Source organism: Stenella coeruleoalba, assembly GCF_951394435.1.
Source record: "Stenella coeruleoalba genome assembly, chromosome: 18".
NCBI classification, from domain to species: Eukaryota; Metazoa; Chordata; class Mammalia; order Artiodactyla; family Delphinidae; genus Stenella; species Stenella coeruleoalba.
The window spans coordinates 21,481,610-21,625,788 of record NC_137164.1 but is presented as its reverse complement, the minus strand read 5'-3'; the positions used below and the strand labels follow the sequence as shown (position 1 = coordinate 21,625,788).

Sequence of the window (144,179 nt, the reverse complement as noted above, 5' to 3'; positions counted from 1 at the left end):
CTGACCAACTGTCTTGCTGTTCGAATGGCTATCCACGCTCCAGCCGAAACCCCCAAACCCACTACTTCATTGGGTGCCACGCCCCCGGGGTAACCAGATTTACAGGCTATGGAAGCAACAGCTGAAACTATTGCTAAAGAGTACTCCGATTTTCCTCATATAGAAATACGTGTGAACCGAGGAGGTAGGAAAAGGAGGATTAAGCTAGAGCCCTGTCTGAAAAGTGGTTAAAGCAGTTTCTAGCAAAGTCCTGAATTGAAAAGAGAAACTTTTCTATGAGTGGTCCATCATGTGGCTCTCACAATAGGCCACAGACGTGGGGCCGGTGAAGCACGGGGCGCTTTTAGTTACAGCTGTGAGAACAGTTCCCGAGAGAGGGTTGGAAACTATTAGGCCTCTTGCTGACGCTTAGAAATTGTCTAAAACCCGCCCAACACAACCCATTGCCAAATCATTAAGTTTGTGAAATCCTTTGGCTGAATGTACTATGTACTTGAATTTAAAAGCAAGAGAGCTTTCCTTTGAGACATTGTGAGGTAACACGGTTTCGTCTATTATTAAAAATCCATTCAAAGTCCCATCATTCAGTGGGCCAAGTGATCTTCTTATGTAAAAGGGCTTTCAACAATGTGGTGCGTGTTTTAATTATGGGAGATCTGGGATGGAGCTTGGGCCTACGGTCTCTACTGAAAAGACACAATAAAGGAGGAGTCTTGAAGTTGCACACGGAAGGGAAAGAATGTAAGGTTTCCTTTGGAGGACCCATGCGTGGTGGGTCGCACACCCCAAGCCATTGAGTGTGGGAGAACTTGGGAACCCTCAGTTCAATTTTATTTTTAAGGAAGAAAAGAAAGGAGATTTCTAAGCCTTAACAGCTTTGTGGAGTCAGCTTCTTCAGGCTGGGTTGCTAAGATGTGACTTGTGTCTTGCCAAGGGGAGGTCCCCGGAGGATACTCATGATTTATCCCCTCACTATTTTGGTTCATCTGGTGTCTTTCTAGTACAATGTGGAATCTGTCACACAGGATTGTTTAAAAGTTCACTGAGCTTAATGCTGCGGGGATAAGCCCATGACATACTGATAAGTGAAAAACAACAGCTTATAATACAGTCTATCCTATACCATTCTAATCTTGTGACATGCCTGTCTGTAGATAGACTTTATATTTGTGAGTATGATGTTAGGAGGATATATACAAAAATCTCAGTGTGCTAGGCTCATGAGTCATCTTTTGTTTTCATCTACTTTTTTATATTTTCCAATTTTTCTACAATCAACATATATTGCCTTTATTATCCTAAAAATTAATTAAAACAGGGACTTCCCTGGTGGCGCAGTGGATAAGGCTCTGCGCTCCCAATGCAGGGGGCCCGGGTTTGATCCCTGGTCAGGGAACTAGATCCGACATGCATGCCGCAACTAAGAGTTCGCATATCACAACCAAGGAGCCCTGGAGCCGCAACTAAGGAGCCAGTGAGCCGCAACTATGACCTGGCACAACCAAATTAATTAATTTTCAAAAATTAATTAAAACAAAATGTCAGGACTTCCCTGGTGGTCCAGTGGGACCAGTGCCGGGGGCCCAGGTTTGATCCCTGGTCAGGGAACTAGATCCCGCATGCACGCCGCAACTAAGAGTTCACATGCCGCAACTAAGGGAAGTCCGCATGCTGCGACGAGGATCCCGCGTGATGCAACTAAGACCCGGTGCAGTCAAAATAAATAAATAAATATATCTTTTTTAATGTCATATAAGCCTCCTAGAGAGAACCGTCGAAATTCCCCCTATCACCCATTCCTTTGGCACATGATCCTATCATCTAGTGCAGGGGTTCCCCAACCCCAGGGCCGCCGACCGTACCGGGCCGCACAGCAGGAGGTGAGTGGCGGTCAGGCAAGCGAAGTTGCATCGGCCGCTCCGCATGGCTCCCCATCGCTCACATTATCACCTGAACCATCCTGTCCTCTCCCACCCCCGTCCGTGGAAAAATTGTCTTCCACGATACCAGTCCCTGCTGCCATAAAGGTTGGGGACCGCTGGTCCAATGAATTAAAACAAAACTGTGCAGAAGAGATGAAAGGGGATGATCATTCTTGGGTGAACTTCCAGGGACACTGGTAGCCAAAGGGTTAGCACAGCTGCTGTTGCTGGGGGACCCGGAGGGTCTCAGAGTGGGTCACCAGTTTGCTGAGAACCTGCTCTTCTCTCTTTGGAAGATAGAGGGCGCTCATCCAGGACCCTTTGGCGGATGAAGAGGTTCTTAACCAGGGTCTGGGTGACCCAGGAGATTTGACCACAGGGTGGAGAGGCCGAGAGCCTGGCCAGGACTAGCTGGATCTTTCAGGTGTCAAGTGTGAAGCAGGGAGAGAGAAGTCATAGCCCGTGTTTGCCCAAGTCGGCCAGCTCTGTTTGGCAGGTGGGTGTGGAGGACAGAATGTCCACTGCAGCTGTGAGCACAGCCAGCCAGGCAGGGCACAGGTGGCTACCTGTCCAGCAGCCACTTTCAGAACGATGCCCTTTCCCTCCACCCCTTCGCTGACTCCAGGTGTTGTGGTGTAATGAAAAAAGCACAACAGAAGGCCAATCACTAAGCTTGAATCTGTTAACCTCCTAGTGTGTGACCCTGGGCGCTCAGCTTCCTGCACGTGTGTCCTATCTGTGAAAATGGAAAGACTATACGAGGATCTCACTGAGTTGTTGTGAGTTTTAAAAGAAAAGACGCATATTAAGGACGCTTTGTATTTGTATAGCAGTAAACACAGGTTTGTTATTCTCAGAAGGAGATGGGGGCCTCGCCTTCTGCACCCTTTTTCCTGCACCCAACGCAGGACCTGAGCAGACGGGAGTCACAGTCATAAGCCATCCAGACAAAGCAGCCCCTGCCCACCTTTGCCGTCTCATCTCCATCCTTCCCAACACGTGCCACCATCCGGCAGACTGCCCACTCCTAACCCCCCACCCCCGTGACCATCATGGTCACCAACCGCTGCGGAGCCCCAGCTGAAATACGGAGAGAACAGATAAACACACCAAACTGAGCTGTGAGGCGAATCGTTCTGGAGCCCTTGGCAAGGGTGAGTGGCAGAGAACCGCCAGGAGACCCAGACTGCTCACCACACACACACACACAAAGGAGGGCAGGAGAGCGCTGTGGGAAGAGAGGGCTTGTGAAAAGGGCACGGAAGAATCCGCTTGTTGGCGAGTCCCACCCTGCCTGGAGGATGAATGGAGGTCGGGTCCACCTTTGCCTCGGTTCAAGAGGGCAGGAGCCCACTCGGAGAAGGATGAGAACCCCTTACAGTCTGAGGCCAGGAGTGGAGTAGGCTGACTCCCCATGAGCGGGCGTCAAGTGGCCACACACCATCTCTCCAGGGTGCAGGAAGCTGGGGAGGGGCCGACAGCCGGGCCGAGGCGCCCACATTGGGAAAGGCCTGCCCTCCCAGACTTCGCTGCAGCAAAGGCGCCTGAAAGCTTCCCAGGGACCGGCTCTGGGTTGGGCAAGAAGCAGCTGTGGGCGGGTTGGAGCTGCCAGAGGTGAACCGCTGGAATCCCAGGGCCCGGGAAGAACAGACTAGAGCTGCTTCTGCCCCAGTCGAGGCCACTGCAGGCAAAAGTCCCTCGTGATGAGTGGATGTGGGGAGGGGGCACCGGGGGAGAACAAGTCAGCTCTAGGCTGCTGCCAGCCCAGAGCCAGTTCCCGGCACTGAGTGCCAGACACGTCGGCGCTGTCCCCCTCCCCACGTCCTGCACCCCAGTCCCAGCAAGGTCAGGAACAACCTGGTGTGTATGGAAGGAGGTGAGCTAGAAAGAGAGAGAAAGCTGACCTCAGCCCTGCCCCGCCCGCCCCTCTGCACAGAGATGGAGGGTTAACTGTTAGCCGGTATCTGAGCGCGCGCGTTCTGCTGTCTGAGTGAAATGACTACAGCTTGCACTGCCTCAGAGGGACCAGAAGAGTCTTGAGACTTTTCATCCAGATGCCCCGGGCAGTGGGAGAGAAAACAAAGCTGCTTTGTGATGACACCCCAGGAATGTGCTTATCCAACATATCGGTGTACTAATTAGATGTTTATCGGGCACTGCTGCACGCCGCAGCGAGCCCTAGCCAAGGCTTCACTTCACGCAAGCCTTACAGCAGCCGTCTCACGTGTGATCCCCAGGTTGCCGAGGAGGAAACTGAGGCATAGAGAAATTAAGCAACTTGCCCCACATTCGCAGAGGTTCCTCCTTTAAGCCTTAGCTAGCGGCTCTCCTCCCTCGGCCATCTTCCGTCTCTCCAGGATCCCAAAGCAACTCACTTCTCGAACGGAATTTCTTGTTTTGGTGCTCATGTCCCCAGTTACAGTGATCTTTAAGACAAGAGCTAGGTGGCTTTCATTTTTGTGGGGCAGGACCAAAACTCAGAACATCCTGTTTCAGCTCAAGCCTGTCCCATCTCCGCTAAAGAGAGCTCTGGGTTCTCATGCTCAAGCTTTGCCTCTGCTCAGCTGGCCCTTTGGGGTTTTGTGACAAAGAGCTGAGAGCAGGAACAGGGTTGAGCGGAGCAGCCTGAAGGCTGGTCAGGGGAAGCTGGGGAGTTTGGGAGAGGCATGGGACACCTGTGGGGTATGAAGAACGTGGAGAAGAGAACACAGGTGTTTTAAGATAAGGGCCAGAATCCCACTTAGGGATGTCATGAGTCACATACACATATTTGCTTGAAATTACATTTTTGTTGGCTGGACTGTGGCTTTTGTTGCTGTGGTTTGTTTTGTTTTGTTTGTTTCCAACACCGCTCTGAGGCTCCGCAGTCTACAGGGTATCTATATTTTTAGACTCTAGTCTCTGACACGTAATAGGTGTTTGACAAACGATTGTTGCATTGAATTCAAAGTAATTTGCAAAGCACCTTGTAACTCATAGCCGGATGCCTGCTTCTGAAGTTGACTGGGTGCTGGAGGAGGGCTGGCAAAACAGCCTCAGGAATAAGTGTTGAAGGGCAGTCTATGGGCAACTTGACTTCAGCGAAAATCCCCAAAACCGATGGTGTGTGGTTCATGGTTCGGGGGGAACAGCTGACAAGAGCCTGGGCTGGTGCTCAAAATGTCAGAGCTTGAGCAGAGTGGGTGAGCGTAAGGTACCCCCAACCCCCAGATTCAGGATTCAGATGAACAGCTGCCTCTCAGGGTGGGGTGAGTCAGAGGTGTAGGCGGGACATTTCACCTCCCACAATCCTGGCCTTGTCTATCACCCGGAGTTGGCTAGAGGATGTCGTTTCAGCCCTTTTTGATTAACTTCTATTTACCTTTTTCTATTTTTAAATGACCTTTGACAAGACCCACTCTTTGAAATAGTCTGGCCAAAGGATTCCAAGAGGTCAACATCTTGCATTGGGTATTTTATAAAAGCACCCTTCTTTTCTACATGTGGAGCCCAGCTGGGTGGATGTACGTTGCTAGAGAAGCCAGCCTTGAAATATCCGTATAACACATAATCAAGTTAAGACTGACCCTGGCTTTTCTCCCACTTCCTTAGGGGGATTTCTTGGACACAGAGGAGCAGAGGGGGCTTTGAGAAGGGTCAACGCCCTTTCTACTGGGGGCTCAGTACAAAGTCTCATTCCATCCAGCCTTGACAATAAGACAAGAGAGATTCTCTCCAGTTCCAGCTGGATAGTTGTGGCCTCAAGAATAAATATGTGCTAGCCAGGATCTCTAGACTCTCTAATGAAGACCAGAACTGGCGTCCTCAGATATCTTCAGTTTCGTTGGTCTTGAGCACAGTCTTGAAAATAACTGCTAAAAAGCCTCAGTCCACAAGAATGTTGCCAACGAAAACTAAACTCACCCTGTCACACTGCTAGTGCTGAGGAAAAAAGGGTTTCAAGGTAGAAAAGCTCAGTAAGATAAACTGGAGAAGAAGAAACGAGACCTGAGACTTTCCCTGCCGCATGGAAAGAGCAGTTTCTTCTCCTCTGCACGTTTTCAAGAATCCCAGGACAGTGACCTTGCTCCTTATAAGTAGGCTAGCAAAGGGCTCTTTGCAAACACAAACACCAGAGAAATGTTGTGAACAGACACTTCAATGACCTTTGTCACAATGGTTTTAAATGTTTGATACAAGTGATAAGAAACAGGGACTTTGTTTTCCAACTTAAGTCATTTCTGTAGAAGTGTTCTGTCTACTTTTCTGCTGAATATGGTTCTTTTTAAGGCAACATGGTACTTTTTGAGGCAGAGGTTACATAGGTACCTGCTGAGAGGGATATTTATAAATTATAGCAGCCATCTCATCCCTGGGGAGAGCTCTGAGTCACCTTAAGGGGAATCATCATTCCCCCCCGAGAATCATATCTGGGGTGTCTTCTTAGTTAAGCGATGAGCAACTGTGGGAGTGGTCTGATCAGGCTTGCTTCCTGCTCGCTCAGCCTGCAGAAGCAGGACTGGATCCCTCTGGCCTTTTTTAATAAGGACCTGGGAAGTCCTGGCCAGAGCAACGAGGCAAGAAAAATAAATAAGGCACCAAATTGGAAAGGAAGAAGTCAAACTGTCACTATTTGCTGATGACATGATTTTATATGTAGAAAACCCTAAAGACTTCACCAAAACAACTATTAGAAATAGTAAACAAATATAGTAGGTTGCAGGGTACAAAATCAATATACAAAAGTCTGTTGCACTTCTGTATACTAACAATGAACTAGCAGAGAAAGAAATTAAGAAAATAATCCCATTTGCAAATGCAACACAAAGAATAAAATACCTAGGAATAAATTTAACCAAGGAGGTGAAAGAGCTGTACACTGAAAACTATAAAACATTGCTGAAATAAACTGAAGACACAAAGAAATGAAAAGATATTCTCTGCTCATGTATTGGAAGAATTAACATAGTTAAAATGTCCGTATTACCTAAAGCTATCTACAGATTTAATACAATCCCTATCAAAGTACCAATGACATTTTTCACAGAAATAGAACAACAACAACAACAACAAAATCCTAAAATATATATGGAACCACCAAAGACCCCAAATAGCAAAAACAACCCTGAGGAAAAAGAACAAAGCTGGAGGTATCACATTCCCCGATCCAAATTATGTTACAAAGCTATAGTAATCAAAACAGCATGGCATTGTCAGAAAAACAGACATACAATCAATGTAACAGAATTGAGAGCCCAGAAATAAACCCATACATACATGGACAACTGATTTATGACAAAGGAGCAAAGGAAATATAATGGAGAAAGGATAGTCTCTTCAATAAATGGTGTTGAGAAAACTGTACAGCCACATGCAAAAGAATGAAACTAGACCACTATCTCACACCAGACACAAAAATAAACTACCTCAAACTGGTATACTACTCAGCCCTAAAAAAAATTAAATCTTGCCATTTGCAACAACATGATGGACCTTGAGAATATTACGCTGAGTGAAATAAGTCAGACAGAGAAAGACAAATACTGTATGACTTCACTCATATGTGGAATTGAAAACAAAACAAAACAAACAAACAAGCAAAAAAACAAAATAAATGTCCAAATTATACCAAACAAAAACAAACACATAGAGGAAGGGGAGTGGGGGGGGGAATTGGTAAAGGGGGTCAATTGTATGATGACAGATGGAAACTAAACTTTTGATGATGAGCACGCTCTAATGTATGCAGAAGTTGAAATATAACATTGTACACATAAAACATGTTATAAACCATTAAAAACAAACAAATAAATAAGGCCCTGGGGTCTTGGATCCTGTGCCCCAGGCTTGTGCAGCAGCTCACACCAGTTACATTCACTTCCATGTCTTTCGCAATTGCTATGTGTGTAAGCACGTGAATGGCTTTTAGCTGTACTGATTTAGGTGTTGCTGGTACTGAGTTTCTCGCCTCTCCATAAGAATCAGGGTTACCCTCAAACGGCCCCATTTTTAGAGAGGGTCTCCCAGCAGTCTCTCTGGGGCAGCCAGCAGCAAAAGGACACACACTGCTGGAAAAGTACCATTCCTCCCCTGGCTGGATGGCCAAGGACCCAGTGTCCCCGGAACCCACTGGCTGCTAGAATAATATCAGATCCCTTCTCTGCAGCCCGATGACCACCTGCTTGGCCTTGGGTGGTAGGAAACTGTGACCCTAAATCTGCTCTTTGGCTGGAAGTTCTCATCTTTCTTTCCACTGGGTCTCAGGAGGACTGCAGACACCACTGCAGCTTTCTCATGTCTCACTTGTATGTCGTGTGTCTGTGCTCCCCGTGCAGAGGGAAGCCACTCCTGGTTCACCCGGGGACCAGGAGTCAGGTTTCAATCAGATAGGCATGAAGACAAATGGTACATACCTTTCTTCCCTAAAGCGGCACAAAGCTCCCTAAGAAGAGGCCAAGTGGGCGGGGCTAAACTTTGGTACTCCTATACTTCTTAGTCATGTGGGGAGGCCACTTACAGGTGAGTTTGTTGTGGGGAAGAGGAAATGGAAAGCTATTTGAAGTAAGATGTAGGTAACGCTCTACAACTTACCTCCCAGCCTCAGGTCACAGACCCACAGCTTTCCACTCCATCTCTGTGTGTCTTGTCCTTAACTCAAAACCACAAAGCACATGTGCACACCAGGTGTGCTGGTTGTCCCCAAAGACTCTGAATGAATATGAGATTATTCAGACCTCGCCACCTGTCTCAGCTAGGATTCCCCAGAAAGTAGATTCTGAGGCAGAGGGTTCAGATGCTTCAAAACTTTGTTAGGGAGTATAATCTTCTAAGGATTATAGGAAGTAAGATCGAGGGAGAAGAGGGGAGGGTCAATTTAAGGACACCAGTCACTGAGTTGCCTACCAGTCACTAAGTGCAAGATGGCTATATATGTGGCATTCATTCAAATATATTTCTTTAATACTCATTAGACCCCAGGTATTATGCAAAAAGCTATAGAGTTTGTCCCTGTCCTCAAAGAGAAATCATGCAAACAGCATCTAAAGTCCGCGCATGTTAGTGTGGGGAGGGGGGAGAGTTTATTTATCAGCTCTTGCCTCCCACTGGTCGAAGGTGAGCCGCAAAGGGCACTGACTCCCCCACGCTTCCAGCTTGCCCTTGTGTGTGGGCACCAGGCAGGTCTCATGGAAGCATCAGCAGGGATGCCCTGCGTGGGGACGTGAGAGGTGACTGGTGTGCATATAGGCGAAGCACTGCTGGACCCACCCGAAGTCCACTGGAGCCCATGTGCCATGGCACTGGGACAAGAGACAGGAAAGGCCAAAAGGATCTGAAACTCCAGCCACGGGAAGAGTTAGAAGGACGGGATTGTAGCAACTGTCTGCAACTCCACATTGGGATCTCTAGAGCTCTGTGTCTCAGTGGCAGCCAACGCAACGTCAAAGGGCCGGACTGTCCTAAAGACATGGAAGTGACGGCAAGCACATAGCAAGTCAGGGAAGTGAATGGGATTTCACAGGCCACCAGGATCTTCTAAAAACATTCTATGCTCTGATTCAGAATCCACATCCTCCCCCCTTTGGGAACTCAGCCAAATCACAGCCCCCTCTCTTCCCGGGGAGGCAATCAACGAGGAAGCCTTACAAGTTTGCAGTCTATGTTCAAGTCCCAGGTCTGCCACCTACTGGCTTTAGGACCTTCTGCAAGATTCCTAAACTCCCCCAGCCTCAGTTTCTCCACCTGTCAAAGGGGAAATTGAGATATCAAATGAGAGGCTTTCAATGTCACATTTAGCTGGCTCCTGGCACACAATAAATTCTGCATAAATAGAAGCTACTGTGGTTACAAGGCCACCAAACTCTGCGTGCCTCCAGGAATATCCTGTTTCTCTGGGGGAAATTAGGATGGTATGACACTCTGAAAGGGTCCTAAAGCCTTAAATATATCAACAACTGTTGCTATTTTAACACCCCTGGGAGCAAAGAGAAAAATTGGCAACAGCAAAATGGCCTAAAAGAGAAATAAAATCAAGTAGTAAAATTAGCATCCCATTCCATCTTCACTCCAGGGCCCAAGTTCTCCCCAGCCCCCCAAGAGTGAGACAGTTCTGGCAGAAGAGAAATGAATTCATCCTAAAAGAATTTGTTATTCTTTCCCCACTAATCCTTCTCTTTCAGACTCAGTGTTTCAGCCTTGAGGTAGGTGCTTGTGAATGACTACTTAGGCTTATGAAAAAGGTCCTGTGTGCTTAAGTTTCCATAAGCAGATGTACTCTACACGAAATGCTCCCACTTCACTTTGCTTGAGGCTCTTCTTACAGCTTTCTTCTTGCAGGTCTATCGCTGATCAGACTTTAGCACTTTATTAGTCCCCCAAATGTCTATGGAGCCCCAAATTTGTGCCAGGCCCTGCACTGGCCTTGGGGATAAAAAGTGAGTCTCTAGGGGAAAACTGCTTAGACGGGGAAACACATCACAGGACAGGTGAGCACAGAGGTTCAAGCATTTGTTCATCAGATACAACTGAGTACTTATCAAGCCCAAGTGATGTGCTAAAAGCTATAGACTTGATGCCTGACCTCCGGAAGCTTGCCATCTGGGAAAGGAGACTGACAAAAAGCGGATGGTTACCATACAAGGAGACTGACAGTGTGAATGGGAGAACACACCAGCGTGCCCTTTCTAGATTACTCCAGGGGTCTGCACCAAGCTGCACTGCAATTGAAGCCACCCTATGCTCAACTACGAGACACACCTCAATCTTCCTGTCTCTGGGTATCCTTCAAACCACTCCTCTCACTTCAATGACATTTTTATGTTTATCAGATAGGGCATAAGTTTTTTAAGGGTTGAAAAGCATTCCTCTACAAGATTCTTTCCTGTCTAGCTAAAAGCCACCAACCTGGATTACCAAAATGTCTCAGCGCCCAGTACCATAAGGTCTAGAAAAACGGGTGAGTTTCTTCCACCTCACAGAAGGCCTGCCTAGTAAATTTCCTATTTCTGGGCCCAAAACTACCTCTTCCCTGGTGATGACAGTGGGAAAGCCCACTCCCTTCAGTGGACACCTCCACTCCACGCTAAGGCTATATCAGTCTAAGTAATACTCATGTAGTGGTTGAAATGAAGGGTGTGTCTCTATCTCCCTAAATTAGCAAAAAATTACCAAAGGAATGGACAGCTCTTTTCCTAATTTTATAAACTTTTTGTTGATATACAATATACCTAGAGAAAATTGCACAAATCATAAGGCATATCTGGATGAATTATCTCAAAGGAATACCCCCCCTCCCATGACAACTACATATGTCAACAGCTGTGTTTTCCATTTTAATATGTTTTAAAGTCTAGATTATTCTAGATTCGGAGGACCAGTGCATGTTTGCCAAACCCAGTCCAACTCTTTGTTATGGCCCCTGCTCCGGCATAAGGCCAAGGTGATGTCAGCATGCCCTTCCTGTGGTCTTGGGGTCTCAGCTCCTTGTGTCCTGCAGGCAACTGAGCCAGACCTAACACACACAGCACCCTGTGCATGCACAGCACAGGGTGGGTCCACAGGTGGAAAGGAAGCCCTGTCCCAAAGGAAACATGGGCTGCAGAGATACACCTCTGCCCACCACAAAGACAGCCTTTATATATCGTTATACAGAGCAGCAACTAACCGACTGCTCTGGCTTCTCAACTTAACAGCCCAGTCAGGTGGATCTCCCTAAAAAAGCAATGGTTTCCATCAAAGGCACAGTCAAGACCCTACCTCGTGCACGAATAAAAACAGCTCAGAGCACTGAAATGCTCTTTTCCCCATCTCAAACGTTTCGAAGACCTGCCATTAAATTCCACTTTCCCCCGGAGAGCTCTGAAAGAAGGATGCTTCTGTCCAGCATGTGGCCAAGGACGGGGAGCTTCACCAGGAGATGGGGGCAGCAGAAAAGCCATTTCACTGGGACACTGGGACAAGCTGCTATCTCCACAAACAAGCTCTTCCCTTCAAAATCAGCTCACACTCCATCTCTGCTCCACCTTTGTGCCCACTCCAAGGGCCGCATCTGGGATCTGTCATCTACTTTCTCACGTGCCATATCATCACACTTGCCCTGGCACCTGATGGCCATCTAGGGCTCAGATAAAATAATTCACACCGAAGACCTCTTAAACATCAACTGGTGTCGGACACTGGGTCAGGAGCTAGGAATACAAAGAAAAATATGCCTAGGACAGCTAACTGACCAGATCAAGGGGAAATATCATTAACAAATGCAAAAAACAAAGAAACAAAAAAAACTTTAAAATGGTCACTTGCTCCCATTTACATCTCACCTGAAATCCTAGTCTTCTGTTTGCAACATTATAATTCTCTCCAGTGGTGACTAATTGTGGCGTCACAAAGGATTCTAACTCTAGTTGAGGAATAAGCAGTAGAAGGAGAGGAAAGATTCTGTTTCCGTGTCAGTGTTTCTGGCAAATTTGTTTTCAAAGGCGCAAAATAGACCGTTCACTTTTGTGGTACACGGGCCTCCCACTACTGTGGCCTCTCCCGTTGCGGAGCACAGGCTCCGGATGCGCAGGCTCAGCGGCCATGGCTCACGGACCCAGCCGCTCCGCGGCATGTGGGACCTTCCCGGATCGGGGCACGAACCCGTGTCCCCTGCATCGGCAGGTGGACTCTCAACCACTGCGCCACCAGGGAAGCCCTAGACTGTCCACTTTATTCTCACATTTGATGATAACAAGAATGTCTCACATCTCTTGAGTTTCTTGGTGAGTACTTCACTGAATACTTCTTCTCATATGTGATCCTGGTAGAAAGATGCCTTTTTACATCTTGAGGCTTGTATCCTCTGCTCTCAGGGCACCCAGAAAAAAAAGTCTCTTTCCCCAAAGTTCCCAGAAGTTCTGGAATGTTGTCTCCCCTGCCTCTAACTGGTCTGTGTCCATTGCTGAACCAACCACGGAGGACAGTACAGCAGTCACATTCCCTGTCAGCTCCACCCAAACCACAAAGACAGTGAGTGCAGGATAGTGAATTTCTCAAGGAAAATCAGGATGCTACTTGCTACCAGAGGGAGGTGGAAAGGAAACAAGAGATGTCTATTGAAGGGTGAAATCCGCAGCCTAGCCTAGGCCCCCATCAGTGGCAACAGAGGTTAAAAATAAGTCATCATATGATACAGACTAAGTAAAGAAGCCCCCAGACTCAGAGCCCTGTCTCCCATCTTCTTTTTTTTTTTAAGATTTTTTTTGATGTGGACGATTTTGTAAAGTCTTTATTGCATTTTTTACAATGTTGCTTCTGGTTTATGTTTTGGTTTTTTGGCTGTGAGGCATGTGGGATCTTAGCTCCCCGACCAGGGATCGAACCCACACCCCCTGCACTAGAAGGCGAAGTCAACCACTGGACCGCCAGGGAAGTCCCCCCCTTTTTCTTTTTTAAAGATTTTTTTGATGTGGGCCATTTTTTAAAGTCTTTATTGAATTTGTTACAATATTGTTTGTCTCCCATCTTCTGTGAAGCTTGGCATTTCATCCACAATACAGACCTGAACATTCATCTGAAAAAATTAAGACACAGTTTGATGTAGTAGAACAGGGTTTCTCAACTTCCTCACTATTGACCTGGGACTGGATAATTCTTTTCTGTGAGAGGTCTGTTATGGGCATTGTAGGATGTTTAGTAACATCCCTGGTCTCTACGCACTAGATCCTATCCCCAACCCACCCACAGCTGTGAGATTAAAAATGTCTCCAGACATTGCCAAATGTTTCCTGAGAGGCAAAATCGGCTCCCAGTTAAAAACCACCATGTTAGAAGGCATGAGGACAGAAAAGAAGGGTTTTCAACACTCACCAGGAAAGACAAAGCCAAGTCACCTGGTCCAGCTGGGTCCCTCTGCAGCCCTGGGGCCTGCCCGGTTGGAATTCTGGGCAGGAGAATTGGGTTACTGGACACTAGGTGCCAGAGACAGAGATTTTCCAGTCCTCTTTCAAAACCTTGCTCAGAGCTGGCCTCAGAGGGGCCAGGGTCTCCCCTCTAATTCAAGTTTCATGTAGTCATAAATCTTACCCCTTACTGAGCACCTACTGCATACAAGGCACCACTGGGTACTTATGTGTATACATTTTCTCACTTTATCACCACATCAACATTCCAATACAGATGTCAGCTTCACATCACAGAGGAGGAAAGTGAAGCTCTGAGAAATTAGTTGCCCCCAAATCACACTCAGTGAACGCTAAAGCTGGGATGCAAAACTGCCTGGCAGAGTCCAGAGTCCCCACCTTTTCTAATACGCTTTGCGGCCTCCCTGCATGTCCACTTGTTACCGAAAGTGGGGTCTGGTTGCTCTCCACTCAAAAGCCAATAAAGAGGCAAGGTTGCTATAAAGGAAAGTTTGCTTTATTTCGGATGCTGACAAACGGGGGGATGGGGGGCGGAGCAGATGCCTGTCCAAAGGCCGACTCCCCCCAGCTGACAATCAGGGGGCAAGAGCTTTCGTAGACAGAGCGAGGGGGCTCCATGCAGAAACAGCACAGTCAGCTCTGACAATCACCTTGATGTTGGTCATGCGGTGGTCTGACCAGCATCATCTTGATTGTTTTAAATACAGTTAGTCCTCACTTCCAGGGTTGGTTTGTTCCCATTTCTCTGAGGCCAGTTCTCAGAATCATGGCAGCTTATGTCATGGCTACAGTCTGGCCATCATGTAGTTAACTTCTTCCACCTGGGCTTTCAGTATCTACAACAGCTCACAGGATAGGGCTCAGAATATTATCTACAGCCCTTGAGGAGGAACTAAAGGTCCTTGACTTTGCTTCGCGACTAAACTAGTATTATTTGGTCTCGTTTGACTGTTTTCCTTTGTTTCTGCACTTCCTCACTTGTCTGATTAAACTTATTCTTTGGCTAAACTTTTTCTCAGACAAAAGGCAGGCTGAGGACATGGGGGGCAAGGACCACAGGGTCCTGCTCTGTTTCACACTCCTGATGGCTTTCTGCAGCCAAGTTCCCGTGACTTACCATTTCTATTCCAGTTTCTCTTTTCTTTGAGACATTATTTTATATTTTGTCTCATTCTTCTTCCTGCGCTCTGGGTTTCCACTTTGAGAGTGTAATCGCTTCATCTCTACAGGTCTAACGGAACAAAGGAACTGAATAACAGTAACTATTTCTCACCCTTAGGTGAATGACTGTACTTAACTATTCTCTTGAATATTTGGTCATTTTAGAGATTGGTTTCATGACTTAATTCTGTCTGAATTTAAGTTTATCATTTTAAAGACCTCATAGTATGATGAAGGGGCCTATGTTTGAGACTCAGAAGACCTGGGTTTTCCTTTTGACCCTGCTACAAACTTGCTGTGTGACCTTGGGAAACTGATTCAGTGTTTCTGAATCTCAAATTGGGTGCCTAGATTTATTCATCTACAAGGACTCTTCTAGCAATTTGATAAAGGCACTAAATCTAAAATTAATTCCACGGCCATTTAAAAAGTCTGAAATATTTAGAATAGGTTTCAAATAGGTAGCAAGTACTGTTTCTCCGGGAGGTGGCCGGAGAGAGTCCCACCGTGCGGAATAAGAGCTCGCAGCTGACTTCAGCTGTGTTCCGTGAGGACAGAGAAGGCAGCAGGCCTGTGTCACCTGAGTCTCGAGAGAAAAGGTCATTAAAAATGCATGCCCAGGCTGCAGGAGGACACCTAGTGAATTAGTGATGGCCCTCAGATGTCTGCGTTGCATGGTGATGGTGAGACAGGAGGCGGGGCCCTGAGTGAGGCCCAGCGGAGGATGGGTGTAAACAGAGCGCCCAGCTCAGAAGCCCTCCAGCCTGGTTCTGGGTGTAGCCACGGCACAGAAGGCGCCACCTCCGAGTTTTAGGTGAACATGATTCATTTGGCAGGAGAAGCAAGGCAAGCACGGTGCCTCTCACACCACCAGAGCGTGCACTGGCCAAGCATCCAGGCTTCCGCCTCCCAGGCTGCTGGCTGCCCAGAAAACAGTGGCACTGTGGTCAAAAAAGAGAGTCCCAGAGCAGGAAAGGGGACCCTGCAGAGATGACAGAGTGGCCTGAACCCCTGCCAGGAGCCAGAGACCTTTCAGGCCAGGAGGGAGTTTGTACAGTGGATGCCCCCTTCCTCCCTTCCCCCTGCTCTCCCATCCTGAACTCAGCTGCTGAGCTCAGCTGCCGGCAAACTATTTTCTGTTGAGTCCTCAGAGGGAGTCGCCAATGGATCCCCACAGCTGAAGAATTAGAAACCCTCTGAGCTGGGGGAACCCACCCGAGCTTCGTAGTAAAGGTGGTCTGAGAGCTTGAGAAGAAAACCTCCAGGGAGTGGCCAGGGAAAGGAGCCCCTTTCTCTCTCTGCCCACGCCAGGTGCCATGTGCCAGGTACCAGGTGTACTACTGTTGGGGGGACGACCCAGAGGATGCTGGGGAAACACCCAGGGGCCTCCCCTGGCCCCTCAAGTCCTGGGCAGATACAGAGGCCAAATAGGTAAGGACAGGCTTCTGCCCTGGTCCTGTGGACAGCAGTGGAGACGAGGACACAGCTCAGAGAAGGATTTAGCATAAGGGGAGGGAGAAGTTTGTCCTTGGGCTCCAGGCTGGGCAAGGTGTCTGGGAGACCCCGGTCACCGAGGTTGGGAAGTGGACACATCCAGCCAGAGGTAGACACAAGACTTAGAGCTCAGGGCTCATGCATTTGGGGTCATCAGAGAGCAGGAAGGAACCGACACTTGGAGGGTGGATGAGTACGCAGAGCAGAAATGCATAGACTGAGCAGAAAACACCATTTTAAAATGTCCTTTGTTGAGAGGCTGGGTTTCCTGGGCCAGGTCACTTTTGAGTTATTAGAAAGTGCAGTGGTGGGCTTCCCTGGTGGCGCAGTGGTTGAGAATCCACCTGCTAATGCAGGGCACACAGGTTCGAGCCCTGGTCTGGGAGAATCCCACATGCCGCGCAGCAACTGGGCCCGTGAGCCACAACTACTGAGCCTGCGCGTCCGGAGCCTGTGCTCTGCAACAAGAGAGGCCGCCATAGTGAGAGGCCCGCGCACCGCGATGAAGAGTGGCCCCCGCTCGCCGCAACTAGAGAAAGCCCTCGCACAGAAACGAAGACCCAACACAGCAAAAATAAATTAATTAATTAATAGAAAGTGCACTGGTGATGATCACCACACATAAACTTCACATAACTTTAAAGCCACAATTAAAAGAACAGTCACAGGACTTCTCAGTGGGGAAGACGCCAAGCTCCCAACACGGGGGACCTGGGTTCGATCCCTGTTTAGAGAACTAGATCCCATGTGCATGCCGCAACTAAGAGTCTGCATGCCACAACTAAAGATCCCTCATGCCACAACTAAAGATCCCTCATGCCACAACTAAGACCCGGTGCAGCCAAAATAAATAAAATTTAAAAAAATAAGAAAGGAACAGTCAGCCGTCCTCCTCGGCGCCATCCAAGCTTTTACAGATAGTTGTGCTGAGAAAGCTTCCTCGGCAACTCCAGGCTGAATGCATGCCTCCTCCATCCACTGGAAACGTGCCTCAGCGATCTCACCCAGAGAAGGCAGGACCTTCATCGGCTCGGTCTACCCTTGTACCCTAAGTGCTAGAACAGTCTCTAGCACATGGATGACACTCAGTAACTGTTTGATGAATGAATGAATGAATGAATGAATGATTTACTCAGCAGTCTTTCTAGTAAAGAGTAGACTCCCTTTAAAAAAATCATTTATATATCCAAAGCCCCTATACCAGTGCTTGACACACAGTAGGTGCTAAATAAATGTTTTTGAATAAAGTGTAAGTTTCCAGTGCCAACAGCAGGCAGTGTTTGCTCCCTGGCTGCCCTGGGAATCATTCACACAACACCTCCACACCACCACCCCCATCCCTCACCTAAAATTTAGATGAATTTCTGAGTTGTTCTCTAGACAAGCAATACAGTCACTTCTTCTCTAAAAATGTGTGTGCAAACCTTTTTTCTTTTTCTTTGTTGTTGTTGTTGTTGTTTTGTTTTGTTTTGGCTAAAAACAAGCCCAGCAAATGTCTAGCCTCCTCTAACAGCAGAAAAATAAACACAGGACATAGTAAGGACATGGCTTAGAGGAAGAGAAAATGGCTACCTGTTTTAGTTAATTTGAGGAGATGATTTTATAAGAAACTTTGTGTATTTGTCAGATTACAAATGAGAGCTTCCAGACCTCATGGTCTCTCTTTGATGATGCTGAACCTCCCGCATTAATCCCCTCAGGAGTAGGCTGGCAGGACAGCGCCTTAACCACCAAATCTGCATAATAGACGTAATTACTACCATCATAGTGAGTGACAGAAACGCTGTCATTAACGATGTTGTGTAAGCTTCCTTTTTTGTTTTGGCCTATGGTAAATTAAGATCATTTCCCTGTCCTCTGAAAGGATTCAGCTGTCCTGCTTCTCTTTCTCTCCCCTCCCCCTGCTGCTCCCCTCATCCCTCACTCTTTTGTCCTCCCTCCTATTCCCACACCCATTATCCATTGACTCACCTCCCCCTGTTTTCCTCTGGGATCTGACCAGAAGCCTCCCCCTTTCCCTTTTAATTTAGGTTGTGACATCTCTGGTGAAGTCGCTAACCTTTATTTAGGAGACTGGGAGCCATTACCCACCGCTGCAGAGCACCGCCCAGCCCTCTAGTCTTGGAATTTGGTCCAAAGGAAGCATTGCTTCCACGTGTGGGCTTCCAGTAGGAAAACTGTTTGGTGCACAGAATTCTTGGCGGTGTTTTTTGGATGCAGTGGGAACTAAAGTTTAAGTGGTCATGTTTGAAGCCACTCTGGTGATGGCAAAGCACGGTGCAGAGACCAACTTTTTGCTGCAGATTGATGCCAGTTCTGAAGAACAAGGAGTTCCAGGCAGGAGCTAGCAAGCTCCAGTGTTACTAAAAAACTAAAAGCAATAATAAAATTACCATTTGAATTAGTTTCCTAGGGCTGCGATGACTACAAATTGCCACAAACTGGATAATTTAAAACAATAGAAATTTATTTTCTCACAGTTCTGGAGGCTAGAAGTCCAAAATCAACGTACTCTCTTCCAAAGCTTTTGGGGAGGATACTTCCCTGCCTCCGCATAGCTTCTGGACCAGCCATCCTTCGTGTTGTCTTGTAGATGCATCACTCCAATCTCTGCCTCCATCTCCACGTGGCCTTCTTCTCAGTGTGTCTCTGTGTTCTCGCCTCTCCTTTAAGGACACAGTTCAGGTTCTTCCCTTGTGGCGCAGTGGTTAAGAATCTGCCTGCCAATGCAGATGACACGGATTCGAGCCCTGGTCCGGGAAGATCCCACATGCCGCGGAGCAACTAAGCCCATGCACCACAACTACTGAGCCTGCGCTCTGGAGCCCACGAGACACAACTACTGAGTCCATGCACCACAACTACTGAAGCCCACGCACCTAGAGCCCGTGCTCCGCAACAAGAGGAGCCGCCGCAATGAGAAACCCGCGCACCGCAACGAAGAGCAGCCCTCGCTCACTGCGACTAAAAGAAAGCCCGCGTGCAGCAACGAGGACCCAACACAGACAAAAATAAACTAATTAATTTTTTTTAAAAAGGACACCGTTCACTGGGGTTAGGATCCACTTTAATCCAGTATGCTCTCATCTGAACTAATCGCACCTGCGAAGACTATTTCCAAATCTGAGATTCCAAGTGGACATGAATCTGGGGAGGACACTATTCAACCCAGTACATGATTTTAAAGACATAGGAAGATATATTTTTAAAACATTTCTGGATTTCTTCATATTCTCTTGCATATCTTTCAAATATCATCTAGGGGAGAAGGGAAGCAATGAAAGAATATAGTGTTTTAATTCGGGGTGTTTTTTAATCCCAAAGAGTTCTCACAAAGCTAATTTAAACTTAGGGGCCTGAAGAAAAGCAAATTTCACAACAATCCTCCTTAATGTTTATTTTTCAGATGAATATACACATCTCCTCTTTGGAAAAGGGCCTTTTCCTCTCTCGCGTCCCAAATTCAGGGGCTGCTTTAGGGTGCCGCCTTATCAGGAAAGAGAGGTACCTGTTGTAAGAACAGCAAAAATATCAACGTGAGGTGTGGAAGACACACCCCTTAGGACTTTCAAAGCCTCGTTTTAGAATTAAAACTTATTTGTATAAACATCGTGTGAACTTTTCTTAAATTTTCAAATAGAATTCAGGAACTAGAACTAAGGTGGTCTTCCTACTACTTAAATTTCCAGTTCCTATGTCCACACAATTACAGTGAAAGAAACAAAGTCAATAACCAAGATACTTCAAGACCAAAAAATCTGATTTAAAAACAAATATAAAAATAACCTAAACCAATTTTGTTAAAGCATTGGTTCTCAACCAGGAGCAATTTTGCCCCCCAGGGGACATTCGGTAATATCTGGAGACGTTTTTTGGTTGTCGTGCCTGGAGGGGGGTTCGACTGGTCTCTAGAGACCAGGGACGCCGCTACACATCCTACAATGCCCAGGAAGGCCCTTCACCACAAAGCACAGTCCAGCCCCAAACGTCAACAGTACCAAGATCGAGAAGCCTTGGTGTAGCCCCAAGAAAATCTTTCCGAAACCTTATTTGATCATGTTTTGTTCCTGCTCAAATGGCTGAACATTATCTTTGAGAATTCAACCTCCTTGACCTTTAAGACCTTCTGGAACTTACCCCAGCTTCCCTTTCCAGCCTTCCCTCACTACTCCCAATAGGAACCCTTCTTTCCTACTACCTTGAGCCTGCACTTACACTGCTCAAGCCCTTCATAGCTCATCCTATTTTGAAAATGTTTCCCCCTCGCTCAGACTCAAACCTCATCTGTCATTCAAGGACCAGCTCATGACCCCCGCTTTCCAGAAACTCTCTGGGACCAGCCCTCTCCTCTCCGTCTCATCTTTCGTCCCTCTGCCCTCACTCAGTACACTCCAGCCACACTGGTCTCCTTGCTGGTCCACTCAAACCCCAAGCTCTTTTTCCCCCTCTCTTCACCTGGCTGGTTGTACGACTGGCTTCTTATTCTTTAGGTTTTAGCTTAAATGTCGTCACCTCAGAATGGCCCTCGCTGAGCTTCCTATTCACTGCCCAATTTCTCTGTCATCACTCTGTTTGGTTCCTTCATGATATTTATCACTACGTAGTATCCTGCCTATTCACAGCCTTGCTTACTTCTTTCCTGTCTTTTTTTTTTTCACACTAGGATGTGCACTTTGAGGGCAGGGACCTGGACTAGCTTCTCAGCAATATGTCCCAGCCCTTTCACAATGAGTCTGACTCATGCTACGTGTTCAGTAAATATTTGTTGACTTAATGGATGAACTCAGGGGCCGGTGTTTTGTTATTGAACTCTTGAGAATCTCTCTCATTCTCAAGAGCAGAGTTGCCCCACCCCCATAGTACAGCATGACGCTTTGGGGAAGCTTCTAGTAATTGTGCACTGGATGAATAAGTGCCTGCCACAAATTTATTACCTATAGAGCTTACATCCCAGTAGTTCTAGATGTAGCCTCCACAATGCACCTGCTTTATGGTTAATTCTAAGTGGCTGCTGGAGGATGCAGGAAGCAGTATTCTGACTGCTTAGGCAAATTACGGGATAGCCAGTACGTTCTCATGAACATTTCAAAATTGCTCCAGTTCTGTTCTAAGCACTAACACGCCTTGCTTATTATCACTGGGCTTCATACTCTTTCTAGGAATAAATTTCCATTGATTTGTTTATCAAAATCCAAGCGGTTCCTTGCTCTGCAAAGACCTGGCAGAGAACCTCTCAATCCCCATTTGATTCTCCTCCCCTGGGGCAGTTGCAAAGGAGAACGAACATTGCACTTACAAGGCGTTTTGCCACATTTCCTCCAGTCACCTATGGCAGAGATGCTAACTATCTCCTGATACTGCTTTTCCTCATGTTTGTAGAATGTTAGTTGGGATGTTGCCACCCTGGTTAAAGCCCACATGTCCCAGACTCCTTTGCACTGAGGTTTAGCCATGAGACAAAGCCCTGGCCAACGGGATGTGAATGGAAGGTATGTGTTAGCTTGGAAGGTGAGTGCCTTCCCCTTCTCTCTCTTTTCTTGCTTAAATATGGATTAGGTAGTGTCCACCATGCAGATGAGGGCGGTATTCCAAAGATGGCAGAACAAGAAAATGGAAGGCAATTGGGTCAATGACTCCACCACTGCCACGCCGGCCATTCATGCTTAGGCTCAGAAGTTTCCATGAGAGAGAACACTTTCTATCTTGTTTAATTGACTGTCATTTGGGGCCTTGCTCCAAAAGATGACCTGATAGCCTCAACCTTTCCTACCTTCCCCACTAAGAAAGTCAGCAATACCATCCCCATTTTGCCAAACCGAGGTAAAGAGGCGGTGCGCCCACGCCATTCAATAAAATCGGCAGAAATGCTAGATTTGAGCCGGTACCTCCTGGGACATGTTTTTCTCTGCCACTCAAGCTCCTCACTGCTGCCTATCCCTGGCCTTGTCTTAACTCGTTCCAACCTTGATGTCGTCCGTGGGCACCAATCAGGTGGTGCCACACAATCTAAATAAAGGATATTTTGAGAGACCCTGAGCAGGCTTATCTCCAGTCAGCAGTGCTTTTTACATTCCCAGAGGGAACTCACCCCATTCCTTTTTCTCAGCTTTCCCGGAGGTTTCATTTACTGCACAAAGACAGAGCACAGTTCCTTCGACTTAAGGATGCCTCCAGAACTTGTGATCTAAGCCTGCCACTGTGGATTGTTTTCAGGTTATCAGAGAGCCCTGAAACATGAATACTCTTTGCCAATATCAAAGTGCTTTCCAATGGTCTCCACTGACCTTCCCCCTTTCACCATTTGTTGAAAATAGATGATCCTAGTGTCCTAAAGTGTTCTCAACGGAAGTAGCCAAGAAAGAAGGTAAGTGAATCAATTTGTTCACGCAACATATGTGTATAGAGCACCTGCTCAGCTGCCATCCTAGACACTGAGGATCCATCAGAGAGCTCCCATTTTAGTAGATGAGGAAGGAAAACAGGAGGAACCGAGAAGGAGAGAGAGGAAAAGGGGAGCTAGGACAAGGAGAAGGAAAAGTAGGTTCATATTGTGATGAAAGTGCTATTAAGAAAATACAATGGGGGGGGGCTTCCCTGGTGGCGCAGTGGTTGAGAGTCCGCCTGCCAGTGCAAGGGACACGGGTTCGTGCCCCGGTCCGGGAAGATCCCACATACTGCGGAGCGGCTGGGTCCGTGAGCCATGGCCGCTGAGCCTGTGCGTCTGGAGCCTGTGCTCTGCAACGGGAGAGGCCACAACAGTGAGAAGCCCGCGTACCGCAAAAAAAAAAAAAAAAAATGAAAAAAAAGAAAATACAATGGGGAGTGGGTCAGGCAGGCCTCTCCCAGAGGAGACTGATTGAGCTGAGGCTTGAATGACACCAAGCCAGTCGTGGGGATAATGATGTGGGGAGGAATTCTGGAAGAGGGAAGAGCAGATGCCAATGCCTGGGGGTGGGAACATGCCAAGTTTGTTGAGGGGCAGACAGAAGACCTTTCTTGACTACAGTGACATGAGTGAGGAGGAGAACATGACGTGGGTTTAGCTCAGGGTCCTTCCAGCTCTCAAAGTCCACACGTGGAGTGGGAAAGTGGGCCTGGAGGTCAGGAAAGGAGGAAATGGGAGGCCCACCCTTAATCAATGTCCTTCCCGTGGAGAGAGGAGCTGAAGAAATCTCTGAACGTCTATTTCAATTGTACCCAGTCCCTCACTATCTCAACGTCCTTTAGAGAAGACTCTGCCTGTGTTTACACTTGGACGTGTGGTAACTACGCTGATGATGAAGGGATTGACAATTGAAAGCTTTGCTAAAGCTTGGTGTTAAATGTATCTGCTTCCAACTTCTCCAAAATATGTACCTTCCAGCACAAGCAGAAAGTAAAACTTCCTCTTCTAAGACTAAATACTTAATGGAAAAACCCACCATGAAAGTAAGATCTAAAGCCTAAAAGAAGAAGATTCTTGCCTTGAAATTCTGTTTCTCTGCATTTATGACACACTGTGGACCGGATAGCCACACCTCAGCCTTGAGGGACCCAAAACAAAGGTTCTGATCAGGTCTCTGGGATGAATGAGATGGGTTCACGTGACTTGCTTTATGCCTTTGGGCCTCAGTTTTATCTTTGAAATGAATATAAATACCTCGAGACTAATGTCAGCTAATTGGTAAGTAGACTCTAGAATCTACCTTTCTCATTTTTATAAACCATGATGACTTCTGCCTCCCTCTGTAGCATACCTCCCATAATTTCCCAGAAATGACTGCTCACAGGGCTATGGTCACTCCCTCATTGTCTGGGCAGTCAATGGCCATACCATGATAGACAAGATGACCATGGTCCCTGCCTTCAAGAACTTAAGTCTAGTGGGGAACACAGATACTGAGCAAGTAATTTCTGGAGTAAGGGCCATGCAGGGGAAATTCAGGTCCCTTTGGAAACAGCCACCTACAATGATTAGGCCTAAGGCTTGGACAACTCAAATCTCCTTGAGGGTCTCATCCATCTTGAGAAATTTTTTCTAGCCTTTGAAGACTGTTTTGCTTTGTGATGCACTGAAGAAAATATAGGACCAGCTGGTTTTGCTTTCTATCACCTGCCTGAGGTACACCACCCCATCTTCCTCTATATACACTTTTGAACAGGGTAACAGAGAGTGATGTGGGGTAGTGGAAAGACGCAGCATCTGGCCTCAAATGATCTGGGCGCAAATCCCAGCTTCGCCTCCGAGACGTCCCCACACACTCTGAGGATAATGACTCCTACCCACCCCGCCCCCCAAGGATTATTCCGTGTGACCATTTACATGAAAATGCTTTGCACACTATGCAGCACTATTCCCAGGTCAGCTGCTGCTTCACAAGTCTTAGCATATTCTGGACTTCGGCTTTCCTGACACTAATATACAGATTCCTGCTATTCTTTTGTGACACCCTTCATTACATGCCCCTCCTTCCATCTTTTGTTTGTGTTCATTTCAAATTAAAGCCCTAACAGCCTTCCCTCACCACCACGTTGGTTCTTTTAGCTGCCTCTTCCTTTTTTTCCTCGTGATATTTTGGAACTGGTGTCATTTAAAGCTTCATAACCTCCCTGGGTCCTTTCAGAGTCACCCTCAAATCCAAATCTCGGACATCACTCTATTTCGCTTACCAACTTGGAAAATCAGAAACCTTTTAGTCCAGATCAAAATGATCGTTCTCAGCCTGATACCAAGTGTAGCCTCAGGTTTTCCATGAAATCTCTCCCATTTGGTGGTGGCCCTGGAGGAACTGTATGGAAGCATAGGGGTCAAAATTCTCTTGAGGGGGTTTCCCTGGTGGCACAGTGGTTGAGAGTCTGACTGCCGATGCAGGGGACACGGGTTCGTGCCCCGGTCCGGGAAGATCCCACATGCCGCAGAGCGGCTGGGCCCGTGAGCCATGGCCGCTGAGCCTGCTTGTCCGGAGCCTGTGCTCCGTGATGGGAGAGGCCACAACAGTGAGAGGCCCGCATACCGCAAAAAAAAAAAAAAAAAATCCCTTGAGGGTCTAATATGGTGGTTCAGAGAACTTAGCAGCTGTTTATCTAGGGACTCCTCCTCATACCCCAGAGTTTTCTTAGGGCTCCCAGACTCACCCCACAACTGGCCTCATCAAACCGAAGAGCTGGGTCTCTGTTCGCTGGTCACCACCACAGCCTCCCAGGCGGTTCTTGGCAGGATGGGGGCAAGCTGGCCTGGGAGCATGTCGTTCCTCCCAGGACCCGCCAGAGGCAGCTCAGGCACGAGCTTCCCTTCCTCGTCCAGACAAGCCAGCACTGACCCTGGTGGCAACCCACCAGCAGCGTCACTGTCCTCTCTGTTCCTAACCATCACCAAGGACTATGCATTCAGTCACTTGGAGTCAGAACAAGAGGGTCCTAATCTTCCACTCAGGAAGTTCCAGCGGTTGCCAGGTGACATCACAGACAAGGATTGGGGAGAACTCCTGAGGCAGGCAAACAAGGAGACTGTGGATTAATCCAGTGTCTAAGTACAAACACGTGAAAACTCAAGCACACAGAAAGGAAATTAACATCACTTTTTGCCCCACTTCAGTGGAAAAGGAAGCTGGGTAATTGCAGTTCAGATGCAGCTTCTTTATTGCAAGTGTCTTGCTGCCAATGACAATAAACAGGGAAGCAGGTAGGAGGGATGACAAGCCCCTGGGCTGTTGCCATGAGGGGAGGAGCCACCGGTGGTGGCAGCAAGGACGCTGCTACGGCAGCAGCCCTTTCCCAGCTGTGGGCACCTTGGCCGGGGTCCTCAGCCCAAAGTCCACAGCTTGCTTCCCTGACTGAGGCCGTGTGGTTTCTGGAAACACAAAGAAACACACACAAAGGGCAGCCCATTAAAAAGGATGAGGCTCTTGGAGCAAAGAAGCAAAGCATGACGGGGCTGTGGCTACTCCCCAGCTCCCGGACCTCTGCTTTACCAGGTGACAGTAGCTTTCTTTCGAGTGACTTATGAGGAATCCCGGGAGTGTGCATGTGTTTTCAAACAAAGACGCCAGAGCTCTTTGGATACTGTGCAGGACTCAGTCTTTCTTCTTTCTTTTTTTTTTTTTTAAAGCCTGCTTAATTCAATCTACCCATCTTCCATAGTCATCACCAAATGTCACCGAATCTCTCGTGTCAGATGGAAATAACTACTGTTTGCTTTAAACACAGGTTCGTTTATATGCTGGAATATGACACATCTTAGAAACGGCAAATCAAGAGGCATTCTGAAAAATAAGCACTAGCCGAAAAAAAAAAAAGTAACTTTATATTGTTCAAAACACTCAACTGGGAAATACCATCATTTTCACATGCTGCAATCAGAGCCATGAAGTGAACTTCATCTTTGTAATTCTGAATACTTTTTAAAAAAATGTGTGCCCCCATGGGTTCTGGCAAGCCTGAGGGTATTATTGTTGCTTTGGTGATGATTTCAGAACTGTTTAAGGGTATCTTAGAGTCTTTTAAGAAAGTTTTCCTTTTTTCTTCCCCCTCCCGCCTTTTTTCTTTTCTTTTTTTTGGTTTTATGGAAATATTGACCCATGAGGATTTACTTAAATCCTCCTTGGTTATAGGCCTCCAAAGACAAAGCCATATCCATGGCAACCACAGGCCGCCCAGCAGAAGAGAGAACACATCAGACCCAGAGCATAATAGCTCTGTTTACTGATGACTAAGATCTTGAAAGCACTACTGTACATTCCGACTCCCAGCTCAGGGCAGGACTCCAGGCTGTCCTCACCCTTCAGACTCAGCAATCTATAATCAGAGCCACAGAAAGGGAGAGAAGCCCTTTTCGCAGCCCTTGGGTGTTCCTCCTCCCTAGAAGGGAGGAATGTGCCACTTCTCTCAAGGCCCGGAATGTTCCTGTAGGAAAGGAAATCGCGAGCCAACAGGAGAAGGAGGCGGGGCCAGGGCCAGTCACGTGGGGTGGGGTGCAGATGCACCCGCTGGAACTTCATGGCCCTTGCGGGGTAGGGGACCTGCCTAGCTGCAGGCCCTCTAAGGCCAGCCTCATGCCGAGGCCACCTCACCTCCGGAGGCAGAGGCACAAGCAGCAGTAGCAGGCCCTACTGGGGCCCGGATTCCCAGGTCACAGCCAAGTGTTCTGTGATTTACCCTTTAACCCCGCTTCTTGCACCAGCAGGGCTAATTCCATCAGTCTTTTCCAGGCGCCAACACACATCTGGTAAACACACAGAGCCAAGTAAAGGATCGTGCACACCAAGCACCTCCCCTGCTTTCTGACACACGGACACCAAACAGGAGCTCACACAGCTCCCATCCCGCGGCTGAATCAGTCAAGTCTCTGGCTTGCTAAGAACCCTCCGGCAGCTAGCCATGCCTTCCTTCCAGAAAATGAGTTCATCAGAGAAACCGCCAAAGGGAAAAGAACTCCAGCCCCGAATGCATTAATTTCAACCCCAGTCACACCGGAGCCCTCCCTGGGAAGATTTCAGGTGCCCGGACCTGGGAGGGGGAGGGGCAGTGGAAGGGGAGAAGCGTCGCAGGGCCCAGCGATCCAATCCTCTTCCTGTGCTCCCCCCTGCAGGGTCTCCCAGTAAAGGAGACAGGCCATCCATCCCCACGCACTTAAATTGCAGAAAACTTCTTCCGAGGAGAGAAAGACAGGAGGAACCTGGCGCTTCCTTCGTAGCAGCCTGGGGGTTTTATCTGTTTTCTATGCCTGACTTCTACATACATGTTTATTTGAATGTTTTAAAAGTTCCAGATGTTAAAACAATTTGAAAGTCACAGCTCTAGAGACAAGAAAAGGGGATGGAGAGCAGTAGGATGAGAGAGGGTAGGGGAAGGGTTTTGTAGTGCTTATTGAACACCTTTATGTTAGTTTCTTTGGTCATTCTTTCATTGACCTTATCACATAGGCATTGCATTTGCTATTGGTTTTTAGATGAAGAACTGGGATTTGAAGAAAATACAGAATTCCCCCCCCCCCCCCGCCCCACGTCACACGTTGGCAGTAAAATCGATTCCAAGTCTATGTCAAGTTGAAGCTTTGCCCCAGGGCTGTTTGATTCACCCCCAGCTTTATTCCTCTATAAAACTAGTAGCTGTTTACATATGATTACAGATAACAAAATAAAGAAAGCTTACGCTGTCAGCCAAGTTTTGACAAGAAATTCGAAATATTTGTGTCCTCGCAGGCCCCAAACTGAAGCAATCACTGTGACCAAACCTTCGGTGCCAGATTTATTCTAAAAGCTTCTGCTGAAAAGGGGGACTCTGTTTCTTGTCACCAGTGCCCCTGGTGCTTTTTGTTTTAGATCCCAGTACTTTGGAGATGTTCAGACTGCTCCATTTTTACCATCAAAGAAGAGAGAACCTCATAGAATTGCTAGGAAATGGAGCCAGCTCTCTATATACAGGGAATCGTGCACGGTGTCCTTGCCAGAAAGGGAGCATGAGCTCGGGCTATGAGGCGAAGTGGGAAGGATTTGGGAAGGACTCCATTCAGAGCTGTGCGCTGGGCAACCGCTAACTGCATGGAATCAGTTTTTGTGCTCAAAAAGGCTCATGGAAGCAGCCAAGGTTCTTTGACCAGACCTGCTGGCTTTTTAAAATTTGGGGCCAAAAAACTGGGGGGGCCAGTCGGGAATCTCGCCAGAAAAGGTTGGCTCTAGCTTCAGCGTCCAGGGCAAACAGAACCAGTGAAGGAATATTGCCCCATGTGCACTGCATCTGATCACTGAGATCATTTTATTCACCAGTGGCTTGTGGCCTAAGCAGAAGTTGGAGAATGAATGCATGATACCACCTTAAAAAAGAATCTTACATTGGCTGCACACTTCATCCCTCAGAACATCTCCAGAAATTGTTGACCTTGTTTGACCTAACTCAGCCCTGGGCAGACCAAGCAAGCAGTTGGTGGTGAAGGAAAGGACAGAGGACCTCGGGTGTCTACACTGGAATTCAACAGCAATGCCAGGGGCGCATATCTACACCTAGTCATCTAAAATTAAACAACCCAACCAAAACAAAGCAAAACAAAAAAACCCCGCACAACCAACTTTAGCCTTGCCTCTCTCCCCCATCACACCGCCTCCCAAAATATTCACAGAAATACAACTGCTGCTTCCTCTGTCCAGTAGCGGTGGGGGAACAGGGGAACCCTAGATTGTCTCTTCTAGTCTCTCTGTATCCCCTGTACCCCCTACTCCCAAGCCAGTTACCCTCCACTCACCAGCATCTAACTTCACCTTTACGTCGTGTTCCTAGGGATGGTGGCAAAAGTTATTATAATGAAGCTACAGTGCTTAGGCTCCTAATGTTTCTCATTCTCACTTAATTTCTTTTAACTTTCTATTTTGAAATAATTGTACACTCACAAAAAGCTGCAAAACATTTAAATTTTAATGGTCGTTTATCCGAGAGCTGTAGTCACACTTGCTATGTCCCCCTTCCTACAGGTCTCTGCCCTTTGGGGAACTCAACCTGAGGACAAGAGTCATTGGAGGGCTTCCCCGGTGGTGCAGTGGTTAAGAATCTGCCTGCCAATGCAGGGGACACGGGTTCGAGCCCTGGTCCGGGAAGATCCCGCATGCCACGGAGCAAATAAGCCCGTGTGCCACAACTACTGAAGCCGGCGCACCTAGAGCCTGTGCTCCGCAACAAGAGAAGCCACTGCGATGAGAAGTCTGTGCACCGCAACGAAGAGGAACCTCTGCTCGCCGCAACTGGAGAAAGCCCGCGCGCAGCAACGAAGCCCCAACGCAGCCAAAAATAAAAATAAATAAAATAAATTTATTAAAAAAAAAAGTCATTGGAGACTGGAGATTTATGAAGTCTTGCGGGGGGTCTAACTTCCTTGGAAGCAGAATGACTTTCTACATACATATGTCTATGTATATTTATACCACATCTTCAGAAGATCATGTTTAAAAGATAGAGAGTTCTCTCTAAATATCCAAGTTACTATGCTTTTATTATTGCTGAGCCTAATAGAAATGAATTCTATTTTCTCTTTTTACTATTTTATTTGTCATATCTGACACAGGCCTCTTCCCAGCTTGTTAAAGTACCTGTTGTTTCTGCTAACCCTCAAATAAGAATTCAAATTATTGTGATTCTTGCTATAGAATCTCACTGTGAGAAATCTATCAGGGATTTCCACACCCAGCAGATCAAAACTCCAACTAAAAAAAATTTTTTTTAAAGCCACTCTGATTTTCATTTGCAAAACAGCAATAAGGAAAGGAAGCACTCTGACAAGAGGGAAGTTACCACATGGAGAAGACTAATGGGACCTAGGTTGTGTGCTTAAAAAGTCTTTAAATGCTAGAGAAGAGCTTTCAGTGAACGGTTCACAGACAGTTTTGGTTCACTAAAAGAAATGTCACTTACGGCTAAAATGGCATTTCCTGTGCAAGACCCAGGGCATCCAGATTTTGTTTTCCGATGAGAAGATGGACCAGCCACATCACCCTGGATGAGGGCATGAATGGGAGGTTAGTGGGCCTGGAGCCTTGTCCCTTCAGTGTCAACCCTGCCCACTGCAGGGGTCAGCCAAGAGCCCATGTCTACAGGGTGAGAGCACCACGTAGAGGCTCACAAGAGGTTGGATGGCTCTGAAATGCCCTTGTGCTGGGGGTAGCTGAGAGCACACTATAGGGCATCTAACAGCACTCAACCTAAACTCCCAAACTACATGGATTGACTTGGGGGCGGGGGGGAAGTTCCTGACTATATTCATGTCAAAAATAATTTGGAAACTTGAAATAAGTACAAGGAAAAAGATTAGATGTAACTGCACCACCCAGAAATAGCCACTGTTAACTTTTTGGTATATTTCCTTCCTGTTTTTAGGTATGTGTGTATTGTCTTCTATACAAAGTTGGACTCAAACTATACATAGAGTTTGAGATTCTGCTTTTTTCTGTGTCATTAGATAATCTTGGCTCTAAATAATCGACTCTACAATATTCCGCCATATGGATGTACCATTTGTTCATTCATTCTCCTATTACAGGACCTTTTTTTTTATCATTTCAAGTATTTTTTAACGATAGATGACGCTGTAAGGATAAAAGCATCCTTGTTCATCAATCTATATCTTTGCTCTTCTCTGATTCTTCCCTTGTTGTAGATTTCTGAAAATATAATAACTAGATAAAAGGAAGAAACATGCTTACGGTTCTTGATGTGTATTACATGCGAAACCGTTTTCCATGAAATTCGTACCAACCCAGATTTCCAGTGTGTCCCACAATCACACACAAAACATATACAAGAAACAATGTGCTGACATTAAAGTGCTCAATTTATAAAATAAAATAATTAGTAGCTCAGGGTCTTCGACTGATTCTTCACATAATGTAACAAGATCAGCAGGGACTAGAAATTTTGCAGGCTTTATTAACCAAGACTTATTAATAATAATAATTTTAAAAAGACTAACAAACACCCCAGGGCCCCTGAAAGCTTATATAGTATCTTTGCTCAGATTGGAAAAAGTCACGCCTTTCTCAAGACCCTTTACAAGATGGCAGATAATTTTCTGCCATCTGCCAGAAAATTATCAAAATCTACGATGACAGCAATGGAACTGGAGGCCCTCGGAGCTGCGCAGTGCACATCCGGTGCTCTTGAGATGTGTCACTGCAGGGCTAGAGGTATATGTGCAAAAGCGTGTGTCTGTCACTACAGGCTCAATACGCGACAGAATCTCTCACATCTTCCCAGGCACACACTCTCTCTCGACCACACCACTGATTGCAAGCGCCAGGCACCGTTCAGTTAGAAACCCTCTTATCTGCCTGAAAATGACAATTGCCCCAGAGACGTGTGCTTTCACAGGTATTCCAGCCTGGATTGCCTGCGCTCTTCATTTGCTCCATTTAGATGTCCCGGCAGTGCCTCAAAGTTGTCAGAGGAGACAAATCTCATTCTCTCTGCCCCACTTCTCTGTCTCTCTGGGGATGCTTATCATCTTGGGGTTGTCAACAAATCATCCCTTCCCTTCACACCCCACTGCTGAGCTGTTGCCAAATTCTGATTATTCCTCCTTTACTTCCCTTAGTGCAGCACTCTCTCTGCCTCCCTTGAATCCATTAACCCCGATCAGGACATTAACGAGCACAGGTTATGGAAAATTACTCCAGCTTCTGATAACTGGCAGGTTCACTGCTCCCGCAGACTCAGTGAACATATTCGATGCTTACAAAATGTCCTGTCTTCCTCTGTACCCTCCCCCTCCCTCCCCAATCTCCTGTATTAGAGCTTAGAATGGAAAACAGCACTCAACACAGGTACCCAGAGGCAAGAAATAGATGATGGGGTTCTCTGCCTTTGGCAAATAGACTTGCTAGGTTTATACACAAGGGAGTCAGGGTCAAAGGCGATGCAATCGGACTGCTGCAGGTGTTGGATCTACACAGCTAAAACTCACCAAGGGTGGGGCATGAGGTTCCCTGATAATAACAAGGTGAACTCCCCAGGTCCACTGTCAGACGCTGCAAGATCCAGACAAAATCCTGACGGGCCTCCATTTTCTGCACGCGATTCGGCAATTTTGCTTTTGAGCTCCCTGTGGAAATCCTAATGCAGGTGACACGCCTCAGATTCACTGTGGTTCTGATGAGACAGAGATCCTAGCATCAAACACTCCTCTAGGGTCTGCTGTTTCCATTTTAAGATGAGAGCATGCCGTGGGACGGCCAGCCAAAGATACGTAGGCCTCAGAGAAAACTGCTAATCCCCATAGCCCCTCCTCGCCCCTCTTTTTTTAAACTTCCCCTTAGGAAGTCTGGAGAAAAGGTGGGAGAGAAGTCAGAGCCGTCATAAGCTGCGGCCCTGAACACTTTCCTATGTTTTGTCAGTTTGCGGCCATAACAAATCCTGTCTCCTTCATTTCCATTGAGAAGAAAACTGGGAAAAAAAAAAAGGTTCATAGTAAAGAATTTGGCCTTTACTATTTGGCGGGGTCTGGTCCTACCTGATAGCTTTAGGGTATCCAGAAAGACCAACTATGTGACTTAGGATGGGAGCTTTGGGTCACGTGTTATCAGGCAGCCTAGAGGATGAGCTCAGCCACGTGGGTGATCAAGCAAGCAATCATGCCTACATAATGAAGCCCCAATAAAAACTCAGCTGAGCATCCCTAGTTGGCAATACTCCATGCCTATTGTCACACCTCAGTACAGGATGGGGGTGGGATAATGCATCCTGACTCCATGGGGAGAGAGGAGAGGATGACAGAAAGCTGTCCCAGACTCTGCCCGGTGTGTCTCTCCCTTCGGCTGATTTCAGCCTGTATCCTTTCCCCATAATAAACCGTAACTGTGAGCACTACAGCTTTCACTGAGTTTTGTGGGTCCTTCCAGCACATCATCAAACATGGGGGTGGTTTTGGCAATGCCCCAAACTTGAGGACGGTGTCCAAAGTGAGGGCAGTCTTGAGGGCTGTGCCTCCAAACTTTGCAGTTTGGCTAACTCCAGGCCAATAGGCTGAAAACAAAGTGTGATGTGATCTAGGTTGGTCCACAAGGAAACTTTTTTATGACAAAGTTGCCAAATTCTGAAAATGAGGTTATGGAAGCCATTTCAAAGACCTGTTCAACAGTCTCATCTTCCCATAAAAGTGTGGTTCACGCTGACCACAAACAGAGAAACTGGCCAGAAGATACTCAAAGCCCCTCGAATCCAGGGAGTCTCATCCTGGCGGTGGAACCCTCTCTATGCTTAAACCTCCAGAGCTTTCCCATAACATTTAGAATGAAGTCCAGACTTCTTACCTTATTCATGTGTTTTTGTGTATGTGGAAGATTCCCCAACTAAAATGTAAATCTAGATGGGTGCTGGCCCATAATCGGTGCCTATAAATGTTTGCTGAATGAGTAGCTCAAATAAAAGGAATATAAAAATACTTATTTTGGGCTTCCCTGGTGGCGCAGTGGTTGAGAGTCCGCCTGCCGATGCAAGGGACGCGGGTTCTGTGCCCCGGTCCGCGAAGATCCCATATGCCGCGGAGCGGCTGGGCCCGTGAGCCATGGCCGCTGAGCCTGTGCGTCCGGAGCCTGTGTTCTGCAACGGGAGAGGCCACAACAGTGAGAGGCCCGCGTACTGCAAAAAAAAAAAAAAAAAAGCTTATTTTGCCAGCAAGATTTTATCTCTGGCTTAATTTTTTTCTTTTTTTTTTAATTGAGATAATTCATATACCATAAAATCCAGGCTTTTACATTCGGGGGTCTTCGTATACTCACAAAGTTATGCAAACATCACCACTATTTAATTTCTCTGGCTTAATTTTAATGCCTGTTCCTCCTTCCTCCCCACCATGCGGTTCTAATGAGGGCTGCCAATCACAATACCCCACGTGCATTGACCCTCAAGAGGGTACAGGGCCCAGGCAAGGCCACCTTCCTCCCCAGCACTTTCCAACAAAAACTAAGAAAAGAAAGACCTTCCCTCTTAGTTGAAGGAGCTGTGAGAAATAAGTATGGAGCCGGTTGTGCTCAGATCCCTGCCATGTGGAAACAGCTGGTCCATAATAGATGAGAATAAATCTGACACCCGGAGAGACAGAGAGACGGACACTGGTTCTGGTTGTCCCTGAGGCCAGCCACATCACTCCACTTTCCACAGTTTGGTTATATAAGCCAATCATTCTCCCTCCGGCCTGAACTAGTTCCAGTGGCTTTCTGTAACTTGGAACCTAAGATGTTCCTTGAGACAATACAGTCCTTGTCCGGCTCACACATTCCCTCAGCACAGGTTTATTAAGTATTTACTTCATGCGGGGCACTGGCCTTGGAGCATGCGCTCTAGCGGGGGGCCATCGCAAGTGTGGTAAATGCAGTGAGAAAGAAACACGCAGACCAAAGCATCTCCCCCACTGTCAGAGAAGCAGGAGAGACTTCTGGAGGAAATGACGTCTAAGTTAAGACCTGAAGTTAGAGAGGAATTAGTATCAGAAGAGAGGTATACAAGATGCTAAGGGGAATCAGAAGATATTCCCATCAGGAGTCTCCCAGCAGGAGAGGTAACAGGAGTCTCCCAGCAGGAGAGGTAAGGGATGCTCTGTGAAGGACTGGACATTTGAATTAAGCCTTAAAGGATGGATAAGATGCACATACTTAGAGAAAGGACACAGGAGCATTTCAGTAGAGGAAAAATTGAGCAAAGGCCAGATACAGGGCAAAGTGAGAAATTAACTGAAACCTGGGGTGCACAGAGGGAAGCGGTAGAATCAGGTTGTAAAGGTAAGTTGGGAGCACATGGCAGGCCAAAGCCCTGAAGGTGCAGGGGAGCGGCACGCTCCGCTCCACGCTGTGACAGGCAGTAGGATGTGAGATAGAAAAGATGGGTGAGATGGGGGTCAGAGAAACCAGTTTGGTATCTACTGCAATAGTCCAGGGAACAGATGATCTGCCCGGCACAGTGGCAGGGGAAATAGATAAGAACGTACCTCGCATCACTGAAGAGGTAGAAATGATCAGATTTAACACTGTCATTAGAAGTAGAGGAAGAGGAACTAGACGTGATAATGATGACAATGATGATAATGGTGGTGATGGCAACAAATTGTCACTGGCCCCAAACTGGGCCAAGCACTTTATATGCATTATCTTATCTAATCTTCACAACCTTATAAGGTAGGTCCAATTATTACCCCTATTTTATAGTCTAGGAAACTGAGGAACAGAGAGATGATGTAATTTGCACAGAGATTCTGAATAACACGTTTTTAAAAAAAGGAATCCAGGCAGAAGAGACTTAAGAAGGAGGACAAGGTCATTGCTGCGTAGAATGAGGGTAAGCTGCCTGTCTGCGTGAAGCTGAGCCCCAGACTTCGGTAATGCATCCCTGCCAGACAGCAATAGTCTTACCTACATTTTCTTCATGAGCACCCAACAAAGTACAAAATCCCAAGGTTTCTTAAGTCAGGATAGATTCTCTTGACTGCTACCCCATCCACCATGCCTGTCGCTCTGTGACAAAAGGAAATTAAATTCATCTGATCAGCTTCGTTTTTCACAAAGCTATGTGGGATGATTACCCAGTACGCTGTGGTCTTCTTCATGTTTGCAGATTGATTTTTTTGATTATTTGTTCCAGTGATTTTCCAAGTATTAAGTGTTTTTCCAAGTTGTTCAGCTCTATAACGTGGGTCAGTTAAACAATTCATATTTGCCTTCCCTTTCCTGTATTAATATGAAGTGTTAATGTTGCAATTATTTAGGAAATTTTTTGCATGCAACATGTATCTCTCAGGGAGCATACGTACAAGTCTATGTGACTCTATATACCCGTGTGGGTGGGCATAAAGCAATATCTATGCAGACTCCCCCAAAGTTTATGACCATATATAAAAATAAAAGCATACTGAGAGCCTATGACTAGTTCAAATATCCCAAATAAAGATCATCACTTTCTAGAAATGTCTGTATGGGGAATTAAAAAAAATTTTTTTTTAACTCAAAACTTCAAACAGGAAAATTGTTACGACTGTGAACACTGACCAAAATCAAGATATGACAGAATTTTAAAAATTCATCTTTTCAGCACCCGGTGGTGCAGGAGGGAGTGGTTTCAGCCAGGACACCATGAAAGATTCAATTTGGGGTGACAATCTAAAACACCATCTAATAATCTAGAACACAATCTAAAATCCAGTCCTAGGCAATCAGAGGCATAAAATCCGGGGCCCAATGCTTCCTGGGTAAAATGAGGAGCTCCATTAAATGACTGCAGAGGGCATTTGCAGCTCAAATAGTTCTGTGAATCTGAAGACTGATTAGGAAGATGATTAATGAAAATTACTGCGAAATGTTCTGCAAAAATACAAGGCTGTAAAATGCCAAATGTAACTCAAGCAACCATCTCCCCACAAACTTAAGCTCTTTTCATTTAGTTAAGTACATGTCTATAGAAGTATCTACCATGCTCTGCATCTCTTAATTATCCTATGCATCCAAAGGCAGCTTTTGTCAAATCCGTGAGGCCACGAATCTATTTTATGGAAATGAACGATTCATAGGATGAGTAGATTTAACAGCCTTCATGTGAATGGAACTCACCTGCCATACGAAAGCAAGTTTTAAGACAAACAAAAACCAAAACCACAGCCCCTCAGTGGCAGCCTCTCCATCAGCCAACTACCCCCTCTTACTCATTTTAGGCCCAGGAGCCCTGAGGACTGCATTGTTCCTTGTTGTTTTCCTAGACCCTAAATAAACTCTAAATAGTCCCTTTATTAAACTCTGTTAAGAATGTCATCAGTTTCCTACTGGGCCCCTGGCTGATACAGACATAATAATAATATCTGATAACAAAATAAGGATTAAATTGAAAAAGGCATGTAAAACATTTATCCTAGTTCATAGTACATGCTCAATAAATATTACTTCTTATTATTATGTTTTTTATTTTCTTATCAATTCTGTCCTACTCGATTCAATAAATGCAGATCACCTGCTGATGATCAATTTCTCCTCCAAGCTCTTTATTTAGGAATTTTGAATAAGCATATATTTAGCCTAGTATTTTTCTCATGAAGGATGGCATTTTTGTGTCCCTTAAAATCCCAAAGGACTTTAAAAAGAGAGCAAATTTCAAACGAAGTCATGTGGATGCCAAGTCTTTTTCACAGCTGTTTCTCAGGGTTAAAGGCAGTCTGGGAACAAATTGGGGAAGCTTCAAAGCGTTCAACACCAGTGGGAAAGAAGTGTGGCTTCTAAATGCCTGGAGACTTTTCCTAATGGCAAATGGTTGGAGAGGTAAGCAAGCTAAACGATTACAGCAGAGGATGCACTTATTTGGGTAACAGTTGGAAACTGTCTCGTCACACATCAGTACTAAGATTTCTAACTCTAGAGAGCTTATTGAGCCTATCATGAATTCTTGAAGTTTTTTCAACAGAATGTGTCAAATAAATATGTTAGGGCATGAGAAGAAAGTGCTGTTTTTGCCATTGCCTCACTCCTCAATATTTGTAATAACCTAATTTTCTTTTTTCCTCCCTCACCGCCTCCCCCCTTCCTCCCGCAATAACTGGTTTAGTGAGCTTTTTGAATCACAAACACAATCTATTGTACCCTGAACTACTCTGCCCTTAATAGTATGTCTTTTCTGGAAATCTTGCTGTCCTTCTCAAAGGAATGGCTTTAGGCAACTTAAAAGCCCTATAATGTCCTACACTATGGCTTTTATTTTTCTTTCACAGAAGAGCACTTTTTGGTCATTAGTTCCATATTCACAGTACAAGGAGAAATTACGCAGAAAAACCAGCTGAAACATATATCTTAGCACGGGACCGGCTGGCTCCCTGCTCCTCAGATTTAAAGACTTATTTCAAAAGCTAACTTGCCACTGTCCCGAGTTATTTCCTTTCCTCCTGCTTCTGCCGGTGGACCGGGTTTGCGTCGGCTCTGTGCCGACGCCCGCTCGAGGGCAGACCTTGCTTCCCTCCAGCTTCATTCTCTCCTGGCTGCTCTGAAATGCGGTTACAGCGTTTTCTAAAAGCACTAATCTAGTCCCCCCACCCCCTAGTTAAGGGGGGTTTGAATTGCTTTTCTTTTGTCCAAAAAGTTCAGAAGTTCCCACACCGGGAGTCGAACCCGGGCCGCCTGGGTGAAAACCAGGAATCCTAACCGCTAGACCATGTGGGAAACGACGATAACCAACGCAAATCTAGACAAATTATGTCTTTAGCCTCAGCGTCCTCCCGCCCCGCCTCTTCCGTCAACCTTTGTCAGACCTGCTTCTGCGCATGCGGAGATGCCTTCCGGCCCGCCCTCTATTCTTCCGCGCTATGAGGAGGGCGCTCGAATCTCTTTTTCTTCCACGTTCGCGTCTTTTATGACCTCATCCAGTCTCCTGATTTTTAGACACCACGTATACACCGGTGTAGATTCTAGATTGATGAGTCATTATTCATAATTTCTCACAAGAAATGGGCAGACCACCGAAGGACTGACACTCCTTTGGAAGGACGTAAAAGCGGCTCCACAGAGGCCGGAGTGGGCTGGGCGCCGGGTCCCTGGCGGCCACTGACCAGCCGCGGGGCAGCCGCTCGCAGCGCAGCAGACCCGCCTCGGTGCAGCTGGGCAGACCCGCACGCCTGAGGAAACGCACGGGCCGCGTCCCCTGGGCCGCCAAGCCCGGGTGTCCCCAGCGCCCGGGGTGTGTCCCTCTCTCCTCCGCACTGTGCGGGGCCGTACGCAGGCCCCGTCCAGTCCCCAGAAACTTGCCCTTTCCTCTCGAGAAACAGGAGGCAGGGCTGCCTGGAAGCCTGGAACAGTCCAGGTTCTGTTGACTGAACGGTAAAAGGCAGGATTCGTGTCACTGAAAGTAGGCGGTGGTGGTCTGTGAACGTACTTAAAAAAAACCGGAGAAAGTCCCTCATTGCCAGCAGGCGTGATTGAGGGAAGGTCCCCGCGGTTTCCCAGCCCGGTCTCGGCTGGAAGCAGCATCTCTCCGGGCACAGTTTCTGCCTTACAACCGGCCCCGTGGATGAGGAAGCACAAAGGGCCAGTTATTCGGGCAGCCGGGGTGGGAGAGCTGCGGTCCCGGTGGCCTCGTGGCGACTTAAACTACACAGAAGTTGTTTTCGCGAGGCCGAACACGTGGGAGCCCGCTTAAAAGCTGGTTCTGGTTCCCGTTTACTCCCTCCTCTCTCCCCACCGGCCAAAGGGTCTTAGAAGGTTCCCGCTCTTCCCCTAACCGAGGCTCTCTAAGGCTTCCATTGTGACACTCATCAGCAAGAGTGGAAACAGAAACGGTTCTTACATATGAACACGGATGAAGCTCCCGAAGAGGGAGTCGACATCATCCAGCACCATTGGAACTTCATGAAGTCGCTGAAGGAAAACCACAACCTACCGACTGAAAACCTGCTCTGTGTGTTAGACACGTGCCAGTATGTTTGCACAGTTAATCTTAATAGTATACCTGTGAGGTAGGTCTTATGCGCGTCTTTGGGGGCGGGGGGTCCTTCCTGTACGATCTTTGCATCCTCGAACACTTTCACTTGTTTGTTTTTCAGTCAGTGAGACAGCTGCTGCCTTCCTTCGGGGGGCATCTGTTTTGGAACAGTAAAGAAAACTCTTCAAAACAAACCTCATCAACTACAGACTGTCCTACATCTGTGCTTCTCAATCTGAGGGCGGAGATTTCACGTATACCTTTCAGTTTTGTATGTCCACGTGATAATTCTCTTTTAAAAGTACCTTACCAGTTTTAAAGATAAAAGTTCCCCACGTAACCCATACATTGGACAGGCACCATCCTTAGGATATAACCAGAATGCAGCTTTCCTCGGTCTCTTACTATCCCCGAACTGAAATTGGTTCCGTTTTTCCCCTGCCACTGGATGAGAACTTGAGCGGTAACACGGAGCTCTATGGTCACTTTAAATAACAAAGCACAGTCCAGGACAATATACCGTTCAGCAACTCAATCTTCATTCTGGATAGATAGTTCTCCCCCACCACCCATCTTGGGCATGACTTCAGGCTAGGAACGGTGGGGAGCTGGGTCAGGCTCCTAGCAGCTCACCAGATCGAATTTTAGCTTCTCTTTCTAACCCTGCGTTCCGTGGCATCACATGGGTAGCCTGAGATGGCCGTGCTGGAGAGTATTTACACCACGGAAATAGGCAGATACTCCAAGGCAGGGCTTTTTACCTTAGAGAGCTGGTGTGCTGCTTAAAGAATAGCGGTGTGCTGGTTCAGTATTTACCAACAGACCCGGGGCCAGGGTCTGCTGTCCAGGAATGAGGGCGTGACCCACTTCTCACTTCTTTCTTTGGCCTTCCTCCCTTCCAGGCTCCAAGGCCCTCCAAGATTGGAGTGCAGGGAGGGCAAGGGAAAGGGGGACCAAAACTTGCTACTGGATCGGTGGAGTGCAGGGAGGGCAAGGGAAAGGGGGACCAAAACTTGCTACTGGATCGGTACTGTCCAAAGTCAGCTTTCTGGGGCTCCCCGGTGGCGGCGCAGTGGTTGAGAAGCTGCCTGCCAATGCAGGGGACACGGGTTCAAGCCCTGGTCCGGGAAGATCCCACATGCTGCGGAGCAAGTAAGCCCGTGTGCCACAACTACTGAAGCCCGCGCACCCTAGAGCCCACACACCTGAACTACGGAGCCCACGTGCCACAACTACCGAATCCTGTGCGCCCTAGGCCGGTGTGTCGCGACTACTGAGCCTGCGTGATGCAACTACTGAAGCCTGCGCGCCTAGACCCCGTGCTCCGAGAGCCCGTGCTCCACAACAAGGAAAGCCACTGCAATGAGAAGCCCGCGCACCACAACGAAGAGTAGTCCCCGCTCGCCGCAACTAGAGAAAACCCACGCGCAGCAACGAAGACCCAAAGCAGCCAAAAAGACAACAAAAAAAGTCAGCGTCCTGCTTTCTGGGCCTGAATGTGTTTTAGGGCTGACTCGTTTTCTCCGTGGCTCCCTGTGAGTTCCCCCGAGGCCTCCCTGCTTGGACCCCTTGGACAGCGTCTCCCAGGAGGCCAGCAGTGACCTCCCAGTGTAGGTCTTACACCAGTGACACCAAGATCACCAGTGCCTTTGTTTAACTGCAGATTCCCAGCCCCACCTGGAGCTTCTGAATGAGGACTTCTAGGAGCAGGGTCTGAATTTTAACATGCACACCCACCACCACCAAATGATTCTGATGCCACTAGAGTCTGAGAAACACTGAACTACGTGACTCTAAGTTCCCTTCAACCTCTAAAAGACCATGATCCCTGAAGCAAAATTTCCATCATTTCCCTTTCCTGCTCAAAAACCTGAAAAAAAAAAAAAAAGGCTCCTAATTGCCTGTTGAGTAAAATCTAAATTCCCTGGCCAAGCCCTCCCAGCTTTCCATAATCCAGCCCTCACATAACCTGAGCCTGCAGAGAGCCTGTTAATATTATCCTCCCGTGCTCCCTCTTCAGAGAGTACATTCCAATCACCCTACTGTCTCTGTCCCACTGGCCCCTCATGCTTTCCTGCCCTGATCCCTTTGTTCCACCTCTCTCTGTACCCTCCCCACCCTTCTTCGCACATCTGACCCTGACTCTAAGGCCAGCTCAGCCCCATAAAGCCCTATGGGTTCATTTCCTCTGAGTACCAAAGCACAGGCCTTTAAAAAAATGGTGAGGTAGGCTTATGCCTTGCCACCCTTATTATTTAAGTTATTTAATAGGAAAGTCCATGAATACAAATCAGATTCCATAATCCCCCTGGGAACCCAGTCCTGCACTCACTCATTCGGCCAAGTAGTCCTTCCTTTTATCTAACTTAAATACTTCCTGCTGTACTTCTGTGTGAAAGCTGCCCGCTTCTTAACCAGCAGCATGAACAAAATGTTCCTGGGAGGAGGGAAAAAACACAAATTTTTGAGGTTTAGCCAGACCAGTAAGTGAGCTGCATTTCTTTAGTTACACACAGACACACACACACACACACACACACACACAGACACACACACACACACACACACAGACACACACACACAAAGCCTCCTTGTTGACACAAGGAACCGCTATTCCTGTTCCCATGCATCTAAGGCTGACTCTCACTGGGCAGCTCTCCCATTTCATCCACCATTTGATACATTTGATCCTGGAAAAAAGCCCCAAATACATTTTACTTGCCGGGCGTCTACATTAGCCAAAGCGGTGGGTGCAATTCAGGTCTCCTGCTTGTCAGTCATTTAGGAGCACGAATGGTTTCCATTTCAGTGGGCCCAGGAGTCACCCTTTATAAGGGCATCGAAAATAAGTGCCAATTAAATTCCACTCTCCCAAGGAGAGCTCTGGCCAACACAGACCCAGCCTACGGCATAAAGTTAACCTCAAAGCTCTTTTGGGTAACAGCATCTGCCCCTGCTGACCAGTTGGGGTGTGTTAATCTTCATGGCCTAACACTAGGTTCAATTTCTAAAATTGGATCTGAGCTCAGGAGGCCACTGGGATAACAGAGCTTCCTCGGGGCTTTTTTAGGTTATATAACTCTGCCCTTCACCTCTATCCCGAACCTAGCATCGCCTTCTCGTCCCATGACTCAGGACAAGGACCCTTGAACTCCCGAAGCTGGGTTAGGCGCTTGTTCTGTGGGCCCATCCCATCAGTCATCAGGCTGGATGAATTTCCCTGCTTCCCTCTCCATGGTTGACTGTAAGCTGCAGTCAACCTGGCACAGTCTTGGGTCTCATTCTGTTGTCTCCCCAGCTTCTGGCACAGCTCTTGGCAAGAAGAAACTCTTTCCTCAGCCAGGTAAAAATATCGTCACAGCGTGGTATCTTTCCTGACACATGAGCCACGCTCAGTAAATGTTTAAGTGGTTGCTTACTTGATTCATTCATTCATTTAGTAATCAATCAATCAGTCGATCCCAGGGGAATAGTCCTGGTTTCCAGCCAGCACCTAAGTGGCAAAGCAACTAAGAGTCTCAGTGGGCCACAATTTCAGTCTCTGAGCAACTACAACCTAGAACATGGAACCACATCACTGTCTCCCAGTGTCCTCCCCCGCCCCTCACAGACACACTGCTTTCTCCCCACACCTTCCCTTCTTCTGCTCTGATGGCACAAGACACGGAGAACTTTGTCAGACTGTATTCGTACTCACCCCTATCTGTCTGCTCAGCCCTGGGGCAGAGACGAGCTTTCCTCATTTTTCTGGAGGACCAGACTCTAGACTTGTGCAAGGCCAGGTACCCCATGGCCTGGCACCTAGAAAACTTGCCCAGCATTGTAGTTTCCTGTTCCACAAGGCAGTTGCCCAAATATTGAAAGTATGGCCCTCTGAGACTTTCAGTTAGCTTGCTTTGCCACTTAAGTGCTAGGTGCACATCAAGTTGGACCTTGTATGGAAGGTTAAAACTATTTGTGATTCATTTCTGGATTTCCTGCCAGCAGTTCTGAGTTGAGTGAGCTTTCGAAACTCATTTTCTTCTATACCTGGGAGATAATCTGTCTCAATTTTCATCAATAGCTCCATGGCCAGGGACTATGTCAAGTTCAGTGCTCATCATGGCACCCAGTATATAAGACAGTGCTTGGTATAAAAAACTAATATCGCATATAGGATTCACTTATATGCCATACAATTCTAAACACTTTAATATATTAACAATTCTCACAATGACCCAATGAGATAGGTACTAATATTATTACCATTTACTGATTAGAAAACTGAAACACAGGAAGGTTTCAGTTTTTTGCTAAAAATCTTACAACATATAAATAGTAGAAGCAGGATTCAAATTGCAGGCATTTTGTCCCAGAATCTGAACTCTTACTATCAACCTGCCTCTACTATTATACATATTGCATAAAATAGGGGACGGTCACTGATAATAATAATAATGATAATGCCATCAGCAACAATGCATTCTGAGGCCAGATGGAATATTCAGCAGAGAGTGAAGATGTTTGGGGCTCTTCCTAAACCAATGAAAATAAACATTTCGTGATTTAAGACTTCATAGATGCTGACAGAGGTGTACCCCTGGTCCCTTCTTCCTCATCATCTAGCCATTTTCAGAAATACCGCTTTCTTCATTGTTATCCAAAAGTAATGTTTTCCCTCTCTCACAGTCTAGGGTTAGAAATCTCGTAACTTCTCCCCCAACCTCTATTCAGAATTATTGTTCACTGTTGATTACCTGGTTCACGGAATCAACAAACAAGGCACGAAGATTCATGAGGCTTAAGACATTCTGCCCTTCTGAAGCTACCGCCTACTTGATATCTACACACGGATGTCTACTGAGCATCTCAAACTTAACGTGTTTAAAACTGAGCCCCAGAGAGTCCACCACTTCCGTTCCCCCAAACCAGCAACTTCTGCAACTTCTGCAGTCTTCCCATTTCCATTAATGGCCGAAACATTCTCTGGTTGCTTCCATCAAAAATCCTGGAATCACCCTTGATTCCATTTTCTCTCTCATTCTACACCCAATCCCTCAGGAAACCCAACTGGCTCTATCATGAAACTACATAAAGAACTTGACCACTTCTCCCCATTGCTCTGGCCCTGGTCACTATCATCTCTCACCTGGATGACTGAAATGCCGACAAGCTCTCCCATCCCGCAGAGCTCGTTCTCAACACTACAGCTAGAGAGATTCTTTAAAAACAAATCAGATCAAGTCCCTTAACTCTTCAAAACACCTCCCGTCTCACACAGAATAAAAGCACAAGTTCCAACGATGATCTACAAGGCCCTACCCCATCCCACTAATTGTACCCCTACCCCAGTGCACTGGGCTCCAGCCACACCTCTCTCCTGTCATTCTTCAAATCCTCTAGATATGCTCCCACCTCAGGGCCTCTGCACTGAGTGGGGAGGGAAGAGCTTTCCAGATGGAGGGAACATGTTCATGGCTTGCTCCCTCACCTCCTTCAGGTCCTTTAGAAATTATCATCTCAACGGCACCTTCTCTGTCCACCCAGCTGAAATTTCAGTAACCTGCCTTTTCCGGATTTACATTTTCTCCTCAGCACTTAGTGACACTTGATTTACTATGTACTTTACGTATTTGCCTTGCTCGTTATCTGTCTTTCCTGCCAGAAAACATTTCTGCTGTTTTGTTCACGGCTGTCTCCCCTGCCTTGAACAAAACTTGGAATTTAGTGTGGGCATTCAGTAAATATCTGTCGGCCAAATGAACGAATGAAGACAGAGGACTGCACTGAAGGGCACTCTGAGTGATATGGACAGCAACCGCTGTAAGAATTAAGAGGAAAAAGGTCACTTCTGATAAGGGCAATCACAGAAATGTCAAGGAGGAGGTAGGGTGTGAGCTGGGCTTTTAAAAATGAGGAGGGGGATTCCCTGGTGGCGCAGTGGTTGAGAGTCCGCCTGCCGATGCAGGGGACACGGGTTCGTGACCCGGAGGATCCCACATGCCACGGAGCGGCTGGGCCCGTGAGCCATGGCCGCTGAGCCTGCCTATCCAGAGCCTGTGCTCCGCAACGGGAGAGGCCACAACAGTGAGAGGCCTGCGTACCGAAAAAAAAAAAAAAAAAATGAGGAACCTTTGGTAAGTGTAGGTGGTGGGGAGAGCCCAGTTGTGAGGTAACAGGAGCAAAACTCCGGAAGCAGGTACATACAAGACATGTGGTAGGGGTACAGCACAGACCAGCGTGCCTGGAATGGGGGTTCCTAGAGGAAGGTAATGCTGCAGAGTCAGGCTGGGGCAACAGAGAAGCCTTCGTATGCAACCTGGGGAACCTGTATGTTGCAGATCAGGATTCCACGTCGAATTTTAATTTCCCACTTCATTTGTCCAGGCCGTAATCATAGCTGGCTCCACAACCACGGCACATAAAATACTTCTGTGATGATAGGGCATAAGGAAGGCAAAAAGATTTCTCATCAGCCTCAGAGTAATACCACTCGCTGTTCACAGAACCTGTGTTGCCAGTTAACTTACTGTTGGCAAGAAGAGAGGCAGCTTTGACTCAAACATCTGCAGGCTGGGACCATAGCTTTTAGCAATGCACATGTTAGAGTTGTAAAAAAAAAAAATCAAAAACAAACTGGGATAAAATATCTAGGAATAAACCTACCTAAGGAGACAAAAGATCTGTATGCAGAAAATTATAAGACACTGATGAAAGAAATTAAAGATGATACAAATAGATGGAGAGATATACCATGTTCTTGGATTGGAAGAATCAACATTGTGAAAATGACTCTACTACCCAAAGCAATCTATAGATTCAATGCAATCCCTATCAAACTACCACTGGCATTTTTCACAGAACTAGAACAAAAAATTTTGCAATTTGTATGGAAATACAAAAGACCCCGAATAGCCAAAGCAATCTTGAGAACGAAAGAAGGAACTGGAGGAATCAGGTTCCCAGACTTCAGACTATACTACAAAGCTACAGTTATCAAGACGGTATGGTACTGGCACAAAAACAGAAAGATAGATCAATGGAACAGGATAGAAAGCCCAGAGATAAACCCACGCACATATGGTCACCTTATCTTTGACAAAGGAGGCAGAAATGTACAGTGGAGAAAGGACAGCCTATTCAATAAGTGGTGCTGGGAAAACTGGACAGCTACATGTAAAAGTATGAGATTAGATCACTCCCTAACACCATACACAAAAATAAGCTCAAAATGGATTAAAGACCTAAATGTAAGGCCAGAAACTATCAAACTCTTAGAGGAAAACATAGGCAGAACACTCTATGACATAAATCACAGCAAGGTCCTTTTTGACCCACCTCCTAGAGAAATGGAAATAAAAACAAAAGTAAACAAATGGGACCTAATGAAACTTAAAAGCTTTTGCGCAGCAAAGGAAACCATAAAGAAGACCAAAAGACAACCCTCAGAATGGGAGAAAATATTTGCAAATGAAGCAACTGACAAAGGATTAATCTCCAAAATTTATAAGCAGCTCATGCAGCTTAATAACAAAAAAACAAACAACCCAATCCAAAAATGGGCAGAAGACCTAAATAGACATTTCTCCAAAGAAGATATACAGAGTGCCAACAAACACATGAAAGAATGCTCAACATCACTAATCATTAGAGAAATGCAAATCAAAACTACAATGAGATATCATCTCACACCAGTCAGAATGGCCATCATCAAAAAATCTAGAAACAATAAATGCTGGAGAGGGTGTGGAGAAAAGGGAACCCTCTTACACTGTTGGTGGGAATGTAAATTGATACAGCCACTGTGAAGAACAGTATGGAGGTTCCTTAAAAAGCTACAAATAGAACTACCATATGACCCAGCAATCCCACTCCTGGGCATATACCCTGAGAAAACCATAATTCAAAAAGAGTCATGTACCAAAATGTTCATTGCAGCTCTATTTACAATAGCCCAGAGATGGAAACAACCTAAGTGTCCATCATCGGATGAATGGATAAAGAAGATGTGGCACATATATACAATGGAATATTACTCAGCCATAAAAAGAGACGAAATTGAACTATTTGTAATGAGGTGGATAGACCTAGAGTCTGTCATACAGAGTGAAGTAAGTCAGAAAGAGAGAGACAAATACCGTATGCTAACACATATATATGGAATTTAAAAAAAAAAATGTCATGAAAAACCTAGGGGTGAAACAGGAATAAAGACACAGACTTACTAGAGAATGGACTTGAGGCTATGGGGAGGGGGAAGGGTAAACGGTGACAAAGCGATAAAGAGGCATGGACATATATACACTACCAAACGTAAGGTAGTTAGCTAGTGGGAAGCAGCCGCATAGCACAGGGAGACCAGCTCAGTGCTTTGTGACCGCCTGGAGGGGTGGGATAGGGAGGGTGGGAGGGAGGGAGACGCAAGCGGGAAGAGATATGGGAATATATGTATATATATAACTGATTCATTTTGTTGTGAAGCTGAAACTAACATACCATTGTAAAGCAATTATACTCCAATAAAGATGTTAAAAAAAAAAAACAAAAACCAAACTGGGGAATTTATCTTACAGTCAGTATATTATGATTTCCCATTAGATGTAATGGCCAAGACTCAGCAAATTAGAAAGCAGCTGAACTAAGTATTGTCCCAAACCTTTAAGAAAACGTGATTTTTGGAGGGGACATTCAGTAAAACATTAACTTCCAAGCAGCTGATAGACAGTTCCCAACAATTAGATACTGTTGAACAATAATATCTTTCTTCCTGAGCCATTCTCAGGATAATAAAAACTTTTATAAAGAGGACTAGGCTGTAATACTTCCTGAGTGCAGGGTAAGTCCACCACTAATGACTGATCCAAGAAGAGCTGAATATCCCCTTAGCAATGTCCCCTTAAAATTAAAAAGCTATTCAGACTACATCGGGACAGCACTCTCTCCCACCCACTGCCTGTTCCACTGAAGCCCCTGTTCTTTCCACTCTACCTAAAAGGAAACACTCAACACCATTTCCTAGTGACCCTCAAAAAGCAGATACCCATCGCATTGCTGTGAATCTATCTTTTTCTGATATTTCTCTGGGCAAAATTCTGAGCAAAGGCCAAACAGTGCTCGTTAAAGTAGAAACAGAAATGCAAGGGGGAAGCTATACAGCAGACAAATCAGAACCAGCAGCAGCAATTCTCCTGTGGAATAAATGAAGACCAAGCAAATGAGAAAAACAAAAGCTCTTTGTTCAGAGCTTGCTATAGCAAAGAAGTCAGCCACTGTCACGAGCACTTGGGCAGAGACTCAAAGGCAGGCAGGGAAGTGGGAAAGTTTCATAGGCACCGGACAGCTGCAGGAGGTCTGCCCTGATTGAAGCTGTTGGCCTGGGGAAGCTGGAGTCAGGCTGACTAGAGGCAGAGCATCGTATGTGATTGTGGAGGGGGTGAATATTTGGCTTTCTCTGATTGGTTCTTTGTTGGGCGTGGAGACGAAATAGGGCAGCTGTCAGTTATTAATCAAGTCCCGGTCATGTGGGCTGATTGCTTCAGAAGCTATTTAGCCTCCTGGGTTGTTACTAGAGATAGCAGACTGACTCCCTACAAGCCTGGCTGGCTTCCTGGGTAGTTTAAGCGTAGACCACAGGTGGGTTTCCCGGGCAGGCTGCTTCAGGCTGCGGGTCAGAGTTCTGTGTTCATCTGTGGCCTGGCCACCGTCCATTTGCACACTCAGTCTCTCATTCCCAAGAGGGTTAGCTGTGTCCCATAGTTGTGAAGCTTCCCTTCAGGCCGAGGCACATGATCCAGCTTCTCCTCACTCCTTCCTTCCTCTCGCCGGACTGGGCTCCCCACACATGGCCCAGCAACAGGGGCTCTTCCCTTCGTCCTTTCTGAAACATCCCTCCTACCTTGCCTGTTTGATCAAGGCTCTCCTTTGCACTCCAAACCACTTTGCCATCACCCCCAGGCAGTCTCTGATGAAGGGCCTCCCCAGAATGCACCAGGTCCCCTTCTCTCTCTGCAGTGTTCACAGGTCATTTATGTACTGACAGGCACACATACTTATTGTACGGTATTAACATAAATAGCAGTGACCTTGTTCATCTCCCAAGACAGTCCAGGGCCCAGAATAGTGCCACAGCAGAGAGGTGCTTAGTAAATGGTTCTGACGCTTGGCGACCCAAGCTATGTTTTAGGAAAGCAGAGAGCAATTCCAGTCAACTGGTCAAGAGTTCCAGGTAACCTGCTTGACCCCAGGTGGTGTCTTTCTCTCCCCGGCCCTCCTTCTTTTTAAATTTAGAAACATAGTAAAGGCATTTCAGAAACATGTGCATCCTCTATTTTTGGAAAAAAAAGGTTCCCCACTGTTTGAGTAGTAAAGTTATTACATATATATATTTACCCAGATACCGATTAAATTCTTACTTATGATAACCATTAAACTAAAAGTCACATGCAATAATTAGAATGAAATAGGCTTTCCACATTCACAATCCAAACAAAATACACTGGTTAAGTATAATAAAAGCTGATGTAAAACAAACAAAAAAAAGCTGATGTAACAGCATCTCATACAACAGTGCTGTTTACCTAGATCCAGATCAATTCCTGCAACACCTTAGAACGTACAGTTATCCACCATGAAAGCCTGGTATGGGGTGACGTTTTGTCCAATTCCTGGTACCAGACTATTAATAAATTTCATTCAATTAAAATAAATGGATTCTTTATGCAGAGTGAAGTAAGTCAGAAAGAGAAAAACAAATACCTTATGCTAACACATATATATGGAATCTAAAAAAAAAACTGGCTCTGATGAACCTAGTGGCAGGACAGGAATAAAGACACAGATGAAGAGAATGGACTTGAGGACATGGGGAGGGGGAAGGGTAAGCTGGGACGAAGTGAGAGAGTGGCATGGACATATATACACTACCAAACGTAAAATAGATAGCTAGTGGGAAGCAGCCACATAGCACAGGGAGATCAGCTCGGTGCTTTGTGACTACCTAGAGGGGTGGGAGGGAGACGCAAGAGGGAGGAGATATGGGAACATATGTATATGTATAACTGATTCACTGTTATAAAGCAGAGACTAACACACCATTGTAAAGCAATTATACTCCAATAAAGATGTAAAATAAATAAATAAATAAATGGATTCTGGAAAAATGTCTATCATAAAACTTTCAAATACCTACATGGTCACTGCTATTTTAAAACAGCCACAATTCATGAACTAGTGTTTTCTATTGAGATACTTGTCTAATTTACCTGGGTCCAAATTCTGGCTTCTAAAAGAACAGTCAGGAGAGCTATTATTTGTAAACACCAAATCTTAAAAGTATAAAACTACTCTGTTAATTTTGTAAGTTCTGACCTTTTGTTCCCTGTTCTCTTTATCTTCTCTGAAATCCTCCCTTGGATACAGAAACCCATCACTTCCCTGGAACTCAGTTAAGGACCAGAAAGGATACAAATAATAAGTAGCACTTCTCATTTGCATCACGCTTCACAGTTGTTGGGTTTTTTTTTTTTAATATTTATTTATTTAGGTTGCACCCAGTCTTAGTTGTGGCCCATGGGATCTTTAGGTGCGGCATGCAGACTCTTAGTTGCAGCATGCGTGTGGGATCTAGTTCCCCAACCAGGGATCGAACCTGGGCCCCCTGCACTGGGAGCATGGAGTCTTACCCACTGGGCTACCAGGGAAGTCCCACTTCCCGTTTTATAAATCAGCTCATATAAAATGAAGTCATGTGGACCACAAGTTATGGGTGAGATATAACCGAACCTCTGCGGTGTTCTATCTCTTAAAAGATATCTGTCATTATCAGGGTGTGGGTCAGACATGGGAATTTGCACAAGCTCTATGACAAGCCCATAAAATCATATGTAATCTAATAAAGTTGCCAATGAGCCTGTCTCCCTGGATCATATGAACATGTTTCTTCCTGCCTCCACCTAATGTAGCCCACAAAATAGGCCAGGTAATTGCCCATGCTACCAAGTAATAACACAGGATTGCCAAGTCAGCTGTCCTTGGCTACTCCCTTCCCTGACCTAAAGAAAGATATTAAGTTCAAGATAATGCTGGAGACTCCTCGGACAATTGCCCAGTTGCCCCCAGGAAACGAATTCCCTCCTCCTGCCTCCTAACCTCTAGTCCAACAGGCTTTTAAAAATCCTGCGCTGGGGCTTCCCTGGTGGCGCAGTGGTTGAGAGTCTGCCTACCGATGCAGGGGACACGGGTTCGTGCCCCGGTCCGGGAAGATCCCACATGCCACGGAGCGGCTGGGCCCGTGAACCATGGCCGCTGAGCCTGTGCTCCGCAATGGATAAGGCCACAACAGTGAGAGGCCCGCGTACCGCAAAAAATCCTGTGCTGGTTATTTGTCTCCTGTGCTCTATGATGCTGGGCCACCAGTCTGTAGCTGTGCTCCCTTCACCAGCTGGCTCCCTGTTTGGTTCTGTCAATAGGGCGCACTCGAGGGAGACTATGGAAGCTGTTTCCCTTCCAGTTCCCGAGCCTGACCACGACCGCACCATGGTTCCAGGGGCAGCAGTTCCTTCCAACACTTCCAGAACCAGCATGAGCAGCACCTCCGCTCCCTGCTCAGAGACACTAGCATGGACACCAGCACCCCCTCACCAGAGGTATGAGTGCCAGCTCCACAGTCTCCCCTTTAAGCTTTTTTTTTTTTTTTTTTTTTGGTACGCGGGCCTCTCACTGCTGTGGCCTCTCCCGTTGCGGAGCACAGGCTCCGGACGCGCAGGCTCAGCGGCCATGGCTCACAGGCCCAGCCGCTCCGCGGCATGTGGGATCTTCCCGGACCGGGGCACGAACCCATGTCCCCTGCATCGGCAGGTGGACTCTCAACCAGTGCGCCACCAGGGAAGCCCCCACTTTAAGCTTTTGAGGAACCAGGACCAACAAAGTAGGATGTCCTCCAGCCCAGAGGTCTGACTCCGGGCCCTGCTCCAAGGTTCTAAGTTTCAGAAAATCCCAGCCTCTTACTTGTGTTACCCCAAGCCTCGGGGTGATCACTATTTCCTATAATTCTTACCTCTGCGACACCTGTGTCCCGTCTTTACCTTTTTTCTTCCCTAATACCTGTTTTTCTTCCCTAATATAAACAATTCTTTATATTAAGTTCCCTATTAAAACACCTGCTGTGGTTTCTGTCTCCTGATTGGACTCTGATACAAGTCCAATAAAGGAACTCATTCAGCCTGATTTCATATCAACACTTCTTTAAGAGCACAAGTGCTGGACTTCCCTGGTGGCTCAGTGGTTAAGAATCCACCTGCCAAGGCAGGCAACACGGGTTTGAGCCCTGGCCTGGGAAGATCCCACATGCCGGGGAGCAACTAAGCCCGTGAGTCACAACCACTGAGCCAACGAACCACAACTAGTGAAGCCTAGGTGCCTAGATCCCATGCCCCGCAACGAGAGGCCACCGCAATGAGAAGCCCCCGCTTGCCGTAGCTAGAGAAAGCCCGCGCGCAGCAACGAAGTCCCAACGCAGCCAAAAATAAATAAATTTATAAAAAAAGAAAAAAAAAAAGAACACAGGTGCTGGTTGCTCTTTTCCAAGAGGTCTTTATTTATCTCTACTAATTCATGCTCCAAGGGCAGGGACTGGTCCTCAGTTTGAAAGATTCAGAATTGACTATGTCAGCAAATAAAATCAAATCAGTCTCTGAATCTTTTATAATGTGCAGTGAGCATGTCGGCCCTATGCTCTAGAGAGACAACATCTATTTTCAAGGCTGATTGCTATAGAAAGATTCTTGAAAAGACAGTCCAGAAAAAAGGAAACCCAAGAGACCCTAGGAGAACTGTCTCCCAACATTTATCTGAAGCTTGCATATAAACATAGAGCAAGGACAGTTAGTTGGATAATTGAATTGCTTACATTTCCACACCAGAGATCTATCTACAGGACCTAGAATAGTTGAGTCTTTGGGCCAGGGTCCCCCTTTCTTATTTAGTGCCATTACGTCTCTCTGAATCTAGATTTCTCTAAATTACAGGATATTGATCCCTTTTCTCATTGACATAGAAGTTGGATATATAAATATTGTTAGTCAAGTCTTGTTCTGGCCAGTAACTAAACCATCCTGTCCCTGTAAAGTGAATGCACTGTCTGGATGTTACCCATTATGAGATTTAACTATATAGAGAGGACAGTTGTATTTGCAAGTAAAGTAGTCCCCGCTTATCCACGGGGGATGTGTTCCAAGATCCCCAGTGGACACCTGAAACCGTGGATAGTACAAAACCCCGTAAATACTATGTTTTTTCCTATGTATGCATACCTATGATAAAGTTTAATTTATGAATTAGGCACAGTAAGAGGATTAACAACAATAACGAATAATAAAATATAACAATTATAACAATAACTGTAATAAAACTTATGTGAATTTGGTCTTTCTCTTAAAGTATCTTATTGTACTGTACTTACCCTTCTTCTTGTGATGATGTGAGATTCTTGTCCTGGGCAGGACAAAGTGAGGCAGCATGACACAGCGCTACTCAGAGCAGTGCACAATTTAAAATTTATGAATTATTTATTTCTGGAACTTTTCATTTAATATTTTTGGACTGTGGTTGACCACAGGTAACTGAAACTGCAGAAAGTGAAACAGTGGAAAAGAGGGGACTACTGTAGCTGGAAATTACCTTAGTCTCCCTTGGTACCACCCATCCTCAACCTCAAAGACCACCTTAGAGATCTAGTTTGAGCATAAAATTGCTTTCTGCTGTTTTTCCTTAATATAGTACTAAGGAAATCTATCTTCTATCTATAAATATCTTTACAGTACACATTGGTTCTTAGAATCTTAGGAGAAAGTAATGCCCTAGGTATTAGTAGACTAAGATTCTTGACCTCCTAGATCAATGTCAAATGTGAGATCATAGCTGATGCCTGACTTATATAGGAAGCAAACAATAAATAGTAGTCATACTTTCAGGGCTCTGGCAAATAACTAAAACTGAGTACATTTGTGCAAAATAAAGAACTTATTATAAGAATAACAGGGTGTCTTCTAGAAATCCACAGGCAGGAAAGCAGCCAGTTTTGGAATGCCTCCCTGCCTTTGACTTTCTGTGTAACGTGACCCCATTCATTGCCATCATTCAACTCCTTATGCGTCAGGCACAGTATTTGCAGCTCAAACACAATAGGAAACACAAACTGATAATTTTTTTTTATAGTTTAAGTCCCAGAGCTTACAGTCTAGCGAAGAGAGACAAATCAAATGATCACACAAGTAAATATAAAACCGCAACTTTGGCAATGCTGAGGAAGGCAGGTACATGGTGTGAGTGTGTAAAAAAGGAGGACCTCACCTACTTGGGGAGGTCAGGGAAGGCTTTCCTGAGGAAGTGAGGACTGAGCAGAGGTCCAAGCTGAAACAAGCAATACCAAGATGTTAGAAGAAAGGGAAGAGCTTTCCACGCAGGGAGAGGAGTAAAGGCCTCCTGGAAGGAGGAAGTATGGCTGGAGCTCTATGGCTGGAGAGCAGAGAGATCAGGTGACCTGCCCAAGGTCACAATAAAACCAGGGTCAAAGAATGGGGACTTTAGCCCAGCTTTACACAATGCCTGGGCTATTTCCATTCCACTACCAAGCCACCCTAGCCAGCAAACATCATCTTCTTCCCACTCAAAACTTTCCTTAGGGACAGAGGCTCATCAGTTAATGCTCACTACAAAGGGTAAAAATGACCAAGTAGAACATGAAAAAGAAATGCAAAACTTGAGCCACAGAAACTGAGAACCTCGCCATAGAATACAGTTTGTTGTTTCCTTGTTGAGTTTGACCAGTCGGGGACTGGGGAGCCTTGGGGATTGTCTATGTCAGCAGTACTCAAAGTGTGGTCCCTGGGCCATTAGCAGCAATAGCAGCAGCTCCTGGGAACTTAACAGAATTGCAAATCCTCAGGACCCACCAAAGACCTTTGAATCAGAAACTTGGGAGGTAGACCCAGCAATCTGTATTTGAACAAGCAAGACATCCTGCAGGGGCTTCTAATGCACACACAATGGTCTACATCAGAGGTTTCCAAACCTGTCAGACCATACTGATCACCTGAGGAACTTGTTAAAACATTCCTGGGCTATACCACCATATCTACAAAAATCAGAATCTCAGGGTGGGAACCTGTATTCAGATGATCAGCCTGGTGTGGGAGCCGCTGGTCTACATCAAAGTAATACAGTATCTGACACGGTGAGCAATTAATTTTCAAACGTCATTTTTCCTTGCTAGGTAATTAAAGACAATAAGCACCACAAACTCTACAAACCAGACTCAGTACATAATATTTTTCTTTAATAAATTTATTTATTTTATTTATTTATTTTTGGCTACTCTGGGTCTTCATTGCTGTGCGCAGGCTTTCTCTAGTTGTGGCGAGCAGGGGCTACTCTCCTTTGCAGTGCAGGGACTTCTCATTGCGGTGGCTTCTCTTGTTGAGGAGCACGGACTCTAGGCGCGCGGGCTTCAGTAGTAACGGCCGTGGGCTCAGTAGTTGTGGCTCGCAGGCTCTTGAACACAGGCTCAATAGTTGTGGCGCGCGGGCTTAGCTGCTCCGCAGCATGTTGGATCTTCCCGGACCAGGGCTTGAACCCGTGTCCCCTCCACTGGCAGGCGGATTCTTAACCACTGTGCCACGAGGGAAGTCCCTCAGTATACAATTTGACTGATAATCTTCTATCTTCTCAGCTCTTTGATTTTAAAACAGTACCGTTCAGAGATTTCTTATTTTGATGAATGTCTCCTTGTCGCAGTCTCATATATCATATCCACCAAAAACCATATGAGATCTAATAAGTGCTTACCAAATTCAAACCTTGTTATTTTAGTTGTGGCCAAAAAACCTGTTCTTGAACATGTCCCCAAGTTCCAAAATATTCAAAAGAAAAGTGCCCAGCTTTGTAACACAAATATGCATCTAATTCAGAGCTTTTTTTTCCCCCTGCTTCTGCAAGAAAATAGATTTCTATCATAGTGATTTGGCATTGTTTTAAATAAACATAAAAATAAATATGGAAAGAATTGAGACAATATTGTCTAAAAACAAAAACCAGAAAGTATTTCCAGAGCTGAAACCATAAATGTCATCCTAGATTTATTTTCAAGCAACAGAATTTTCAAGAATCTTAAAATTCTTCCATATCCTGGGATTTATGCAGTTCATCTGCAAATAATATCGACTGGTGTACTGTAGGTAATTTTATATGTCTCAGAAACTCTCAAGCAAGACAATGATATATGACTTACTTCCCTCAAGATATAGAAGGTCACAGTCCCATGAGAAGGGACAGAAAAATGAGTGGTTACTGTAACATAAAAAAAGGCCCCAAGTACTGGTTATCTTCAGATAGTTCAGTGGTTAGGGTCAGCAATCTTTGATTGTGTAAAACCAGAATTTGTGAACTGGCTGCTGCTACCATTCCAATAAAGCAAAGAAGTGGGACTTCCCTGGCAGTCCAGTGGTTAAGACTCTGCACTTCCACTGCAGGGGACGTGGGTTTCATCTCTGGTCAGGGAACTAAGATCCCACATGCCATGCAGCCAAAAAACAAAAAGGAAGAAATTTCAGTAGTTTTAAGAAAATGGAGAAAAGAGCATAGGAAGGAAAAAAGGTAGCCTTGATTAAATAACTCTGCCTTTGAAGATATTAAAAAGAAATCTCTAACTATAAAATTATTAATAATAGATTGTTTCCTATTATACAGTATCATCTTCAAAGAAAAGAAAAACAGAAACCCTTCTGTAGAGCACAAAACGTAGAAGGCAGTATCAAGAAGGTAAACCATTTTAACTGTAAGAATAAGGGGATGAGAGCAAAAAAAAAAAAGTCTTAAGTTCCTCCTCTGTAGTTCTACAGAATAGGGAATTTTTTTTTAAGTAACAAATTCCTATCTCATACTACACAGAAAATAAAGACCAAAATATAATATCACAAACATATATTACAAGAAAAAAATATATTTTTGTATGACACGAAGCCCCAAAGCCATCAAAGAAAAAGCAATAGATCAAACTTCCCTAAATTAAAATACTAGCAAGAGATTGAAATATTAACAAAAGATTGAGATCCATAACGAAGTGTCTGTACAAATCAAAACGAAAATGTACAAGCAACCAACAGGAAAATAAAGTACTAGAACAGGTAATTCACAGAATACAATGGCCAAAACAAGGCTTAGCTTCACTAACGTCAGGGGAAAAAAAGCCATTCTCTCACCTGACAGACTAACAAAATTACTGTATCTGCTGTTTGTTGGATGTTCTTGTCCCTCAAAAAGGTCATCGAAGTATAACCTATGTTATATTTGAAAGGCCCAACACTGGGGACCACTCCACTACCGCAGTGAGAGGACCGCCTCTAGGGGTAGGAGGGTTCCAAGGAAAGGCACACGTACCTCCCCAACCAGTGCCACGAGGGGTATGGAGACAGAAGCCTGCACACCACCCAGTCCTTCTTACAGTCTCACATCCTTCTCACGCACCTGAATGGTAAGCCCCAACTGAACTAGGACGAAATGTTTACTTTTTTTTTTAAACTTTGAAGTCTTTAAGTCTTACATACTGACACATTTCACGTATCAGCAAAACTAGTAAAGAGGTCTGTAATACACTGGTAAATTCCCATGTACGTGTCAAAGAATAAAATTTCAAAAAGTTGGAAACATAACACAGTAAAGCACAGGTAAAAACAAAGGTTTAACTTACTACCAAAGGACCCTGAAGGGTGACAAAAGAGGATACCAGAAAAGAATGTGGGAATAAGGTCACAAAGTTAGATGCTAAAGTGGTTAATGTCCTACAAGGCTAAACAACTGTAACATTCTTTCTGCTAGAGAAAAATAGCATGTCACTCCATCAAATAGAGATCACTTGCAGCTTATCAATAATGTACAAGTTAACATCTGGCTTTACGGAATCTGGGCCATAATCAATCACAAACAAAAAGTGGCAGTTAGGACTTCCCCGGTGGCACAGTGGTTAGGAATCCACCTGCCAATGCAGGGGACACGGGTTCGAGCCCTGGTCCAGGAAGATCCCACATGCCGTGGAGCAACTAAGCCCGTGCACCACAACTACTGAGCCCGTGTGCTGCAACTACTGAAGCCCGCGCACCTAGAGCCCGTGCTCCGCAACAAGAGAAGCCACCAAAACGAAGAGTAGCCCCCGCTCACCACAACTAGAGAAAGCCCACGTGCAGCAACAAAAACCCAACGCAGCCCAAAAAAAGTGGCAGTTAAACGTCAGCATCTAGCATTGTTTGTTAGACAATACTCTAGTACAGTGGTTTCCCAAACATGTCTCAGGACTCTGTCACACTCTTAAAAATTATCCAAGAGCTTTTATTTATGTGAGTTGTATCTACTGATATTCATAGCATTAGAAATTAAAACAAAACTTAAACATATTAATTCACTTAAAAACAATAAACCATTTACATATTAACATAAATAACATTTTTCCAATACAAAATATATTAGTGAGCTGAGTGGCATCATTTTAAAGCTTTGCAAATCTCTGGGATTTAAAATAACAACTTATTGATGACAGTAATTACAGCAGTTACAGAGACTATATAGCAGGGATAACCAAAGATAGCTAGTAAAAATACAGTAAAAGTCCTGAGAACCACCTGAGTTAATCTGTAAAAACTCATATACATATCCTCAACCCACCACCTTAGAAAATTCTAGGAAACACAAGAATAGCCAAGCACATAGTGATGACAGCATCACACACTGTGTAGCCTTTAGGAAATCTCCACTGTACTTTCATAAAAGAAATGAGAGTGAAAAAGGCAAATAATGTCTTAGGATTAGGAAAATAGTTTCAATTTCATAGCCTCCACGAAAGTGTCTTAGACACCCCCAGAGGTCCCTGGACCACACTTTGAGAACCACTGCTCTAGTATGACACTGAAAGGGCATAAAGTAATCCACTTCTCTTATTTCAAGTTTCAATCCTTTTTAAAACATTTTTAATAAGAATGTAATTTGATAAAGCCTTTTAAAGGTCATTTGATTTTTGATCCGAACGTTCTTTTCCACAGAAGTATCCAGAGGTGCACACACACACCCATCCACACAGAGTGTGTATCACTGTAAATTCAGTAGTGTTCACGGTAGTATCATTAACCTCAGAGAAAAACTGGAAACAAATTTCCCCATTGGGGAATGATTTAAAAAGTGAAAGCATATGTATACATACATGCATATATATGCATATATTTATATACACATGCACAAATGTTTGTGACATACTGTCAAGTGAAAAAATTTGCAAAGCATTATCTATGATTTTTCCATTTAAACACAAAGTTTATACAAGCATATTTAGATACTTATATGTGTTTTAAATGTCTGGAAATACACACCAAACAGTTAACAGTGGTTCTCTGGGGAATATGAGAAGGGAACAGGACAGAACAAACCTCACTTTTTTATCTTATATACTACTGGATTATTTGAATTTTTACAATGAGCATATTACTTTTGACATTGAAAAACAACAACAACTAAAAACAAGATAACTAAGAGATTCAGCGACTAAATGCAACGTGGTATCCTGGACTGAACCATCAAAAAGGACATTCTTGGAAAACGAGTAGAATCCAAATAAAGCCTATAGTTCAGCTTCACAAATTAAATAAAAACATAAAAATAATCAGAACAACATATAGACACTAAACTGCAAATACGTGACCCAGGAAACGATGGCATTCGCTGCTAATAACCAGAGATGACGCTGCCAGAAACTGGAATGTGGAAACCTTCACACAATGGGCGGAAGGTCCTGAAGCGAAGACATCATAGTTTCTCCAGGGTGTGTACAAAGACTTGTTTAAGTCGGCTGGGTACAGAAGATCGATAGAAGACACTTGCTCTCTTTATAAGACCCAGAAAGTGTTCCAAGCATGAGCCACAACTGGTGTTTCACAGGATGCACTGCACTGCAGGGCACAGTCTATGGCAACAGCTGTAAGAACAGAATTTCAATTTGGGGTCTTTTCTCTGTACATTCTGAGTATCTGTCTTCTTTATTACTCCGTTTATTCACACTTACTGATGTTCTCCTCTTCCAGTTTTTTTTTTTAACATCTTTATTGGAGTATAATTGCTTTACAATGGTGTGTTAGTTTCTGCTTTATAACAAAGTGAATCAGTTACACATATATATATGTTCCCATCTCTCCTCCCTCTTGCGTCTCCCTCCCTCCCACCCTCCCACCCTCCCTATCCCTCCCCTCTAGGTGGTCACAAACCACCTAGCTGATCTTCCAGTTTTGAGGAAGAAATAATAATCTGTTCCCTAAGCCACTCCCAAGCTGCCTCCAGGTATGCTAACAGGAGACTGCTCTGGAGCAAGCCTGCCCTCCAAACTCCGCTTCCACCACAAATGAAGTGGCTTATTCCCAGCCTTGTAAAAGAGGCAAACAGTCGCTGGACAAAGGAAGTGAATAAGGCAACTTTCAAATGCTAATTCAGGGTGTGTTAGAAAACCATCAGAAGAAGAACCACCCTGGGCTGTTCCATCAGTGGGGCTCTCTCCTCCCTCCCCTCTCCCTCAGGACTCCCTGACCACCTAGCACCCAGCAGCACTGGAGAGCTCTACTGCACAGAGCACCACCATTTTCACATTTAAATTAAAATATTGATATGTTGTCCACTTGAGAATTTAAATGTCTGTTTTTTAATGGAAAAGAGGAAGGTGTTAGTGATAGTAAATACAAAAATAGGTTGAGCTTTTAAATATGTCCAAAATATAGTTTTCCAACATGGCACTTTTGATATACAGAACAAGGCACAACATGAAATATACAGAATGATCTTAACTATGTTATCATAAAAAGTTATAAAAACTTAATTTTTCTGATTGGACAGTTGATGAGCTCAAGGAATTAATTTGTAATGATAGGTATCTTTTTTTAAGTTCCTATCTTCTAGAGATGTATGCTAAAATATATAGGGATAAAATAATAAGATGCCTTAGCATTTGCTTCAAAATAATCTCATGTGGAGTGGGGTAGGGTAGGCTGGGTTGGAATGGGTGAGGTGTAAATGAAAACATGATTGGCAACAAACTGATAAAGTGCTGAAGCTGCACAAGGGTTGGGAAGAAGGGTATCATTACATTATTCTCTTTTTACGCTTCATATGCTTTTACATGTGCTGAAATTCTCCAAAATAAAATGCTTTTTAAAAAAGCCACAAAAAGGAGAAAAAAAAATTAAACAAAGATGTTTACCCAAAAAACTGAGGACTATAATGAATAAAGAGATTCAATTAAAAGTCTGGATTAAAACAATCGGGGCTTCCCTGGTGGCGCAGTGGTTAAGAATCCGCCTGCCAATGCAGGGGATGTGGGTTCGAGCCCTGGTCTGGGAAGATCCCACATGCCATGGAGCAACTAAGCCCGTGCACCACAACTACTGAGCCTGCATGCTACAACTACTGAAGCCCGTGCACCTAGAGCCCGTGCTCTGCAACAAGAGAAGCCACCACCATGAGAAGTCCGCGCACCACAGCGACGGGTAACTCCCCCTCGTTGCAACTAGAGAACGCCCGCACACAGCAACAAAGACCCAACACAGCCAAAAATAAATAAATTAATTAAAAACAAAAAAAAAAAAAAACAATTGACTACTCTCTCCATATGCTCCAAATTCCTTGAAATGATATTTATAAAAATAACTGAAGATTTACAACAGGGAAGAAATACAAGATAAAGGAGGATATCAGGAAACCAGTGGTTTTGAGAAACTCCTATAAAATGGTTTTCAAAATGTGGTCCCCCCAGACAAACCTCATCAGCATCACCTCAAGCTTGTTAGAAATGCAAATTCTCAGGACACATCCCAACTCCCCTTACTCATAACCTTTGGGGGCAGAGCCCTGCAATCTGGTTTTAACAAGCCCTCCGAGTGATTCTGATGAACCAAAGTTTGAGAATCACTGTAAAACTGATCAGGCTGACAAGAAACAAGAGAGGAAGGCCTCAGCCCAAACCAGCCCCAGAGACAGCAATAGGAAAGGTAAAAGCAATTACAGGGATACTCTAAGCTGAGTCCACAAGTGACAGAAAGCTGGAGGCCTCTAGCTGCAATAGTCAAGTGCTAACCTTGCCCACCTCCAAAACCAAGTGGTTGGTGGGAGTGGGAGATAGTTCTGCCCGGGATTAAACCTCAGATTAAAACCCTTTGTATTTTGGCAAAGAGATGGGAGTAAGGCTCAGACAACAGCCTAGATCTTTTGCCCACTCCCCATCCGTGTATTCTAAAAATTCTGCGTGAACAAGCTCCCTTTTCTCAGTCAAGGTAAACATCTATGGGAGCAAAGAAGGCTTCTACAAATGTGGGAAAAATCCATACCCACTACCAACCCATTAATCAAGTGAATCTCTTTCATATGTAAGAGTGATCCTTTAAGGACAACAAATAGTGATAAAGATAATTAGTAAATTGAACAAACAGAACAACTGACAATCAATGGGGAAAACAAATAATTCAAGGAATAGAAAATAACATGAAAATTCTAATTGATATCTTTAGAAATGTAAGGGTACTACACCTTTGAAAAAAGCTGTTAGAACACGAAAGCAATCTTGACTATTTAAAAACAAATTACTAAACTTAAAAACTAAACAGAAAAGCTAAATGATGTAATGGACATGCTTGAAGAGGGAATTAGTGATCTGGAGGATAACATTTGAAGAAATCTTTCAGAATAGAACAAAAAGACCAAGACAAATTATATAAATCCAGTGACAGGATCAAGTCAGGAGGTCCCATATTCACTTGATAAGAAGTCTAGGAAAAAAAAAGACAAAATGGAAAGAAAATAAAGAAATCATTTTAGAAATTGCCCTTAGTCTAAGAATGGTACAATTCTTCAGAGTGAAAGGACCATTAGGTAAGCAGAATGAATGACATATATTATATCCCACATACCTGGGTGCATTACTGGTGAAATTTTAGGACTCCAAGCATAAAAAGAAAACCCTGAAAGTTTTTCATGAGGGGGAAAAATAAGTTTTTACCAATAAATAAAGAGAGAGAATCAGATTGGTGTCTGACTTTTAAGAAGCAATACTGGATGCTAGCAATCATGTTATAGCTTCAAAATTCTGAAGGGAAATGCTTTTGAAACTAACACCCTAAACTTTGTTTTTAATTGAAATGAGGATTCAACATTTAATTACTTGATGATATGCTGCAGTAAACCAAAAAACTAACCCTGGCAGGAAAGAAAAAGCAGTGAGAAGGAAACAGTGAATCTTATAGCTGTCTAAATAATGATGCATAATATCAAGACACAAACCACACACAGACCAAGGTAACAGAGATTAACCTAAAAGAAATCTCACATGATTACACGAGGAGAAGAGGTCCAGGTGGGGAAGTGACAGAATGCTAAGGTAACTGACTTAACTGGGAGATGGGTGGAAAATATGACTACTGATTAACTGTAAATATAGAGAAAAAAGGTAACCCTTAAAGGAACAACAATAGGTTGAATTATTTCCAAAGCACTAAGAGGAAAAACAAGGAGAAAAAAACCAACAATCAATCAAGCCAATAAAATGGTAAAATAAAAACAAGCACGATATTCAGAAAATACAAAATACGATGGTAGGAATAGTCCAAACATTTCAACAATTTCAATTAACGTGAATGGATTAAACTTCCCAGAGACTCTTAGACTGAACTTCCCTAAAGCTGTTTTGACTACATTAATTGGGGAAAATAGGAGCCAATGCAGAAAGTATTAAGGACAAAAGAGAATATCTCAGTTATAAAAGGCACAGCTCACCAACAGTCACATAATGCTTTCACATCTCAGAAATCAATTCATTAAATGGACAGTAAGAATGTAGAAGGTCTGACAATTAACCAGTTAAATCCAAAAAAGAGCAGGCAAGTCACCCCTCCCCCCCCATAACTCATAGAATATTTACAGATATTGACTATGCATTCCATAAAGTAGAAACCATACAGGTTACACTCTATCTGCTTGGAAATTTTAAACACATTAAGTAATTCCTGGTTTAAATATAAAGGCAACTGAATCTGAAATTACCCACTAGAAATAAACAACAGTCACCACAGCTTAAGACTGTCAGACACAGCCAACGCAGTACTCAGAGGAGCATTTTCAGTTTTAAGTACATCCATTAGAAAACAAGAAAGATTGAAAATAAAACATTGCACAATATACCTTAAAGCAGTGATTGTCAGCACCCCTGGAGACAGAGTGGTTCTCTAAAAGTAGCCTAGGAGTCTGTGAATTCCTTTATATATTTAAAAGCCTATGGAATTTGCATGCTAACCTGTGATAAAACTGCAGACCAGTCAAAATTTGAATATTAAGTCAGTTTGTAACATTGGTTACTTCATCCATCCTGATGAGATGAATTGGGTTAAGAGTCACATCTCTGAATAATGCAAGGCCTCATTCATTTTTCTATCTTTAATCCATTGAAGTAGTATAAGAACTGAATTAATTAATGAACTGGACAGATAATTTTCCAAAATATGGGGCTCACTGGAGGAATAGAGTAAAGCAGAATAAAAAGGTCTGTATGGTGGTTACCAGGTTGGGAAACACTGACTTCAGTATGAATCTGAATCTCAGGTCTCTGATGTCACGGTGTTTCGTGCCTGGTGTTCCAGGATTTGGGATGGCATCTTACAGATGCAGAGGAACAAGAGGGCAGAGACCTGCTTACCAGCTTTCTTGCCTTATTTCTTGAATGCAAGATTCATGGATTTCAATAATAACAATGTCAGATAAAATTAATTTGCCAACTACAACAAGAGACTAATTTATAAAAATCCAGTTCCTTTGGCTGTACATCAAAAGAGTAGAGCTCTAGCACTAGCTAGCACAAATGACTAGAACATAAGACCAGAACCTCTGGTATTATAGGAGATAAAAAGATCTTAGCAGCTATTTATTTAAAACATTTTTAGGGCTTCCCTGGTGGCACAGTGATTGAGAGTCCGCCTGCCGATGCAGGGGACACGGGTTCGTGCCCCGGTCCAGGAGGATCCCACATGCCATGGAGCGGCTGGGCCCGTGAGCCATGGCCACGCCTGCACGTCCGGAGCCTGGGCTCCGCAACGGGAGAGGCCACAACAGTGAGAGAGGCCCGCGTACCGCAAAAAATAAAATAAAATAAAATAAAACATTTTTAGAAGGTTCAATTACTATCTTAACAGGACAAATTTTAATTATTTAAAACTCAGGTACCATGATTTCACAAACTACTGTTTATGCTATAAGAAACTAATTGAACCTCATCAAGTACTATACTTTACATACTTTTTCAAAGGAAAAATTTTTTAAAAGGTCCAATTCTGAACCATACCAAAAAGCAGCACTTCAACTGAATTGAAACACACATAGAGGCCAGATCTGTAATGTTTCAAATGATCAATATTTGTGCTACTTAAATGCCAATAGGTGAATTTCAACATGTCCTTTGAAATAAACAGTGAAAATTAAAATTGCAAGACCTTCTCATTGTATTAATTTGCTCTTTTTGTTTATTTCTAAAACATCCCCCTTTGCTGAAGTTAAAGAATGACTCTTCCTCTCCCATATTAAAAACAAAATGACTGTATTTCTCTCCCCTATCTATAGCTCTGCTCAGCTGAATTAAAATTTAAAAAAATTTTTTTCTTTACCCCTAAACCAGTACCTTCAATTCTTAACTGGCCCAAGGGCAGACTTCCTTACATGACAGCAATAAACACAAATAAAAAGTAGAATTCTGCCAGCAAATATTATGTATGATCCCAACAATACAGACACAGTCTTAAAAATCAGTTATGTATTTATTTGTATAGAATCAAAGGAAAGACTTGAAAATCCTACATAATAGCCCATGAGGCTTACAATTTAATTACTAATCCAGTTTAAAAAAAAGAAAAGGTTTTCCTCCACAAACTTGAAGATGTTGCTATTTTACATGCTTCAGATATGTGTACTAAAACACCAAACACCTATTCATCTTTAGTTTTTGCAGAAGCAGTATTAAGTCCAAAAAAGTCTTTTTTAATGATGTACCGAACACACTGCAAAATCACATTTCTTTCATGTCGAATGTCTGGAGCTAAAAGCTAAAAAATGATAAATAAAAAGATTAGCTGGTAAATAAAATATATCCAAGAAACACCATCTAAAATAGCATGTGTGCCTTCTCTATATAAAGAACACAGAACAATAAAGATGTGTATTATATTTACTAATTATTTTCCTAAAACGCAATGCAAGAATATTTCCTTTTAACCAAAACTATCTAGCTTAAGCACAAATGTTCACATTTGAGATCCTCTCTAGGACTATCAAGCAAAGGACAGGAAAAATAGGTTTAAAAGTCTACAATTCTTTAAATCTAAAAATCATGTCAAACAGGATCCTCCTAAACCCAAATCTATAAACAGTACAGAAAGTGGTAAGGAGATATGGTAAATATAGTAATAATGAAACTAGCAGTAAAAAATCCTAACACTGCTGGTCTTTCAGAACTTCCCATTTTTGTGTTTACTGTAATTAAAAGAAAGCTGAAAATCCCTGGTATCTAGAATACATAACCAAGGAATTATATGTGATTCGCCAAAAAGATTTAATGTAACTACTCATTTTACTTCTGATGTCATTAATGTAGTTCAGAAACACCCACACAGGACCTTTCAGTAGAAAGATGATTTAATATACCACTTATAAGGTAAACATTAAAAAAATGCAATTTACTTTATATAGCACCAAAATTTACAAAACAGAGTACATTTCAGATCAATTTTTATTAAGAAGCAACTGTGTCTACATGTATTACAACATGTCATAGAGTGTAGTCACAGAACACTTCAGCTACAGCAGAAGCATATATCTGACCAGGCAAAATCAGACTTTGCACAGAATGCCAATAGATAGTTTTACAATTCCACTGAAAATTTCAGAGTATTTCTATCACTCTTAGAAATGAAAGTCTTGGATCTTTGAACAGCTTCGTGTCCATCACTTAGAATCAAAAGAGGCATTGCTTCTTACAATTTGAAGAAAGATCATAAATTTTTGAGCACATCATGCTGAGAATAAAGCCAATAATGCACAGAATAAACATAAAACCCTTTCTCTCCCTTCAGCCTGCACTGTATTTAGCTGTGCTCTCAATAGGAAAACTTTATAAAGGTCAGTACACTTCAATACCTATTTCTTTACCAACCACTTAAACCTAGATTCCTTTATTTTAAGCAGTTTTGAAAATTGTAATTATTCTACATTTACCAAATATCAGCTATATTTCAAATGCAGCTTCAGAATTAAGATACATAGATAACTCTCCAAGGAGCATATGTCTCTGGTAACCTTAAAATACAAACACACAAGCCCAGGAGCTCTATCTTCAAGACACAAGAAGAACACAAAGATCAGAACATAAAGAAAAATCACTTACCATTTCCAGGAGATATGGATGGTGTGTTCTTGGTTCAAATAATGTTTGATAATTGCGATAATTTTTTTTCCTCTTAGGATTTGTGTTTTTAAAACTTTTCTTTTGGCTCTCATACTTGGCTTCTGAGAAATTTCTAACAGTTGCTTTAACATCTTGACTTGGTTTCTTAGGAGTACTGCTATGAAGAACCTGGTCTTCTGCCAGAATGTCTGCTTCAGTCTTGATGGGAACTTCTAATGTGATGAAATATAAACACAAAAATAAAAAACAAATTAAAAAACAGGGAAAACTTACACAGATAACAAAAAAACACACCCCATAATATTCCCCTTCCCCAGCCATAATACTGGCTACTTATTAGTTAAAACTGAGCATGTACAATGTATTATACAAAATTTTTCAAATTGTGAGCTATGACTGCCAATAATTGAGATTACCACAAAGAACTACAGAAAACGATCCCTATGAAAGAAATGATACCAGATGGAAACTTGGATCTACACAAAGGAATGAAGAGTGCCAGAAAGTCAATATGTGGATAAATACAAAAGACCTTTTTTCTCATTTGAAAAAATTTTAAAGATAATTGACTATTTAAAGCAAAAATAATAATAACAATGTATGTAGGATTTATAACATCTATAGAATTAAAATCTAAGATAACAATAGCACAAAGGAAGGGAAGAGGAAAATCTAAGTATATTGCTATAAAATTCTTAAATTACAGGAATACTTCACTTTACTGTGCTTCGATTTAATGTTGTTCACAGATAGAGCGTTCTGTACAAATTGAAGGTTTGTGGCAACATTGAGCAAGTCTATCAGCACCATTTTTTCAACATCAATTGCTCACTTCATGTCTCTGTCACATTTTGGTAATTCAATATTTCAAACTTCATGTCTCTCTGTCACATTTTGGTGATTCAATATTTCAAACTTTCACTGTTATTAAATCTGTTATAGTCATCTGTAATCAGTGATTTTTGATGTTACTATTGTAATTGTTTTGGGTCACCACAAACCATGCCCATATAAGACAATAAACTTAATTCATAAATATGTATGTTCTGACTGCTTTACCTACCTGCCATTCTCTCATTTCTCTCCTTCTCCGCAGGCCTCCCTATTCCCTGAGACACAATACTGAAATTATGCCAGTTAATAACTGTGCTACAATGGCCTCTGAGTGTTCAAGTGAAAGGAAGTGTCTCACGTTTTTCACTTTTTTTTTTTTTTTTTTTTACGTTTTTCACTTTTAAGTCAAAAGCTGAGACAGGCCAGAAGCTAGGCCTCTTGTACCAGTTAGCCAAGTTGTGAAAGCAAAGGAAAAGTTTTTGAAGGAAATTAAAAGTGCTACTCCAGTGAACACACAAATGATAAGGAAGGGAAACAGCCTTACTGCTGATATGCAGAAAGCTGTAGTGGTCTGGACAGAAGATCAAACCAGCCACAACATTCCCTTAAGGCAAAAGCCTATAATCCAGAGCAAGGCCCTAACTCTCTTCAATTCTATGAAGGCCGAGAGAAGTGAGGAAGCTGCAGAAGAAAGGTCTGAAACTAACAGAGATTTAAAAGAAGCCGTCATCATGACATGAAAGTGCGAGGTGAAGCAGCAAGTGCTGATGTAAAGCTGCAGCAAATTATCCAGAAGACCTAGCTAAGACAATTAACAAAGGCGACTACACTAAACAACAGAGTTTCTATGTAGACGAAACAGCCTTGTATTGGAAGAAGATGCCATCTAGAATTTTCATAGCTAGAGAGGAGAAGACAATGCTTGCCTTTAAAGCTTCAAAGGACAAACTGACTCTCTTGTAAGGGCTAATGCAGCTGGTGACTTAAAGTTGAAGCCAATGCTCCTTTACCATTCTGAATATCCTAGGGTCCTTAAGAATTACACTAAATCTACTCTGCCTGTGCTCTATAAATGCAACAACGAAGCCTGCATGACACAGCACATGTTTATGACATCGTTTACTGACTATATCAAGCCTATTGATGAGACCTACTGCTCAGAAAAAGATTCCTTTCAAAATATGACTGCTCACTCCTGGTCACCTAGGAGCTCTGATGGAGACGTACCAGGAGATTCATGTTGTTTTCATGCCTGCTAACACAACACACAGTCTTGTCAAGTTCACATAAACATGTTTTGGGGTATATATGTGTTGGGGTATAAAACGAATCTCAATAAATTGAAAAACTGAAAGCATATAGAATATGTTCTCTGACCATAACAGAAGTAAATAAAATCAATAACAGAAAACTATAGTTAAAAACCCTCCAAAAAATTGGAGCTGAACAACAGACTTCTAAATAACCAGAGTTAAAGGACATATCACAAGAGAAATTTAAAAATATTTTGATATAAATAAAAATGAAAACAAAATGTGTCAAATTTGTGGGATGCAGCTAAAGCAATGCATGGAGGCAAATGTATAGCTCTGAATGCTTACATTAGAAATGAAAAAAATTTAAAATCACTTATCTCAGTTTCTACTGTGACAAGGTAGAAAGTGAGGAGGAAAGAAAGAATGAAAGTGTGAAAATCAATTAGAAATAGACAACAGAAAAAAATCAACAAAGCCAGAAGGCAGTTCCTTGAAAAGATTTATAAAATTAATAAACACCTAGCAAGATGATCTGATCAAGAAAAAAGGGGGAAAAAACCCAATTAATAGTATAAGGAATCAAAGAAGGAACATCACTATAAATCCTACATATATCACAAGAAAATATCACAAACAACTTTATGCCAATAAACTTGACAATTGGTCAAACTGAAACAAATTCTTTTGAAAAATATAAATTACCAAAATTGGCTCAAGGAAAAAGTAGAAAATCTGAATAGTGCTATACCTATTAAGGAAATTTGATTAATTTAGAATCTTCCCCCAGAGAAAATGCCAGGTACAGATGGCTTCACTACTGAATCCTACAAACAAGAAAAAATTGCAGCAATTCTACACAAATCCTTAAAAGAGGAGGAGGAAACAGATCCCAACTCATCCCAAATCCAGACAAAGCCTATAAGAGAAGAAAAACACAGACTAATATTCCTCAAGAACACGGATGCAAAAATCCTTAATAAAATATTGGCAAGTCAAATCCAGTAATGTATTAAACAGGTAATACACCAATTCCGAGTAGACTTTATCCCAGGAATACAGGGTTAGTTTGACATTTGAAAATCAATTGGTGTATTTCACCACATTGAGAAAAAAAACAACCACCACCATATAATCAGTTGAAAATTCACAAGTATTAAGATAGGAATTCCCTCCTCTCAGCCCCAAATGGTTTTTCTATATTTTTGATTACCATGAATTATAGGCTAATGTGATATAAAGAGTTCTATCCTAGACGTTGGGAACTGAGTTCAATTGCCTGGACAAGAGTGTAACAGGCTAATCATATGCCTCAAAACCCTCAACATTCAAGCATTACATAGGACTGAATGTGGAAATTACATTTGAAAGGAAGTACAGGGTAAGTGTTAGAAGCACAGACTCTGTTACAAACTGTTAGGTTCAAATTCTAGATCCAAGACTTCCTAGCTGTGTGACCTTGGAGCAGCTACTTATCTCTGCCTAAATTTCCTCATAAGTAATGGCACCTACTTCATGAGGTTTATTTAATTACTGCAATAATTAAATGAGTAAAGCACATTAAACAGTGCCCGAAACAGAGTAAGCACTATATAAGAATTTGCCCTGATAGTGATTTTAATGTGCCTTCAAACTAATGGGGAAAAGAGGAAAAGAAGAGAAATATAACCATAAAACAATGGAGCTAAGAATTCACAAGTGCTTTGCAGAGTTCAAAACTATGGGAATAATAATTAAAGGCAAAAAAGAAAAACTAGGGCACTATTTTCTCTTATGTCCCTCAATCATAGCCAAACCTGTTCGAAGAAACATAACAATTTTGGGGAGTTGCAAAACTGTGCTTAACTTCTCATATGGCGCAAACAAAAACAAAAAACTAACATGCAAGACCCAGGATAGATAAAACGTTTGGAAATACTGCTCACTGAAATTTTCTTTCTTATCTATATCTTAACGATTCTGAAAGCCCCAGAACCAAGTATATAGCCTCTTCTTTTGCTCAGTCTTTCTGGAAGGACCCTTTCCTTGTTTAAAATTCATTCTGGAAAAGCACTATTCATGTTTAAGATCCTCTACACACTTCTATGTTAATTCCTAAGTTAAGACAGGTCTTAAATATGAAAATACGGTCGTTAAAATCTGTGAGAATCAGACTGCTTATCTCCATTTAGAACTCACTTAAATAAGAAGCCTTCTAGACACTGTTTCATGGTTCAGAGAAGGCTCACTTTATTTCCTTGGTTTATTTACTCTGAAGTCCCTCTATGTCAATATCCTATCCTATCCTATAGCCCAGAATTAACACTGAAAGCTAGAAATTTGCTAGTGACCTGGATGGCTTAATAAAGCTGAATTCAAATTACATAAAATAATTCTTAAGGCTTAGGAATGTGAAGCAAGGACATTTTCCTTAAGGCAGGACATTTTAAACAATTAGTCAAAACGAATTCATACAAAATCAAATATATCTTTTAACAGACAACATCTTCTGTTATGTACTAGAAAAGAAAAGCTATGCATTACTGTGCAGGAAGATAGCAAATGCCACACAAAGAAAGACTGTGATGGAAGGCAATATAGTTGGCTTCTTTAGACATTTAAGTCCCTAAACCTAAGCTTTACATCAGCTTTGCCATATACTAGCTTTGCAAACCTACCCTCTCGAAGCTTAAGGGTCTATAAAATGGAGGGTTGAAACCTCAAAGACCCCTTCCAGTTTCCTTTCTTCCTTCTAATTTAAAAAATAGTGGCAGCCTCAAAATGAAGACATGAGTACAAAATGTTTTATCTTAGGAATGAGAGAAGAAAGCATTAGAACAGCTTGTTTTTATGGGATTCAGTAATCTGGTAATAGCTTTCTTTGCTATCACCTGTCATAAATACAAATGATAAGCAGGAAATGTAATACGTGTTTAAAGAATAACTTCATCTTCATATCAGTATAATGGAAACAAGAGTAAAGAAATAAATACTGTTTTTCTTAAGATTAAAAAAAAAATAAGAAGAGGCAACCATCTGCTAAGGAATATTCTGATAAAGCCAAAGTAGTTTATATTTCAAAATTCAACTAGCTTTTAGCCAGCTACCATAGTAAAAGGAAAAAAGGGAAAAAAAATTCCTGTTATAGATAGATCTAAACCTTAACTTTCGTATTAAAGCCCAACTCTTCCTTCAACATCTCAACTACACAAACATTGATTTTCTCTAGCCTAGCCAACATTAAAAGTCCTGCCATCTTCATCCAATTACATTCAAACCTTCCCTTCATCCTACATATTCACTTTTAAGACCCTCTATTCTTGAGTACAGCCCCTACTGTGATTACATATCTGAGACACACACTCATGAATTCTCTCATGGTTGGTTGGTGAAGCCTAGATAAAACGACCATGCAGAGCCAGGTACACAGGCACAGTAGGACACATGCTTATTCACTAAACAAATGCTGGATTACTGATACGAACCTTGGGTTAAGAACTGCCATACTGCCAAGCCTACCTGCAGCTCTTTTAGGTGGCCCTAAAAGAGACGCTAGTGATTGAGCTGGTTTATTATCATCTTTAAAGGTTAAGACATGTATCCTGAACAAGGTTAACTTCTCAGAAAGACTATCTAAAGGATTCCGTGTCTCTCAACCTTTAAAGTACATACACGGGCGAATGCAACGCAAGTATAGGGTTACTGTGTTCTCCAAATGAGATAATTTAGGTAAATGAGCTCTATAAAGAGCAATGCCCCATATACATGTAAGGAATGTTATTATCCTCTTTGTCACAAAGGACCTCGCTCCACCTACTAAAGGTGCAAAACATGTTAAGACAAGGGTTCTTGAGAGTAGAGAGAAGTAATTAACCTTCTTCACTATATCTTTTAGAATATTCTTTGATTTCACTAGTGGATATTATCTCTTCCCCTTCCTATTCTTTTATTATTGTTTGCCCTTTTCTCCTAGAGGAGCAATACATTTCCCCATTTCTCCCACTTCATTTCATCCCATGTTAACTTCTGAATCAAACGAAGAAGGAACTTGAGGATCAAAGAATGTGCATGACACACCTTGTCCTCAGATACATACATATGAAAGGATGCTACTGATGCGTAGTGTACATCAAAGGCAAAAAGCAACGAAACAAACCTAACTGTAACAACTGAGCCCATAACTTACCTTCTGGCTCACTCTCCGACCCCGAGAGGCTGCCATAGCTGCTCATTAGGGAGCACAGGGCTGGTGTCACTTCCTTAGGTATGACAGCATTTTGTGGTTTCTCCTCTTTATCGGACTCTGGAATAGAAAGACCTAAGAGTAAAACTGTATACCAAAAATATCTACAACCATAAGAAAGAAAGCTGACAGCCCCCCACTCCCTCATGTGTTAGTGAAAAGAAAGTAATTTCTGATCATTTCCTCAATCTTCCCAAAAATGAAATCCAGGAGACTCGAAAAATTTCCCCTTGGTTTAAATCTTTATGGTCAGATAAGCTATCTACCCCAAAGAGAAAACAGAGGGGCAAATGGAAGCCATACACGACTCAGTTTCTTACCATGCTTCACAGGTTATGGAACTTGGGCCTTCTCTAAATTAACCAGACAGTCTTTGTTATTATTTTATTTTATTTAGGCTATTAATTAATTTTATTAAGGTAGCAGGAAGGCCATAAACTTATTTGACTTCACTGGATTAGGATCACAGACTATGAAAATTAGATTTAGAATAAGTAAAATATAAAATATCCACTCTTTTTGTTGTTTTTACGACGGGGTTAGAGGGCACATATAACATTTCAACCATTCTGTAGCTGAAGGCACAAAGAGTTCCGCTGAACTGAATCCGCCCAAAATTTTTATTATTTAGAACTTCTAAGAACTTAAGTAAACAAGCCAACTATGAGAATTACCAAGTACTAAGAGCCTGCCAAAGGTAAAGTGTTTGATCAGAGCCCAGTAAGCCTAGCTATAGCCCCCGGACACCACCTATTACATTTATTTTTGGCAGCTCTCAAAATGTATTACATCTATTCTAAACAAGTCAGTAATGCCTGACTGAAGAATGAAGACAGTAAGTAACCTGTCTGTGTAGTGAACCAACTCAACCCACAACCAATATGAAATGTTTCAAGACAGTACTTAACGTTTACCAAGTCAGTCTAAGGGAAACCAAAACATGCCAGTAGGAAACAGGAGGAAACTTTTATGTGAGTATGGAATTACCACCTTCTGGTGGATGAAGTTAAATCCTCTCTCCTCCCCCAATCCACACTGCCCAGCAGCAGCCCCTCCAAACACTGCTCCTTGTCGATTTTTAACTAACTTATTACCTTTTCTCCTGAATTAATAAAGGGAAAGGAAAATATGCAGTTATATATATATATATAAATAAGTTACTAGTGGATAAAACAGAATCTGCAACAATATTAGTACAGACACTGGTCATCTCATTGTTTGAATGATGATGTACCAAAGTGTAGTATTTCCTTCTAAGACCCAAAGAGAGGCACCAAAAAGTACAATACAGTTGACTATATAATGCTCTTTAAAAGCATGAGCTCATTTAATCCTTATGAAGTATCACCTTCACTATTTTTTTTTTTTGGTTGCATTGGGTCTTTGTTGCTGCACGTGAGCTTTCTTTAGTTGTGGCGAGCTGGGGCTACTCTTTGTTGCAGTGCGTGGGCTTCTCATCACGGTGGCTTCTCTTGTTGCAGAGCACGGGCTCTCGGAGCGTGAGCTTCAGTAGTTGTGGCTTGTAGGCTCCAGAGCGTAGGCTCAGTAGTTGTGGCGCACGGGCTTAGTTGCTCCACGGCATGTGGGATCTTCCCGGACCAGGGCTCGAACCCGTGTCCCCTGCATTGGCAGGCATATTTTTAACCAGTACGCCACCAGGGAAGCCCTGCCTTCATTATTAATTACAGGTGATGAAACCAAAATTCAGAGAATCTGAACTGGATGATCCTTTAGGTAACAAATCTATAGAACACATGGGTCAAATTTAAATTCTAGCTATCTGATTCCAAATCCCACTTCTTAACTAGTGGGCTAGAATATCTCCTACAGATATATAAAGTCCTCTTCTTAAAATTAAGTCATCCTACCAAAATGTCTCTCTGGTCTAGAATGTTAATAAATGTCTTCCAGCTATATCCCATTTCTCTGTTCCCTTTCAGAGCAAAACCCCAAATAACTATTTGTATAATTCACCAGGGAACACCTGGGCCTGAAATTTCCTACAGCTATCTGACACGTTCCAGAATCTACTCCAATCTGCCTTTCAGGCCCACCACACCAGTGAACCTTTTTCTTCCAAGTTCACTGGATTCCTCTGTGTTGCCAAAGAGGAATACTTGTTGGTGCTCATCTTATTTAACTTAGTGATGACATCTGACAGTCCAAGTGACCCTTGAACAACACGGGCTTGAAGTTCATGGGTCCACTTATGCACAGATATCTTTCGATAGTAAATACTATTGAAACTGATCTGCAGTTGGTTGAATCCATGGATTGGGAACTGTGGATACAGAAGAACTGCATTACATGGAAGGCAGACTACAGGTTACACTTGAATTTTCGACCACGTGGAGGGCTGGTGCCCCTAACCTCCCAAATTGTTCAAGGGCCAACTGTAGTCATGTTTTACTTTTAAAAACATTTCCTTCACTTGCCTTCCAGAACCCTTTCACTTGGCTCTCCTTTCCCAGTCTCCCTACTAAATTCTCTTCATTGACCAACTTCAAAATTCTTGAATGTCCCTGGGTCCAATACTCAGCAACCTTTTCTCTTTATGCCTCCTCCTCCTCTTATGATCTCATTTTATCTCAAAGTACTATCTAGATCCTGGTAAATCACAAATGTATACCTCCAGCCTTCAATTATCCCCTAAACTCCAGAATAACCTAACTGCTATTCAACATCTCTGCTTGGGTATCAAACAGGCACCTCAAATGTTAACACGTCCAAAAACAAGCGCTTGATTTCTCCTCCAAACATGCCTGCCAGTAGTCTCCATCTCAATAAACGCCAGCTCTTCTTCATGGTTACGCCAAAACCTAGCAATCACCCTTGACTCTTCTCCTTTTCACATACCATATCCAATCTAGCCACAAATACGGTCAGCTCTATTTTGAAGATATATCCAGAATCGTACTCCTCCTCATTACTTCACTTCTATAACCCCAGTCCCAGTCAACATTTCTTACCTGGACAGTTCTAGCAGCCTCCTAAAAGGACACCCTGATATGACCCGCCCACCTCTGCAGTCCATTCTCCACCTTAACACATCACATCACCTCTCTGCTCAACCTCGGAGTAAAGTCCCAAGTCCTTTGCTGCCTACAAGACCCTACTTGATCTGATCCTTCACCACTTTCTTCCTGGCTTACTCCACTCCAATCTTGCTGTTCCCTGAATACACAAGCATGCTCTCACCATGGGGTGTTCGCACTTGGTGCTTTCTCTGCTTGGAAAACTCTCCCCTCAGGTCTCAGCCCCTAATTTTACTCAGATTTCTTAATGTCGCCTTTTCATACAGATGCCATTGCTGATTATATAAAAGAGCACACCCCTTTCTCCAACTGCCATTCTCCATCCTTTTCCTTAGCTTTACTCATCGTTATGAAAGATATCAACCCCTATTTACTGCAGCTGCCCCAAGCAGAACATAAGGTACAGGAGAGAAGGGGTTTGGCTTTGTTCAGTACTGTATCCTCAGAGCCTAGAACAGTACATAAGTGCTCAAGAAATATTTGAAGAACAAACTCTTGCATGAATGAGTTAAGGACAAGTTCAAAAAGGCTAACTGGTACAGAATGACAGAGCTATGCCGAAGTGGTACCACAAAAGAAACCTGATTTTGTCTGGATTCAGAGCTTATTCTTTTTTCTTTTCAATAAAATGATTCCATTTTTCTTAAAAAATCACATACATGTGTATAAGAAAAATACTGATGGATATAAAACAAAACGTGAGCAGTGGCTGTCTGTAAGTTAAGAAAGTAGGTTGTTTTTTATTTTATGCTTTTCAGTTTTTTCCTCACATTTTCTGCATTTGTAATCAGAAATGAATAGAAGAAGAAAACATAGGAAAATAAAACCTGGAAGAAAGTGTTTCCTCACTATTCAATTCAAGAAGTGGACCACACAGCTTTAACTGGCCTACATATCACCCCTTTCCTGCCTCCCTTTTTTTCTAAACTTTATATTTTGAAACAATTTTAGATTTACACAAGTGTTGCAAAGATAGTACCAAGAATTTCCATATACCCTTCACCTAGCTTCCCCTAATATTAACATCTTACAAACCACAGTACATTTACCATAGCTAAAAAATTAACATTGGAATGGTACTACTACCTAAACTACAGACTGTAATGTAATTTCACCAGTTTTTCCACTAATGTCCTTTTTCTGTTCTAGGATTCAATCCACCATATCACATCACATTCAATCACCATGACACCTTGATCTGTGTCTTCTCCAAACCTGTGACAATTTCTCAGTATTTCCTTGCCTTTCATGAACTTGACTGTTTTAAAGACTACCGGTCAGTTATTGCAGAATACCCCTCAGCTGGGTCTGTCTGATGTTTTCTAATGATTAGACTGAGGTTGTGGATTTCAGGTAGTGACCTTCTCATCATATATCAGGGAGTACATCTCAACCTATTACTGGTGATATTAACCATGATCACTCGGTAGTCTCCACCACGTTACTATTCTGCTCTTTCATTATTCTATTCCTAAAAACAAGTCACTAGGTCCAGCCCACATTCAAGGGGAGGGAAATTAATCTCCACCTCTCGAAGCAAAGAATTTCAGACATACATTAAAACCACAACATGAGTGGTTGGTGTACTCATTACGAGGAGTGTCACAAAGCTCACTACACTTAACTGCCTTCCCAAGGGAAAGAGCTAGGAGTTCATACAAATGAACACCTCTTTTCCTATTTCGTCCCCCTCAGTTATGTTTTGGGGACCCACCACATGTAATGACACTTTTGGCACTATCAAAACATCCTCTATGGTGACTCTTCATCTCAAAAACAGAAGGCTGTTCACACAGACGCTCAGATCTACTTGGCAGTTCTAATGTAGGCATTTCTAGCAGCCATCTTAGAATGACTATACCATAGGCAGAGCTGATAAAATAATACTCAAGAAACTTCACTCACATTTTAATAAAAGCAGCCAAAACATCTCTCTAAACTAAAAATACCAGTATATTTGCAGCAACATGGATGGACCTAGAGATTGTCATACTGAGTGAAGTAAGTCAGACAGAGAAAGACAAATATCATATGGTATCGCTTATATGTGGAATTTTTAAAGAGTACAAATGAGCTTATTTACAAAACAGAAATAGAGTTTCAGATGTAGAAAACAAACTTATGGTTACAGGGGGGTAAAGGGGGGAGGGATAAATTGGGAGATTGGGATTGACATATATACACTATTATATATAAAATAGATAACTAATAGGACCTACTGTATAGCACAGGGAAGTCTACTCAATACTCTGTAATGACCTACATGGGAAAAGAATCTAAAAAAGAGTGGATGTATGTATATGTATAACTGATTCACTTTGCTGTCCACTTGAAACTAACACAACACTGTAAGTCAACTATATTCCAATAAAAATTTAAAAAAAAACAGAAACCATAAAAAATAAACATAAAATAACGAAAAAGATCCCTGAGTAATATTTTAAGGTCTTATACAATTTAATATTAACGTGTGTTAAAAATTTTGATGGGCCTAATTTAGGATAATAAAAGTTTCTATAATTGAATAAAAATTAAGAAAAAATTTTAAAATTAAAATAATAAAAACACCAGTACAAAAATAATAGCAATGAAGATTATAAAATCAAACTTTAAAAACATTATAGGGGCTTCCCTGGTGGCGCAAGTGGTTGAGGGTCCGCCTGCCGATGCAGGGGACACGGGTTCGTGCCCCGGTCTGGGAAGATCCCACATGCCGCGGAGCGGCTGGGCCCGTGAGCCATGGCCGCTGAGCCTGCGCGTCCAGAGCCTGTGCTCCGCAACGGGAGAGGCCACAACAGTGAGAGGCCCTCATACCACAAAAAAAAAAAAAAAAAGCATTATAAATACCAACTCCAATAATTTCTTTTACTGTTAAAAAAAGAAAATAGTGACACTTTTCTTAGGGGAAATCTCACCTCTCTCTCTCATACATACACATCATGTTCCCAATGACCAAAAAAATTTTTTTAAATCTAAAAATTATCACTAAACTATGAGTTTCTTGAAGGCAGGGAAAGACTTCACTGAATTATAGGGCTAGGCAAGCAAAATGTAGGACCTCAGTAAATCCCTATTGAAATTAAAATAACAAAAACCAAACTGCCCTTTGAATGTCTTACCCAACTCTAAACATTAGAAAAAGCTTCTCAACTGGCTTCTTTCTACAACTTATTTCTTTATTTGTGCCACCCTCCTCTCCCCCCACTATTTCCTATTGTCTTTATGGAACAAAGCACAATTATATGCTGTAACCCCAAGAAGATTTATAAATTCTCACAAAGAAAAAGCTATATATTGAAAAAGTCACTCTAAAAAAATGGGAACTTTGGTTTATAGTTTCCACACCTCAAAACCAGGTATTTAACAATGGGCATTCATGATTTCTGATGTGCCGGGCCAGCTTACTTTCTTACTTGAATGTCTACCTTTTTAACAACAGAAGCCACCTAGCTTACCTCGATGCATAGTTATTAGACTGATGTCCCAGTGTTCTATGACAATAGCTATATTTGTTATAATGAATGACTAACAAACTGGATCCTTCCTGTTTTGTGGACACTGAGGCACTTTAGTCAGTGATGCTCAGGACACATTACTGACCAGCTCCTTTCCTTCTAGCCCAGACAATACTTGTTAAAACCACGGGCCAGGAAAGCCATAGAACATGCTGTATTTAAACAAGAGCAGAGCACCACCAAGGAAATCTAGTGACAACAGGCCATACTCAAAACCCATAAGCTGAGAGACTCCAAATGACAGGCTTTCCTTTTGAAACAATGTCAATTCCCAATTTAAAGCATCTGCACAGGGACTTCCCTGGTGGCACAGTGGTTAAGAGTCCACCTGCCAATGCAAGGGACATGGGTTCAATCCCTAGTCCGGGAGGATCCCACATGCCGTGGAGCAGCTGGGCCCGTGTGCCACAACTACTGAGCCTGTGCTCTAGAGCCCGCTAGCCACAACTACTGAGCCCGTGCGCCTGGAGCCTGTGCTCTGCAACAAGAGAAGCCACCGCAATGAGAAGCCTGCGCACCGCAACGAAGAGTAGCCCCTGCTCACCACAACTAGAGAAAGCCCACGTGCAGCAGCGGGGACCCAATGCAGCCAAAAATAAATAAATTAATTTAATTTAAAAATTCTCCATCTTTAAAAATAAATAAACAAAGCATCTACACAATTAATGAGGGTTCACATACTACCAACTACCATCAAAAAAAGGTGGGCTCAGGCAGTGATTTTCTAAACGTGACATGAGGCTTATAGAGATTCTCAAGAGCTACTGTCTTCATTTTTAAAGTGAGCTTAGTGCTGAAAAGTGTGAACTGTGACATTTGAGCATGAATAGGGCCACGCTGTCACAATGCTACCCTGCCACTGACAACCTGAATAACAAGCACAACTAGATCTTAATGAAGGTTGACTGGCTCTGGCCCATGTGAAGGAAGCTGCTTCCAAACAAGGTAAAACTGATAAATTGGAAAGTCGAGAATCTGAGATATATACCTAGAGCATGTGAAAAAATGGTACATACGGTTTTCTGTAGCTATACCTGGAGTGGAAAGTTGAAAAACCAACACTCTGAAACATTGATTTGGAAAATGTGAAAGTCCAGAAGAAATCCCAGGTAAAGAACAACATAAATTTAAATGGAATCTTTCCTACAAAATTAAGCTACCATAATTTGATTGTTGGTATTCTGATTTCCTCAAAGAACAATATTATAAATTTACAGCTTACTTTTAGGATTTTTATATTCAAGACTTACATTTTCATCTCTGACCCTCAGAATAGCAAAAAGTTTCAACATTAAGCCAAAACAAAATTACTTGCTATCTCTCATTCAACTGCTCGTAGATCTGCCTGAATGCTTTCTACCATGAGGATGAAAGGCATTTAACTATTGTTTCTCAGGTCTAAGGTGTCTCTTGAAGACCTACATACAAATAGAGGCAAGATATACTCATCTTTTTGTTAGTGTTTCACCAGATTGATACACTGAAACACTTCTTTAAAAATGAGAAAACAGAATCACCCAACCAAAGCTAACAATGCAAAAACAGAGTATTCAGTGCTACAGAATCCTTCAAATGTTCATTTAGAAAATTGCATAAAGGGAAGAATTATGTAATTTTCAAATTAGTAACACTGCTTGTAACAGTAGTCTTCACATTTGTGTTTCAAGTATTTTAATGACATGGAAGTTTATATTTAGGTACAGATTGTATTTCATCATCAAGGTCACAAACTGTAAGTTTGAAGAAGTATGCGCGCTCTCTCCAACATTTTTTGAAGGAAAAAAAATCAGTGCCCAAGAGTAAATTCAGCCCTGGCCCAATGTCTTCTGTCTTTGCCTTGCTAGCAGCAAGGATAAGATGCCTTTTTAAACCTCTCTCCCACATCTCAACTATCCTAGACTCCTACAATATTTTTTTTGGCCAAATTCAGACTTCACGTGTAGAGGTAGTATAGTATACTAGGAGTCAGACACCTAAATTCTAATTCTGGCTCTGCCATTAATTAGCAGCATGACTAAGGTAAATTACTCACTCTAAGTTCCTTGGTTCGAAAATGGAAGTAGCATCTGTACATACGTAAAATGTTGTCAGGAGGAAAAGAGCTAACATATACAAAGCATTTAGAGCACAGTAAGTATTGGGTTGGCCAAAAAGTTCGTTTGGGTTTTTCCGTAACATCTTACGGAAAAACCCAAACGAACTTTTTGGCCAACCCAATACCTTAACTCAGTAATTGTCAGTTGGTGTTAAAATAATTTATTATTATTATTCCTACTAAATTTTACCTTGTCATTCTTAGACCAACATTCCCTTATGCCAAGATCTTTTTCCATCCTGATTTAGTCAATGAAGTAGTTATACCCCTGTTTCTTCCCATCCATAAATTCAGTAATCTGCCACGGGACTTCCCTGGTGGCAGTGGTTAAGAATCGCCTGCCAGTGCAGGGGACATGGGTTTGATCCCCGGTCTGGGAAGATTCCACATGCCGCGGAGCAACTAAGCCTGTGCGCCACAACTACTGAGCCTGTGCTCTAGAGCCCACAAGCCACAACTACTGAAGCCCGCGCACCTAGAGCCCGTGCTCTGCAACAAAGAGAAGCCACTGTAACGAGAAGCCCACACACCGCAATGAAGAGTAGCCCCCACTCGCTGCAACTAGAGAAAGCCTGCAGGCAGCAACGAAGACTCAACACAGCCAAAAATAAATAAATTTATAACATAATCTGTGATTGTCGTAGAAGCCGCTTTCCCCCAAGTTGAGCAGAGCCTGCTAGCAAACTTGCAATGTAACATCAGCAACACCCCTTTGCAAAAGAAGAATCACTAGCAACTGGATAAAGCCTCACATCGTTATTAGAAGGAAAGGCAGTAAAATATTTACATAAACATTTTTATTTTTCAGGAGAGAAATGAAGCCTTAGCGGTATCTTTCTGTGACAGCAACATTTTGGTCCTTTAATTTCTCAACTTATAAGCAAGAGTAAACTTATCTCCTAAATTCTAGAAGGAATTTAAGAAAAAACAATAAACACACATAAATATATTCTATTCATATTATTTACCCAAAGAGACCATGTTCATGCTGAGCAGCATAAATACTGGCTTCCATTGGAATTCCTGCTTTCTAGGTGGGAAAATTCACATAATGGTGCAAATCTGAATCCACAACATCTATACATTCAAAATAATCTTAAGAAAATTTCCAAGATTATATGATACTAAGGAAATTATCCAATAAATATAATCTTTCTCCCACATTCTGCCTGCCTCATGCATTCATTCCCAAGATTCAGAAAAAATGTCTTTAACAAGATTTTTGACAAAACACTCCTATTAAGAACAAAAGCATCATTCTACCTTTTTACATTTTTTGCCATTAAACTCTCCCCAAACAAGGATGTGAAGAATCAATTTCTGCATCACTGGCTATACTCTTAAAAACACGGTGTTTTCTTATTTAGCTTACCGGAATCGGTGTTTACCAAAACACCCAGAGGGTCTGAATTTGCCTCGGGTGTACTTTCAGGCTTCGAACCACACAAGGGATTGCCTGACCCCATGGCTGCTCTCTGTCCAGCACGACCATTTTTCCATTTGTGACGTTTGCCAGGACTTCTGATTTTTGCCGTCTGTGAATGTCTGGCCATCCCCTTCATCTTGCTGGAGTAAGAAAAATGCAATTCTTAATATAAAAGGCACTGACCTTTCAAGAAAAATTTGCAAAAGATTACTGAATGCAAAAGAAATTTAGCTGTCAATCACCTGTCACCAAGTACATTAAAGAGACCAGAATAAAATAAATTCAATGGCTTCCAAAGTAGAACTTTAAAAGGATAACATACCACAATATACCATACTTTATCAATTCCAAATTGCACATTTCCTCCCATAATGTAATCCCTCTGAAATTGGGCTATGTTGTACAATCAACAGCAAGTGAATTTAATTGGCAGCATTCTTTCATTCCTATTATACATTAAGATAAAATGCTCCTTAGACTTTACAATGTGCATTAACTCTTATCTCCTTAATTGTAAGTAGCCTTAAAGTTTCTGACGCTTTTACAAATATGCTACCTTGTTTCTTGTTTAAACTTCATGGTAACTCCTTAAAATAGATTAGACAGGTATTATTCTCTTCACATTACAGGAGGATAAACTTAAAGATCATAGACCAAGCACAATTTCACGGCTAGCTCAAATCAAGCGCCCTCTCAAACCACAGCAATTACTACTCTTAGGAGGAAACAAATACTTATGTGAGCACATACTTATGTAAACTATGCATAGGAAAACAAAGACCATTTAAAAAAAAGGTTCATTACATATACTCTCAATGGACAATAAAACAAAGTAAGAAAATAATACCAAGGCACATAATGATCAAATTGCTCAAAGCTAGTGAAAAAGAGAAAATCTTAAAAGCAGTCAGAGATAAAAGGTATTTTATATAGAGGAACAAAATGACAGCAGATTTCTCTTGGAAACAATGCAAATAAGAAAACAATGGGGCAACATCTTTAAAATACTATAAAATTTTTAGAAAACTGTTAACCTAGAATTACTTATCTAGCAAAAATATCTTTCCAATAGGAAGGTAAAATAAAGATCTTTTCAGACACACAGAGCTGAAAGAAGTCATCTCCAGCAGACCCTCACCCTCACTACAAGAAATGTTATAGTAAGTCTTTCAGGCAAAAGGAAAATGGTATCAGATGGAAAGACAGATCTACGCTAAAGAATGAGGAGTACCAGGCTTCCCTGGTGGCGCAGTGGTTGAGAGTCCGCCTGCCGATGCAGGGGACACGGGTTCGTGCCCCGGTCCGGGAAGATCCCACGTGCCGCAGAGCGGCTGGGCCTGTGAGCCATGGCTGCTGAGCCCGCGCGTCCGGAGCCTGTGCTCCGCAATGGGAGAGGCCACAGCAGTGAGAGGCCCGTGTACCGCAAAAAAAAAAAAGAATGAGGAGTACCACAAATAGTAACTATATAGGCACCCCAACCATCAGCTAACAAACCACCAGCTGTGACTAAGGCTTGTCAAGATCACCAGATAACCCCCAGCTGACCCCAGATATCTGAGCAGTTAAGACTATCATATGGAGAAAAAAAAAAAAAAGACACCTATTAAGGGTAAAAAGGCAAGCCACAAATTGCAAGACTATATATATCTGCACTACCTATACTCTACGCAAAAAAGTATTTGTATCTAAATAAATAACCGCTACTAATCAAGAAAAGCAACCCAATTAAAAGGTGGTCAATAGCACTTGTGTTTGTTTGATTTCTCGACAAAGACTTCTAGACAGGGGCAAAAATAAATCCTTTTTTGCAACCCAGAACTCACTGTTCAGTAAGAGTTTTGATACAGGTAAGAAGGAACATGATACCTAAAAGAGAATCAAGTGATGGGGTGTACTGATAAACATAAAGATTGCTTCCAGGACTATAGAGCTGATAATTTCCCTCATATCTTAAGCTTTTAAATTATCAGCTGTATTGATTTAGTACTCTAATTTTAATGTTGACATGAAACAAAGATGGCTTCCTTTTTTAAGCTTGTATCTTGAACACAGTGTCTGGATTTTAAAAAGGTATTGGCATATCCCAATGATCTGTACTGTACTAGGGTGTGATGGCTTAGGAGTGAATACGATTTGAACCTAACACATTTTTAGAGGATGTCAAATTGAGAAACAAGCAGATCCATCTCCTGACCCTAAACATGGTCCTAAAGTAAATCGCTTGAGGAATTTGGATCCCAAAGATTACAGGTGTGGAATTTTGAAGCGTGTCCATATTCCCCTGGAGATCAAAGAAGCCCAACTAAAAGAATTGTGGGCTAACATAACAACTTCTTTTTGAAAGGGCTATTTTATCTTGAAGATTATGAGTTTGGAGGAACTAAGGTGATTGGCAGTGGAAAGAATCAGAACACGTGAAATTCCTCAAAAATTTATTGACAAATAATTTTGTCTATGTTACATATAATTTAAAAATCGCTTTAAAAAAAATGGTCAAACACTTGAACTGGCACTTCACAAGAGAATATCGACATGACGGATAAGCATATAAAAAGATGTCCAACATCGTTAGTCACGAGGGAAATGGTATAACATGAAGAAAAGGTATAACAATACTATGCATTGACCAAGACACACAGCAGTTAGATGCAGAGTCAGTAGGAGTATAAATTAGTACAAGTGTTTTGGAAAACTGTTTGACTACATCTATTATAACTAAATATCTAGTATGACCTAGTGTGTGTGTGTGTGTGTGTGTGTGTGTGTGTGTGTATGGCCAATGTAAACAAGAAACAAGTACTTATGTCCACAAAAGACACTTAAAAGAATGTTCATAGTAGCTTTATTCATAATAGCCCAAATTGGAAACAACCCAAATGACCAATAGTAGAATGAATATATATTCTCACAATTAAGTTCTATATAGCAACAAGAATGGATTTACAGCTATACACAACAATATGGATGAATCTCACAAGATAATTTTGAGCCACAGAAACTATACGCTAAAGAAGACACATCAATACTATATGATTCCACTTATACAAGGTTCTAAGAACAGGTAAAATAAATTTATGATGATAGAAATCAGAAAAGAGGTTACCTTTGTGGGGAGGCATGGAACTAAGGATAGCCTACGAAAGAAACCTTTGTAAGGTAAGACGTTCTATGTATTATTAATGTGTGGAAGTTACATGGGTATGTAGGTATGTGAACGTATATAAATTCATTCAGTTGTACACTCAATACAAAACAAAATGGAAAAAATTCTATGAATGTGAGGCACTGGGGAAAATGGGATGTCTCGTACACTGCTGGTGGGAGAGTAAACTACAATAGCTTCTATGATAGGTATTTGGCAGTCACCTATCAATATTATAAATGCACATGTCTTTTGACTCAGCAAAACCACTTCTAGGAATCCATGCTCAGAAATATCTGCACATGTGTAAAATATATGTACAGGGCAATAATGGCAACTTTTTATTAGTAAAAGATTGGTGAAAACTTAAATGTCTGTCAATAGAGAATTTTTTTGTTTAAGAAAAAAAAAGACCCTTTGGGATATTCTTATGCTTCTTACACACCCTCAGAGAATGAGGAGTCTTGTTTATATGTCAATATAGGACAATCTCCAAGTATATTATTTGGCTAAAAAAGGCAAGACGTACAATAGTATCAAAAAAGGAAGGGCTTCCCTGGTGGCGCAGTGGTTGAGAGTCCACCTGCCAATGCAGGGGACGCGGGTTCATGCCCCGGTCCGGGAGGATCCCACGTGCCGCGGAGCGGCTGGGCCCGTGAGCCATGGCTGCTGAGCCTGCGCGTCTGGAGCCTGTGCTCCGCAACGGGAGAGGCCACAGCAGTGAGAGGCCCGTGTACCGCAAAAAAAAAAAAAAAGGAAAAAAAAAAGACTATTATCTATGTGCTGTATAAAGATGAAATATCTCTAGAAAGATAAAATGCGTTGCCTCTGGGAAGAACTGTTTAGCTAGGATACAAAGACAGAAGAGACTTGTTACTGTAAATCGTTTTGAAAACCACATAAATGTAGGGTATTACTTATTTTTAAATATAATTTTTAAATTTTTAAATAAAAAAGTTACAAAAGCAAATATTTCAGAATTGAAAGTGTAGAGGGTTTAGGATTTGGGTGTATGCTTTTTTATTATTTATAAGTACATACATTCATTTAAAATAAGCATTGAGGGTGCAAGCAATTTTAAGGAACTTACCCATACTGTGTCGTTGTCAACACTGCTCCTCTCTTTTCCTTTTCAATTTTTAACTTTTTCTTCCTTTCGATATTAGCCAGAGTTGGGTAATTTCTAGAGAACAATAAAAGTCCATTATAAAAGGGCTTTTAGAGTAAATTTTAATTATGCAATCAAGCAATTGTTGCATTTAACAACTTTTGTTTAATGACTAATGCAGTAAATTGATATAAACTTTTAATTCCTTCTGGAATTTTTTTAAGGGTGAAAAAGTAGACTGTAACAATGCTACTCAAAGTATATACCAGCTGCCAGTCCAAACTCTGCTACCAGTCTGTTACCAAGTAAGAAGCTTACAATAGAATTTAAACCAAATGTATCACATAATGTGCTGAAACTCATATATAGAGTTCATTTATTTGGCACATACCCATAAATACTATAAACAAAAAGGTATTTTCTTATGCATCTACTTATGCAAATACATACTAGGAGGTATATCCAAAGTTACCAAGATGAGGAAGAGACAGTTCTTAAAAAAAAAGCTACAGTCTACCAGGAAGGTTAAGAAAAGCATGGTTATTTCTAAAGACTAGTTATAACAAGACAAAATATTAAGCATCCCAAGGAGTATAAGGGAGGTTGGGAAGGAAAGATCCTATCTAGATGGAGAAATCCACAAAGAAAGGAACATGAAAGACACTGGTCTTAAATGGTGTTAAGAGACAAAAATCTGAAGGAAAAGCGTCAGCATGTGCTTTGTTTTTTTTTTTGGCCACGCCACATGGCCTGTGGGATCAACCAGGGATCGAACCCATGCCCCATGCAGTGGAAGCACAGAGTCTTAACCACTGGACTGCCAGGGACCTTTTTTTTTTTCTTTTTTTGGTCAGAGTGTTCTAAGCAAAGAATGCAGACAAACCAAGGCCTCAGAATGTGTGAGAGAATGGCAAGTGGTTCATTCTTAAAGAAACAGTTACAGGCAATCAGACCAGAAAGGCAGGTTGGGGCCAAAATGTGCCTCGAATGCCAGACGAGAAAGCTATTTTTAATTCAGTGGCGTTGGGGAGCCACTGAAAGTTATGAACAGGGAAAGATATGAACAAGGCAGTGAAAAGAATTAAATCTGACAGCAGCGTGCAAGACGAATTGCTCTGACAAAGCTTTCTTTGTTCCTTAGCACAGCTGTGTGGTGATGGGGGCACCAAACTTCGGTGGTGAGAGGAACAGATACTAGGAGCATAAAAAGCACGAAAGGAGGGGAACACAGACAGCCCTCTACCACTCAGCCTGGCTGCTCATTAGAGTAAATTTTGAGAAACATCAACACATCATGTTCTGCCATCATTTCGAGGACACTGTCTCTACCCCCTTCTTTTTTTAACATCTGCATCACTGACTGGGATAGCACAGACAATAGAAGCCCATGGGCTGGGCACACTGGAAGATAAGAATAGAAATGACATTGAGTAAGTGGTGAAGTAATCAGAAAAAGAAAGGCAATGAATTTCAGTGAGGACAGTGCAAAGCAATCTATCCAGCCAAGAAAAATAAACTCCACAAATAAAAGATGATTAATGTACAAGTTATAAATAAACATAAGAGGAAAAGATCAAGGTCACAGGAGATAAAAATCTGACAGGCAGTCAGCACCACATGAGTACAGTTTTGGAAAGCAAACATAATCTAAGGCGATATGAAATGGACTCTGGCACAGGTACAAGTGTGAAATCATCCTCTCATGACACTCAAAGGTGATCAGAAACTCTCAGGGCACTGCATCCAGCTTTGTACTTCTAAACTGAAAAGGAATGTTAAGGAAAAATAAAACTTGGAGGGGATTCAAAAGAGACTCAAAGATGATTAACAGGATGAAAAAATAAAACCTCTGAAGAAAGATGAAAGGAACTAGAACTATTTGCAGCCTTTAAAAGAGGGAGAGAAGTGACAAAAAATGATCTTACAGAGAAGATGGCAGCCAGCTGTTCTCAACCTGAAGACAAACTACACCGAAGCAGAAATGATGAGGAAAAGGTGATGACTTTCACAGGCACCACAGTGTCTAGACGTGTAACTCACAGCTAATCAACACTCTTCACACCTCTGAAATTCACTTATTCTTAGTCTTAAAAAAGTTAAAGAAACACAAAATGTGTTTCTTTAACGTTTTTCTTCTGAGTGTTACAGAGCAACCCTTAACATGTTGGGTCATATGCTAAACATAAAGACTTGGTCCTACAGTGTTTCATGTATAAGCAAGGAGCTATGTAAATGTTTCTCAATGATAAGGAATATAAACAGTTTGTTACAGGAAGTGGATTTTAGGTGAGATATAATAAAGAATTCCTTGAATGAGACATCAAGAATGTTGTGGAAACTCCTTTGGTGGAAGTCTTTTAAAACAGCTCACTTCTTCTTTCTGGCTGACTGAAGTGTCACCTTCCTAAAGGTACGGGATTTTTATATCCCTTCCAAAGTTATAAGATTCTATATATCAGTGCTTAAATTAATAAAATTTTCTTGCAAAAGTTATACCATTCTTATTTACATAGAACATAGAGACTAAAAACTAGGGAAAACAAGGGTACCAGAGAGCAAATTATCCCCCCAAATGGGAAACCAGAAACACAAGACCTAGTTATACATACAACAATAATCAGAAGCCCCTTCCAGCAACATACTAGTGAGATACAAGAATAAGGAAAAGTCTGGATCTTTGATAAAGGACACAGTTCAGGTTTCTAAATTACACAAATCCAGAGAAATCTGTGGAGAAAAATCACAAATTGTGTTACATTGTACAATTACATACCAATAAAATTTAGTCCAATATCTCCTGGTAGAGAATGGATGTTATAAAGCTATAAAGACTGTGACAAGTGGTATTTTCACAGTTGGTTTCTCTATTTTTATCTGCTAAAATCACTTTTCTCCCTACTTCCATCTTTTCCCAACACTCCAAAAGGAAGTGGCCCTGAAACCGTATGCTCTCTATCTTGCTCTCTTCTCCCTCTTTCATTTCTTACCCCCTCTTTGTCTTCCCCTTGCCTAAGCCTTTAAGCCTCCAGTGACAATCCTTAAGCCCCAGAGTCAATAAATTAGCAACATGGAACCAACCATTATCTTAGCACATCTCATTCTGGTTACCCTTCTCTTTCCTTATACTCAAATCACCACCCACTCCTTGGCTTTTCCCTTAAGCCTCTTCTGTAGAAAAACACAATCCCTCTTTATTCTCCCTGAATCACAGCTACTTCAACACTACTGCATTTTTATTTCAAAGTCTTTCCAAACTTCAAAAAGATGTAGCATTCTTTAGGAGCACAGCCCCTCTGCTGGAAAGCCCCTCTCTGAAAGAACTGGGGACACAGCTGCAAAGCGTTTCCTCAGAGCCACAGTGTATTAAAATAAATAACACAACTACTCCACCTAGTGGACTCCAAATCTGCCGTGAAGTATGTTTCAACATCTCAAAAATAAGAGGTTCGGGAAACGAACCTCTACCACGCATTTTTCCTAATGCCAAATCATACAGCATTTGTACCCGACAGGAATTAAGAAAAAATAACTACCGGTTTTTTTTGGCTAGGATTTCTTTTTTTGCAGGTTATTAGTGGAAAGCCTTAAAGTTTTTAATTAAACACAACTATGGATGTTTGTCAGAACTATGCATTAAAAAAGAATAAACTTCACCTTCAAATAAATTGGAGGGGGAGGGAAGGGGTGGCACGACCCCTCTCACAAGAAGTCCTGCAAAATGAACTGATTGCCCTGCCTTCCAAAGACGCCAGCTATCCCTTGACCAGACACTGTTATCCCCACACAGCAAAAATTAATGCTTCAGTTGCCTGTGCTCTCACGGCCACCTACGGATATTCTTCCCACGTCTCCCATTAGAGTGAGGGTCTTAAAGGCAAGAGTCTACTACTATCTCTTTTCAGTAACCTTGGCCATATATAAAACAATCTTTGCCTTTTCAAATACTGAATGCTTACCTCTAATTTCAAGCTAAACTCTTGTCAGGAAGTTATTCAAAGCTATAATGTACATCAACATAAATTCAAAGGTGGCTGAGAGTTCTCGATTACATTACAAAACCAAACTAGTCTTCTACCAGGGACTTTAGAGAAACACGTGCTACCTAAGCTAGTTTGCATCTTCAAATGTTAATATTCCTTAAGTTTCTCTAGCCAGTGGAATTTTTTCCTTTAAAGCACTTGTTGCACAAAACCACAAGGTGGCAGAGTTCACGTTCAAATGGGGAAAGCTACTGTAGAAAGTAATGCATTCAAATACAGATCAATTTGGTTTGTCTTAGTGATGATCTGTCCTACGTGGTGAGAATTTATTGTTCAAACCCACAGCAGTTTAAGTACCATTAGTTATATTACTGAATTCCAACTACAGTTATTAATCTGATCAACACTGCCCAATTTCTTTAACAATGACAAAAGTATAGTTTAAAACATAAATTAAAAATATGAATCTCAACAAGATTTCTCCAACCACTTACTTGTATATACCAAAATAGAATAACACCCATAATAAAAATATTTTCAAGCCCCATTTACATATATCGACATTTATAAACATCCCTTCTAGCCTATGGCACCATGGGATATAAACAGTCACACAAACCATGGTTCTTACATTTCTAAAGCTTGTAATTTATTTTTTTTAAAAAAGACACATAAGCAAAAAAGTTCATCAATAGTACCATAATGAGGGGCACATACACTAAGGAGGCAGAGGGGATACCACATTCAAAGAGGAACAAGATACCCCTCTAGGCAGATAAGGAAAAATACTCCCAAAATTTTAGTCTGGCAGGATTTCAGCTGGACTAAAGCAGTGAGCAGAACTTCAAGGATAGAGAAGGGAGGATTTTCTGGAAGCAGCATGATCCAAACAGAGGTTAAAAGTTCAAAACACTTGTTTGGGATATGAAAAAGAAAAAAACCAAGTCTGGCTGGGACAAAGAACTCCTATAAGTAATGTGGGATTAATCAGGAAAGATATGTTAAGCCCACATTACAGTACCCTGACTGTCAGTTCTAAGGTGTTGTTTTCACTGGCATTTTACCTGGCTAAAATAAAATCAGTTTAACAAATTTATCTGTAAATTTTATTCGACATAGTCATCTGTGTAACTAAAAAATACATGCATACTAGCATCTCAATTTGCATGAAAAAAGAACAAACACAAAGAGAATAGCCTAACCTCGTTGGTCAAAGTCAATTCCTTAAGTGTGATCAACACTGCTGAGGTGTTCCTCTGCAGAGTGTACTTCAGCTGTGTGGTTTTCTTGAACAACACTTAGCAACTGAGCCAGGGCTGAGATTTTGCCAGGTGGGTGTAACGAAGGGCAACGGAATGAGGGAGCTGAGCTTCTGAGAGTGGTGGAAGTGACTTAAACTTGGCAGAGAAGCAAAGACAGAAGGGGGATGAGAGAAAAAGAAGGTAAAGGGGGTAAGAGGTGGGAGGCTTCAACTAGTCCGGGACCAGGTACAGGTGACAGTGAGACAGTTGGATGAAATGCAAATTATGACCAAAGAGGAGTAAGCCCAACTTCAAGATTTCCGGGGCAGAAAGTCCAGAAGATCCACAGGGTGGCCGTGAAAGTAAGTGGCAGAAACTGCATGGAGGTAAAGGACACTGGAAATTGGAAGGTAAAAAGGTGCCAGATGAAACTCTTTGCTGTAAGCTGTGAGTCTCAAAGTCAGCGGAATTCAAAGGATACACACTTCTCTTGGACCATCTATATATATGCCAAGGGCAGGGTGGTAAAGGCAACTGCAATCCGCCTTGTTAAGAATCACGGGGGAGGGACTTCCCTGGTGGTCCAGGGGTTAAGAGTCCGCCTTCCAATGCAGGGGATGTGGGTTCGATCCCTGGTTGGGGAGCTAAGATCCCGCATGCCGTGGGGCAACTAACCCTGCACACCGCAACTACTGAGCCTGAGCACTTTAGAGCCCACACGCCACAACTAGAGAGCCCACACGCCGCAACTACTGAGGCTGTGCCCTCTAAAGCTCGTGCACCACAACTAGAGACAAGCCCGCATGCAGCAACAAAGAGCCTGCACTCCACAACAAAAGATCCCATGTGCCGCAACGAAGATCCCGCTGCCGCAACTAAGACCCAATGCAGCCAAATAAATATTTTTTTAAAAAAAAAGAATCATGGGGGAGGCTGTCAGAGCTGCAGAGAGCTGTGGAGACAGATAGCAGGAAACTCCAAGAAGAAGGGCCAAGGAGCAATCATCTGGAATCCACGTCAAGGGGGCCCTACAAGTCACAAAACCAGTCACTTTTTGTTCTTGTTTTATTTGACCTTTCCACAGCAATCTGCACTGATAATCACATCTTCCTTCTTGAAATCCTCCCTTCTACTGGCTTCCACGACAGGTCATATTCTGAGTTTTCTTCTACTTCTCTGGCTCTTGCTCAGCAGGCTTGTTGGTTTTAACTCCCTTTTAGGCTATCTTCCCTCTCCACTCTATCCTCTCTCTGTGGGGTATATCTTCTGCATTCATGGTTTCATGATTTTAAAATATCTATCTCCAGCCAGTCTGGTCTGAGTCCCAATGCTTACACAACATCTTCAAATAGACATCTCAGAATCTCCTCATACTCAACGATGTCCTAAATCAACACCTCCAAATGTGATTCTCTTCCGGGATTCCCTGTCTGAGCAACAGGCACCACCTTTCACAAAGGTGCTTTCACAGAGGAACTTGGACATCTCCTCAAAACCTCTTTCCTCCTCAACCTCACAAATGTCCAACTACCAAACAGTGCCCATTTTTATGTTCTATATCCACCTAGTTCTGTCCCCACAACTGCCATCTTTCAAAAGCTTCTATCATCTCTTACCTATATTCAAGTTCCTATACTCATGCCAATCTGTCTGTGCACTAGCCCCTACCTCCCCTTTCTTCCTAATTAGGTCTAAGTTCAGCTCAACTGCCCTTTGTCAAGGAACACCCCACTCCTCCAGACTAGATGAGGTCCTTCCTCTTATATGCTGAGAAGGAGGGTAGAGTGGAGGACTGTGGGAGAGTAGAACAGCTAGAGACATAGTAGAACAGAATCACTGAAGCTGGCTACCATTAATTTAATAGTGGGTCCAATTTTCCCAGTTTATATAATGACTTAATTTAAACACTCGTTAGATATAAAAGAACCAAAGTTGGTTAATCAGGAACTCATTTCAGAACTTCCCTATTGCCTTAAGTGAACTCAAAACTTGAGAGACTCAACACCTTACTTAGTTAACTTCTCAGTTGCTTTATAATCATTGCTGACTAATAGCCATCATCATTCTCCTCAAAAGAATTAAACATATACAACAGGGGCTGGCACCACTGAGCTGCAACAACTTCCAACTGACCAAAGTCAGGGCAAAGTACCAGGGAAAAACCTTTGCAGGTAGGCAATTTCCAGTCCATCTAGCAGGATATAATCTTCAATACTGTCATCACCAGCTCTTTAAAAACTAAGTATCAGGAAGGGGAGCTAACTCTTCTTGTTTGACTATTCCTCTGTGCAAAATAGTAAGAAGAAGATACACCCAACAGATAAAAAACAAATAAGCAAAACAAACAGAAAACAAAAAACTAGAGTGAAGTGGAATCGTGAGAAGAAAAAAATTGTACCTGTAAAGAAGCCACCTAGAGGAGGCAAGGAGCTTTACATAAACTCCTTCGAATTCTTCACTAAGCCAAATCACGTCATGGTCCCAACTCCTGTGACTTCTAAGTTTGACCATGCAATTGGCTAAGGCTCCTTATCAATGCCAAGACTGGTTCTTCCCACACTGCACCATTTAACGGTAATTCAGTCCACAAATATTTACTCTCCACATACTAAATCCCAGGTACTACGCAGAGTGCAGCAGAATCAAAGAGGTCTAAGACTAGGGCCACCTATAATATAATGCAACAAACGCTATTGTGTTTGTATTAATAAGCTATGTATTCACACAGGAAGTAGTGAATAATGCTTTAGGGGAGGTTGGTCCGTGGACTGGCAGCCAATCCACACACTTATGTCAGGGTATAAATCAGCTATGTCCCTAAACAAAATATATTTAGTTCAGCTGACATGTTCTTCTTACGAAGACTTTCTCAATGAAGAAAGTAAGGTATAGATTTATATTCTGGTACAAGTTCCTTATCTTGTTACAGACTAGCACTCTGACAGCATTGAGATAGAGGAAATGAAGAAGAAGAAGAGAATGACAAATCAGGTGACACTTAAGACAGGTCTTAGGACTTCCCTGGTGGTCCAGTGGGTAAGACTCTGCATTCCCAATGCTGGGGACCTGGGTTCAATCCCTGGTCGGGGAACTAGATCCCACATGCGTGCAGCAAGTAAGAAGTAGTCCGCATGCCGCGACTAAGATCCAGCGTAGTCAAAATAAATAAATAAATACATGTTAAAAAAAACAAAACAGGGGGCTTCCCTGGTGGCGCAGTGGTTGAGAGTCCGCCTGCTGATGCAGGGGACACGGGTTCATGCCCCGGTCCAGGAGGATCCCACGTGCTGTGGAGCGGCTGGGCCCATGAGCCATGGCTGCTGAGCCTGCTCATCTGGAGTCCACAACGGGAGAGGCCACAACAGTGAGAGGCCAGCATACCGCAAAACAAACAAACAAAACCCAACAGGTCTTACAAGATAAATAAGATTCTGCCGGGAGATAAAGAGGAAAAGGCATTCTAGTATACCCTACTCCTGGTGGCCTAGATTCTTACCCTAGATTATTACATTTGTTAGCCAAGGATGCTCTTAAAATTCTATTAAATCCATTGAGTCCATGTTGACTGCTGACTGGCTGGACCCAGGTTTACTTGCTTAAGAATTAATTTCCTCTGATTGTCCTTCACCCTCATCTAACTCTTTACACAGTATTAATAAAGGATAGTTGTATACACATTTGCTGAATTCTATTTGTTCTTGGTTGGTTCTAAATCTTTACGTTTATGCTGGTTTTCCTCAGAATTACCTTTCAGGCTTTAAAGGGCAGTAGCTAACTCTCTCACATAACAGTGCAACATTTCACACAGCTCTTCACATACACACATACAGGGGCTTTAAGCTGAAAACTTTAAGTTGAATGAAGTACAACTTTAACCTGCTGGTTAAAAGTTTTTAAGTATCCTTCTTGACCTGTGAAGCGAACTCTTCCTATCTGAGGCTCTCCTCATTTTTCAATTCCAGAAAAACAGCTATTGACTTAAAAGTGCTGCTGACCATCCTAATAGCTCTGACTTGGTCTTCTGTTTCAGGATGAGGTATCCTGGTCCTATCCTGAGACAACAGCATCCTCATGGGATTTTTCATTGGTAGATTCTAGCTAGACATCTTCTAAGCTTTCTTCCCTTATAAGTATAAAGCTACAAGTCACATGGTAAGACTCAAATTTCTTAGACTTTAATTACAGGAAAACATTTCTCGTCTTTTTATGGATAAGGACAGGCACGTGTATATCTTGTCACTGCTGTACTCCCTCTGCCTAGCACACTCCAATCATTCAACAACTTTTTTAAAGTAATCAAAACAATAAACATAACAAAGTATTATACATTTTTTTAAAAAATAGCACTCACCCATCACTGCCTCAGTATTGAATATTTAACAGATGGGGCATGTAGTGGCTCCCCTCAAAGAGCAAGGTCCCATTATGACATCATTTATGAAGAGTTCCTATTAGGTCTACCAAAAGCTACATTCAAATAGCCTCATATAATATAGTTTACAGTCCTATTCCCTACTACCAACGTTATAAGGGAATGCAAGGAATCAAAACTGCAATAATAAATACTGTGTGTTTATTATACGTCAAGTAATGATACTCCCTAAGTCACTATATACCAATTCTGAAGAATGACAAAATTAGGACTGGTCATTTTCCATTGAATATTTGCAACATTATAAAAGACCAAATTTCCATGGGTAAGCCTGAACCAAGATGGTGGAGCAGAAGGGATGTGCTCTCACTCCTTCTTGCGAGAACACCAGAATCACAACTAGCTGCTGGACAATCATCGACAGGAGGACACTGGAACTCACCAAAAAAGATACCCTACATCCAAAGACAAAGGAGAAGCCACAGTGAGACGGTAGGAGGGGCGCAATCACAATAAAATCAAATCCCATAACTGCTGGGTGGGTGACTCACAAACCGGAGAACACTTATACCACAGAAGTCCACCCACTGCAGTGAAGGTTCTGAGCCGCACGTGAGGCTTCCCAACCTGGGGGTCCAGCAACAGGAGGAGGAATTCCTAGAGAATCAGACTTTGAAGGCTAGTGGGATATGACAGCAGGACTTCGACAGTACTGGGGGAAACAGAGACTCCACTCTTGGAGGGAACACACATGGTAGTGTGAGCATCGGGACCCAGGGGAAGGAGCAGTGACCCCATAGGAGACTGCACTAGACCTACCTGCTAGTGTTGGAGAGTCTCCTGCAGAGGCGGGGGGTGGCTGTGGCTCACCATGGGGACAAGGACACTGGCAGCAGAAGTTCCGGGAAGTACTCCTTGGCATGAGCCCTCCCAGAGTCTGCCATTAGCCCCACCAAAGAGCCCAGGTAGGCTCCAGTGTTGGGTCGCCTCAGGCCAAACAACCAACAGGGAGGGAACCCAGCCCCACCCATCAGCAGTCAAGCAGATTAAAGTTTTACTGAGCTCTGCCCACCAGAGCAACATCCAGCTCTACCCACCACCAGTCCCTCCAATCAGGGAACCTGCACAAGCCTCTCAGATAGCCTCATCCACCAGAGGGCAGACAGCAGAAGCAAGAAGAACTACAATCCTGCAGCCTGTAGAACAAAAACCACATTCACAGAAAGACAGACAAGATGAAAAGGCAGAGGGCTATGTACCAGATGAAGGAACAAGAAGAAACCCCAGAAAAACAACTAAGTGAAGTGGAGATAGGCAACCTTCCAGAAAAGGAATTCAGAATCATGATAGTGAAGATGATCCAGGACCTCAGAAAAAGAATGGAGGCAAAGATCGAGAAGATGCAAGAAATGTTTAACAAAGACCAAGAATTAAAGAACAAACAAACAGAGATGAACATTACAATAACTGAAATGAAAACTACACTAGAAGGAATCAATAGCAGAATAACTGAGGCAGAAGAACGGATAAGTGACCTGGAAGACAGAATGGTGGAATTCACTGTTGTGGAACAGAATAAATAAAAAAGAATGAAAAGAAATGAAGACAGCCTAAGAGACCACTGGGACAACATTAAACGCAACAACATTCGAATTATAGGGGTCCCAGAAGGAGAAGAGAGAGAGAAAGGACCAGAGGAAATATTTGAAGAGATTAGAGTCGAAAACCTCCCTAACATGGGAAAGGAAATAGCCACCCAAGACCAGGAAGCACAGTGAGTCCCATATAGGATAAACCAAAGGAGAAACACGCCAAGACACAAAGCAATCAAATTGGCAAAAATTAAAGACAAAGAAAAATTATTGAAAGCAACAAGGGAAAAACAACAAATAACATACAAGGGAACTCGCATAACGTTAACAGCTGACTTAGCAGAAACTCTACAAGCCAGATGGGAGTGGCATGATATACTTAAAGTGATGAAAGGGAAGAACCTACAACCAAGATTACTCTACCCAGCAAGGATCTCATTCAGATTCAGCAGAGATATTAAAACCTTTACAGACAAGCAAAAGCTCAGAGAATTCAGAACCACCAAACCAGCTTTAAAACAAATGCTAAAGAACTTCTCTAGGCAGGAAACACAAGAGAAGAAAAAGGACCTACAAAAACAAACCCAAAACAATTAAGAAAATGGTCATAGGAACATACATATCGATAATTACCTTAAACATGAATGGATTGAATGCTCCAACCAAAAGACACAGGCTCCAACCAAAAGACACAGGTTGGATACAAAAATAAGACCCATATATATGCTGTCTACAAGAGACCCACTTCAGACCTAGGGACACACAGACTGAAAGTGAGGGGATGGAAAAAGATATTCCAGTGCTCGCTTCGGCAGCACATATACTAAAATTGGAACGATACAGAGAAGATTAGCATGGCCCCTGCGCAAGGATGACACGCAAATTCGTGAAGCGTTCCATATTTTTTCCTAAAAAAAAAAAAAAAAAAAAAAGATATTCCATGCAAATGGAAATCAAAAGAAAGCTGGAGTAGCAATACTCACACCACATAAAATAGATTTTAAAATAAAGAATGTTACTAGAAACAAGGAAGGACACTACATAATGATCAAGGGATCATTCCAAGAAGAAGATATAACAATTATAAATATACATGCACCCACCATAGGAGCATCTCAATACGTAAGGCAACTGCTAACAGCTATAAAAGAGGAAATCGACAGTAACACAATAATAGTGGGGGACTTTAACACCTCACTTACACCAATGGACAGATCATCCAGACAGAAAATTAATAAGGAAACACAAGCTTCAGATGACACAATAGACCAGAGAGATTTAATTGATATTTATAGGACATGCCTTCCCAAAACAGCAGATTACACTTTCTTCTCAAGTGCACACGGAACATTCTCCAGGATAGATCACATCTTGGGTCACAAATCAAGCCTCAGTAAATTTAAGAAAATTGAAATCATATCAAGCATCTTTTCAGACCACAAGGCTATGAGATTAGAAATCAATTACAGCGAAAAAAATGTAAAAATTACAAACACATGGAGGCTAAACAATACACTACTTAATAACCAAGAGATCACTGAAGAAATCAAAGAGGAAATCAAAAAATACCTAGAGACAAATGACAATGAAAACACGACAATCCAAAACCTATGGGATGCAGCAAAAGCAGTTCTAAGAGCAAAGTTTATAGCAATACAAGCCTACCTCCAGAAACAAGAAACATCTCAAATAAACAATCTAACCTTACACCTAAAGGAACTAGAGAAAGAAGAACAAACAAAACCCAAAGTTAGCAGAAGGAAAGAAATCATAAAGATCAGAGTAGAAATAAATGAAATAGAAACAAACACAACAGTGGCAAAGATCAATAAAACTAAAAGTTGGTTCTTTGAGAAGATAAACAAAATGGATAAACCATTAGCCAGACTCATCAAGAAAAAGAGGGAGAGGACTCATTAAAATTAGAAATGAAAAAGGAGAAGTTACAACAGACACTGCAGAAATACAAAGCATCCTAAGAGACCACTACAAGCAACTCTATGCCAATAAATGGACAACCTGGAAGAAATGGACAAATTCTTAGAAAGGTATAACCTTCCAAGACTGAACCAGGAAGAAATAGAAAATATGAACAGACCAATCACAAGTAATGAAATTGAAACTGTGATTAAAAATCTTCCAACAAACAAAAGTCCGGGACCAGATGGCTTCACAGGCAAATTCTATCAGACATTTAGAGAAGAGCTATCCCCCACCCTTCTCAAACTCTTCCAAAATATAGCAGAGGGAGGAACACTCCCAAACTCATAATTTGAGGCCACCATCACCCTGATACCAAAACCAGACAAAGATACTCCAAAAAAAGAAAATTACAGACCAATATCACTGATGAATATAGATGCAAAAATCCTCAACAAAATACTAGCAAACAGAATCCAACAACACATTAAAAGGATCATACACCATGATCAAGTGGGATTTACCCCAGGGATGCAAGGATTCTTCAATATACGCAAATCAATCCATGTGTTACACCATATTAACAAATTGAAGAAGAAAAACCATATGATCATCTCAATAGATGCAGAAAAAGCTTTTGAAAAAATTCAACACCCATTTATGATAAAAACTCTCCAGAAAGTGGGCATAGAGGGAACCTACCTCAACATAATAAAGGCCATATGTGACAAACCCACAGCAAACATCATTCTCAATGGTGAAAAACTGAAAGCATTTCCTCAGGAACAAGATCAGGAACAAGACAAGGATGTCCACTCTCACCACTATTATTCAACATAGTTTTGGAAGTCCTAGCCATGGCAATCAGACAAGAAAAAGAAATAAAAGGAATACAAATTGGAAAAGAAGAAGTAAAACTGTCACTGTTTGCAGATGACATGATACTATACATAGAGAATCGTAAATATGCCACCAGAAAACTACTAGAGCTAATCAATGAATTTGGTAAAGTTGCAGGATACAAAATTAATGCACAGAAATGTCTTCCATTCCTATACACTAATGATGAAAAATCTGAAAGAGAAATTAAGGAAACACTCCCATTTACCACTGCAACAAAATGGATAAAATACCTAGGAATAAACCTACCTAGGGAGGCAAAAGACCTGTATGCAGAAAACTATAAGACACTGATGAAAGAAATTAAAGATGATACCAACAGATGGAGAGATATACCATGTTCTGGGATTGGAAGAATCAATATTGTGAAAATGACTGTACTACCCAAAGCAATCTACAGATTCAATGCAATCCCTATCAAATTACCAATGGTATTTTTTACAAAACTAGAACAAAAAATCTTAAAATTTGTATGGAGACACAAAAGACCCCAAATAGCCAAAGTGTTGAGGGGAAAAAATGGAGCTGGAGGAATCAGACTCCCTGACTTCAGACTATACTATAAAGCTACAGTAATCAAGACAATATGGTACTGGCACAAAAACAGAAACATAGAACAAGATAGAAAGCCCAGAGATAAACCCACGCACCTATGGTCAACTAATCTATGACAAAGGAGGCAAGGATATACAATGGAGAAAAGACAGTCTCTTCAATAAGTGGTGCTGGGAAAACTGGACAGCTACATGTAAAAGAATGAAATTAGAACACTCCCTAACACCATACACAAAAATAAACTCAAAATGGATTAGAGACCTAAATGCAAGACCAGACACTGTAAAACTCCTGGAGGAAAACATAGGAAGAACACTCTTTGACATAAATCACAGCAAGATCTTTTTTGAGCCACCTCCTAGAGTCATGGAAATAAAAACAAAAATAAACAAATGGGACCTAATGAAACTTCAAAGCTTTTGCACAGCAAAGGAAACCATAAACAAGACGAAAAGACAACCCTCAGAATGGGAGAAAATATCTGCAAACGAATCAACGAACAATGGATTAATCTCTAAAATATATAAACAGCTCATGCAGCTCAATATTAAAAAAACAAACAACCCAATTCAAAAATGGGGAGTAGACCTAAATAGACATTTCTCCAAAGAAGACATACAGATGGCCAAGAAGCACATGAAAAGTTGCTCAACATCACTAATTATTAGAGAAATGCAACTGAAAACTACCATGAGATATCACCTCACACCAGTTAGAATGGGCATCATCAGAAAATCCACAAACAACAAATGCTGGAGAGGGTGTGAAGAAAAGGGAACCCTCTTGCATTGTTGGTGGGAATGTAAATTGATACAGCCACTATGGAGAACAGTATGGAGGTTCCTTAAACAACTAAAAATAGAATTACCATATGACCCAGCAATCCCACTACTGGGCATATACCCTGAGAAAACCATAATTCAAAGAGACACATGTACCCCAATGTTTACTGCAGCACTATTTACAATAGCCAGGTCATGGAAGCAACCTAAATGCCCATCGACAGATGAATGGATAGAGAAGATGTGGTACATATATACAATGGAATATTACTCAGCCATAAAAAGGAACGAAATTGGGTCATTTGTTGAGACGTGGATGGATCTAGAGACTGTCAGTCAGAAAGAGAAAAACAAATACCGTACGTTAACGCATGTATGTGGAACCTAGAAAAGTGGTACAGATTAACTGGTTTGCAGGGCAGAAGTTGAGACACAGATGTAGAGGACAAACGTACAGACACCAGGGGGGAAAGCCACGGGGGGGGTGGTGGGGGTGGTGGTGTGATGAATTGGGTGATTGGGATTGACATGTATACACTGATGTGCATAAAACTGATGACTAATAAGAACCTGCTGTATAAAAACATAAATAAAATTCATTGAGGACTAATAACCTGCTGTATAAAAAAATAAATTAAATATTTTAAAAAATAAATAAAATAAAATTCAAAAATTTCAATAAATAAATAACAAAAGACGAAATTTCCTTTTTCAAATTGTTCCGTAGGGCCAGAACGGTCATTATTTTCAAGTCCTCAGCCTTGCCACAGTAAAAGAAAATTGTTTGACTAGTTCTTAACTCTTTACTCACTTTCTTCTTTCTTCCCTCCATCTTGCAATCTCCTCTGGAGTGTCTAACTTGATTTTCTTCATACCAGGAGCATGCGTCTAAGGGGAAAATGTCTGCTGAATATCAAGAAGTGTATTGTATGCTTTTGACTAAATCTCAAATGTTATGGGGGATAATGGAGACTGTGTGTCCAAAAGTAAATTTACTAGCAGAGACAATTTTAAAACTAAGTAAGCAAACTTTATCTATCCTTATTATGACTTTTCCTTTAAAGGAAAAAGAATTTTTCTCTTGTCTTTAGATTAGTACTACTGATAGGAAAAAAGTCATAATATCATTTTGGTTACAAAGTAAATGTCACCAAATACTTGATTGATATTAAATACCCAAATGAATTACCTACCAACCAAAGTTAAGAAAGTTAGCTAGAGAAATAATGAATATACAAAACAATTTGAAACAGCATGGTATAGTAAAACAGAATTTGCCATCATGAAATTCAAGTGCAGGGGTCAGCTCTGAGACCCTGGGCAAATCATTTTACCAATCTGTTAAATAGGGCCAAGATTTATTTACTTTACACAGTGGCTTACAAGGATAAAATTGAAGAGTAGATGTAAAAATGCCTTACAAAGTACACTGTTCTGTGAATGTTACTCGTTAGTAGGCTATGTAAATAGAGAGCTATGAAGATAATAAATCAATGAAATAAAAAGAGCATGTAACAAGCAAACAAAAAAAGAACTTACATTTCTCCAATGGAATTGGACAATCTTCTCATGTGCACTAAAAGAGCAATCTACCTCAGGGCACTGTAAGAATTTTTAAGAAAGGCTACTCAATGTTTTCCATAAAAAATTTACCTTACTACTATATATACAGACATATTCTGGTCATATTACATAGCATCCCATCTATGTGGTGTTATCACCGAATACCTAAAACAAAAATCACTCCAAACAGAGTTGCACTCTCTAAGTATATAGTACAGTAATGCGTATCATTTACTTCTCCACTTGAGTGAATGCACGACATCAGCAATGTTGTAAGATGTTCTTAATTCCTAAAGTTAAGGGGCACGCCTACAAACTGAAAGAGAACCTTTCCAAACTAAGAACTTTCTTTTTAACTTTTTTACTTCTCAAATATCCTGGTTAAAAGTACCTAATACGGTGTAAACCATCCGTAGACGGTGCTGGGCCAAGGCAAATTACACTGTGTGGTTAGTCAAGGGCAGCCTTAAAGGAGAAAGAACTCACAAAGGCGCACGGAGCAACCGGAGGAGAGGCCCAGCCTCTCACAGAGCAGACGAGGCGCATACATACAAACAGCTGCCAGACCTCCCTTCTCTTTTACTGTCATCTCACACTTCCTGAAGCAGTGGGCTTCCCACCCTCAAACTGCAAATCCCAGAGTTACTGTCCCAATTTGGCAAGTCATCTAACAACATTTCTATGAAAACTATAAACTTTTAAGGGAAGGAAGCTCAGAATTTCTACCAAATACCCCCATTTTGCTAAATAAATATCAGGACAACTAAGAAAACCTACTTTCATATGTTCGGACATGTGTTTATCATACTTCTCTTGATTTTTAAAACCACGATCACAGGTATCACAAAAATAGTGAAAAACTGGTTCCTTTCTTTTCTGCAAACAAAAATGAAGAGGCATTAGGCTTTTGGTGAGAACTCTAATCATCAGTAAAAATACAGTACATATTTTGATTCTTCACACAACCCTTACAGGTGGCAAACACTTCTGAATACATTTTTAATGAAGGGATGATTCTGTTTTTATTTTTAACAAATACATTAGGAAAAGCCAGGCTTGTTAAAAAATTTTAAATCTGAGTAAAGCTAATATAAATTGTGAGTAGATTTAAAATTGGTAATCTAATTAAAACTTAATAGACCATATGTCAAAATGACCTAAAAATAAATATTCAGGGTAAAAACAGTATTTCTTCTTTTAGGAAAAACAAGTGCGTGCGTGCGTGTGTGTATATTTTAACTACAGAATGAGAAAAAAAGAACTATTTAGGTAAATATTAGTTTTTTTTAATTCCCAATTTACTACTTTTATGTTTAAACATAAAACAAAAATGATTATTACAATGATAGGCTATATAGGGCCCCAATTGTTCAATGTTGAGATTATGTTAATAAACATACTTTCACAATATTTTGTTAATATTAGTTACATAGTTTTGATGCCGAAATGAAGGGTACTAATCTCATGCTGTAGATTTACTCAATTTATTCTAAACTAATAAAATTATTTACACATCTTAAAAGTTGAAAGACCAGATTATAAGCTACATCAGAATAAAAGAAGCCTATTTTAAGACTCAGTTTCTGAACATAATGAAGGGTTGTTCCTCATTAAAAAAAACAAAAACTTTTAATTTCATCCTTCTCCTCCCAATATGCTAGTAAAATAAATAAATTAAATATATAATATATATTATGTATAATATACATATTACACTTTTGTTTACTTCATTGAAGTTTAATAACATTTACATTTATCTGTAATCATAATTCCCCATTATATTTACTCCTGATACTATACTGAAATGGATTAAATGTTTTCTTTTTCTACAATTTCTCCATTTATTTCTCAAAAAGATTTTGCTTGAAGTTTTTACTTACAGCCAAGACCCTTAAAGATCCTTTTATGCAAGGCTCTGCTGTGTCAATAATGAATGCAAAACACTGAGACAGTTATGATTGAAACACAAGATATGAAACAGTGACATAGGGACCAAAGTGTCACATTCAAGAACATCTTAAAAAATACCCTTTTTTTCTGTTTTCTCCTGGGAGACATGTTGAAGTCATTGACCTTTGCATCATGTTTTCGTGGAAGATAAGAATGTTTAACTGAAAAACAAAATGAGACCCAGAAATGTTTGCAACTATACAATTATTTAAAATTTTGCTACAGAATGTCATAAATACTTGAGAAAAACAGTGGTAAACTACTTCTAGGCAGAATAGTAATTCAAACAAATTAACAAAGATTAAGACTAGTTTACCAAATAAACATTTTTCAAATTAATACATATTGGTAAGATTACATGTCCATAGATGCTTTGGATGTCTAAGTAAAGGAATGGACAAGCTAACCTGGTAAAATTCCTTGTAGTTATTTCAAACATTAGAAACATAAACTGGGGACTTCCCTGGTGGTCTAGTAGTTGACTCTGTGCTCCCAATGCAGGGGGCCTGGGTTCAATCCCTGGTCAGGGAACTAGATCCCACGTGCCGCAACTAAGAGCCCACATGCTGCAACTAAAGATCCCACACGCCGCAATGAAGATCCCATGTGCCGCAACTAAGGCCCAGCGCAGCCAAACAAATAAATAAATATATATGTTTTTAAACAGAAAAAAGAAATGTAAATGGTGCTGGAGCCGAATGGACCTCTTTCAGCATCAATTTTACATCAGGAAAACAGACCCTTGTGAAATACATTTCTTCTCAAATATTTTTCCTTTCTTATTGCCATGACCCAACTCTGAAACCTTGATCTTTCACCCAGATCACTGTGACAGCCTTCCAGACTGGCTTCCAGTTCCTAAGTCCTCTCTTCCAACAGACCCTGCACACTGACACCACAAAAATAATCCTCCAGTCATCACAACCCTGCTCAAGACCCTGGAAGCAAGTAGCTTCCTTGAGTCCTTCGATGAGATCCCACTTTGTTTTTTCACCCTGCTCTTCCCTGTACCTTCCACATACTATGCTTCAGTCACACCAGAACACTGCAACCTTCAGAACTCACCTTGCACTGACACCTCTTTGCTTCCACCTAAAAAGTATCTCTTCCAGAATATTAAACATCTCCCAATACACTTCTTCCAAAAGTTTTCCCCAACTTTCTCCATACTCTGAAATCTCCTTTATATGCCTCTATCACCAGTCACACTGCACTGTGATTTATATTTATGAACCCATCTCACCTCGCTTGGGACTGTCTTAGGCACATTCATATCCCCAGCATTAGGCATACAGTAAACACTGATTTGGATTCAACTTAATGTAAATTGAATTGTTCTAAGCGAACAATTGCATGGCTTTAAATATGATCTCTATGCTAATGACACCCCGATTTACAGCTCTAGCCACAAACCTCCCCTGAAAGTACAAACTAATAGCTAACAGCCAGTTCAGTATCTCTACTTGACACAAATCATATTCCAAACTCAACTCCTGGTCTCCTTTCCAAATCTACTCCCTCATCCTTCCACTTGCTTGGCAAAAAACTTTAAGTTATTCTCGTCTCCTCTTTACATCCCATCCCACATCCAATTCCTCAACAAATTTTGCTGACCCTACCCTACTTTCAAGATATATCTAGAATCCAACTACTTCTCATCACCTCCTGAGCTCCACCTTGGTCCAAGTCCCCAGTATCTCTCACCAGGTTAACTGCAATACCTTCTTAACTCATCTCCCTTTCCGTCATTTCCAATCAGTAGCCATATTAACCCTTTGAAAACATAAATCAAAGCATGCCACTCCCCTGAACTAAACATATCATAACAGTAGAAGTCCCACGATCTACAAGGCCCTCTTCCTCTATTGCCTACGGCTCCACCCCAGGCTCAGTCCTTTCTTGCCTCACTGGGTTCCATTCTGATCTACAGCTTCTGCCTTTGCACTTGCAGGTCCCTCTGCCTGTACCGCTATCCCCCAGATACATGCTCTGCTCTGATCCCTCACCTCCCTGAAGTCTTTGCTCCAATGTCACCTTACGTACGACTGACACTGACATTTAAAACTGCACTGCCTGTCACTCTGCTCTCTCTCATAGCACTCACTGCCTTCTAATACACACTGCTTTCTTTTGTTTATTGTCTGTCTTCCTACACCAGGAGATTTAAGCTCAAAATAAGGATATTTGTACGTTTTGTTCACTGCTATATCTCCCCTGCCTGGTTCATAGTTGGAATTCAATAAATAATTGTTAAACTGAATGAACAGGCAGGAAAAACATAACTGGAACGAACTGTGAGACATTAATGACCAGACTCCAAGAGTGCAAAGGCAGTATCAGAAGGGGAGAGAGCAACAAGGGTGGAAAAGGAGTGGGAAGAAGGGAAAAGGAAAGGTAAGGGGTGGTACAGAGAGGAGTAACAACCTACCCGGAGTGTTGTGGGGCTGCCGATGCCAAGGAAGAACACCAGGAGACTGTGTCCAGTACCATGATGTTGAAGCCTGGAAATTCCAGGAAGGCTGGCCATTGAGTTGACGCTGAGAATCAAGGGGGGACTGGGCGTCGAAAGGGGGCTGTGCCCCGGGAAGAATCTGGGCGTCAAAGGGGGGAGGCGCCTCGGGGAGGCTCTGGGCCTCCGCGGGGGGCTGCGCCTTTGAGGAAAGCTCGGACCCTCCTGCGGGAAGCGACGAAGGCGGTGGTGGCGGCGCCGGCAGCATCGCCCAGAACATCCAGTTGTCCGGCAGCGAGGCACCGTCGCTCAGAGGCTCCAAAGTGGGGGTCACCTCGGGAGCTGAAACCCACCCCGTGCGAGTCACGCAACCACTTGCCGGCTCACCCATGCCACCCACCTAGTAGGGAAGCCAGCGTGCGAAGTGTGGAGCAAGCCTTAGGCGTCACTTCCGTTACCGCTAATGAGACAGGCCAGCCAATCACAGACTGCCACGTCATTGGTCGGGGCCGGAAAAGCTTCCCTCATTTTCCGCGTATGGCGGGCTACCTCGGGGGGGGGTTTGACTCGGCGTGGATACACCTGTGTGCGAGACCAGTGTCTGCCACCGCGGATGGCGAGGGATCTTATCGGGCCGGCACTGCCGCCCGGCTTCAAGGCCAGCGGGTCAGCGGAGGACGAGGAGCGGGACCCCAGCCCCGGTAAGCGGCGGCATGTCCCCTGCCCGCCAGGCCCTCCCACCCCGTCTCTGGCCAGGCCCAGTTCTCAGAGTACTGGTCCCGAGGCCCGGGAGGGCGGAGGAGTGGCGAGTGGGCGCGGCCCCACCCGAGCTAACGTTCCTTCCCAAGCGTGGCCGTGGGGCCTGTAGAAACGAGCTTTGGCCTGGTAATCATTATCACCAAGAAGTATTCGCATTTAGTTCTCGATGGGCTGGACGCTGTGCTAAACGATCGATGCACATTCAATGATTTAATACTCTTGGCCGCTGTATAAGGTAAAGATTATTATTTCGTGTTGCAAATGGGGACACTGAGGCCCAGGCTGTTGCGCATACCACACAGTTAGTTAAGTGGTGGAGCCCGACTTAGAGCGAAGCCCGTACTCCGAACCTCTGCGCCCTAGCCCCCGACCTGCCTTCCTAGCCTCTCGTCCTGTCCTGACACACACGGCTCAGAGCTCAAACCAATCCGAGTTTCTGCGCAGTTCTTCAATTCTCTAGGCTCCTTCGGCCCTCGCCCTACTCTTCTTGACGTACCTGACAAACTCCCACCTCATCCTTCAAGCCCTAACTTCAGCGAAGGCTTTCCACACTCTCCCAAGCATTGTCACGCCCTCCTCTTTACCCACGGGTTTTTTGCCTACTTACTTACGTCACATATTTAATACACTGTTTTCGAATAACTCGCTGACATATCTGTCTCCGCCATTGCACTATAGTCTTCTAGCCTTAACACATAGCAGGCACCTCGTATTTGCCAAATAAATGCTTCTCAGACTCCTCCGTGATGAGTATCCATCTCCTTTCATGTTTGTACTAATTTGTAGCCTGGGACTGACTGAAGTTGGCAAAGAGCAAAGCTGGAAGAATAACTCTTCCGTTTCTGAATCTAATTTGCATTCTTCGACTACCCAGAGGCCGTGTTTCCACCTAGAGATTTCTTTCCAAGTCTTGTTTCTGCTATAGCTGTTAAAAAGTTAGGCTTTTATTTTAGCAAGGAAGGTTCCATTCAACTAAGGTTGAAGAAAAGTGGGGTTAACCAAACTTTTTATGTAGCACACAGGTCTGAGATGGACCAATTTAATTTTATTTGAATACTCTGGAAAATTGAGTGCTGGGAAATGTCCTCTGAGATCATGTTAAAAACACGGGGGTGCAGATGTTTTCTCAAGACCAGTCTGCATACTCCAGACACTGCTTTGTGTAAGCTGAGTGGAGCCTGGGCTCTTTTGACTCTGACTTTATTCTCCTCATCTGCGGCAACCTTCACGCCACTCATCCCAGCCACATTTGCAGTCACACACTGGATCCTATTCCACCTCTGAAAACTTTTTTTTTTTTTTTTTTTTGGGGCCGTACTGTGCAGCTTATAGGATCTTAGTCCCCTGAGCAGGGATTGAACCCGGGCCCTTGGCAGTGAGATCATGGAGTTCTAACCACTGGACCACCAGAGAATTTCCCCATCTCAGAAAATTTAAATTCAGATCTTATTCTCAGCCAGAACCCCTTATTCATCCATCATTCTTACTCAGTTACTCTCATTACAATTTTTTTATTTTATTTTTTTGTTTTTAGTCTCATTGAGCCATGTGATCTCTGCCTCAGTCTGTTTTGGCCTTAAATTTCCTTTAATTACTTCTGTCCCCGCTCAACTTAGCCTCCATGGTCCGTCCATTCATGCCGTCTCTTGCCAGTGTTTTCAGCTGCCTTATCCCATTTAGTATTCTGTTAAACCCATCTAGCAAAAACTCAGCCCTGGATCAGTCCAGTCGTTCACCCCTGATGAGCCCACACCCAGGCTTCCAAGTGCTGCTAGAAGAAACCTCACCCCTCCACAGGCTAATGCTGCTAAAAACTATAGTCTTCTCCCTGGCTGGGTCCACAGTTCTGCCCAGCCATCCTCAGACGTTTCCCCACGCAGGTCTCCTCCCCTATGATCAACCATGGCTTTTTAAAACCTTCTCTTTCTTCTTTACACTCTCTCTCCATCTACTTCACAGAAAAAGTAGATGCCATCTTAAGAGAACTTGCTCACTTTTCTTGGCACAGTACCTAAAAACTTTCCCAAACCTCTGCCCAACTCTTTCGTCTTCCCTTTGATTATAATGCAAGAGGGGAACTACCTCCTTCCAAGGCTAATCCTTCCATTTTTACTCGGAACCCCTTCCCTCACTAGTCCTGGGCACTCCTTGCCCTTAGCATTTAACCAGAACATTCAAATTGTTCCCATCTTCATGAAGACTACTCCACATCCCCCAGTAGCTACTCCTCTTTCTCTCTGACCAACTGTGGATCCTCCCCATTTTCTCCTTAACCCACTGCATTCTGGCTTCTGTTCTTGCCAATCCACGGAGACCACTCTCACCAATTTCACTGTGGAAGTAAATGAAGACCACCCACCAATCGTCTCAGCACCCTTTTGCTAAATTCAAGGCACCCTTTTCAGTCCTGACCTCGTTTGACCTCACAGCCACATTTCCTCCTGGTGATCCCTCCTCTCTTCTCTTGGTTCCAGCCACTCTGAACACATTTCTAGATGTGCCAGGCCCTTAGACTTTAATTCTTTGCAGATGCTTTTCCCTCTGCCTGGGCCACTCTTCCTCCAATCCACACTCCCTTTGCCCTGCTAACTCAATCTCATCTTTTAGCCTCAGCCCAACCATCACGTTTGTTTGGGGTTTTTTTAAATTAATTTATTTATTTATTTTTGGCTGTGTTGGGTCCTCATTGCTGAGCCGGGGGGGCTACTCTTCATTGCGGTGCGCGGGCTTCTCATTGCAGTGGCTTCTCTTGTTGCGGAGCATGGTCTCTAGGCGCACGGGTTTCAGTAGTTGTGGCACGTGGGTTTAGTATTTGCGGCACACGGGCTCTAGAGCACAGGCTCAGTAGTTGTGGCGCACAGGCTCTAGAGCGCAGGCTCAGTAGTTGTGGCGCACGGGCTTAGTTGCTCCACGGCATGTGGGATCTTACCGGACCAGGGCTTGAACCCTTGTCCCCTGCATTGGCAGGCAGATTCTTAACCACTGCACCACTGACGTCACTACCTACTCCCATCAAAAGACAGTTGGGGCTTCCCTGGTGGCGCAGTGGTTGAGAGTCCGCCTGCCGATGCAGGGAACACGGGTTTGTGCCCCGGTCCGGGAAGATCCCACATGCCACGGAGTAGCTGGGCCCGTGAGCCATGGCCGCTGAGCCTGCGCGGCTGGGGCCTGTGCTCCGCAACGGGAGAGGCCACAACAGTGAGAGGCCCACGTACCGCAAAAAAAAAAAAAAAAAAAAAGACAGTTGGATGCTCCTTATTGACATTTCCATGACTTAATCCTGTCACGGGATCAGCAAGCTTTTCCTGAACCAGATAGTAAATATTTTAGACTTTGCCAGTCAACAGGCAAAATCAAGATTATTTTAAAAATATGTATATAACAAGAGAGCAAAACAAATTTCCACAAATCTTTATTGTTGAAATTCAAAGTATAACAGCATAATTTTTTTGCAGTTTAAGTCTGCTAATGAGAAGAATGGAACTGCTTTGGAGGGAATAACGTTTTGTTTAATTGGGGTTCAGAGTCAGTGTTTCCTATTATAATCGATTGCTGATCTATAATGAGATTTAATGTGCTTTATACTTAGTACTTCTTTTTGTATGCATAATTCTGTGTGATAGATATTACAAGGGAAACATATGGAATATATGACATAATCTATTTTCATGGAAGTTGTAATCTACTTGTAAAATTACCATTGCAGTAGAAGAGCTACCTTAATGACGCGCATCACTGCTTTAGAAAAGAAATGGAATAGTTCATTACAAATGCCTAAAACAATTTTTTGAGACATTTTATATAGTTTCGAAGTGATACCTATTAAAAAAAAAGTGAAGCTAGGGGGCTTCCCTGTTGGTGCAGTGGTTGAGGGTCCACCTGCCAATGCAGGGGACACGGGTTCAAGCCCTGGTCCGGGAAGATCCCACGTGCCGCAGAGCAACTAAGCCTGTGTGCCACAACGACTGAGCCTGCGCTCTAGGGCCCGTGAGCCACAGCTACTGAGCCCACGTGCCACAACTGCTTAAGCCCACACGCCTAGAGCCCATACTCTGCAACAAGAGAAGCCACCGCAACGAGGAGTAGCCCCCGCTCGCCACAACTAGAGAAAAGCCCGCGCGCAGCAACAAAGACCCAGCGCAGCAAAAAAAAAAAGAAAGAAAAAAAAGGAGCTAAAAAGGAAAAAAAACTTCTCTCTTTAATATTTAGGAGCAAGAGGAAGATGGAGAGAGCCAAGAGTGAAATGTAATCCCCTAGGCTCTTTCATGTTAAACTATAACCACCTAGAATTTTGAAGAAAGGGATATTTATGGAAGGTTGTATGCTCCCTTGCTATATTCTAAAAGGTGCTTTCTCTAGGAATTAGTAGTACATACAAAGATAAACCAGAAATCAGTAAAGGCGTTATTCATTACGGTCAGAAGTCAGGTATAATCTCCACTTATAGTTGGGGAACATTTACAAACGAAGACATAACTGTTCTTCAGTCTTAAACAGCAGTTGGAGATATGAATTTTATCTTTTAATTCTTATTGTTTTCCTCTTTTTGCTCACTGATTGTTCTTTTCTAGGCATGCCGTATTACCAGTTTAGCTATTTTTAAAATATATAAATTTATTTATTTTTGTCTGCTTCGGGTCTTCGTCGCTGGGTGTGGGCTTTCTCTAGTGCAGCGAGTGGGGGCTGCTCTTCATTGTGGTGCGCAGGCCTCTCATTGCTGTGGCCTCTCTTGTTGAGGAGCACGGGCTCTAGGCATGTGGGCTCCAGAGCACAGGCTCAGCAGTTGTGATGCACGGGATCTAGAGCGCAGGTTCAGTAGTTGTGGCACACGGGCTTAGTTGCTTCGCGGCATGTGGGATCTTCCCGGACGAGGACTCGAACCCGTGTCCCCTGCATTGGCAGGCAGATTCTTAACCACTGCGCCACCAGGGAAGCCCCAGTTTAGCATTTATTTTCTATAATTCCTTCCTTTATTTAATGATACATGGGAGAATGTAGAAAAAATGCATCCAGTTTTTTAAGTTTGGATTTTTGAAGTCAGTTTGTTGTGTATTGAGCACTTGTTCTATGGTAATGCAAGGAGCAATAGGAAAAAAATTTCAGAAATAGACCAGTGGTTCCAACACTGAGCCTGCTTTCTCCCCTGAGTTTTATATTAATATACTCAAGTACCACTGATCATACCACTGAAATTTCTAATGGGCATGTTAAACTGAAGGTGTGAAAAACAAGCTCTTAGCTCTTCCCCCAAACATGCTTCCCTCCTAGTCTTCTCCATATTAGAGAATAGCATTACCATCCTCCTGGCTAGCTTATCAGGCCAGAAACCTACGACATCCTCAGTTCCTTTTTGGCTCTCACTTCTCACATCCAAACCATTAGCAAATCCTGCTTCTTCAAAGCAGGTGCAAATCAAACCATTTCATATCAGCTTTCTAACTCATCTCCCCTACTCCTGATTCCCTGTTGACCACAAGCTGAGTTTTTTGTTTTCGTTTTTGTTTTAATAAAAAAGCTAATTCAGATTATATCTCTCCAGACTCAAAACCTTGCAGGGACTGCGTGTTATAACTAAAATCCAAACTCAATTACCACAGCCTATGCTGTGGAGTGCCTGCTGTATGCCAGATATAGTGTTATATGCTTTTCAGGTATAATATGTATTCTTCACAGCAGCCCTATGAGATTGGATCTACTGTTAACCTCACTTTACAGATTAAGAGAGTAACACAGGAAGGTTAAATGATATCCAGATCACACAGCTAGGAAGTGGCTGAGCTGGAATTCACAGCTGGAGTCTGGCCCCAAAGCATAGAGTGTGGCCCCTTTGAACCATCCAATTTTGTCTTGTCACTTTGCTTACTTTGCTCTAGCCACACAGGCCTTTTTGTCCCTCAAGCACATCAAGCTTGTTCTCTCCATAGGACTTTCACATTAGTGATTCCTCTATCTAGAATGTTCTTCCCTTAGATTGTTGCATGACCACTGTCATCATTTAAGTCTCCCTACAAATGTCTTCTCAGGGGAACCTTCCCTGACCTCTGTCTTTAAAATTACCCTCCCACGTATTCACAGTCACCTTTTTTTATTTGTTTCTTTTTTAAGTTGTTTCTCTAGAAGTACTTACTCAATAAATATTTGTTGAATGGATGGATGTTGACTTTGTTGAATGTTGTTTAATATAACGGTTAAGAGGTTCATATCCTAGCTCCACTATTTAGTTGTGTAAAATTGGGCAAGTTACTGTCTCTCTGCCTCAGTTTCCTCATCTGTAAGCTAGAAGTAATACTGCTTTCCTAATAAGGTTGTTGTCAGAATTAAATAGGGAAATGCATGTAAATCTCTTTTACGTTTTTGTTGTTATTAATACTGAAGGAATAGCATACCTGGGAAGCTCTTTGGAAAATCATATTTCCAGGCCCTACTCCAGGCCAACTAAGTCAGAATCTCTGGGGCAAGGGCCCAGGAATCTCTTTTTTAAAAATATTTTGGCAAGTCTGATAAACACCCAGGCTTGAGAACTATGTCAGTAGAGTTTTAGCATCACTGCTGAGGATCGCCATAGACAGTTGGGTCTGTGTGACATCATACAATGACATCATGCAATAATTTATAATTTTGCTAAGTCATGAAGTGAAAGCAGTTCACTATGGTGAGTGGGCACAGAACACCCTTACCTCTTCCTTGGCATCTGCATCCCAATGTGACCTCATTCTCCTCTGAATCTCCACTAGTAAGCAGGAGAATTTAGAGTGCCTCTACTTTTGTTTCTGCTTGGAAAATCATCTCAAACAGAAAGCTAACTGAGAAGTATGGTAATACCAATAAAGGTATTTTTAAGTGGTGATTCTTAGTCAGAAACCAGAATGGATAATTTTGATTTTTACCATGTTAGACTGTGGAATGGCAAATTTGTTGTTTGGTTAGCTCCGTGATAGAAATATTGTCTACCATACGCTGTCCATAAGGAAAAAACAAAATCATGAAACCATTTTGGCAGTTGCACCAAGCAAAATTGCAACCAATGCAAAAATTGCAAGATGACAGGCAAATTATGTGCTATTGCTATATTTATAAGTTTGGGTGTTAAAGCTTTTGTGGATCTCGTAGTTAACACTGTGTAAGACATGATTTCTGCCTTCCTGGAGTTGGAAAGACAAGCCCACTGTACACAACAGGAACAAATGAGATTAAAGTCCCTAATAAATGATAGCCAGCCAGTGCTGAGGATTTCAGAAAAGAAGGTGTGAAATGTCAGCTAGGGAGTTCATTGAAACAGTTGTGGCTACTTATGACATACACAAGACATCTTCTTTAGTTGCAGGACCAGCTCTGCCCCCTAATTATAAAAGCAGTAGTTCAAAGTCATCAGACAGCGACGAGGACAGTAGTTCTTTGTCTGAAGAAGGAAATCAGGAATCTGAAGAAGATGACACTGGTCCAACTGCAAGGTGAGTCACTTATTACATTAAATGGTAACCCAATCTTCCAATCTGGTGTACGCTGGCTAGAACAGAGAGCTAGTAAGGGGATATCATAACCTGCATTTATATAGCACAGGAAGAAATTACTTCATATGGCATTTCCTCATGAACTACCTTTCAGAAAGAAATTTATTGTAGTAGTATATAGCTCTGGAGATATCTAGAATTTCAATAAAAGTCTTATATAAAGGAATTTTCCTTAAGGTATTATTGAAGTGATTAAATATTCTAAATAAACCATACATCTTCTTTTTAAAATTATGTATGCAGGGAACTCCCTGGTGGTCCAGTACTTAGGACTCCATGCTTCCAATGCAGGGGGCACAGGTTCGATCCTGGTTGGGCAACTAAGATCCCACAAGCCACACAACCAAAAAAAAAGAATATGCTTTAAAAAAAAATTATGTATGCAGTATGTGCTTTTTGTTTAAGTAAATGAATGATTCCCTCTGACCTAGCCTTACTCACCACAGGTCGATGTAAATAAGTCAAATCTTTGTTTATTATTGGATAGCAAGGTCTTTTTTAAAGCATTTTAATGAGTAAGAGACAGAAGTAGCAACTTAAAGCCTTTACTTAAGTGAATTTAAAAACCAGTGCCATAAACTTTTTGCTCAAAAATATCTAGCAAGTAGAGTATTTGAAACTTCATTGAATGGACTCCTAAACAACACAGAAAATATAGAAAATTGATATTATTACTGCTGTAAAGAAGTAACCAATCTCTATTTTTAGACCATAAGTGAATTTCAAGAAAAGATTAGTATAAGATCTGTGGTAGATTTTTTTTCTTATTTGACAAGATTATTTTATTGTTTCAGTGTTTGTACAACTAGTTGAAGTTAATGTTCTTTTAAAAATGGAAATTTCTCTATGAAGAAAATTTTGACATACATGCATAAAATTACACTACTGTGTTTTCAGAAAACAGAGGAGAAATCAGGATGACGATGATGATGATGATGAAGGGTTTTTTGGACCAGCCCTTCCTCCTGGATTTAAAAAGCAGGATGATTCTCCTCCAAGGTGGTAATGTGTACTACTTCCTGCCAGTCTTTTCAAGTGTCCATTAATTCATTAAAGAGTTGTCTGAAATTGTTTTTTAACTTATGTGTTTATATAACATTTGAAATAAATTTGAAGTAAAAATAACTAATTTTAAAATTCATATAAGGAAAATAATTATTTACACGTTTATGACACTTTTATAATTCATAAAAAACTTCCACATCTCTTATTTGATACTCGCAAGAGCGTTCTGTGGCAGGCTGGGTGAAACATGACCCTTCTTCCCCATTTTTTTTTTAAACAAGTAAGGTTGCACACATAGTTAGTGGTACACCTGGGGCTGGAATCCTGGTGTTTGACTTCTGATTCAGACATCTTCTTAATTATTTATTGAAAGAATAGACAAATCCCTATGTACCAAGTTACACAGTTAACTTCACCGAACCTCAAATTTGTCATCTGTGGAATAAGATAGCAACACGTACCTTACAGAATTGTCGTGGTGATTGAGATTTCATATTTATATGCATATATATACATGTGTGATTCTTATATAGTGCCTGGCACAGAATAAACATATAGTAAATACTGATTCCTATCTTCTCGGAATTATAAAATATTTAACTGCTGAATATGAAATTGCACACCATATTGTTTATGATTCATAACATTGTATCCCAGTATGCAAGAACAAGTAGAAAAGGCTGTTGTACATTTTATATTCAGAATTATAATCATACTTGTCAGCTTCTAATTTTCATATAACTTTTGGGGAGTAACTGCCTCTGACTTCAACTCAAAAAACACTTTTTGTTGCGAATGTAGTCAGTTTCTGTAATGGCGTCAGCAAGTAAAGGGATGCTTATTGAAGAAAAGAAAGGAGAAATAAGAGGAATAGGCAGTCCACTGCTTGTTTTTGTATGGCCCCGAGCTAAGAATGATCTTTAGGGGGTCATTAAACTATAAAGATGAATATGCAACAAAGACCAAATGTGGCCCTCAGAGCCTAAAATTTCCTGTCTGGGTTTTTATGGGAAATTTGCTGACTGCTGGGAAATAACATTCCTTTCAAGAAAATAGATTATTAGATACATAGCGATTTCTTTCTATTTTGACAATAGTAAAATGTATGTTTGAAATAAACAGGTGGAAGCATATATTGGAGGCAAAACCTCATACACGTCCACAGCATGTGCTGTGGTTATGTTCCTTTACTATATTTTAAGATTTTATGTGTTAATGGTTTTATCCTTACAAATTCCCTGAGGCCAGAGAATTGAGCTGTAATTACATTTGTAGATCTGCTAAAAACTGTACTCAGAAAAAAACCCATACAGCACTTCCTTATACTTTATAAATGATAACTAATTTGATCTAACAATGCCACACTTCCGCATTTTTCATTTGCAAAATTGTTTTGGTTCATAGCAGTTTTATGAACCAAGGCAAGAGGTAATTAAGTGGCCAGGATCAGACCCCAAACCTTGTGACTGTAGTACTATTTTTGTCCTACCGGGAAACCTGTCTGTAAGACTCTAATTGAACATAGTGCAATCTGGAAAATTCAGCTTAGGGCATCAGTGCCATCTTGGTTGGTAACACTTGCACAGGGACATCTCTGGAAAAAAACAAAGAATGGAGAAACTTAACAGTATGAAAGAGAGTAGAAAATATCGTTCTTCTTTTGTTTTTTCCATACATAAAGTAGGACTTTTTAAAGCCTTTACTTAAGTGAATTTAAAAACCAGTGCCATAAACTTTTTGCTCAAAAATATCTAGCAAGTAGAGTATTTGAAACTTCATTGAATGGACTCTTAAACAACACAGAAAATATAGAAAATTGATATTATTACTGCTGATATTGAAAGCAGTAATAAAATATTGAAAGCAGAAAAAAATATTGAAAGCAGAAAAAAAGCAGAAAAAAATATTGAAAGCAGAAAAAAAATATTGAAAGCAGAAAAAAAGCAGAAAAAATATTGAAAGCAGAAAAAAAGCAGAAAAATATTGAAAGCAGAAAAGCAGAAAGCAGAAAAGCAGAAAGCAGAAAAATATTGAAAGCAGAAAATTGATATAATACTGCTGATATTATTACTGCTGATATTCTTACTGCTGTAAAGAAGTAACCAATCTCTAGACTTTTCTTTAAAAAACTTTTTCTTTTTAAGGCCTAGAATTTAGGCAGCTTTCTCTTTTGAATGGATGTCTGTTCTCTCAGAATGTGGCAGTAGGGCAGCTAGAAAGAAGATGAACTTTGGCATCAGATAGACCAGGGTTCAAACTCCAGCTCTGCCACCTACTAGTTCATGTTGTCCTTGGGTGTTATTTTGCTCAGATAGAAAATGGAGTGACTTATACCAACCAGGGTTTTTTGAAGGAAACAGAAAAGTCCACTGGTTGAAACGTGGTTAGCATACTACCTTTTCCTTTATATACAGGTCTTAAATGAACAATTTTCCTTCTTATATGCTTCCACATCATTATTGGATTGTTAGGACGGTGTTTAGGTTTTTATACTGCCTTGGCACACATAACCATAAATTACCAACATCTGTTGTGTGCATTTGCTACGTATGTCCTTAGAACCCAATTTATACTTAAGTAGTTCTGACTATAAATATAATGCCACTAAGGTATTTTTCAGTGGACGGTGAATATCAAAACTGAAAGCCAAGGCACAAAATGAAAAAGATCTTCACAGGCTTTAGTCCACATAAAAGTCCACATAATAAGGACTTTTTTTTTAAGTTATTATTTTTATTTAACATAGTTCTTTTAGGAAGTGGGTATACACCATTGGCACAAAGATTGAGAATTACTGGTTTCGCATCTAATCGTTGACTAACAAATAGAAAGTTAAAATACAAAAAATTAGATTTTTATTTATATGATACTCAGTGAAAAAATACTAGGTTATAGAGTAAAAATAATATGTTGAATAAGATTCTCATTTTCAACATTTGTTATTATCTGGCTTTTTATTATTTGTGTGAGCTTTTATTCTGAAAGCTGACTTTTTAAAGTCAGGGAGAATGATAAAGGTACATTTTATTTTTCAGGCCTATAATAGGTCCTGCATTACCACCTGGTTTTCTTAAATCTGCACAGAAAAGTGACAAAGGCAGAGATGATCCAAGACAAGTATCATCGTATTTCAACTCTGAGGTTTGGAACTTTTTCTATTAAAGAATAAGATGTAAGAAACTCAAGACTTTACATAGGAATAACTACAATCATTTGACTCAATCATATTCAAACTAATTTAGGATTGTATCTAGGTAGATGAAATCAAAAGCTGTCATAGACCTGAGATTCTGTTAGAAAAATAACAAGGCAAATTACATGTGACAGGGTGTTACCTATTCATGCTTCTCATCCTTGAAGGGAAGCTTTAAAGTACTAGAAACTAGAACATGATGCAAAGTTTAAAGAATCACTGTGATTTGATCCAGAAGAGAACAAGCTAAGAAAATTTTTAATAGTGAAATAATTATTATAAAATATTGAAATTAACTTTCTCCTACCCAGCTCTCATACCATTGTATAACAAGGGAACTAGTGGATACATGATGTTTTGAAAAGAAAGAACAAGTAATTTTGGAGTCAAGGAGGAAGCCTATATTCTTACAGAGGGCCAGTCCTTAACAAAAGCTGAGATTTGCAGAATACTTTATAATTTGTAATGCATTTTTCCCATATATGCATTTTCAGCTTCTCCAAAACCTTATGAAATAGTCATGATCTGTATCTTAGAGATGCTAAAAGCCAGAGAAATTGGGTAACTTAACTCCAAATCACAATTTCTACTTATCAAAAGTCAAAGCTCAAACCCAGTTCTTAGGATTTTATATCACCTGTTCAGTCTGCTAATCTGCAGTGATTAATTCATGCTGAAGATTAGCAGACTGAACAGGTGGTAATAAATTCAAATACTCCTGTGCATCTCCACTGAGAATTCAGCAATTCCACTGAAGTTGTTACTAAAGGAAATATATAATGCAGTGGTTAAGCTCATGAACTCCAGAGTCATTTACTCATTCTCACACCTACAGTGTGTCAGGCCCTTAGAGAAATCAGTCTGACAACAAATTCTGTTGTTCTCGCCTTCAAAAACATCCAGAATCCAGCCACTTCTGCTGCTACCCTGATCCCAGTCAACATCATATTTCACCTCTTTCATTGGTCTTCATGTCTTAGCCTTTGTTCCTCCACTACCTCTTCTCAACACAGCAGCTAGAGTGGCCCAGATAAAATAAAGTCAGATCATGTCATTGATGCTCAGAACCATCAATTTGCTCCTCCTCTGTCTGCATACAAGCCAAAGTCCTTACAGGGCCCTCTATAATCTGTCCTCCATTAGCTCCCTGATTTCTCTCTAATTTTGATCTGACCACACTGAGCTCCTTTCTCCTTAAATATGACAGGCTCCTACTCCTGAGCCTTGATACTTGCTAGCCAAGTCTCTCCAAAATGGTTTTCCCCTAGATACTTATGTTGGCTTGCTTACCATCAGCTAGAGTGCTTTTAGCTGCTAATAACAAAAAATCCAACTCACAATGAAATGTAGTCTTAACCTTGTTAGTTAACAAATTGGTTGTTTATATAATTTCCTGGGTGGTCTGTAATCTGTATTCCCCAAATAAGAAAAATGTGTTTCATACCTAAGAAGAGGTCTAGAGGAAGGGTCATTCCAGGGTTGGTAAATTCAACAGACTAATGAGATCATCCAGGGCCCAGTTTTTTATGTCTTCTCTATCATTTACAGTATGTTAATTCCTCTTAGGCTGACCAAGTGCTGAGATTAACATGCAGATGACAGTGTCCAGACATAGTGTCCCTAACCTGTGCCCCCTTTTTAGAGAGAGGAAAACCTTTCCAGGTTTCCTGTAGACCTCTCCTCACATTTCTTTGGCCAAAATTGAATCATATGCCATGCTCAAGCCAATCAGTTGGCCAAGAGGAATGAGACCAAAGTGATTGGCTTAGAATTATCAGCATTTTTACCCAGGAATTAGAGAAGGTCCCAGTTTCCTGAGAAGCATGTGGTTCCAAAGAAAATGAACAAAACAAATAAAACACAGGGTTCTCTTAGCAATAGAGTAGTTACTGGTTGGAGCTGTTACAATCCCTATCTGAAAGACAAACCAAGGCCTAGAAAGATTAAATAATATGCTTGACAATCTTGAGAAAGAAAAACAGAGCTGGAGGAATCAGGCTCCAGACTTCAGACTATACTACAAAGCTACAGTAATCAAGACAGTATGGTACTGGCACAAAAACAGAAATATAGATCAATGGAACAGGAGAGAAAACCCAGAGATAAACCCACACACATATGGTCACCTTATTTCTGATACAGGAGGCAAGGATATACAGTGGAGAAAAGACACCCTCTTCAATAAGTGCTGTTGGCAAAACTGGACAGCTACATGTAAAAGAATGAAATTAGAACACTCACTAACACCATACACAAAAACAAACTCAAAATGAGTTAAAGACCTAAATGTAAGGCCAGACAGTATAAAATTCTTAGAGGAAAACATAGGCAGAACACTCTATGATATAAATCACAGCAAGATCCTTTTTGACCCACCTCTTAGAGAAATGGAAATGAAGACAAAAATAAACAAATGGGACCTAATGAAACTTCAAAGCTTTTGCACAGCAAAGGAAACCATAAAGAAGACAAAGACAACCCTCAGAATGGGAGAAAATATTTGCAAACGAAGCAACAGACAAAGGATTAATCTCCAAAATTTACAAGCAGCTCATGCAGCTCAGTATCAAAAAAACAAACAACCCAATCCAAAAATGAGCAGGAGACCTAAATAGACATTTCTCCAAAGAAGATATACAGATTGCCAGCAAACACATGAAAGAATGTTCAACATCACTAATCATTTGAGAAATGCAAATCAAAACTGCAATGAGGTATTACCTCACAACAGTCAGAATGGCCATCATCAAAAAATCTACAAACAATAAATGCTGGAGAGGGTGTGGAGAAAAGGGAACCTTCTTGCACTGCTGGGGGGAATGTAAATTGATACAGCCATTATGGAGAACAGTATGGAGGTTCCTTAAAAAACTAAAAATAGAACTACCATATGACCCAGCAATCCCACTACTGGGCATATACCCTGAGAAAACCATAATTCAGAAAGAGTCACATACCACAATGTTCACTGCAGCTCTATTTACAATAGCCAGGACATGGAAGCAACCTAAGTGTCCATCAACAGATGAATGGATAAAGAAGATGTGGCACATATATACAATGGAATATTACTCAGCCATAAAAAGAAATGAATTTGAGTTATTTGTAGTGAGGTGTAGTGAGTTATTTGTAGTGAGTGTGGCACATATATACAATGGAATATTACTCAGCCATAAAAAGAAATGAAATTGAGTTATTTGTAGTGAGGAAATGAAATTGAGTTATTTGTATTTTTAACATCTTTATTGGAGTATAATTGCTTTACAATGGTGTGTTAGTTTCTCCTTTATAACAAAGTGAATCAGCTATACATATACACATATCCACATATCTCCTCCCTCTTGCGTCTCCCTCCCACCCTCTCTATCCCACCCCTCTAGGTGGTCACAAAGCACCGAGCTCATCTCCCTGTGCTATGCCGCTGCTTCCCACCATCTGTTTTACAGTTGGTAGTGTGTATATGTCCATGCCACTCTCTCACTTCGTCCCAGCTTACCCTTCCCCGTCCCCGTGTCCTCAAGTCCATTCTCTACGTCTGCGTCTTTATTCCTGTCCTGCCCCTAGGTTCTTCAGGACCTTTTTTTTTTTTTTTTTTTTTAAGATTCCATATATATGTGTTAGCATACGGTATTTGTTTTTCTCTTTCTGACTTACTTCATTCTGTATGACAGTCTTTAGATCCAGCCACGTCTCTACAAATGACCCAATTGCGTTCCTTTTTATGGCTGAGTAATATTCCATTGTATACGTGTACCACGTCTTCTTTATCCATTCGTCTGTCGATGGGCATTTAGGTTGCTTCCATGACCTGGCTATTGTAAATAGTGCTGCAATGAACATTGGGGTGCATGTGTCTTTTTGAATTATGGTTTTCTCTGGGTATATGCCCAGTAGTGGGATTGCTGGGTCATATGGTAATTCTATTTTTAGTTTTTTAAGGAACCTCCATACTGTTCTCCATAGTGGCTGTATCAATTTCCATTCCCACCAACAGTGCAAGAGGGTTCCCTTTTCTCCACACCCTCTCCAGCATTTGTTGTTTGTAGATTTTCTGATGATGCCCATTCTAGCTGGTGTGAGGTGATACTTCATTGTAGTTTTGATTTGCATTTCTCTAATAATTAGTGATGCTGAGTAGCTTTTCATGTGCTTCTTGGCCATCTGTATGTCTTCTTTGGAGAAAGAAGAGGCTATTTAGGTCTTCTTCTATTTAGGTCTTCTCCCCATTTTTGGATTGGGTTGTTTGTTTTTTTAATATGAGCTGCATGAGCTGTTTATATATTTTGGAGATTAATCCTTTGTCTGTTGATTCGTTTGCAAATATTTTCCCCCATTCTGAGGGTTGTCTTTTCGTCTTGTTTATGGTTTCCTTTGCTGTGCAAAAGCTTTGAAGTTTCATTAGGTCCCATTTGTTTATTTTTGTTTTTATTTCCATGACTCTAGGAGGTGGCTCAAAAAAGATCTTGCTGTGATTTATGTCAAAGAGTGTTCTTCCTGTGTTTTCCTCTATGAGTTTTATAGTGTCCAGTCTTACATTTAGGTCTCTAATCCATTTTGAGTTTATTTTTGTGTATGGTGTTAGAGAGTGTTCTAATTTCATTCTTTTACATGTAGCTGTCCAGTTTTCCCAGCACCACTTATTGAAGAGACTGTCTTTTCTCCATTGTATATCCTTGCCTCCTTTGTCATAGATTAGTTGACCATAGGTGCGTGGGTTTATCTCTGGGCTTTCTATCTTGTTCTATGTTTCTGTTTTTGTGCCAGTACCATATTGTCTTGATTACTGTAGCTTTGTATTATAGTCTGAAGTCAGGGAGTCTGATTCCTCCAGCTCCGTTTTTTTCCCTCAAGACTGCTTTGGCTATTAGGGGTCTTTTGTGTCTGACAAGGACTGTTTTAAACCCAAGTGCATATAGCATCTAACACAGTCTTACATGAAAACCCTTTAATAAAATGATTTACTAATAGGACTTCCCTGGTGGCTCAGTGGTTAAGAATCCACCTGCCAATGCAGGGGACATGGGTTCGAGCCCTGGTCCAGGAAGATCCCACATGCCACAGAGCAACTAAGCCCATATGCCACAACTACTGCGCCTGCATTCTAGAACCCATGTGCACCGCAACTACTGAGCCCATGTGCTGCAACTACTGAAGCCCGCATGCCTAGATCCCGTGCTCCGCAACAGGAGAAGCCACCTCAATGAGAAGCCCACGCACCGCAACGAGGAGTAGCCCCCCCGCTAGCTACAACTAGAGAAAGCCCACACACAGCATTGAAGACCCAACACAGCCAAAAAAAAAAAAAAAAATTAAAATCACTGTTCTTTAAAAAAATTAACTTAAAAAAATGATTTACTAAGAACTACTTGAATTCAATTATTGCAATACTATTGTGTCTTTGGGGTAATGAGAGAAATACTTTGGGAACCAAATTAACTCGTTCGGGCCAGTATTTTGTAAGGCTTTGCACAGCATTTCTGTTTCAGTGGACTGTCCTAAATCATGAAGGCTGATACAGCTTCCAAGAATGTCTTATTTGTGTGCATCTTATTCCAAAGAGCTCTTTCTGTACCAGGAAAGAAAATGGTTTCAACTTGTGTCATCTCTGATGAATCATTAATAATTCTCTGGAATATTACAGAGAAATTGTGAGACCACATCTATGTCCATCAGGAAGAGGACTGAGATGAGTTAATGAGCTCTGCCGTGGACATAGGGAAGAGGTGAGACAGTCCACAGCCCCTGGATTTGTCATTTTTGTATGGTGCACTTAAGAAAGGCTCAGGAAAGGTGCTCAGTGATTAGCCAGCAACACAGTGTTTGCTTTTTGTTCTGTTTCTAGGTTATCAGTCACAGTTAAATTTTAAGTAATTTAGGATCATTTTCTTATTTCAGAAGGAAACAGGTAACAGTGAAGAGGAGGACATTATTGGGCCGATGCCTGCCAAAGGACCAGTTAACTCTAGTGTTACGACAGAGTTTGAAAAAAGGGCCCAGAGAATGAAAGAAAAACTGACTAAAGGAGACGATGTAAGTTTTAAATACATAGTACACTTTTCTCTGAGAAATTGACCAAATATATTAAAAAATCTCAATTTTAAAAACGGACATTAAAAAAATGTATATGTACATGTGTAAGTGTATAAAAATTTAGGCTCTAGGTAATTCAGAAGCTATAAAAGGAAAAGGGTAGAAATTTTGCCTACTTAAAAATTTCTGTATGGCAAAAGATAACATTAAGTCAAAGGAACAATAAATTAAATAAAAGTATTCATAACATATATGACCAAAAAAAATAGTCTATTAAATCCTTTCTCTTAAAGTCTGTTAAATAACTTTCAAGCCTCAGTTGAGAAGCATAGTCACTTATACAGTATTCTACACATATACACACACATGTGCACACACGCACACATATACACATTTTCCAAGGCTACTTTTTTTTTTTTTTTACTTTTTATTTCTCTTAAAGGATTCATCTAAAACAATTACAAGAGACTCTTGGATGACTGAGCTTCCTCCGGAGCTGAAAAACTTTGGTCTTGGGCCTAGAACTTTCAAGAGAAGAGCTGATGACAAATCTGGAGATCGATCAGTCTGGACAGATATGCCAGCTGACAGGGAAAGGAAAGCTAAGGTAAGAGGGTTTGTTTGTTCCTGTATTTTTGTCCGTGTTGACTCTATTTTGAAAAAATAGGAGGCAGAATTATTTAAGAGTACTGTTTTTAAAATTATGATTCCAAAGGGAAAAGATTTCCCCTGAAGGAAAGTTAAAAGAAAGTGATGCCAGTTGCTTCCTGTGTATTTACTTACTATTTCCCAATAAATTGTCTCATCTAAATCTCAAGAGAACCTGGAGACATAGGTTTACTGACCTCATTTTATGAAGGGAGACACTATCCTCTATGAGGTCACCTTTTCTGGAATTAAATGCTGGTAAGTCATGAACAGTAATTCCCTTCTAGACCTTTCTGACTCCAAATCCCCTGGTCTTTATACATCATACTATCCATGAAAATTTCTTTTAAAATACCTTGAACAAGCCAAGGCACAGATTAACCTAGCAAGTTAAGTGATACACAGGGACTCTCTGAAAATAACAGTAGCTCAAGTGCAGTAAACTTCATATTACTTTCAAGATAGGCAAAAAGCCCTTTCATTAATATATTGAATAATTTAAAAATACCCACAAAAGTATGCATAAAATATTATTGTTAGATTTTCTTTTCTTGGATCTCTCCATTTATTATGAAATATTCCATTGTAAGTTAGGGGTCCAACCAGTGTCCTCAGCACTAACTCCTTAAATTCACTCCATCCCAAAGTTTCAGTTTCCTTGAGATGTCCCATTCCAATCTTAAATGCTTGACTAATTGGCATCTTATGATTATAGCTTTATCAGTTCTGACTTAAATTCACTCCCCTAACTCTGTTTATCTTGTTCATCAGTACCTAGAATTATGAGGATTTCCATCTTCATTCTATAACTGTAAATTGAATATCTCCTCTGCCAGGTATTCTGTTTGGTCACGGGTAATAGAAAAAGCTCCTTATGGCGCTTTCATTTTAGTGGAGAATTGGTTGTGAAATAGTGTCATTCTTAACATGTGGATGATATGTGGCAATCTCCACATTTTAGCAGAATATGTGGCAAAATCATAAGTTCTCCTTTGCCCGGAGGATTCAAGGAAATCTGAGAGTTGTAACAGAAAGGTGAGGTGAACCAACACACCTGAGGGCAGAAGAGACAACAGAAGATACGGTATAGAAGCGAGCCACACACCGTGAATGACTAGTGTTGGAACGCCTGTCTGCTCTTTCTTAACTGGTCTTCTATAAAAATAACATACTGACGCTTTTTATAATTTAGCCTTTAAGATTGTCTCCAAAAAGACATTTAATCCCCTTGCTTACGTGGACTTTTTATTTGTGCTTTTTTCAGTCCTTGTGTTCCTCATTGTAAGTGAGTAGATGTCTAGCCTACAGCCAGATATGCAGGGAGTCTTCCTCAAAGAAAAATACCACAGAAAAACGGAACAAACAGAAACTAGCCAGTATAATTTGAACTCAGGTGATTTTAGGCCCTATGACTGAGTTCTTTAGATCTGGTCATTCTTTTCAGGGCTGAAAGTGTTTTGTTCTGTGTTTACAACAGACTCCCAAAGGGATGACTAATACCCCTTAAATTTTATGTGACACTGTATTACAGCATATAATACCACATACTTACATTTGTGGTACAAATTATATAGTGTCACAGAGCTGTCCTATATAAAGGTCATGACTAATTTTTGATTTTTGTAACAGATCTTAGTCAAGTTTCCTTTTTTATCTCTCTCCAAATTACCTTTTTGTAGATTTTCTCCACCACTTCATCTTACTTTTTTATATTTGATTCCCCAGCATTCATCTCTCATACCGCTAATGTTCGCACATTCACTTAACCAACATGCCCAAATGAAGTAAGATCTCTTTTTAGAAAGAAATGGCAGTGTTATGCATAAATTAATTGAATAAGATCTGTTATGTTCTCTTTTCCCAGTCTTGACTAGATTTACTAACTCTTAACTGGTCAGGTTTTCACCTCCATCTTATCAGAACATCATTTTTTCTCTTAATATTTACAAGTAAAAGAATCTTTCTGGGGAAATTTTTATGGAAAAAGAAGAGATGAGCTACTCGTATGTTTTTTAACATACTTTATTTATTAAGTACAATGTTGTTTTAGTCCATCATTAAGGTAAAAATGGTGTGGGGACCTCCTTGGCTTTCTTAAGCAAACAGCAACAGTATAAAAACATGCTTTGTGGAAAGTGGTTTTCAGTTGATTTTATATGGGCCTTCTTCTTTCCTGGCTGGGACTATATTCTCCAGAATACTTTTTTTCCCTAACTAAAATTTATTGGAAATTTACCTAAGTATTTCATTTGCGTGTGTGTGTGTGCTATGGTAAATGGTATTTCTTTTTAAATTTCAAATTCCAGTTGTTCATTGCTGGTATATTTTGTATGTTGACCTAGCATCCTGCAGCTTTGCTACACTTATGCTTACTAATGCCAAGAGTTTTTTAATAGATTCGTTGGCATTTTCTACATTGCCAGTCATGTCCTCTGTGAATAAAGATAGTTTTATTTTTACTTTTTCTGTACCCCATTTATTTCTTTTAATTTTTTTTCCCTCAAGAGTGCTTTTCCTAGCTTTGAAAACAGATAATATAAGATTTCTTTTTAAGCCTTATTTTCTCTTCTACATTTCATTATTGTTTGTCATTCTCATCTCTGAGTTTGATAAAATCCAGTTAGTTGATTGGTTAGAGTTGTTTTGGGGTTTTTTCTTGTTTTCAGGTAAATGTTAGAGTAGGACACTAACAGATCCCGTATCAAGTATATTAACATTTCTAGTGGGAAGAGATTCAACGGGCCTGGCTTCATTTAGTCTCCTATTACTCAATCTGAGTTAACATAATAGTATTTTTTTTATTTTCTCTTAATTATATGGTTTAGTAATGTGTTTTCTGTGTTCGTTCCTCAGGAGACACCAGAAGCAAGAAAGTCATTCAATAAGAAGGATGAAGAACATATATTGACAGGAATGGAAAAGAGATTGGCCGAGCAGGTATCCGCATACAATGTAAGTCAGGGGATAAAATATATGGCCTTTCATTTTTTCCCATCTTTTAATGCTCTTCTCATTTTTTCTCTTTTTCTTGTTTCTCTTTCTTAGTCTTCCTTTTCATCTCAGTCTTTTTCTATACATCTGTTCTGAAAAATACTCTTGTGTGTATGTGTATATGTGTGTGTGTGTGTGTAGTCCTTTAGTGTAGGCTTTTTTAATGCATCTCATAACATTTTCAGTTCACTTTTTACTTAAGTCATATATCAGAAATTCAATTCCTAGAGATGGGTAGCACATGATTATAAAGTAAGAGCCCTACTAACTCCTAGAGAGCCCAATTCTTACATTTTAAATTGTAAGCTGATTTGGAATGTTTGATGTAATGATTTAAATATGGGAGAAAAATATAAATCTATATAAATATAAAAATTAAAATATGGTTCAATTTAAATTTATAAACTAAACAGTCAGTATTCACTGGGCATATTATTATTTTGTAATAGTCTCTTACTCATAAAAAAAACAAAAACAAAAAAAAACAAAAAAAACCACTAGTGTTCCAGCTCAAAGAATAAATGTAAACCATTGAACCCTTTGGTCCCTGAAAGGTATTCAGGAAAATTACCTTCTGTTCCTAGCGTATTAGTTCATGAAAATTTCCATAAGCATTAAAAATACAGTTAGCATGATTTATTGGGCATATATAGACCAGTACCACAAACAGTGAAGCATACATGAAACATAGTTGGAAACTGACCAGAAACCCAACCCAAATGGAACATCTTTGAAAACTGACCAGCTCAAAGTCAAGTCTCAACAAAATTGAAAGAATCACCATCATTCAGGCACCACGAAGAATTTAAATTAAACTTCAGAATAACTTAAAAGCCCTACACAACTGGAAATTAGATAATTCAAAATTTAAGCTTTACATCAAAGAAGACATAATAATGGAATACCTAAACTGAATGATAAAATAATATTCAATACAACATATCAAAATGTGTGAGGTGTAATATAAAGTGGCACTTAGAGGCAAAATTTATAGCTGTAATGAGTTATGTTAGAAAGGAAGAATAGCTGAAAATTAACAAGCTGGGCCTTTTTCCAAACAGGCATTTCTTATAAAACTAAACGAACACCTACCCTATGACCCTGCAACTCCACCCCTGGGTGTTTATGTAAGACAGATGAAAACATGTTTTTGTAGACTCGAGCGTGCTTCACTCATAATAGCTTCTAAAAGACTTATACAGGAATGTTCATAGAAGCTTTATTCATAACAGCTAAATACTTCAAGCAACCCAGCTGTCCATCAGTAAGAGAAAGAAAAAGCCAAACTGTGTTCATGATAAAATACTACCTGGCAATAAAAAGGAACAAATTACAAATAAATGCAACAACGTGGATTAATCTCAAAGTCATTATGCTGAGCGAAGGGAGTCTTACACAGGACTTCCTACCCAAGTACTACTGTATGATTCCATTTACATGAAGCTCTACAATAAGCAAAATGAATCTATGGTGGGGAAAAAAACAGAATAGTTGTTGGAGTGGGATTGTGGAGATGGACTAGGAAGGGGCATACAGAGCTTTCTGAGGTGATGGAAATATGTTCCAGAAATTGCTAGGAGTTTGAATTGTAAAACTCAATGAATGTAGTATTAAGGTTTGCGCATTTCATTGTATGTAAATTTACTTTAAAAGAAAAAATTGTAAACAAGTATTGAACTCTGGTTAGTGAAATCATGCTGAAATACTAGGGATACATGTAACAGTGTCTGCAATTTATTTTAAAACACATCCAAAAAATTAGCGTTCTAATCTTATGCTGAAATTTTGGTTACTTATGAGATACAGTTTTCAAAATATTAATATAGTCTTAAGACTAAACCACCTTATAACTCTTAGTATTGATAAATTGAACACTCTTTAAAATATTACCATGAAGGCAAAATAAAAACCAAACAACTAGAATCTTAGCATGAATTTTCAAAAACTGCTGAAAAACTCGCCCATTCAAAATAAATTGCCCTGGCTTTTTGCAAATTAATATAAAACCTACACATTTTTGTTAAACGATTAAATTTGGTAAATCAGCAAACCAGTCATTTAGCAAATTGATCTCTACATGAATTGGCTTTTGGTGTGATTTTTGTTACTTACTTAAACCTTATAATCTATTAACAAAAAATTATTATTAATGATCTCTCAACTGTCAACTCTCTCTCAACTTTGATTTTTTTCACATTGGTCTTTTTTTTTGCATTCAGAACGGCTAGACATTTAATAACTTCTCAGCTGAGGACCATTTTCCATCTTTTCTCCAAAGGTCACAAGCTGGCAGCATTGCCACCCTACTGGATACTGAGGGACAGGGTAAAGAGAGTGAGGAAGGGCTATAGTGCCCTGACTCTCCAGCCCTCCTGAACAGGGCTTATTTTCTCATTCTCACTTTCCAAATCTGTATAATGGGAATAATAACAGTTAATTTATAGAGATGTTGTGAGGATTACAATATAGTATGTGCTAAGTAAATTGAATACTTAACATGTATTGAATGATTCTTTTTTTTTTTTTTTTTTTTGTGGCTGCGTTGGGTCTTTGTTGCTGCACGCAGGCTTCCTCTAGTTGCAGTGAGCGGGGGCTACTCTTCAAAGCGGTGCGCAGGCTTCTCATTGCGGTGGCTTCTCTTGTTGCGGAGCACGGGCTCTAGGCGCACAGGCTTAGTAGTTGTGGCTCGCGGGCTCTGGAGCGCAGGCTCAATAGTTGTGGCTCACGTGCTTAGTTGCTCCACGGCATGTGGGATCTTCCCGGCCCAGGGCTCGAACCCATGTCCCCTGCATTGGCAGGCGGATTCTTAACCACTGCGCCACCAGGGAAGTCCCTTGACTGATTCTTATGAACCCCGCCACATTACTAAATCCTTTGTATTAATTAGATTACTTAACTCCTACCTCATCCAAATATTTAGACATTATTACTATTATGATTTATTATCTTACAGCTGAAAAATTGAGGCTTAAATAACTTGCCTAAGGTCACCAGTGTTGAAAATGTCAGCACCATCGTTGCTAACCAGATTTTTCCAAATGCAGAACTTTAGGTCTAAACTGTTTCTCCCTGCTATGTGTATTGATAGGTTATTTTTTCTTAGCAACATTTGATTTTTTTTCACCTCCAGTTTTCATTAAAAATAAAGAATTCGAAAGCACTTAACTTGCAAATCAATTTGTTTCCTAAAGACTTCACCAAGATTTATGAAATGACCAATTTATGAAATGAGAGGGATTGAGAACATGGAAATAATGCTAATTCAAATAAATATTTACTAATTCAGCATCCAGATAGAGCTCAATGTATAGGAAATAGCAACCATATAACTTAATTGATAAAGTCAGATCTCATTGTCAAATCATACAGGTGATTGAGACTGACTTTCTGTGAGACAGTCTGACTCCATTTCTCTGTTCAAATAGATGTGATTATGATCATTCCTATGACACTTCTGAATTGTAACGTAGGTGGGTAGGTGCCATGAGTTTGTCTTCTGATAAAATAAGATGCTGCCACCTTCATCGTTTCTTACCAGTTATTTTGCTTTTACTGAGCTCTCCTCATGTCTTTGCTCTCAAATATATTCTCTGACAGGAGGCAGGGCCTGGAAGAGATGTGGTTGTTAAGCAAAAATTGTCTTTTCTTTCATTGCCCCATTCTGCAGTATATCTGAATTCAGAACATTCCAACAAAAGCCAAACTACCCATTCCGAAAGGACATTATGCTCTTATGAGAAATATGTTTGAGACACAAAAGGACACAAAGCCTCCTGGGTTTACAGTTCCTTGATTAGAAGAAGTTTCATTCATACAGTATTTCAGGTTTTTTATTTGATGCTCTGGAGACTTTCTGTCCAAGACAACATTCTGTAATAAGATTCTGAAAGGCCTCTCCTTTGTTAAATAGGAGAGGGGAGACATCCTCACGAGATGCATTACCAGGCAAGTCAGCTTTAAGTGAGGCTAAGAAGTTGAGAATGATGAGTAGGTAACGTTGAAATTCTCCATGCCTTCATACCCCATGGAATCCACTCTGTGTGGCCCCCAGGGATACATATATCGCAGTTTGATGGCTGCTGGTCTGTACTACCTGCATCTACTCCTGCGTCCCACTCCCTGCTTCTCCAATCCAGGGCTGTTCTGTCTTTTAGTTTAACCGATACCAAAAGGTCTGTAAAGACTCCAATTTATGAAACCAGTTGACTTTGTTCAAACCTCATCCTACTAGATATATTTGAAAATGTGAAACTAATGTGTTGTAAATCAGCTATACTTCAATTTAAGAAAAAGGAAAAGAAAAAGAAAATGTGAGCACCTACCCCAGCTAAAAAGAAAGAAAATGAAGGAGATAAAGCTGAAAGGACAAAAATTCTCTTGGCACACAGACTATGCCAGCTTTTCCTGCACCGGCCTTGGATCTTGTCATCTCTGCGCCGCGGTTGTTCTGCTTTGCACTTGCTTTAGCCTCCGCCTGGCAGTGCCCGTCTCTTCAGTTCCACCCGTTCAGGGTTCACGGACCAGCCCATCCATGAAGCTTTAACCGGGCTCCCAAGTGAGAAAGTAATTGCTCTTCTTTCTCACCTGTGTTCTTGGTTCAGCCTCTAATGCTGACTAATCACACAATGATTTTCATGAGGGTTATTTAAACATTAGTTTACTCTCCGTCTTGCTCTTTTTTTATTGTGTGGCATATAGTTGGTATAATTGAATTTGCCTCTGATAACACATTTTCTTCAGAGATGCTGTCTTAGGTTTGGAAAAACCTATTGGGTTTGTAAATCGCCCTCCTTCATGTTTACCATTACTACTTCATTCTTTTGTTTCATGATTATATTCTGTCAATGATCTATATAAGATTTTTCTTTCTACTGTCTTGCTCTCCCCAGGAATCAAAAAGGCCAGAATCTCTTATGGACATTCATCAGAAAAAACTAAAGAATAAGGCTGCTGAAGATAAAAATAAGCCCCAAGAAAGAATACCATTTAACCGTGATACGGATCTCAAAGTTCATCGGTTTGATGAAGCTCAGAAAAAAGCCCTGATAAAGAAATCTAGGGAACTAAACACCAGGTTTTCACATGGCAAAGGCAATATGTTTTTATAAGTAAGTATATTTCAGTGAGGTATATTTTCGTACTGATAAATTTGAACTTTTCTAAATACTGTTATATATAACTGTGTAAAAATTTATTTCCTTTCATAATAAAGTAGATTATAAACCTGCAGATCTTTATTTTCTAAGTAAACTGTGAGGTTTGAAAATTCAGCCTTGTGGAATAAAAAATGTTGTATACTGGGAAAGTAGACTTGTCCTCGTAATAACCTAACAGGGCATTACTATTCAAAATGCTGAAATAAAAGCTTTTCATTTGTGAGACATGGCAAAGGAAAGTGTGGTTTGAAGCTTGGGTAAATATGCATGCTTTATTAAGGAATGAGGTTTGCTAGCAGTCTTTTTATGTTAAACAAGATCACAAAAGATGTTCATTGCTTTTGAAATGTTCTCTGTAAGTTAAGGTTCAAAACCGTTACATCACTCATACATAGCCCGAACTGACAAGGGTTCGTAATGGTGATTACATAAAAGCTAAGGTTGCTTCTTAAAATCTTTGTGATTTTTAATTGTATGAAACCTACATCAATATTAAAATGTGACTTTCAGGGAAAATACGGTTAAAGTGAGAAATATTTTCCAACTTACTGAATTTTCTTATTCTTACTTCAGGGGGATTTCCCTGTGCAATGAAGAAGAGTTGAAGAATACTCTTTTTTTCTGTCTGTCCATCTTTCTTCCTTTATTTTGAGTTTCTTAAGATTAGAGGATTGCTTTAGTCTTACAAACCACGCGTCCTTTAAAGTCACGTGGAAACATGAAATCAGTGTGTCTTACATAGAGTAGAATTTTATGTGTCTTTGGCTTCTGAGGAAATGTCGGCTTTTCTTCAAATAATTTTTTTGAGGATTCCCCCCCTCCCCGCCACTCCCTAATTTTTGTGCTGTCTCACAAGTGCCCAGTTAAGATCTGGTCAGGACCATCCACTGAGTCTCTCCCACAGCTCAGACCCCCTCATCAGATATTATGGACTTGCCCTGGGTGGTGTGTCGGGTCCTCACAGTGCATCCATGAATTTGAAATTGTTTGGGTTTCCCTCTAAACTGCAGCCAGTGAATACACAACATTTACTTGAAAATAGAGGGTATGGAGGTTTTGTCCATTTCGTTATCAATTTGCTTGTTGTGGCAATCAGGGCTTTTTATTTGTGGTTTGGATTTTTTGGTCTGTTCGGGAAGGAGGGACCTCTGCATTATTTCATGTGCTAAGGAAAAACTATTTTGATTTTTCCAACTTCAGTAAGTATTTCTAGGGAAGGCAATCTGAGGGACAAGAGAACACCATTAACCGTTCCCAGTGTGAAGTCTGAGACCTGGTCTCTGTGATCTCCACCAAAGCTTTCTAAGTCTTTAACCTGCTTTGGGATGATCTGACTTGATTCATTTATATTTAACATGCTTTAGCTAATTTACTGGGGACAGATCTTTTATATCAGTCATAAGTAACTTTTAAAAAAAATCAAACTCATAATCCCTGAATACAAAAATGGAAATGGAAACTGTAATCAAAACCACCCTGATGTAAGCTGGGACAAAGTGAGAGAGTAGCATTGACATATATACACTACCAAATGTAAAATAGATGGCTAGTGGGAAGCAGCTGCATAGCACAGGGAGATCAGCTCGTTGCTTTGTGCCACCCAGAGGGGTGGGATAGGGAAGGTGGGAGGGAGACGCAAGAGGGAGGAGATATGGGGATATATGTATATGTATAGGTGATTCACTTTGTTATACAGCAGAAACTGACACGACATAAAGCAATTATACTCCAATAAAGATGTTAAAAAAAAAAACACAGATGGAGTATTGTAGTATTGTAAGTTTGTGATGCTTTAAGCACTGCCCCTTAAGATATTAAACAAAACTCTTAATAGTTAAAGCTTAAATTCAAATTCTGGAAGTTATATTTTCTTACAGATTAATCCCGATTGTTCTGCTAGTTCTGTGCTCTAGTTTTGATGAAGCACACGGTTTTAATGAAAAAAGATTCTGAGTCCTGACTCATGTAGGCTTCATGAAAACTGAATAAACTGTTCAATCAAATTATGTGACAGATTTTTCTCCTGATCATAGAAGTACAATGATCTTCCATAACCGTAACCTACTCAGAGTGGTACTATTTGTAAGATGAATTTTTCTCCTAAGCAAATTGAAAAAGTCTAGTCTAAGCAGATTGAACAGAGCTACCTTTTGACCAAAGATGTCATTTTTAGTGGATGATATTTTCTGAACAGAAAACTTTGTACAGGAGCATCTATTACTTTCATTAATTTTGTTATGATTTTTTCCCTGACGAAAGGAATAAATGTTTTCTAATTCCTCATCCTTATGTAAATTCCTAATATATATTTTTGAGAAGTTTTGGTATTTTTAATGTAAAAGTGTCATCTTTGGATACTTACTTTTGCTTTGCTTTCCTTACCTGAAGGTAGATAGGGATATTTCTCTAGTATGTACTTACTATTTCTTCCATCACCCTTGGAATGTCTGTGACCTTAACAAAAGGGAGAAAATATTAATAGTTTCCATGAGTGACCACCTTACATGGTACCTCAGGTCTAATGCTCTCTCATGCCACCCTGAGGACAGTTTTAACGAAATGTGAGGCCAAGCCAGAGGTTTTTGCCCCATGGAGAGACCAAACCCAATATAACAACATTGACAATAAAAGAAGGAAGTAGCTATCTGAACAGGATAGACAGGTGGTCTTCATTTTATTCCCTTCCCTCTTCCAAAGCCGCAAAAGGCCTGGTAAATCAATTCTCCTCTCCATTTGGCAGAAAATTGGGATTGTTGACATTTTCTGCTAAGAACTTTTTAATTTTCTGTACTTCTTGGCCAAATTTTGTAGAGCTGTGACCTCTTTTGAAACTTAAAAATGAAGAAGAAAAAAGAACAACACTAAGTTCAAAGAGGGGAGCAGACATTTTAACATTCTTTACTGTTTAGTGAAGGTGACATTTAAGTTCATTGTCCCTGAAATTATATGATTTTGTTCAGCTGTCTAAATTGTCATCTCAGGTAGATTTTGATCCTTCAAATAATAACATCGTTACTGGTAAATAAATGGCTTTAGCAAGTGGGGGAATTGGGAGGGGAGACAAAAGGTGATTGGTGGTAGCTACACCCATAATAAGGCTGTCTCATCCAATAAATTTTTTTGTATTGGGAAAAATATCATAAATTAAGCCCTATGCCAAACAGAGAAAGGAAAGAAAAGCTACAGTTTTCGAAGAATTTTTTATCTTGTTGAGATGTAACAGCTACTTGACATTTATCACTTGAACATTTTATGGTTCTTTGAATTAATGATTTTTTTTGGAAGTAAGGTTGGGCTTTAGATGGTACTGAGGCCTACATGCTCCAGAATAGATTAACAGTTATCATATAAATTATTTGATCCTGAAACATCTTGGCACTTTTTGTTTATTATATAGGGTGGATAATGTTAACATTATATATTACTTAGAAACGTATGATCGTGGGAGATAGTTTTTAGACTATTTACAGGAGCCCTTATCACTTCTCTTCACTTTTTCCATGGCAATGACAAGTATTGTTCACAAAAAAGTCTCTGTTGAGTTGTATACCTAAGAGGAATAGCCAACATGGGGGAAGTAGCTAGGATAGTACCCATGTAACATCAGTACCAAGTCTTCTACTTCAGACTGTTAAATTTTTTTACTTTGGCTTTTGACACCATCGTGTCATTTTAGTCTGCAGTTACAAAAGGTCGTGCATTTCCTATTATAGGAGAGGTATATTTTTTTGCAGCTTAAATATTTAACCGTGACTAGAGTATGTACAAAATTAAAAAGTTATACACTGCCCCTTTCAATCTTTTCATCTTGAACTTTATAATTAAAAGACTGTTTTTAGAAAAGAAGAATTCCTGAGGTGTGATTTTTTTTATGTATGAATAAAGTTGCATCTGTATCTGAGAAGTTGTCGTCTTTTATTTTTGTTTTGTTTCTTTTAATATTATTAGCTTATCTGAAGCAGGCAATGTGCATAAAGAGAATATCCTGTAAAGATTTATTCTAACCAACCAGATCATTGTGGGCTGTTGTAGGTTAAAAAAAAAAGTCTTTCACTCCAACTCACCTGCCAGATTTTCATTACCCCAGTATAACTACAAATATAAACTATTTAGAAACACAAGACAGACAAATTGGAAATGCTCTTAAGAGCACCATGGCACAAGAGGGGCTGGCACTGGGTTTGTAACCAATATTCCATTTTTATTTGACAGTTGGTGGGTTTTTTCTGGATTGGTTGATTATGAGATTTTACGGTTTTTTGTTTTGGGTTTGTTTTTTTTCCGTTTTTCTACTTCTCGAATTCTTTCAGGAAGCATGTATTCTTTTATAATTCCAGGGGAAATGAACCTCTTTTTTTTTTAAGTCCCAATTTTGTGTTATATAGGATCAGAGTTAGAAACCGAATTACTAAGGAGACAGGACTTGGGATTTCTCTCTTTATTTTTTAAAAATTTTTATTTTATATTGGAGTATAGTTGAATAACAATGTTGTGTTAGTTTCAGGTGTACAGCAAAGTGATTCAGTGATACATATACATATATCTATTCTTTCTCAAATTCTTTTCCCATTTAGGTTATTACAGAAATTTCTCTCTTCCTTAACTGGGGAAGTGACCAAAGAGATACTTTGCAATACAAAAGCTAAGGATTGAATGATAGGAATCTGGACATACAGGATCCAAGGAAAGAAAGCCCTTGAGTTTTCAGATCAGTTCCCTATAATAAGTATTTCTTAAGGAGATAATGTGTTTGTTCATTCAGTAAACATTTGTTAAATACCCGGGTGTGTCCTAGGTGCTAAGAACACAGTGGTGAACCAGACATTCGTAGCCCTCGTCCATGAGAGGAGGTTCTGTGCTAGTCACTACAGAGTGTTCACAGGTAAGTAACGCAGATTCCCTGCCTCGTGAGACGTGGGAGAGCAGAAGATCTCAGTTAAAAAGACCAAGTAAGTGTATATCATGTTGACTATAGCTAATACTGCTGTATGGTGTATAGGGAAGTTAAGAGAGTAAATCCTAAGAATGCGCGTCACAAGGAGAAATTTTTTTTTCTTTTTATTGTGTCTATATGAGAAGATGGATGTTAGCGCAACCTGTTGTATCATTTAACAATATGTAAATCAAACCGTTGTGCTGTCCACTGTAAACTCATAAGTGATGTATGTCAATTCTCCGTAAAACTGGGGGGGGCGCCACAAACTGTGGTTAGTGTTATAAAGAAAACAGGGTAATGGGACAATCCAACAGGTAATTGAGGATGGAAATCCTACCTGAGTAAGGTGATAAGGAAAATCTGTCTGAAGAGATGTTATTTAAGCTGAAACCTAAAAAAATGACAAACTAGCAGTTTGAAAAATGACTTGTTACCAAATCAGGTCTGGCTGCTCGCTGCTCAGTCAATAACTCGAGAGAGAGGCAAATGTCGCGAGAAAGGAAAGCTGCTTTTTTAATCAGAACGCTGGCGATCTGGGGAGATTGTGGACTCAGTGTCCCCCTAAAACCACCTCCAAAGATTCTGCTCAGTCAGGAAAGTTTTTAAACGGAAAAAGGGAAGTAACCTCAATCATTGAGATGGGGGGATCAGAGTCATCCCCATCCCGCTCTGTGCAGGCTCGTCGTGCAGGCTTATAGATGCTGTCTTGTTCACACAGTTGGCTTCACACGGTTTGTTCGTGAGATTACTGAAGGGGAAGCTAGGGAAGAGATCTGATCATCTGTTATATATGTTTTCTTCATTTCTACTTTGATCCATGGAAAGAACAGGTTAGGCAAGGTATTGTGTGATCAAAAAATTGAAAGGTGTGCTGGGACCCGAGTTGAGTAGAGCATGGGGCTGCCAGGTTTAAGGTAAGTGATAAGACAAAAGGGGCCTCCTGCAGAGCCCCCTTTCCTGCAACCAGCCCTTTCCTGCCAAAAGGTGCTTACAGACCACGTATGCAAAAACCCTGAAGCATTCGTTCTTTGGTGTTTGAAGAATCGCACCAGTGTGGGCGGTGGACAGTGAGAAATACGCGTAGGGTTGGTCCCTGTGCCAGCAGATACTAGGAAGCCCATGTAACTGCAATTAACCCGGTTTTAGAAGGTAAAAGGAGCCTCCCAGAGGAGAGTG

General features: G+C 41.5%; 2 protein-coding genes across 4 annotated transcripts; one reads left to right on the top strand and one right to left on the bottom strand.

Annotated features, from left to right (window-relative positions):
* Positions 1-40,382: 40,382 nt before the first annotated feature.
* NUFIP1 (nuclear FMR1 interacting protein 1) lies at positions 40,383-111,180 on the bottom strand. Of its 3 annotated transcripts, none has more exons than XM_079903466.1 (10): positions 110,754-111,180; positions 108,404-108,486; positions 107,153-107,251; positions 106,352-106,414; positions 105,624-105,700; positions 89,453-89,545; positions 85,167-85,360; positions 75,093-75,209; positions 68,820-69,052; positions 40,383-40,505 (listed from the first exon to the last, which is right to left on the bottom strand). In XM_079903466.1, exons 1-10 carry the CDS (start codon positions 111,163-111,165, stop codon positions 40,470-40,472), a joined length of 1,407 nt encoding a protein of 468 aa, XP_079759592.1. In that variant the 5' UTR covers positions 111,166-111,180; the 3' UTR covers positions 40,383-40,469. The 3 variants fall into 3 exon arrangements, with proteins under 3 accessions (XP_079759592.1, XP_079759593.1, XP_079759591.1); XM_079903467.1 differs by lacking the exon at positions 40,383-40,505 and adding an exon at positions 59,864-61,337; XM_079903465.1 differs by lacking the exon at positions 40,383-40,505 and adding an exon at positions 66,500-67,482.
* Positions 111,181-111,319: 139 nt separating this feature from the next.
* On the top strand, positions 111,320-143,290 carry GPALPP1 (GPALPP motifs containing 1). The gene is made up of 9 exons (XM_079902968.1): positions 111,320-111,475; positions 118,852-118,984; positions 119,942-120,043; positions 123,085-123,190; positions 129,138-129,272; positions 129,715-129,879; positions 132,774-132,872; positions 137,801-138,019; positions 138,641-143,290. The coding sequence occupies exons 1-8, from the start codon at positions 111,388-111,390 to the stop codon at positions 138,017-138,019; spliced, it is 1,047 nt and encodes a 348-aa protein (XP_079759094.1). The 5' UTR covers positions 111,320-111,387; the 3' UTR covers positions 138,641-143,290.
* Positions 143,291-144,179: the final 889 nt, after the last annotated feature.

Coding starts and splice junctions, on each gene's coding strand:
- NUFIP1 (XM_079903465.1), bottom strand. CDS start 111,165: ATGGGTGAGCCGGCAAGTGGTTGCGTGACTCGCACGGGGTGGGTTTCA. Junction 108,487..110,753: donor GCAGCCCCACAACACTCCGG/GTAGGTTGTTAC, acceptor TTTGTTTTTCAG/TTAAACATTCTTATCTTCCA. Junction 75,210..85,166: donor TTTGGTAAACACCGATTCCG/GTAAGCTAAATA, acceptor TTTCTATTCCAG/AGTCCGATAAAGAGGAGAAA.
- GPALPP1 (XM_079902968.1), top strand. CDS start 111,388: ATGGCGAGGGATCTTATCGGGCCGGCACTGCCGCCCGGCTTCAAGGCC. Junction 129,273..129,714: donor AACTGACTAAAGGAGACGAT/GTAAGTTTTAAA, acceptor TTTCTCTTAAAG/GATTCATCTAAAACAATTAC. Junction 132,873..137,800: donor AGCAGGTATCCGCATACAAT/GTAAGTCAGGGG, acceptor TGCTCTCCCCAG/GAATCAAAAAGGCCAGAATC.